The sequence below is a fragment of the Cololabis saira genome, chromosome 19 (genome assembly GCF_033807715.1).
Source record: "Cololabis saira isolate AMF1-May2022 chromosome 19, fColSai1.1, whole genome shotgun sequence".
NCBI classification, from domain to species: domain Eukaryota; kingdom Metazoa; phylum Chordata; class Actinopteri; order Beloniformes; family Belonidae; genus Cololabis; species Cololabis saira.
The window spans coordinates 30,613,695-30,722,144 of NC_084605.1; the positions used below are offsets into that span (position 1 = coordinate 30,613,695).

The 108,450-nt window shown below is 40.8% G+C and overlaps 2 protein-coding genes across 2 annotated transcripts; one reads left to right on the forward strand and one right to left on the reverse strand.

Annotated features, from left to right (window-relative positions):
* The first annotated feature begins 28,201 nt into the window (after positions 1–28,201).
* Positions 28,202–69,573, forward strand: cpxm2 (carboxypeptidase X (M14 family), member 2). The gene is made up of 14 exons (XM_061708404.1): positions 28,202–28,721; positions 32,010–32,111; positions 41,303–41,412; positions 45,616–45,755; positions 49,735–49,819; positions 54,889–55,039; positions 55,521–55,609; positions 60,147–60,270; positions 60,372–60,568; positions 63,069–63,248; positions 65,403–65,700; positions 66,617–66,756; positions 67,047–67,146; positions 69,049–69,573. Exons 1-14 carry the CDS (start codon positions 28,436–28,438, stop codon positions 69,303–69,305), a joined length of 2,259 nt encoding a protein of 752 aa, XP_061564388.1. The 5' UTR covers positions 28,202–28,435; the 3' UTR covers positions 69,306–69,573.
* Positions 69,574–85,943: 16,370 nt separating this feature from the next.
* Positions 85,944–94,117, reverse strand: LOC133419233 (G-protein coupled receptor 26-like). The gene is made up of 3 exons (XM_061708278.1): positions 93,163–94,117; positions 91,593–91,706; positions 85,944–88,233 (listed from the first exon to the last, which is right to left on the reverse strand). Exons 1-3 carry the CDS (start codon positions 93,828–93,830, stop codon positions 88,008–88,010), a joined length of 1,008 nt encoding a protein of 335 aa, XP_061564262.1. The 5' UTR covers positions 93,831–94,117; the 3' UTR covers positions 85,944–88,007.
* Positions 94,118–108,450: the final 14,333 nt, after the last annotated feature.

Below are 108,450 nucleotides of genomic sequence, written 5' to 3' on the forward strand. Positions count from 1 at the left end.
TTAATTGTCTTCATATATGATAAGACCTTAAACGAAAGTGCAGGCAATCAAAGGAACAATGTATGTAAAATTGAGCGAGTAAAATATTTGAAAGGCAATAGTATAGATCTTTCAATTTCACCTTTACAATGATTCCCAGCTTAAAAATCACAGCTACAAAGGGAAAATTGCAAATCAGAAACACATCAGCTGCAGTGTGTTGTTTTTCTTTTTTTCAAACCACAGATTAATCTTGCAAATGAATAAAACATGACACCCGACAACTCAGTGAAGTATCAACATGCCGACATCTAAGCATATATGTGTATGCAATCCCTACACCAGAGGGCAGACGGAACTTAAGATGATACGGTTCAAACTCAAACCTCAAATGTTAGTGAGTTATGGCAACCCAAATGCAAACAGTGTTTAAGTATCGATGACATTTAGAAAGTTTGAAATGTTTAACTTTCAAACATTGCCAGGAAACAAAATCAAAGTTCAGTTGTTCTTTTAGACCTCAAACACTGTGTCACTTTTAAGAAAAATAGGAAAAAGCTTGCAATCACACTGGTTTATTTTACTACATGAGATCAAGTTCTTTTACTTGCTAATTTTGAAGCAGGAATGCAGCTTTTGTTGTATAATGAAAAGGGCCAGAAACTTTTCCTTTTCTTTTAAATCAAAACAATCTGACTGGAAAATAAGTGACTGCAAATCATTTGCATATTTTGTTTAGAGGCGGATCGTCTGTTTTTCTGGCCGGAGAGGTTTTACTTGAATAAAAGCCTCCAACTTCTTCAATTTATCTGGAATTCACAAATATTGTCAAAGCTCCTTTCATGCTGGTCTGCATTGCATCAGAGAGGACTCGCAGCGACTGACAGAAAACTGAACAATTGTTGCCCCTGACAAAACCCAAGACACATTTTGAAATGCAAATTCAGTCCATTTCATTATTCTTTTATTACTTCTGTGCTTATGTTTGGCCTCAGAGAGATACAAAAAATAAAAATACAGCTTTTCATCATGGGAAATTGCTGTCTTTTTCAGACACTGATAGTCCTTTAGATTGACTGTCCCACGTGGAGTCGATTTACAATGGCAACAAATTGACATTGGGCCATACTGGCGCTGACCTCCACATTTCTCACAAGAATGCTTTAAATTCAACCTATCATAGAGCAGGAAGGGTGAGGATAATAAACGACAGTCTAGAGGAACCTCTGGCTATACTTTGATCCAGATGCTACGGATGCTGGCAAGAAATATCACGGCACAAGCAGCAAAAGTGTGCTTCAAGCAGCAAACCTGTAGCCAAACCAGTTCAGAAAAACAATAAACACATTTTACAGCTGATCACAGTAAATATCCTGCATGAAAATGTAAATAAAGCGGTTCTCCATAGCTGCTTGCAAAGGAAACACTCAGACTTGGCAGCTTCTTCCCAACTGTGCCAGCGGCTGTGTTGCTCAAGTGGGTCCCGGTGCAAGTTGCAGATCAAAGCAGTAGATCTAAGAAAGTCACAGCTGCTTTGTTAAAGCCAACTATAATACCACATTGGCACCTCTGAATACCTCAACATTTTCTGTTTTTGGCTTGTACACACCATCTCTGTAACCTGACATTCAAGCATGGAGAGATGGACAGATAGGCAAGGCAAGTTTATTTGTAAACCACAGTTCAGCAACAAGGCAGCTCAAGTTGCTTCACATAATGAAAATATGAAAAGTAAAAGGATTATGACTTACAGTGTAGTTACATTATAAAGAAAAGTTAGACTTAAACTAGGGCTACAGTGTAGTACTTAAAGGTATAGTCTGTAATCTTATTCAAAAACATTTGTTCTTATACTGGGTGAAATGGTCCTTCCATCCTGAGAGTAGCCAGTGAATAATGTGTTCAGAAAAAGGAAAGAAAAAAATCCGACCTCTCTGACAGCTTTAATCCTGTAAAAACTCTGACCAATTTGTTTTTTGCGGTCCGAATGAAACGGATTGGTCAGAGGACCAGAGGCTTGGCAGGGGGGAAAGAACCAATCAGATGCCTTCATTTTAAGTCCCGCCCACGCCCCTCTGCTTCCAGCCCCCATGTCCACTTCCCACGGGTCCTCCTCGGCTCAGAGTGTCCGAGTCTGCTGTTCTGAACACTTCTTGTGCTCATTTTGCTGGGACGTCAGGTCCCTCCGCCGAGACACAACTTTTGCGGTATGCGTTCATTGTTGTGTCTAAAAATGATGCACAGTGCCCATCCAATCAGAAACGGTACAGATATTCTGTGATATTTTTTTATATTTATAAAAAAATAAAATTCTAAAAAAATAAAGGATCCCCATAACTTTGATTGGGTGGGCAGGATGCACGTTTGGATGGGCACAGCCCACCCCTGCCCCCGCCCTAAAACCGGCCTCGCTTACAGCCAGGTGAATGAGACATGGGATAGTTTTGTTGAAAATGTTCTGTCCAAAATGTCCTGGAAAACTGGACTCCTGGACCACCTTAGAGGAGGTGCCACTTTCAAATCTTGCTAGCTCTCCAAAATCAGGGATTATACCTTTAAATTGTTTAAATTTGAATTCAGAATGATTTATAATCATTCAGTCAAAGGCAGCTGTAGACAAATGAGTTTTCAACCTCGATGTGGAAGTTTGTTCCAGACCTGTGGAGCATACAAGCTGAATGCTGCTTCTCCATGTTTGGTTCTGATTCTGTGGACCCAGTGCAGACCTGAACCAGAAGACCTGAGAGGTCTGCATGGTTGATATGGCAACTAGTCTCTGATGTATTTTGGACCTAAAGCATTCAGTGATTTTAAAAACAAACAGTATTTAATCTCAATCCTCTGAGATACAGGGAGCCAGTGTAAGAACCTCAGAACCAGAGTACCGTATTTTCCGCACTATAAGGCGCACTTAAAAGCCTTTAATTTTCTCAAAAACCGGCAGTGCGCCTTATAATGCAGTGCGCCTTATATATGATCATTACGGTCATTTCTGTTACTGTAGTCAGGGGGATTGTAGCTACTGTAGTTGGTTCTGCCGAAATAATGGCGCTAAAAACGGCAGGAATCGTCACAGACGTTCAAGACAACAGCTGTGACGCTGACTCGCATCATGGCGACTTTGACGAGACGGAGCAAAGCTGGTTTTAATTTTGTTAATAAAGTTTGACATACGGTACTTTTCTTCTTGTTTTTTTTTTTTTGCATTTGCTGTAGGATTTTGTAGCATTTCCTGTAGCGCAGCTCCATCAGGTAGATACGTAACTCAACCCCAGCCACTATAGTAGGCTACGGTATTTTACCATATATTTAGTGCGCCTTATAATGCTGTGTGCGTTATAGTGCGGAAAATACGGAAATATGATCCACTTTCTTAGTTCTAGTGAGACAGCGGTATTCTGGATCAGCTGTAGCTGTCTGATTGACATTTTAGGCAGACCGGTGAAGACACTGTTGTTATAATCAGGTTGACTGAAGATAAATGCATGGATGATTTTTTTAAGGTCCTGCTGAGACATCAGCAGAGAGTGTGTGTGTGTGTGTGTGTGTGTGTGTGTGTGTGTGTGTGTGCGTGTGTAGAAGATCTTCAGGTGATAGAAGGCCGGCTTTGTAATTGTTTTAATGTGTCTCTGAAGGTTCAGCTCTGAGTCCATGACTACACCCAGATTTCAGGCCTTATCAGTGGTTTGTAGCTGTAATACCTGAAGCTGTGTGTTGACTCTTAAACGCTCTTCTTTTGGTCCAAAAACAACTATTCGAGTTTTGTGTGTGTTCAACTGAAGACACGTACGGCACATCCACTCACTGATTTGTTCAATGCATCTACTTAGCGCTTGTATGGACTCCTTGTCACCTGGTGACATTGTAATTTAATGCTGGCAACGCTTGGTACAGATAGCTTGTGGGGAGGAAAGAACTTGTCTTTTAACAGAGAGCAGATTGTTGATATCCATCTATTTTATTGTTTTCAGCCTTGCATGTTGTCAACTGCATGCAGTCAAACTCTGGCTGGGGCACAGACCAAAGGAATGTGTCATTATGATTTATATCAAGTCATAATGTCAGCGTTTAACCAGTTAAAATGAATCCAACGTTATTCCTCTTTACAACAATAATTCCTTTTTAATACTTGTTGCCATTGAACCAGGAAAAAGGCAACTGTGGTGTTGTGAGTTACTATTGTTCTGCAAGATGTTGGATTACTTTTCTTATTAGAGTTTTTTTTTTATGTTCCTTTCCAATCAAAATCCACATGGGTTAGCATGGTTTTGTATCAACAGGCACAAAAACTCTATTCAGTTCAATTAAGCTTTATTTATTTAGCACCAAATCACAACAAATTTCATCACAAGGTAATTTATATATATATATATATATATATATATATATATATATATATATATATATATATATATATATATATATATATATACAGGACTGTCTCAGAAAATTTGAATATTGTGATTAAGTTCTTTATTTTCTGTAATGCAATTAAAAAAACAATTAAAGCTGCAAGCAGCGATGAACGGGCCCTCGCACTCACGGCCACCGCCCCCCATAAGCATATCAGAAATGACACCACCCACGACTTCCTATGTCAAACCATTCAAAAGTTATAGCAGAAAATAAGGACAACCAATCAGAAGAAGGGGCGGGGCTAATTCAGGCCAATGAAGGTCAAGGATTCCATACAGAATCTGATGACACCACCCACGACTCTCTATGTCAAACCATTCAAAAGTTATAGTAGAAAATCGGGACAACCAATCAGAAGAAGGGGCGGGGCTAATTCAGGCCAAAGAAGGTCAAGGACTCAATACAGCGTCCAATGACACCACCCACGACTCTCTATGTCAAACCATTCAAAAGTTATAACAGAAAATAGGGAGAACCAATCAGAAGAAGAGGCGGGGCTAATTCAGGCCAATGAAGCTCAAGGACTCAATACTGATTCAGATGACATCACCCACGACTCTCTATGTCAAAACATTCAAAAATGTATAGCAGGAAATATGGACAACCAATCAGAAGAAGGGGCGGAGCTAATTTTCACCAATTATGGTCAAGGACTCAATATCGAGTCCCATGACACCACTCACAACTCTCTATGTCAAACCATTCAAAGGTTATGGCAGAGAATAGTATTCTAGGGGGCGCTGTTGAGCCGTTAGGCCACGCTCATTAATGCAAACCATGAAATATCAAATGTATCGCCAAGCCTGGCTTGCGAGCAAAATTTGGTGACTATCAAATATGGACCAATCACATGAAGGGGGGGCGCGCCTTTTGGTGTCTAGCGTCGCCACGGTAACACTTTTGAAAGAGAAAAGTAATGCGCGTAGTCGCAAGATGAAGACGCACATTTTGATGTATAACAAACCTGGGTGCACGTTACGGTTCGGTCCGTATTAATTGCCGAAGGAATGGCATAAATTGCGCCAAAATTACACAGTTAATTCAAAATGGCCGACATCCTGTTCGGTTTCGGCAATGGCGCCAAGAGACTTTTCTTTACGTTGCGACATGATACAGGTGTGTACCGATTTTCGTGCATGTACGTCAAACCGTATTGTGGGGCTTGAGGCACAAAGTTTTCCGGGGGGCGCTGTTGAGCCATTTTGCCACGCCCATTAATGCAAACCATGAAATATCTAATTTATTGCCAGGCCTGGCTTGCGTGCCAAATTTGGTGCCTTTTGGGAACTATCAAATATGGACCAAACAGATGAAGAGGGGGTGCGCTTGTTGGCGTCTAGCATCGCCACGGTAACACTTTTGAAAGAGAAAAGTAATGCGTGGTGTCGCAGGATGGAGACACACATTTTGATGTATAACACATCTGGGTTCACGATACGGTTCGGGCCGTATTAATTCTCGAAGGAATGGCATATATTGCTCCAAAATTACGCGATTAATTCAGAATGTTCAAAATGGCCGACTTCCTGTTCGGTTTCGGCCATGGCGCCAAGAGACTTTTCTTTAAGTTGCGACATGATACAGGTGTGTACCGATTTTTGTTCATGTACGTCAAACCGTATTATGGGGCTTGAGGCGCAAAGTTTTTTCGGTCTGAACCAATCAGATGAAGGGTGGGCGCGCTTTTTGGCGTCTAGCGTCGCCACGGTAACGCTTTTGAAAGAGAAAAGTAATGCGTGGTGTCGCAGGATGGAGACGCACATTTTGATGTATAACACACTTGGGGGCACGTTACGGTTCGGGCCGTATTAACTGCCGAAGGAATGGCATAAATTGCGCCAAAGTGACACGATTAATTCAAAATGGCTGATTTCCTGTTGGGTCTCGGCCATGGCGCCAAGAGACTTTTCTTTAAGTTGTGTTCTGATACAGGTGTGTAGCGATTTTCGTGCATGTACGTCAAACCGTATCGTGGGGCTTGAGGAACAAAGTTTTCAAGGGGGCGCTGTTGCGCCATTTTGCCATGCCCATTAATGTAAACCATTAAATATCAAATTTTTCGCCAGGCCTGACTTGTATGCAAAATTTGGTGACTTTTTGGGCATGTTTAGGGGGGCAAAAAGGCCTTCCTTTTGTCAGAAGAAAAAGAAAAAGAAAAAGAAAAAAAATTCCTACAGATACAATAGGGCCTTCGCACTGAAGGTGCTCGGGCCCTAAAAATGTCATACATTTTGGATTCATTACAAATCAACCGAAATATTTCAAGCCTTTTATTATTTCAATATTGCTGGTTACGGCTTACAGTTTAAGATTAAGATTCTCAGAATATTTAAAATTTTTTGAGATAGGATATTTGAGTTTTCTTAAGCTGTAAATCACAGAGAAGACGCGTAACCTAGCAACCATAAATCTCCCCGTGACCACGCCCCTTTCCCTACAATCCTGCTGGGTGTGCGGCCCGTAATTGTGTCCGACAAAATATATATATATATGTTATAAAGTTCCCTATTGCTGTAATGGCCAGCACATGACTACAACAGCACTTTTACTTGTGACAAAATAAGAAAACAACACAGTAAATCCAAAAAGGTCAGTTATTTTCCTGTCTCTCGTAAAGTTTTAGTATGAACCACACGCTTCAACCAACAGTTACTGTTCAGACCAACCAGTGTTAGTGTGTCGTCAGTGACTCCAACACTCAGTAGAAACAGATGGAGCAGGTCTGAGTGCCACAGACAGGTTACAGTGGATGGGGAATGCTGAAGAGCTGAAGCATTCTTTGGTTTTGGACTTTGACATTTAATTTATCAACAAAAAAGAAGAAGATGAAAAAAAAGGGGCAACATTAGTGTTGGCTGCATCATCTCTTGGATCCCATGAACTCAAAAGCGAAATCAGGACACCCACAGCATGGGTTCTTGGACCTCTAACATCCAGACAGGCTGTTTCAGGTCACAGTATCTGGATCTGCCATCAGGATGTTGGAGGTGGTTGGAAGAATCTAAATTTCACCAGGTTAACTTGTCCTCTGTCAGTTTGGATAAGCTGTGAAGCAAGACTTTAGTGGAGAGGGCTCACAGTATTTCTTAAATCCTCTGCTCTCCTCCTTTCCATTATAACTCGTGTGTCAATTTCAACTTAAATCAATTTGCTTTGCTTTTTTGGGCCTCCTTAAGTGGTTTGTGTCTTTGTTATTTGTCCTTTAGGTAAATCCTATACCATTAACCAACACAGTCAAGGTAGAAAATTCTCTCGAGACAAGCAAATAACAGAGTATAAATGACAAATGCTGCTTATCCTGCATGTCACGGCGTGAAACAGACCCAATACAAAAGTCCTCCTTCAAATTCACAATCAGTGTGACGTTGTTAAGAGGAGAATTTCTTGAAATAGAAAGAATGGAAAGTTCTGGATAAACAAGTTCATGCAACAAACATTTGCAATCCATCATGCTGATTGGGTGCTCTGATAATCTGCCAGTTGCCAATTGAAGAGGTCGGGTGAGGCCCGGTCATGCCCACTCATGATGAAGGGACTGGAGAATGTTGCAGAAAAAAAGAAAAGAAAAGGAAAAAACACACAGATCTTTTTGAGCAAATGTTTGTCTTAACTGAGGGACAGTTCTTGGCAAAAAATTGCAATATAGCAGATATTTTATTTTATCTCATTCAGTGTAATCCCCCCAAAAAAGCCCTGAGAGTCCAGTTCTGCTCCATTTCCGAACATTTGTTGGAGAGACTCAAGCCAAAACATCTGTTTGTCATATACAGTCCTGTTTTATCTGTTTTGGATACGTAGTTTAGAAAAACAAATGATCCCGGGAAAACTGCATTTTATTTTTCACTCAGTCTTTTAAGCTAAGCGAAATCACAGTGATGTTTCCACGCATCCTTCATGTTCTTGTAAATTGCATTGAAAAATGAATACAGCTCAGTTAAAATATCTTGAAAATACTGAATAGTACGACACTGCTTGCATTTTTTTCTGTGCAGCCAGGCTTTTTGTGCCCTTGCAGTTGTGTAAGAGTTGAGCAAAGTTCAATGCAGTCGGGGTCCTTTCTCTGCATTAGCTCTCACATCAGACTCCAACCCGGCATTTCAGAAGGGGAACAGAATTTTAATGCTCTTACATCTGGACTGGCTGCTTGCAGCAGTTAAAGCAACAGATGTCAGAGACAAAAGACTCCTGCTTCGCTGCCAGCATCCTGAATGCAGCCTGAATGAAAGTCCTACATGTACGCTTAGCATTCATTTTCCTTCTGGGAATAATAAAGAATATTTGAATTGAACTAAAGAAAAACAACACAGGATCAGAAGCTGCATCATCTTTCCCCAGTTGAAGCAGCTCTAGAGTTGTGGACTGCCAATATTCCAATTCTTTCTCCAGTCAGGATCGTCTTGCCATTCACATTCAAACCTGGTATCTGATGAAAACATCTGGCTTGTTTTGGTTGCATCCAGTCGGAGCCTTTCCCAGGAGTGGTGAATAAAATGCACAAGTAATTAGAAACACAGGTGTTCAGGAAGGGACGAGTCTGTGGGTGGTGATGCTTAAGCCACTGGGGTCCAGTCTGCTGTACTGAAATGCTGTTGTATGAGGTAAATAGATAAAGTACCTTTTTCTGACAACCGGTTGCTCATGGGATGAGATGTAGAGCGAGCAAGCCAAGAGTGAAGATATTCCACGCTTGAGCAAGAGACCAATGTCTAAAAGTGAAAATATTTGCTTCAGTAGTTCTTGATATTTGGCCCTAAAAGGCACATTTATATTCTTTTTGTTTGTTTTCAAGTGATCCCACAATCCGTAGTGTGAGCACCTGAGTGCAACACTGACATTTTGTAGTATGGCTTTATAAAAAGACCCAGAGGAACTTTTGTGCTTTTTTGACCGTGTCCAAGATTTCTGGTCTCTTGCACGGAGGCTCTTCTTTTTTCTGTCATTATTACATTCTCAGTCACTCTGTACTCACTCTAGCTATGTGAACAATTTTCATCATGTGGGGAAGAAGAGACCACCAACAGTAACCCATACCTCCTAAATTTAACACAAGTGAAGTTGAAACAGATTTTTTTTATCAAAGTTTACATGACTTTGCATCCAAAGTGTGGTAGATTTCTGCTTCCAGCACATATGTTCTGGATGTTAAAGACCTCTGCTACTCTACGCTATATAAATAAAATTGATTATTATTATTAGGGCCCGAGCACTTACCGTGCGAAGGCCCTATTGTATCTGTAGGAATTGTTTTTATTTTCCTCGTATTTATTTTTATTTTTCCGACGAAATGAGGGCCTTTTTGCCCCCCTAAACGTGCCCCAAAAGTCACCAAATTTTGCACGCAAGCCAGGCCTGGCGAAAAATGTGATATTTAATGGGCGTGGCCTAATGGCTCAACAGCACCCCCTAGAAAACCTCGTGCCTCAAGCCCCACAATACGGTTTGATGTACATGCACGAAAATCGGTACACACCTGTATCATGTCCCAACTTAAAGAAAAATCTATTGGCGCCATGGCCGAAACCGAACAGGAAGTCGGCCATTTTGAATTAATCATGTAATTTTGGCGCAATTTATGCCATTTCTTCGGCCATTTCTTCGCTCGAACCGTAATGTGCACCCAGGTGTGTTATACATCAAAATGTGCGTCTCCGATCTTCCGGCTTAGCTTTACATGGGGTGAGACGTAATTAGCGGAGCTCCTGCAGAGTTAATTTTAATTCAGCATTTATTGGCACTTTTTGTATCACTCCCACGGCTTTGGTTTTAACTAACCTATTTTCAACGCGGTTACTTCGACGACTTACCACGGAAATGCCTCCAAAGTCCGTCAAAGCGGGGAATAACCCTCCAGCTAACCCGCGGCCTGCTGCTCATGCCGTCTCCTCGCCCCGCGGTGATTCCCCTCCTCCGGAGAGCACCTGCGCTGCGCAGGTTCCAGCTGCGGAGTTCAGCCGGCTTAAAACCGAACTTCTCTCTGCTCTTCGCAATGATGTTGCGGCTGTATTTAGGTCAGAGCTTCAGCAAGCACTGAACGAGAATTTAACGTCCATTAAGTCCGAGCTGCTTTCCCTTAAAGCTGATCTTTCTGGCAGTATTTCCTCCATGAAGGCGGACGTCGCGGGTCTCGCAGCCACGGTCGCTGGGATCGAGCTCTCGCTCTCAAGCTGCTCAGATGACATCGTTGCTCTCCAGAAAAAAGTTGATCACTTGTCGAAAGAATATGTGAGGCTGGAGGACAGATGCGAGGATTTGGAGTCAAGGTCCCGTCGGCAGAACCTGCGGATTATTGGCGTCCCGGAGGAGGATCCTGACTCTTCATCTGCAGCCGGCGTTTCCAGGCTCCTGGCGGAAGCCTTCTCCCTCGACGCAGAGCCGGTGGTGGACCGAGCCCACCGCACCCTCATGCCGAGACCGAAGACCGGGGAGCGGCCCCGCGCAATAGTGGCAAGGCTCCATTATTACACCGACTGCGCTGACATCCTGAGAAAGGCGAGAGAGCGGCAGCGGATAAAAGTCCGGGGTATGAGCATCTCCGTGTTCCCGGATCACACAGCCAAGACAGCGCGGGCGCGCGCTGCCTTTAATGACGTGCGCCGTCAGCTGCGGGAGATTGAAGGAGTCCGGTATGGATTGCTGTATCCAGCCCGGCTGCGTGTAACCCATGATGGCCAGCAGCGTGACTTCACGTCGCCAGATGAAGCCCTGGCATTCATCAGGAAAATAAAAAAAGTGACTACCAGCTAATTTTCTGGGACGATTTATCCAGCTTGCTGTCCATGCGGGACTCTGGCCCGGGGTGAGTGACTGAGTCAATTCAGAAAATGGGACTTTATGTCGTAATTTTTTTAATTTTTTTAATTTTTTAATTTTTTAATTTTTTTTTTTTTATTTTATTTTTTTTTATTTATTTTTTTTTTCTAAATTTTTTTTTTTTTTTTTTTTCTCTTCTAACTATCAATGGGAACAACACCGTTTAAAATTGAAGGCCTAATCATTTCTCTGGTATGATGCCTTGATTAGAAAATATGCACACACCCCTGTCTTTGCTTAAATTGTGTGCATGTGTGTGCGTGTCTGTGTGGGTGTGCGAGTACATATATGTATATATCATTGTTCTATAGGCCAAAGATCTCCTTAATTTTAATTAACGTTTGTTGTTACCCTGACAAGACAGCGATCGTCAGAATGGCTCAGATTGTTGGTTTCATATGCCTCCATGCGGGACTATGGCCCGGGTTGAGTGACTGAGTCAACTCAGAAAATGGGACTTTATGTCGTAATTTTTTTTTTTTTTTTTTTTTTTTTTTATTAATTTTTATTTTTTTTTTCTTTCTCTCTCTCTTCTAACTATCAATGGGAACAACACCGTTTAAAATTGAAGGCCTAATCATTTCTCTGGTATGATGCCTTGATTAGAAAATATGCACACACCCCTGTCTTTGCTTAAATTGTGTGCATGTGTGTGCGCGTCTGTGTGGGTGTGCGAGTACATATATGTATATATCATTGTTCTATAGGCCAAAGATCTCCTTAATTTAATTAACGTTTGTTGTTACCCTGACAAGACAGCGTTCGTCAGAATGGCTCAGATTGTTGGTTTCATATGCCTCATATTTTATTTTATTTTAATTTTTTTAAGGTTTTAACTCTGCAGGAGCTAATTTTGTTTTCGTTTTTGTATCTAGCTTTACAGTCGAAAGCATCTCCTTTCGAGAATGGCTTCCTTTGAAGCCAGCACGGCTGTTTCCATCGTTTGGGGATGGGATCATCTAATGTGCGTTGGGTGGGTGGGCGGGGGTTATGGGATGTTGGCTTTTTGTCTCTGTAGGTATGTATATACTCCTGAGTTTTGTTTGTTTTGGTTTTCCCTTTTACCTTTTTTCCTTATATCTCCTCTGGTGGTGGGTGAGTCGGTCTTATTTTCTCTCAGAGAATGCCTATGAGCGATCGTAATCTGCACAAGCCTGATACTGGATCAAACATTACATTCACTAGCTGGAATGTTAAAGGTGTGAATAATCCAATTAAGCGATCAAAGATTTTTTCACATTTGAAACGCTTGGACACTGACATAGCTTTCCTTCAGGAAACTCATTTGCGAAATAAAGATCATTTCAGACTCAAACGAGCTTGGGTGGGTGATATTTTTCATTCAAATTTTGATTCTAGGTCTAGAGGAGTAGCAATTTTGATCAACAAAAGAGTCAATTTCTCCGTCTCCAGGACAATATCTGATAAGAATGGTAGATATCTTATTGTTGCGGGCACTCTATACTGTAACCCTGTATTGTTGGTGAATATATATGCCCCTAATTTTGATGACCCCAATTTTACGGATAGGCTGTTTGGCAACCTCCCTTTCTTAAATACGCATATTACAATACTGGGCGGTGATCTGAATTGTGTTATTAATCCTTCTTTGGACCGTTCGAATCCTCGTACTTTGACTCAATCCTCTATGTCAAAATCTATTACCGATTTTACAGTCAAGAACGGGCTTGTTGATCCGTGGAGGTTCTCACATCCTGGAGATAAGGAATTCTCTTTTTTTTCTCAAGTACATCAGTCATATTCACGTATTGACTATTTTTTTGTTGATGGCTCTCTTCTCCCCAAAGTTACTTCTGTCGTATACCACCCAATCGTTATTTCGGATCACGCCCCTCTAACTTTGAATATAACATGGTCTGAGCGCCCCCGTTTTTCTTCTCCCTGGAGGTTTAATCCATTGCTTTTATCCGACGATGCATTTAATGTTTCTATATCTGCTTCAATAGATGATTTCATTGCATTAAACAAAACAGACTCTACCAGTTTTTCGCTAGTATGGGAATCACTCAAAGCATATTTGCGAGGACAGATTATCTCTTATTCAGCATACGCCAGTAAAATCCGCAGGGCTAAATTACAGGAGCTCACATCTAAAATTCAGGACACAGACAGACTAAACTCAGTTAACCCAAGTCCGAGTTTACTGAAACAACGGCTTGATTTGCAGTCAAAATTCGATCTTATAGCGACAGCCGATTCTGAACGGCTCCTATTACGCGCTCATGCCAACTATTATGAACACGGCGATAAACCAAGCAGGTTATTGGCTCACCAATTAAAAAGGCAAGCAACGTCGAGACTGATTCCCAGCATTAGAGATTCTAATGGCACACTTACCACCGATCCAATCGCCATCAACACAATTTTTAAGTCATACTACTCCTCTCTCTATGAGTCAGAATCTCCACTTGACACAGCAGAAATGACCTCCTTTCTTGATAATATCACTGTCCCTACTATTAATTTGGATGTGGCTAATGGCCTCGATGCTCCTTTCAGCTTGCAAGAAATTGCTGCCGCCATTGAAGCTACGCAAAGCAACAAGGCCCCTGGTCCCGATGGGTTCGGAGCTGAGTTTTTCAAAAAATTCAAAGACAAATTAGCCCCCCTTTTACTTTCAATGTACAATGAGTCCCTTGATCATGGCTCATTGCCTCCCTCTTTAATGCAGGCGTCCATTGCCCTCCTTTTGAAGAAGGACAAGGACCCTGAATCATGCACTTCTTACAGGCCCTTGTCTTTACTGAATGTGGATGTCAAAATTTTAGCCAAAGCACTAGCAATTCGTCTTGATAAGATCCTTCCTAGCATCATATCTGAGGAGCAGAATGGTTTCATCAAGGGACGCCAGCTCTTTTATAATGTCCGTACACTTCTTAATGTGATTCTCTCTAAAGATTCTTCTCCACTCCCTGAAGTTGTTATCGCAATTGATGCTGAAAAAGCGTTTGATCGTGTCGAATTTAACTATCTTTTTGCAACACTTCATAAATTCGGATTTGGACACAGGTTTATATCGTGGATTAGACTTCTTTACACTTCCCCTCAGGCCAGCATTCACACCAATGACAACTACTCCACTTATTTTACATTATCACGTGGCACGAGACAGGGCTGCCCTCTCTCCCCTTTGCTATTCGCTCTATCCGTCGAACCACTTTCAATTGCTCTAAGAACTCTTCCTCTATTTCGCGGAGTCTCTAGGTCCAATGTGGAACTCAAATTGTCACTTTATGCAGACGACCTCCTTTTATATGTATCTGACCCTTTAACCAGCATTGCACCAATATTATCTCTGTTGAAGAATTATGGATCCTTCTCCGGCTATAAGGTCAATCTTAACAAGTGTGAATGCTTCCCCATAAACTCCTCTGCTTTACAACTCAAACAATCTGATATCCCCTTTAAACTCAGCCCGTCGGGCTTTAGATACTTAGGGATTAATGTGACCCGCACTCTGCCCTCTCTTTTCACCGCTAATTTTTCCTCACTGGTAACTCAAGTGAAGGCGGACTTACAGAGGTGGAACTCCCTACCACTGTCGCTGATAGGAAGAATTAACACAGTGAAAATGACTGTATTGCCTAAATTTCTTTTTTTGTTCCAATGCACTCCTTTATTTCTACCAAAATCTTTTTTTAAATCACTTGACCAAATTGTTTCCAACTTTTTATGGGCCGGTAAGACACCCAGAGTGAGATATTCGCTTCTCCAAAAATTTAAATTTAATGGGGGTCTAGCACTACCAAACTTTATGCTTTACTATTGGTCAGCGCATACTCACAAACTAATTTATTGGCTTCAGTCTCCTGAGTTATTATGGTGCAGATTGGAGGCTCAGTCACTCTCTTCATCCTCTGTAACGGCCCTACTCTCCTCCTCTTTACCATTGAATCCCTCTAAGTTTACAAATAGCCCTGTGGTGCTTTCCTCCCTTAAGATTTGGTCACAGTTTAGGCGCCACTTTAAATTTGCTTCTCCATCCATCTATACACCTGTTACTAAGAATCATCTGTTCCCTCCATCACTAATAGACACCACTTTTATGATTTGGTACAACCGGGGCATTAAGCACTTCAGGGATCTATATAAGGATGGTATCTTTTCCACATTCTCAGATCTGAGGTCAAAGTTCAATTTGCCTGCCTCCCATTTGTTTCGCTACTTCCAGCTTCGACACTGCGCCTCTGCTTTGTTTCCATGCTTCCCTTCCCTTCCTGCGAACCAACCGTGGGATGATCTTCTAACTATGAAACTCAGTCAAAAGTCTCTGATATCTAAGATATATGCACTGTGTATGACATTTGATGATCATTCTGTAGATAAAGCTCGGGAGGGTTGGGGACGAGAGTTGGGCCTTGACTTCACAGGGGAGCTGTGGGATAAAGCTATCCGTAGCATACGATCTAGCACGCCTTGCGCTAGACTAGAACTTATTCAATTTAAGGTGCTGCATAGAGCCCACCTATCAAAATCCCGATTATCGGAAATATATCCGAATGTTGCAGACTTATGCGACAGATGCCAGGGTTCTCCCTGCAATTTAAGTCATATGTTTTTCTCCTGTCCTAGGTTACAGAAATTTTGGAGTGATTATTCTGTGATCATGTCTAAAGTTCTGGGTAAAAAAGTTGTTATGGCCCCTCTCTTAGCAATATTCGGACTCTCTGTTGACTCCTCACATATCAGCCACACACAGTCAGAAGTATTGGCTTTCACATCCCTTTTAGCAAGACGTCGTATCTTACTTTTATGGAAATCCCCCAGGTCCCCGTCTATTTCTATTTGGCTTAGTGATGTTATGTTTTTTCTTAAATTGGAGAAGGTGAGATACTCTGTAAAAGGCAACTCAGCTAAATTCATTCGCAAATGGCAATCGTTCATAGACCACTTTACCGCGTTGAAGACTCTACCCACCGACTGACCCCCCCCCCTCCCTTAATTTTCTTTTCATCTCCTTAATTTTTTTTTTTTTTTTTTTATGTTTTATTTATTTCCAGTTTCATTTCTTGCTCATCTGTTTATTTATTTTTTAATGCTACAGAGACTCTGTTCCTTTGTTAGGTTTTGTGTGTTTAAAAAAAAAAAAAAAAAAAAGGAGACAATGTATAATGCGTCTGTTTGACTACACGTTTCCATGTTTTAAGTGTATGTTGTTTCTTATAAAAAGATCAATAAAAAAAAAAAAAAATGTGCGTCTCCATCCTGCAACGACGCACATTACTTTTCTCAGTCAAAAGCGTTACCATGGCGATGATAGACGCCAAAAAGCGCGCCCACCCTTCATCTGATTGGTCCATATCTGATAGTTCCTACTTTCTGCCATAACTTTTGAATGTTTTGACATAAAGACTGGTGGGTGGTGTCATCGGACATGGTTTTGAGTCCTTCACCATAATTGGTGCAAATTAGTCCCGCCCCTTCTTCTGATTGGTTGATATTTGATAGTCCCTATTTTCTGCCATAACTTTTGAATGGTTTGACATAAAGAGTCATGGGTTGCGTCATCGGACTCGGTTTTGAGTCCTTGACCTTTATTGGTGAAAATTGCACGCACGAGGACCAGATCATCGCTGCTTGCAGCTTTGATTATTATTATTATTATTACAACAGCAGGAGGCGCTTTCCAGAGACCCAGAACATGACCCCTGAGCAATTATTACATAAACAGTGGCAGGTACAAACTCCCCTAGTGGGAGAAAAGCCTTAAGCCAAACAGTGGCAAGGAAAAACTCCCCTTTAGGAGGGAAGAAACCTTGAGCAGGACCTGGATCATAAGGGGGGGGCCCTCCTGCTGAAGGCCAGCTGGACAGAACAGGAAAAGGGAGCTCAGACAGAGTGAATGAAGAACACAGAGAGGAGGGATACAGACACAATGGTTGGCTGGTGCACTACAGGGATAACTATATAAACAGATGTAGACAGCAGACACTGAGGCGGTCAGAAGGTGGGACTGCAGGTCAGGATGTCGGCAGATATCCAACAGACATCCACACAGACAGGTGGAAGCAAGCAGTGGGATGATCAGAGGTTAGGACTGCAGGGCAGCATGCAGATACTGAAACTCTGGCCTGCAAACATGCACAGAAGAGAAAAAGAGAGGGCAGACCAGCACAACAAACTACAAGAACAATGGAGAACAATGAACAGCACGAAAAGATGAGTTTATGGGAATATGCTGACATACCATTTAACCGGTAATGTTTGTGTTTGCTGGGTGTGTGTGGATGTTATTGGGAATTTACTGGTGAAAGAAGTTTACTGTGAAATACGGCCATTTCTGAGCTGTAATCGGGAGTTTACTGACCCCACTTTGTTGCCACGGGTAGAGGAACAGCAGGGGATCTTTAAGGCCTTTGTTTAAAAAGGAGCCATCACACAAGAGCCATCAAACGGCCATCAACACTTCTGTGAGTTACCATTCAAACTCCCCCAACCTGTCTATGCCCAATTGGCCTACGTGAATAGCAAATGGAGATAGGGCCTTTATGTTATTGCGGGGTGTGGCTAAGAATTGATTCAGTAATGTCATTGGTTTCTGTCTCACAGCGTTGAGAGTTGCGGGGGTCTTTAAAGTTTTTCCTAGTTAGTTTGTTTTGCTCCCGCCAGGTAGAACTTTTTTTGCTTTTGAGGAGATACTGCTGCGTTGTTGTAAAACATGTCGCATAAACGGTCCTTGGGCTTTTATCCAAATCAGAGCGCACACTACAAGACATGGACGGCAGATTTGAACTACTGGACGAGGAAGTGAAGAACTCTGATCGTGTTGAAAGTTGCAGCTCCATTGTTGATTCCACACCCGCAAAACGGATTAAAAGAGCAAAGAACACACGCGTTGCTGTAAGTAAGTTTGCTTATGACTATAAGGACTGTGGACAATTCCTTTTACATTTAACTGCGTGTCCACAGGAGGCAATAATGCTTAAATACTTTTAGAATCACACTAACTTTGTATTATTAATCTATACAGGAGGCTGTAAGACATTTACACAATTCTGAAAACAACACTATGAAAGTGGATCCAAAACAAGGGTAAATATATGTTTTTTGTTTGTAATCACTGTAATTTACCACAGCAAAATGAAAAATAAATGAATAAACGGCATTAGGAAAGAAATTGTTGAAACATGTGTGGCTGTGGCAACGGGTAACAGACAGTCACGTGTGCTCAGTGTAGTCACGTGTGATCTAGATCTATTTTCTCCACACAAAAAATAAATAAAAGGTTTCTTTGGGGTTTGAGTTTGTTTTTAATCAACTAACATGGCTCCTCTCTTTCCCAACAGTATCAATTCTCCACATAACCTTGCAGTTACGACATACATGTTGGAGCAGGTCGGCATTGCTTTTCCTGACACAGACAGCGACGTGATAACAGGTAAAAAGAAAGGCACATCCATCCTTGTTCTTTTAGAATTGCTTTGAATAGATATTGAAACTAATTAAATTCTAATTGTATTTTTGCTTGTGCTTTAGCTGCTTGCAAGACTTATTTTGAGTCTTTGAAAAGGAGCCATCGTCTCGATCAGCCAGAAAATGCTCCCCAGAAAAAGAAATTAAACAATGCAATGAAGACTAGACAACGGAAAACAAGGGTAAGTTACAGCAATATTTGAGTTAGTGAGTTACAGTATATGGAACTGAGATGTTTTTAATTTAGTGTTAATTGAATATTGGTAAAAATTATTGGGGGGTGAGGCTTGGGTCGGTGAAGTTACCCCCCCCCCCCCCCCTCAAGTCTGGAATGTCACACCTTTGTGTGACAATAGCCAGCATGGCACCCTGCTGAGCTGGCTACTCCAAACACAGCAGGAGGTCCCAGTACAATACGGGTGTTTCCGGACCGGGAAAATTTTTCGTTTTCGGCTGGTTTACCTTACATAAATTCCCGTGCTAGCACCTGAAATACCGGGGGTATACACAGCCGTAAACCCTGTTTTTTTTGCTGTGATGATGGTTATGAGATACTTCAAATTAATAACTGAAGGTTGATCTGAAGAAAGGAAAGAGAAGAAGAGGAGAGAAGGAGGTGTGATGGGCACCGCTCAGTGGATCATGTTGGTGTCCCCCTGCAGCATAGGTCTATAGCAGCATATATCTACAATGTAGCTCTATTTCAGACGAAGTGTTTTAGTCTTGTCCTGCAGCTGCAGCTATGACTACTGGCCCTAACACACTAGAGTTTACACTAACTAGACACTTTACTAAGCAGAAATGCTGCTTTAAAAAGGTAGAGGTGGTGTCAGCCTCCTTAACCCAGATTGGAAGTTGGTTCCATAGTAACGGTGCCTGATAGCAGAAGACCGTCCTCCAAATCTACATTTAGATACTGTAGGAACTACGAATAAACCTGCACTCTGAGAACAAACAGCTCTGTTAGGAACATAAGGTACTATTAGGTCTTATAAATATCGCACAGTTAGGCCGTTTTGGGCTTTATACACAAGCAAGAACATTTTGAATTGGATTATGAGTTTTATGGGGAGCCGATGGAGGGAGGTGAACACTGGAGAGAAGTTGCATTTTGGATCAGCTGGAAGATATTCAGAGAATTATTTGGACATCCTGCTAATAAAACATTACAGTAATCTAGTCTAGAAGATACAAACACGTGAATTAGTTTTTCCGCATGGCTTTGGGAGAGGATGCTGCTAATCTTTGTGATATTACAGAGACGCTCTCTCTTCTGAGCACAAAAACTGAAAAGTCCCATTTGGTTCCTTAGCTTATTTAAACTTTTTTTTCTGCTCTTTAGTGCTAGGAAGCATTAATTACGTTTATCATCTAGAAACAGTCCTCTACAACTTCTGAAGATCTTGCTTGCAATAACAGAGAGGGCGTGGGCGGATAAAAGCCGATCAAAGCAGTGCATTTGTGGTATTCTCATCCATCCATTATGTTCAAGTTGTCTCTGGTGCTGGAAGTCATCACTCCATCACAGGACTGAAGTGGTGGATCAGATTATCCATAACAGCAAGTTAGAAGACCACAGGAAAGCCCATAGCACTACCAGCTGATATTTGGTGATAAAAAGCCTTTTCCATTTCCAGAAGATAATCCAGTATCAAATTTCAAAATATTTGTGGAGTTTTGAATTTATTTATTGACTGATTAGTTGGTTGTCATTGTACAAACCAACATAAATGTTCTCAAGCACAGAAAAAGTTTTTTTTTTCATAATACACCTCCTTTAATACATTATCTTACATTGTACAAAGTATTGAGATCAGCAAACTTTCATGAAATCTATCTGATCATGCACATCTGGGTCACATCAAGTTCACATTCATCGCTGCACCAGTAAAAGGGATCGCCATTAACCAAGCAGCATAAATAAAAGTCATTTGGATTTGTTACTAGAACTGCAAGACTCCTTTGAAAATGCTACAATATTGTTTCACGTGGAATTGATTAAAAAAAAGGCTCTTAAAAAAGGCATCAGTAAAATACGCAATACTTATTTGGAATGATCAAGAATTAGCTATTAGTTTAAAAATGCCCCCGAGTACAACTTTAAATCAGCTCCAAAGCATCATTCAGCCAGGGAATATTCCTGAAGTGCGTGGTAAAATGATGCATAAAAGAATATTGTTCCTTTTACATGCGTTTAACTATAACAACTGACAGCTTTTAAAGCTTACACCTGACCAAACAGTGACTGAAAATGGATATACTGGTATATACTGTAGCCACTGAAGACAAAAGTTGAGTGTAAAAAAGCCCTGGCTCAGTTAAGAGAAAACCTCAGATTAGATTATGTGGTTGACCGTTCCGTAAAATTCCACAAACAACCTGTGATCGTGTTAAAGTTGACAATTACTTTCACAAAGGACTATGAAAATGTGTGATTTCATTTTTCTTTTTTTTGTCAATGTGCACAAAAGACAGAAATGCATGTCATCAACAGACTACAGTCTGTGATATTATTACAAACATCTGACTAATGTTACTGTCCAGCTAATCGACTTCCAAATTAATCTCAAATGCATCAAGGACAAACCAAAACTTTGGAAGACAAAATAAGGATCAAGTATCAAATCTAAATTGGAAAAAGAAGTCATGAATCTGAACTATGCGAACCTGCTTCAACTCAAGGGAATGAGAACCAGAAAGGCGAAAGTAACTGATCCAATCCTGATGCTTTAATCAACTTTTTGTTCTGCCTGCACACAGATCATTTAAAACATTTTGACGGGTGAAACTGCTGAGCTCCCAGAAGTAAAACCATGAAAATATAAACTGACATGAAACTCGACTCTCAAAGCCTTCTGCTCAGCGAGCGTATTGGTCCAGTGACTTGACCGCTGAAACATTTCAATTGGTTTCCATGGACACCAGAGAAATTTTGCCAAGATCCTATTTGTTATTTTTTTCTTGGATAAGACAGTTATCAGAAATGTTCACACCTCAGTTGAACCAATTATAGAGGTGCATGCAACCAGAACTATACAGAAAAATATCAAACGTCAAATGATAAAGTGATGGATAGAATGTATTATTTACAATCTGTCTTTTAAGTCTTCATTTGATATAGACATGTGGCTCTGCGGCACTGTACAAAATCCTTGTGCAATTATAGTCTTAGGCACTGGTATCTATTAATTTACTAATACATTCTTGCTGTTTTCTCCTCCTACCTACAGATCAGACCAAAATCCAAAGTTAATGTCTTCGCTACCAAACTGGACTCTTTTAACTGGACCTAAAGATGAGGATGAAAGGTATTTAATATGCCGCTCCCTAGACCTGGAATCAGGTGCAAACTCACCTGAACCTAAAGCATGTGCTCTAATTTGTTAATTCAAACATATATTTTAAATATTTTAGACGCAGCAAGAGCAGCACGGAAGTGTTGCCTGGTTTGAATCCCAGCAAGGGCTTTTCTGTGTGGATCTTGGTCTTGTGTGGGCTCTCTCCTATTTCAGGTTTACTGGGAGAAAGGGTGAGCGACGTGCATGGTTACTTGTCTACATGTGGCCCTGTGATGATGGGTGTACTGCTGCCATTCACCCAGAGACCTGGGATAATCTGCAGCAGATCCCTGCAACCTCGAGTAGGTGTAGGCGATGACATAAGCTTTGTGACAACTGTCGCTCTTAGCTGCTGCCTGTCTTAGCCAAGATGTAGTTTAAGTTATTATAACAAGGTTGTATTTTATTATAAGGTAACCAGATCAGCTTGTACATTTACTTTTCATGCTTGCCAAGATATTAGTAATTATAAGATTTGAGAGTCATCAACAAAGTGAACGTGCTCTCTAGCAGTAAATCCCAAGTTCACAAAGATATGCCCCTTTTTTGTTCCATAAATAAATGTGTCATGCCATTTTGTACTTCTTAATAAGTTGTGTTAGTCTGCGGCACGCAGAAGAGATATGTTTTTTTCCTCCACAATGAACTGTTGATATTAGAGGTCATTAAAATTATCCTTCACAAGACAGCTAGAAACACCCACAAATACAAGTTTGAACTTAACAGACTCATCACGAGATGTGCTTGCAAGCATGTGTGTGTACAGACTGTGTGACATTACACTGTAATTAGATTCTCTTCTCGTGCAAAAGAAAAAAAAAAGGTTTTAAAGCCAGTGTGGGCTCATTACCATCTTATTTATGTGATGCCGTGTCTCCAGCAGAGAGAGACACTGTGTGAGCTTGTGCTCGCCTTACTATTTCTCACTTTTTGGGGCAATTACTGCCGACTGCGTGTTGTTTCTGAGAATAAACTTTGTCACTTTGCTTTGTCCTCCTGAACATTACCGTATTATTGTGTATTATTTTTTACGCCTTCAGATTCTCTTAACTTACTCCCACCTTTTCATTAATTACATGGTGACAAAGCTGCAGGATGCAGCTATTTGCCATGAAACTGTCACTACAGGCTCTGGCATCCAATTAATGAGAATTCAGCCAGGGATCTTTCTCCTGTAAGAGAGGCAGAAGCCATCACTCTCATACCTTGGACATCTTTTCAGTGGGAAAGACAGGCATTGTAAAAAACATCCGTGCCTAATGCCGCTCTGCGTCACAGCCTGATAAGCAGCTGTTTGATCTGCTCCTTTCAGACTCTCACATGTAGTTTAATGAAGACATCCTGGCTGCTCCACACAGCAAATAAATAAACTCTGTGAAAGCCATCTCACCAGAATTGGATGGATCATTTTTAACAGAAAAATTAAGACAAATGGATTCCAAATGGCATTTGACCGTGTCCCTCGTGCCATTCTGTGGGGGGTCAGTGAGTATGGAGTCCAGGGCCCTCTATTAATGGCTGTCCGGTCTCTGTATGATCGGAGCAGGAGTCTGGTTCGCATTGCCGGCAGCAGATCAGACTTGTTGCCGGTGCATGTTGGACTCCGGCAGGGCTGTCCTTTGTCACCGGTGCTGTTCATAATTTTTATGGACAGGATTTCTAGGCGCAGCCAGGGGCCGGAGGGGATCGAGTTTGGGAACCTCAGGATTTCATCTCTGCTTTTTGCAGATGATGTTGTCCTGTTGGCTTCATCAGACCGGGACCTTCAGCATGTCCTGGGGCGGTTTGAGGCTGAGTGTGCGACGCGGCAGGGATGAGAATCAGCACCCCCAAAACCGAGGCCATGGTTCTCCATCGGGAAAGGGTGGCGTGCCTTCTTCGGGTGGGTGGAGAAGTCCTGCCTCAGGTGGAGGAGTTCAAGTATCTCGGGATCTTGTTCACGAGTGAGGGAATGATGGAGCGTGAGATTGACAGACGGATCGGTGCAGTGTCCGCAGTTATGCGGTCGATGTACTGGACCGTCGTGGTGAAGAGGGAGCTGAGTCGAAAGGCGAAGCTCTCGATTTACCGGTCAATCTACGCACCTACCCTCACCTATGGTCATGAACTTTGGGTAGTGACCGAAAGGACAAGATCGCGGATACAAGCGGCTGAGATGAGTTTCCTCCGCAGGGTGGCTGGACGCTCCCTTAGAGATAGGGTGAGGAGTTCGGTCACCCGGGAGGAGCTCGGAGTCGAGCCGCTACTCCTCCACATTGAGAAGAGTCAGCTGAGGTGGCTTGGGCATCTGTATCGGATGCCTCCTGGACGCCTCCCTAGGGAGGTGTTCCAGGCATGTCCCTCCTCCCTAGGGAGGTGTTCCAGGCATGTGCCACCGGGAGGAGACCCCGGGGAAGACCCAGGACACGCTGGAGAGACTATGTCTCTCGGCTGGCCTGGGAACGTCTTGGACTCCCCTCGGAAGAGCTGGAGGAAGTGTCTGGGGTGAAGGAAGTCTGGGCATCCCTGCTGAGGCTGCTGCCCCCGCGACCCGGGAACGGATAAAGCGGAAGAAGATGAGTGAGTGAGTGAGTGAGTGAGACCTTAACTTTTACAACCCTAAAAAAAAAGCATAATATCCTCATTGTAAGTGCATCAGAATCTTGAAAGTGAAGTGAAAGTACAGTTACTGAACTGCTGTCGTGTCTAACAAACAGGAAGCAGCAGTTAGCCATAAGGTAACAGAAACGTAGCTATGAATCTTTAAAGTTGTCTGTTGCTAATAAATCTAAGGCCATGTTCCAAATCACATTCTTGCACACGTACACTCACGGTTTTGAGTGTACAAGTGAGTGACAGTTCTGTGTTCACAAAGAACACTGCACTTCTTTTTTTTTAAACCAAAAAGATATAGGCTGTAGCCTCATGGCTTATTTTGCCTATCCCTTTCAACAAAAGGCTCACTACAGAAAAGGAAAAAAAAAAAGAAGATACTAATAAGAAGAAAACGAAACAAATGAACAAAACAAAGAAAATGAACAAAGAAGATAAGAAAATAAATGTGGTTACTCACGATTGAGGACAGCATAATTTAGACGGTTGGATATTTAAGCAAAAGCTTGTCATAATAAATATATAATTGGTAATAATTAAAGGTATAGTTTCTGTTAGCATATCAAGATAATTTATATTAGTGTTCTATATTTATCTATTATTTTAGATTTATAATTTTTTTTAAATTTGTAAATTGAGCGTGGGTTTCCTCCGGGTACTCCGGCTTCCTCCAACAGTCCAAAAACATGCATGCTAGGTTAATTGGTGATTCTAAATTGCCCGTAGGTGTGAGTGTGAGTGTGTCTGATTGTTTGTGGATGTAAATTGAGCTACTTTCTTTTCCACAGTTTCACCCCTTCGACACTGATACACCTTGACATTTTATTTGTTCTTGGCCATTTCTGCTCAAAAATGCCATAGCCCCTTAGGTTGTGCCTGCTTTCCCTCACCTGGAACAACTCCAGGATACAGCGTTGGAGCATCTGGTTGTGTGCCTTGTACATTGTTATTGCTGTCTTGAATTTGATTAGATCGTGTAGTTTTAGGGTGTTTGACCGGATGAAAAGTGGATTTGTTGGTGCGTAGTATTCAGCATGGTTGACAATTCTGATTGCTTTTTTTTTGGAGTAGCCTACGAATATTGGATTTATATTGGTTTGATAGACAATCCAACTAGAAATATTGCATGTGAGATCCTGAACGCTCAGTGCCCTCAACTGTTCCCGCTTTGTTGACATACCGTGGTGGGACGCTTGTCTGTGACATTTTCAGTTAAAAAACAACAGTGGTTTGTGTTCGGTGCTGAACACAGCATGACTTTCTATCTTTCATGAAAAGAAGAGGAAGATTACGGTACATACATAAAACGGTAAACTGCGTTAATTTTGTTTGGATTTTACGATAGCGGCAACATGGCGATAATTTGGGTAAAGCAGGTGAAGAACAAAGTTTGCAGTTCTCCCTTCTGATAAGAGGTCAAAAGCACTTATAAATCACATGCACACAATGCCTGCAAGTAAGGAGTACACTGTGCTTGAGTTTCTTATAACCGTACATGGTTAAGGACTGTTTCACAGCACATGGCTGTGGTTGTACATGATATGACCCCGCTGGAAACACCCACCTTGGAGCGTTACCACATCGCTGCTGTCTGAGTCTGATCTGTACACTTCTGCACCGTGCTGTGGGTCTCATCTGCTGTGTGAGATAGAACAAATATTTTGTCTGTGCACAGGGAAAATAAAAGTTCAGTCAGTAAGGACTTGCCGCCTAAGCTTTAATTACAGACAGTGTTTGAACAGGGTGTGACAGGTGGGATGTTACACCTTCCCAAAAAGAGATATTAGTAACTTATGTTTGCAAATTATTGTCTTATATTTGGACATGCTTAATGTGTTTGTTTGTTACCAGTTAAAGCAACACATTAAAGTTGGTTCCAGTGCGGTTCCTAAACTGAGCCAGCTTTCTAATGTTCTTGCATGGTGCATAATAATCTACAGGGCTTACATTAATTCACTCAAACGAGTTCAAACCCAGTGTTTTAGTGAAATGATCAGTGATTTACAATTCAGCCTCCACCCAAAACCTCCCAGTAAGTGCTTGTTTGTTGATGAGGGTCCACAGGCACGCCAAGGGAGCGGCCTCAGCATATTTCTTCTTCCAGAAATTGTTAAATAAAAATGTTGCCTTGCCTTTTTGTAACTGAGGAGGCTTATTTTAGTTGGATTTTGTAAATAGTTAAAAAAAAAAGAGACTTGATAAAACAGCTGTTGAAAGAAAGGTGAGATCCTGTTGGAAAATAAACTGCTTATTTTGGGTAGTTATAAGATGCGTAGGCAAGCTATATATTTCCTCCCTCAAAGCAGTCTGTAAAGCAGCAGTAAAAACTCTTGGCTGCCTTCTTCTCGCTCCTCCTTCCGTTTCTTCCTCCTCGCAGACAGTACAGGAATGGGTGTCGTCTCGATGAAGAGTGGGCGAACACTGCCTGCCTAGTTGGTGAAGATTTGCGCCAGAAGAACACAGAGCATGTTAGCCTGGGGCTGTCCACCCACTTCAGATATTGGTCCTCTGTGCCTAGCCTGCAGCTTCAGCCTCCATTTGTCTCTATTCCGCTGCTCTTTCAGTCTCAGGTGTTTGTTGGATTTCCATGCAACCTTTTCTGCCTCTAGTGTCCACCCGAATCGGTCAAGTACATTTAATTTGTGCAGCATCCAGGCAGGCCACCAGATTTCTAAAGCGATCATTATCTTTGCCTTAGTTTGTGTTGCCTCAGGTTGATGAAATGTCAAAAGGTATTATATGTTGTGGATCGGTGGAATCCCCACTCAATGCGATTACATCTTTTATGCTCAAGGCCTAAAATATTGTTGCTGAAGGATAATTCCATTTTTTTCTTCAATATTATAATACAAACCCCTTTACCTGTCAGAATATTGTGTCAATCTAAAATGTGTCAGTTTGATGCTTGATTTTGGACTTGTTATTGTCGTCTACGGACAGCGAGGCTCTCTGAGCTTCTATAAGCAAGCCTGCATGAAAGAGAGGAGCTAAAAAGGGAAGGAAAATCTTTCTGAATAACAGACAGTGTTGATGTGATGAGCAGTGACATGTAGGGCAACGCTCCATCCCTGTGTTGGAACTTGCCTGGATGCTCCACAGACATTTCGTTTGGTGAAATTTCAGCTGCTTGTTAATGTGCAAATTACTGCACAATCCTCAAACGTATTGACCGAACAGGAACACCCTAGCAAAACTAGCCAGGGGAGCAATAAGATCACCCAGGAGTTTCCTATGGTCTTAGCTGATATTAAACCTGCAACTCAGTGTTACATGCTTCCATATCTAATAACAGGTTCAGATGACTGTTTAGTATAAAAGCTTTTTTTTAAGGCAATTTGGGCTTAAAGCCCCCTCCTACACCGACAGGACCCTTGCCTCTGCCTTTAATAGTTTGAAGGGTTTGTGCTGCAGGAAAGTGGAAACCTTTCATCTGGTCGAAGACAAAGTGGGAGGAGATGAAAGCAGAGCATCAGATTTTATTTCTACCGAGACAAATCAAAAGATGATAGAATGTGTCGGTACGGACAGGTCTGAATCTAAGAGTAACAGAATGATTTCAGTTTGAGCCACCTGCCTCTCTGCCTCCATATTCCCTGCTCTCTCATCTCCCGCTCCATGTGTTTCTCCCTCCCTCACTGCATTTTTCCCAGACTGAGGCGTCCACGGACCCTCTGGCTCCTCTGCTTTCGTCAGTGACTTGGAGTGCTCTGAGAACTTTGTGAACTCTTTCATGTTGGAGTGGGAAGGGAGAGGAAGGCGAGCAGTTGATGGGACTGAGCCCGGCAGCAGCAGCAGGCTCCTCTGGAGACACAGCATCGGTCGTGGACTCTCTCGCTGGATACCCCCCCCCCCGTCTCTACTAGGTCATGACCAGTCAACGCCTCAGCCTTCTGACCCCGCTGGCTCTGCTGGGACTCCTTTTAGGTTTTGCAGACCTCAGCCTGGGCTCTGTTGGTGAAGATGAGGATTACTACATGCAGGAGCTGCTGACAAGAGAACAATACAACCAGGTTCAAGTCCAGGAGAAGTCATCCTTTTCTTCTTCACCCGATGGGCATGGACGCCCCAGACAAAACCCTGCCAAGAAAATACCCAAAGAAAAGGCAGAAAGCAGCAAGAAGAAAGACAAACCAGTGGCTAATGCAAAATCAGGTAAAAGCATGGTTATTTACTTGGGGATTCAGAAATTGCAGCTGCCATTTATGCTGAAACTTTTAAGTTTAGTAAACATCGGAGACACTGTTGACACTGCATGGCAGTAGACGGCTAATCATTTCCTATCTTTAACGGAAGTATTGAGTTTAATTGTCAATACAATGAACAAGACAGTGTTGCATGAATTAAAAAGGAAGCATATGCTTTAAATAACAAGCATTACATGGAAAATAAAACTTGCATATGTGTCTTTTGGCATCAGGGGAAGCCCGGCAACAACTGAATGACTTATCACAAATGAATCGGGAATAATAATCTTTGAAGAACAATATTGAACTCTGATTCGAAGGGGTATCTGAATTGAATTCACATGGTGATAAATGTCTTCATGTATCACCCTCCTCAACAGGAGGAGGTGCTGACGCACATGTGGTCCATGTGGAAACGCGCAGCACAAATCTCTCCCAGTGGGAGAATCAGGTTATGAAGTGGCAGCTTTGTAGGTAAGATCAAAATAAAGCCAGGTGATTGGAAGACAGCAGGGGGCGTGGATTTTTCTGCTGTCCGGTGCAGATAACGGCTTTATAGAAAGTGAGCTCATGTTTCAGGCATCTGGCTTCACACGTTTCAGCAGAGGTTATCTGCTGCAGGTGGGATTATAAGAGAAAACGATAGCAGTAATACATTCAAAAATCCCAATTTACCGCTGATGAAAGCTGATTTTGTTACCTCCACACTGCACTGCACAGTAGTTTAAAGATCTTTAAAGATGCGAGTTTTAAATGATTCCCAGTGTATACTCTTAACTGCCACTAAATTTCACTTTAAGTTACAGTAAATTAAACTTCCAACAGAGTGACAAATGAGCAAAAAACACAGTCTGCCTCCGTGCTAAAGAGCATCTGTGTGTGTCTTAGTGCGTCTCTACTTTTGGCAAGAGACAAATTATGGCTCGTGCCAACCTTCACAGAAGTTAGGCCCTTGTTTTCAGGGGAAATTCTTTTAACATAAAATGATATAAAGGCATTTCCTGCAGTTCTGGCTTACCAATATGGTCATAGATTATCCACACTACATGTTTACCTCTTATTTTCACCATAGAGTTGTTATTAAAAACAAATTAGGAGATTGTGCAAATGATATTTAAACTCCTCTTTCTTCTTCTTGTTCAGAAGATGCCACAATAAATCAATATTTTCCATCTTCTGCATTTTCTATCAAACCAACCAAGTCCATATTCTTTTTCACCACATTCTGAGATCTCCTTTTTACGCCTGCCTGGCAGTCCCATTTCCAATGTCCTTCTCCCACATCTCTACCTTTCCTGTTTTTCGACAGCCAACTTTCACTACAGATCATAATGTCATCCTGGAAAACAGGAAGCAGCTCAGGGCTGATCATTGGCACAGTCCCACTCCTACCTGAAATCCATCTGTTACTCCTATTATAGTCTTTTGCCTCACTACTTTTTTGCCACTCTGGCATTCATCATACCATGCTACAAATCCTCTCCCATGCACTTTCTCTAACTCTACAAAGGCACAGTATGCCTCTTCTGACCTTCCGTGAACTTTTCCATCAGTAGCGCTCTTTCTTTACATGAAGTCATACTCTTGCTTACAAATCATAATGATTTTTTTTTCAACTTAGCTTCCATTACTCATTACTCTTTCCCGTTATACCTCTGTAGCTGTAGTCTGTTCATGTCTAGCAGCAATAATTTTGTGTCTGGACATGACTGAATAGTTTTACTCATGCTAATTTTGATGTTTTATGGTGAGACCGTTCAGAACATATGAACTGCTTTCATGCACAGAATGATGCGTGGCCTAATAATCACAGCCAGGCCGTCTTGTTTTCAGCCTTGTCCCCTTTATGTTTAGATTCAATAAAATGGTGTGCTGTAGCAAATGAAATCCACAAACTATTTGTAAATATATCATTTTGAAAAATGTCTGATAATAACGCTGCAGTATTTTTTTTCCTTTTTCGCCACTTATGTTATCAATCAAATCAGGCTCTAAATTGTAAGACGTTTCATGAAGTTTTCACCATTAAACATAGCATTTCATAACCTTTGCACATCATTATTGCCCCTAGCCCCTCATTTATTTTCTTTTTTTAACATTTCTGTAGTAACAATTTGAAAAAATTAAATATTTGCCACTTTAATCATTTTACAACAACGGCAAACTTAACTGCAGATGCAACTCAAATACAGATTAATCGTTCTGTTGTGTTTCTTGGACATTTCTGCCTCTCTTTCAGCTTGACGTCTGACACATTTTCGTGACAGAAGAGTAAAGATATATATTCTTTTTAAATGCAGAAAAACAGACAAAAAATATTTACTTTTCATCTGATAAGATAGAATAAAAATATAATGTTGAGAGACTGAGAATATGCAGAAACAGAGTACACACAGCATGAATCCACTTGTGCAAAGGTAAAAAAGCTGGTGAAAGTCTTGTGCATCCTCTTTTACTGTAACCAAAGGTTTGCACATGGTTAAACCCAAACATCTTTGATATTTATGTGTTTCACATACATTTATCTTTTTACATTTAATTGAGTTTAATGTTTATTCCGAGCCTCAAATCACCATGTGGGCACTTTTCTGTTATGCTGATCCACATCTGCAGCTTGGAGCCTGGAGGAGGATTGAACCTGTCCCCCGATAAGATGAAGATAAACGCTTTCAGATGTGAGAGCGCCTGTTGTCATGTGGACCTTTCCTGACCAGAGACTCAGTCAAATAAAAAAAACAACCTGCACCTCAATACAATCTTCAGTCCCTGACATGTGACTCCTCTCTTCCATTCTGCCCTGTACAGGATATCTTCATTACAGATTTAAAATGTCGGTATATATATATATATATATATATATATATATATATATATATATATATATATATATATATATTTTTTATTTTTTTTTCTCCAGAAAATGGGATTTTTTGTAATTTTTTTTTTGGTATATATTAAAGCTGTAAAATGAGTGTCAATTGAAATGCAATATAATGTGAGTAGGAGCTGCACTTTAGATGAGAGTGAAGGACACTATGGTTAAGAGTTTTTAAATTCTGTGGCCAGAAGTGATCTTTTGGTTCCCAACCTCAAATCCATCCACATGTGCAGAACTTGAATCCCACTAAAGCTTCCTTTTTCCTTTTGTCAACACTGCTGCTCTCGGTGCTGTCAGCAGTGACTCAGCAGCTTTAAATGTGAATGTCACAGTTTTACTGTTGTGTATTTGTTACTTATTTATTATTCACTTTCTTAGTGAGTGCAGCCAACAAAAAGGCGGAGAAGAGCAAGAAGAGCAACCTGAAAAATTCAAACAGTATCGCAGAAGGGGATGGACAATATGGCTCAATAAAAGAGGGTGAGTTAAAAACCAGGAACGCTTATTTGTTATGGGAAATCCATGATGTCGTTAAAATGAATCCTTCCTGCAGTGTGCAGGGATAATGTCCCCACCTCCATGGGAACCGGTACAAAATTGGAAAAAGCAACAAACTGTTGGAGATGACAGATGTTTTGGAAAGGACACAAGGGTTCAGAAAGTATATTTCCCCTCAGAGAAAAGGTCTGGCATACAAAATGATGCTCTCAGAAGTGGAGTCAAGCCACAGTGGTGCTGATGTCCTCTTTGGAAATGAGGCATTGCTTTTGCTTTCCATTGATCACAGTATATTTGGCTAAACTAAAGCCAGGATGCCTAAACACATTTCCCTGATTGTCAGATGATCGGATTGGTTAACCTTGCTTAACCAAAGGTCTAAAGCGCGTGTGTTTCGACCTGAGACTTTCCCCTCTCAGCCTACACAGATATTAATCTTACTAAACTTACAGTTTATGATACAGTTAAGGATATTTCTAACACAAAAGCGTTCACAATGCTGGGAGATGATGAGTGGTTATGATGGCTGTCGGTGAATGTACATTTGATTTTTTTTTTTGCGAGTACCCTACGAGACAAGATAAAAGGCTGACGTTTTTGGCAGCGGGGAACCAGAGAAGAAAAAATTCTTATATTCTGGGAAATGTGGGATTCCATGCCAACCTGCCTGGCATCTCTTTCTGTCACTCCAAAGAGAAAGCTTAAAGAGAAAAGAAATATAATGTTATCATAGCTGATGCACAACACTTTCCTGTTTCATTCATTTGTTTCACCAAATTCATAAACCTCGTTATAGCAGCTGATTTATCAGGCGATGCTTTCATGGCTTCAGCGTTATAAAAACATGCACTCTCCATTGAGCAGGAGCTCTATAACTCAGCTTTAAAGTCATCTGAAATGTTAACGATTCAGATTTTAGACAAAAATCCTGTATTTTTGGTTTGCAACACAGCAGAAGATAGAACTGTGACCATTTAGACAGACTGTAAATGTTAAAATAACACTAGTCAGCACAGACTCAGTTGTAGGCTACTGAATTGGAGACTTCAGAATCCCAATAGCCTTTTTATCATTCTCAGTATAAACTGACTGTGTGCTCCCGTCACCCGTCTCTTGCATTCCTCATTCCAAATCGACCGATTTCTATGTTTCCGTTAGCTGTGATTCATAGATGCCTTGTGGAGCATTAATAGTTTCATCACAGATGACTAAATCCCACACAGCATCACTAATCTTCATCAAGAGGTTCTTTGATTTAGATGCCAATTCTAGTTTCTTTCCATAACTTTCTCTAACTTTGTGGGATTCCCAAATGAGTGCTCTGATAGATAGATAGATAGATAGATAGATAGATAGATAGATAGATAGATAGATAGATAGATAGATAGATAGATAGATAGATAGATAGATAGATAGATAGATAGATAGATAGATAGATAGATAGATAGATAGATAGATAGATAGATAGATAGATAGATAGATAGATAGATAGATAGATAGATAGATAGATAGATAGATAGATGGTGGTGCTCTTTTGTGCCAGTGAAACATCTCAAAACAACTATGTGATCATTTATGTTACCTCAGCAGAACCTGGATAAATGGGAAGGTTGTGCCAGGAAGAGTATCGAGTGTTAAACCTATGCTAATGAAAGAAGATAGACACCATCCATTTCTTGTTGTGAATACTTGTTTGCACTAGTGGCCTTCTTTACATGTGAAATGTCATCAGCTGCAACCAAAGTACTGTTTCAGTCTTAGTCAAGTACACTCAAAATCCCTGGATGTGTTGCTGCGGTAGAGACCGTGCTGCCTTTAGGCAGCTAAGTATAACACACCAGAATACAAAAACACAGATTTACAAAAAAATACATCATATAAAGTAAAACTTACTCACACTTTTGACAGAGGGGTTGTTTTAAATAAATTGTATATGTCTTTGTATATGTATTATAGCATGCTTGCTGAGCTGTTTCCAGGTGCAGAAAAGCCAAACTTTGTCTTCTTGTTCTCCAGAGTCCGTTATCCCAAATCATACTTCCAAAGTGTGAAAAAGCAAAGTCCAAACATCATATTTTTGGTATTTATTCATTTAAAATAAAAGGCTAATTTACTGACACTGACAAGCAAACAAGTAATAATGAGACACAGGGGTGAACACTTAAAACAACAGAACGGAAGAAGTCACACATGAAGGAAAGGGGTTTCAAAATAAAACAAACTAAACAACAAACACAAGTCCACACTACAAAATATCACAGATAAATCAAGGTTAAAAAGTTACATAATGGGAGAAATGAACAGATTCACTATCATACCACCATAAACATTGAGAATTATGTGTTTGTGATGAAAGAATTTTTTTTTCGAGCAATCCCATTTATGTTTCCACTAACCCAGATGCTAAACAGATTCAACTTCTAACCCTTACTGCAGAAAAACTAAACCACACAAAAATATTAAATGCCTTTAGTATTTCCATCTCAATGTCCATAGTCCTATCAAGAAAAAAAAGTATAAAAAAGTATGGATGCTTCTGTAACAAGATTAACATATTTTTGGGGGCGTGTTTACTTCCCCCATGACTTCAGCGCCCACACCCTGGGTGGGGTTGGTGAAAGGGCCTTTCTGTGTGGAGTTTGCATGTTCTCCCCGTGTTCCCTTGGGTAGCAATGAGCTACCCTCACAAAAACATGCAACAGTCCTGAGATATACATGCCCCCTCTGGCCGGCCGGGGCACCAGATGGGGTGGAGGATCTGGCTGGAATAACGTGATCCTTCCACGCGCTACGTCCGGCCGGAAAAGCCCCACCCTGTTGGGTGAAAAGAAGTGGCCTGCTCACTCAAAAGTCACTCACTCATCTTCTCCCGCTTTATCCGTTCCCGGGTCGCGGGGGCAGCAGCCTCAGCAGGGATGCCCAGACTTCCCTCACCCCAGACACTTCCTCCAGCTCTTCCGGGGGGAGTCCGAGGCGTTCCCAGGCCAGCCGAGAGACATAGTCTCTCCAGCGTGTCCTGGGTCTTCCCCGGGGTCTCCTCCCGGTGGGACATGCCTGGAACACCTCCCTAGGGAGGCGTCCAGGAGGCATCCGGTACAGATGCCCAAGCCACCTCAGCTGACTCCTCTCAATGTGAAGGAGCAGCGGCTCGACTCCGAGCTCCTCCCGGGTGACCGAACTCCTCACCCTCTCTCTAAGGGAGCGTCCAGCCACCCTGCGGAGGAAACTCATCTCGGCCGCTTGTATCCGCGATCTTGTCCTTTCGGTCACTACCCAAAGTTCATGACCATAGGTGAGGGTAGGGGCGTAGATTGACCGGTAAATCGAGAGCTTCGCCTTTCGACTCAGCTCCCTCTTTACCACGACGGTCCAGTACATCGACCGCATTACTGCGGACGCTGCACCGATCCGTCTGTCAATCTCACGCTCCATTGTTCCCTCACTCGTGAACAAGATCCCGAGATACCTGAACTCCTCCACCTGAGGCAGGACTTCTCCACCCACCCGGAGAAGGCATGCCACCCTTTTCCGGTCGAGAACCATGGCCTCGGCCTTGGAGGTGCGGATTCTCATCCCTGCCGCGTCGCACTCGGCCGCAAACCGCCCCAGCACATGCTGGAGGTCCCGGTCTGATGAAGCCAACAGGACAATATCATCTGCAAAAAGCAGAGATGAAATCCTGAGGTTCCCAAACCGGATCCCCTCCGGCCCCTGGCTGCGCCTAGAAATCCTGTCCATAAAAATTATGAACAGGACCGGTGACAAAGGGCAGCCCTGCCGGAGTCCAACATGCACTGGGAACAAGTCTGACTTACTGCCGGCAATGCGAACCAGACTCCTGCTTCGATCATACAGAGACCTGACAGCCCTTAATAGAGGGCCCCGGACTCCATACTCACTCAGCACCCCCCACAGAATGGCACGAGGGACACGGTCAAATGCCTTCTCCAGATCCACAAAACACATGTAGACTGGTTGGGCAAATTCCCATGAACCCTCGAGCACCCTGCGGAGGGTATAGAGCTGGTCCAGTGTTCCACGACCGGGACGAAAACCGCATTGTTCCTCCTGAATCCGAGGTTCGACTATCGGCCGTAATCTCCTCTCCAGTACCCTGGCGTAGACTTTCCCCGGGAGGCTGAGAAGTGTGATCCCCCTGTAGTTGGAACACACTCTCCGGTCCCCCTTTTTAAACAGAGGGACCACCACCCCGGTTTGCCACCCCAGCGGTACTGTCCCCTTCCGCCATGCAATGTCGCAGAGGCGTGTCAACCAAGACAGCCCTACGACATCCAGAGACTTGAGGTACTCAGGGCGAATCTCATCCACCCCCGGTGCCCTGCCACCGAGGAGCTTACGAACCACCTCGGTGACCTCGGCTTGGGTGATGGATGAGCACGCCTCCGAGCCCCAACCCTCTGCTTCCTCAGTGGAAGGCATGTCAGTCGGGTTAAGGAGATCCTCAAAGTATTCCTTCCACCGTCCGACAATGTCCTCAGTCGAGGTCAACAGCTCCCCACCAGCACCATAAACGGTGCCGGCAGAGTACTGCTTCCCCCTTCTGAGGCGCCGAACGGTCCTCCAGAATTTCCTCGAGGCCGACCGAAAGTCCTCCTCCATGGCCTCCCCGAACTCCTCCCAGACTCGAGTTTTTGCCTCCAAGACTGCCCGAGCCGCGGCCCGCTTGGCCTGCCGGTACCTATCTACTGCGTCAGGAGTCCCACCGGCCAACATAGCCCGGTAGGACTCCTTCTTCAGTCTGACGGCATCCTGTACTTCCGGTGTCCACCACCGGGTTCTAGGATTGCCGCCACGACAGGCACCGGAGACCTTGCGACCACAACTTCGAGCCGCCGCGTTGACAATGGAGGCAGAGAACATGGTCCACTCGGACTCGATGTCCCCCGCCTCCCCCGGGATCCGAGAGAAGCTCTCCCGGAGGTGGGACTCAAAAGTATGGAGGAGAATTGAGCTCAGTATGGCCCTCCCGGGGTTGGCAGAGGGTGAGCAATGCTTGGGACTGACTTAGGTAGGAGCACTTGGTGAAAAAATGCGAAAAAATCAGGGATAAAAAAAACAAAAAAAAAACTTCATCTGCATCTGCAGTTCATTTTGTTTCATTGGCTGAAACAAAATATTTTGATCTCTTGTTACACTGGCCTTCCTGAATGTCTCATGCTTTTTTGCAGCCATAAACTGTAAAAAAAAAAAAATATGAACAAAACGTCAAATGACATGACACATTGATGAGGGTGGTTTTGAAACTTTTTCTTCATACTGAGCCCAGCCATGTTGCTCAAAACACTGACAGGAACACACCCACCATATGCCAGTTGAAGTTAGCAGTAGCAACCAGATCCTTCAGTTCATCCCTGCTGAAATATCTGCAAAGCTTCCAGCAGATGTTTACAGCAGAATAGGCCTATACTGTTTAACATGTTCATTCGATGGCAAAATCAAAAATTACTGTTATGTTTAGCTGAAGCTGCGTTCGTACAAATGGCTGGTTTCATTGCTAAATGTGACAGCAGGATGATTATGGATGAGACAGTGATAGTGGCTAGCAATTTTTTGAAACTACTGTCAATCAATCTTATTAGAAATACATGTGTTGCTTTATATAAAGTCTCTTCACGTTGTCATGGCTGTGAAATCAAATGATGAGACCAAAATGTTTTTTTGAACCAGATTGTAAGATTGTTTATTCCTGAACAAGAGGTAGACGTTAAAACGGGAGTCAATGGAGATTGACTCACTTTTGGAGCCAGCATCTAGCGGCCAGTTGAGGAACTGCAACAAATCTTACTTCCACCTAAGACTGATCCCAGAAGTTTGATGGGTGGTGCTTAATAGCAGCCAGATGTTAGCCTCCACCCTCATTCTGGAGGGAGGACGCTCCCATTACGTCAAGTTTATTTAAAGTAAATTGCCACTGACTGCAGTTTCACAATACATTCCCTTTACTTCTTTTAAGCTATCTGGATTGGTGATCATGGCCCTCAAATCCATACAAATAAATCACTGAGCAGGTTAGGTTTTGAGCTAAGAGATGAACACCTGTAAAGCCACCGCCTCCCTAAAAACCAGTTATCTTGTGAAAAATACAGATGCATAAAAACAGACCAATGTACGGATGGTGAGTCTTTTCTCTTGTCTACCATCTCTCAGGTCTAAACCTTTTCATTTGACTTCGAATGAGAAACACACTCATGATTGTTACCTAAAACAGAACAATTTTATTTATTTGTTCTCAGGGCTCAATTAATAAACATAATTAGACAGCTGAAACTGATTTAATTCAACATTTTAGAACGTTAATGACAAAAAATATGTTAATAAATTATCAATAAGCCCCACTTTTAATTGTTTTTCATGTTGGCAATTTGTTTAGAACAAATGAATACGCATTTGTGCAACAATGCTCATAATTTCCATATATCAAATCTGACTGAGCTACAAAACAACATCTGAAATAAGGAATGCCGGATTCAAAATGAGGACTGGTGGATTTCTGGCTGAGACACAAGATGAGGTCAAAGAATTCATTAGCATCGCCTGGGAACAGCAAATGGTCTAGAAAGCATGATGATTGTCTGTTTTATCATTTCTATTACACATCATTGTTAAAGCCAAATGCTGTGTGTTTTTGTGTGTCTGGATTATATGCAGATGGTGATAATGATTTACAGCTTTGCAACATGGCTAGCATCAATCTGTTTGTTTTTCTTCTTTCCTTTTTTTTTCCTGATAACCTTGAGGCGGCTCTGAGGGGTTGGGGTGTTCCAAACTTGTTGTGGTTGCCATATTCAGAGCTTGTGACTTGACATTAGGATTCTTCATGAGGAGTCATGAGTACAGTTGTTTTCCTGTCCTAGAGTAACTGATTTCACACTAACTGAGCTAGCCAATGTCTCTGGTTCGGGTTCACGTTTAATAATTTACTTTTAGGCTTCAGTTTTAAAGCAGAAACGTTTGCATTATTTTTCTCCACACATGCATTGTCTCATGCATGCATGCAACCTGAATGCATATCTCTTTGCAGATGCAAAGAGAATTCAAGAATTATGCGCATTTTCTGCAGAGCCACATGTTCAAATACAAACTTGTGTATTTTGGAAACACACGTCCACATCTACAGTACTGTATTTTTCAAGGAAATTCCCATGTCTTCTTTGCATCTGTTCCACTGCTGGGTTTTCATGTGTGGAGGTAAAATCCTGGCTGTAGGACAGCGACATGTGCAGCATATGCTGGATGAACAAAGAGACTGGTGCCCAATCGGAAATTCTTCCTCTGAAGTTCCACTGTTGTGGTCCAGCTTGATCTAATCCAAAGAGCCATGGACAGGGGAGACTTCACACATCATTTGCCCATTTGGCGTTTATAAGACGACATCTTCTGTTAAGTAAAAAAAAAAAAGTCTTGAAGAATCTTTCACCAACATCTCTATTTAGCAGACATCACCAATTTCTGCAATCACTTAAATACAGGCATCTGATCAAACAAACTCCTCGCAGCATGATGACAGGAACACATTTTGATAAATGTGCAGGGCTTTTATTCAATTTAAATTCAGATTTGCAAACTTTTGTTTTGTCTTTTAAGACATAGTACAAGAGATTAGTCAATACTTTCATTTAGGCTTTAAGGATACCTGAACAATCATTGAACAATCATTATATAGAAAAAGGTCAGTAAAGTGATTGGGTTTTGCTAAATCAGTTGATGCAACCAAGAGGTGGAGGGTCTCCAGTTTGAAGACCTCAGGTTTGCATCTTTAGTTTTTGGCGATGATGTGGTGACATGACGACCACCATATTTTCTGCGCAGCTCTCCATTGTGCTGATCCTCGAGTAAATAAATGGACACCTAATGTGACGATGTGAAGTCATAAGGGATGATACAACTGGGCTAGTGAGAGTGCACCCTAAGTCCTCACTAGTCACAGGATATTCTGACAAGCCATGACATTAAAACTAATAAAAGATCAAGTAACAATAATTTTATTAGAATGGCATCTGTAAAGGTGTACGGTGTACAGTACATGTAATTTACAGCAGGCCTATAGAGAGCTGTTGATATTGATGTGGAGACTTATGAGAACTGGGGCATGTTTGACAATGGTTTCATTGAGATTGTGGACAAGTAAGTTAGACCTCAAGTTATCTCCACACAGAAGATGTAAAGGTTGTTGTCACTGAACAGTTGCTTGTGTCAACTGCAAGTTGTCCAATGAAGGACAAGTGACTTGAGTAGGGCAGGTCATGCCCTACAACACTAGTATTAATTAAATTAAAAGGAATATAATGATAGCACACCAACCCAAATAGTATGTCTTAATTTTAAACAAGCTTACAATTTTATACTTTTTACATCAGACAGTTTGCAAAGACATTACTGCCCCACAGGCCATAACAGTGTAATAGCTGTAGCGTAATGGCTGCCTAATTTTCCTCTATAAATAACTGAGGACTAAGGAATAGATCACTCAAAATGCTTAATCATGTAGTTGTCACCGCCTGTAGTCTGTGAACCAGCACCGAAATAAAGCCTGTTTGAGAAATGAGAGTGAAAGCCTATTTTTGACTGAATTGAATATGGCATGGTAGTCCTACATGTCGTTGTTTATAAGACACGATGTTTATCATCTTGGGGAAAAAAGAAACAAAAGAGGCCAAAATGAAGAGAATACCCACTTCTCAGACACCTCTACTCTTTTGAGCATCCGATGCACGATGGAGGAAAAGAAAGCAGGTCAACTGCTTGCACAGTCCCACAGAGAAGCTATATATATATATATATATATATATATATATATATATATATATATATATATATATATATATATATATATATATATATATATATAATGTAGTAGTGTGTGACTTTGGATGGACACAAACTTTTAAAATCTTTGTCTCCTTTCAAGTTCCACATTTGGCCAAGGTAGCTGCGATGAAATAGTGCTGAGTGCACTTGCTTTCTGCTTGCATCTCACATCTGAGCTCACAGTGCAAAATGTGAAATGCTTGTTACTGTTGAGTCAAGCTAAAAACAAGCGCATGCTTCCTGAGCTATTGTATATGCTGTGCAGAGACCAGCTCTCTCTGAGCAGTACAACTCATGACACCTATATTACCATCCAAGGCCAATTCGTCTTTCTCCTTACCTAGGATGCCCTCCCATGGGACTGGAGACGCTGAAGATTGATGATTTCCAGCTTCACGCTTCGTCTATGAAGCGCTACGGCCTCGGTGCACACAGAGGTCGGCTTAACATTCAGGTAAGACAAAAATGTGAACTGCTGGCGTAGCTTTGGCCAAGCTTACTGGATATGCCGAGACTTGCAGGACACCCCGGGCTATCTCACCTTTCCTTGGAAACTTCAGTGTTTTCCGGAGTCATATTTTCCACAAAGAAGCAGCAAGATTGAGAAACTGTATCTTTAAATTTGAGTATCAGTTTAACTTCATATTGAGAAAGTGATGGAAAGATGTCAGTGGTAAAAGCTGGCTTTTTCACTCTAAATGTGGAGGCAATTATCTTTTTGTTTCAGCTCAACACATATTTCAATACTCCAAAGTTAACTACACAAAGAAAGTAATAGTGTTCCCATCAAGCCAGGGACACGTCCCCAGACCTAATAAAAGGGATGGGCATCTGGGAGAAGAGGTATTTCCTGTTAGTGCAAGCTGTGCTTTGTGGGTATTATCCTGCACACAGTCTGCAGCAGACCTCATCTTCTCTACGATGAGCCGTGCCAAATCCAACAGCGCAAATAATGAAACGCAAAGGCACGCTCCTAATTCAGTCAAGATGCACCAAAACAACAAGAAAGCACTGATTTGTTGTCTGGTAAGTTTTAGCCAAGTCCTTTTGGAGTGCAGGGATCACAGGAGGATGCATCATTCAATTTATTGGACATAATTAAAATGGCACACACCTGTGTATTTATTAGGTCATGTTAGGCCCGTGTTGTCTGAAAAATCAGGTATACAACATGAATGTGGAAAACCCAGCACTGAGCAGCAGCTCATTATTAGCAAGATGTTAAAAGCATCATGGGTCTGTTTTTACTGTGATAAAAGCTGTTTCAAAATGTACCTACTTGTGTGTTCTTGCATTCTTTTGTACTTGTGAAATGTCATCAGTGGCAGCTGAAGTACTGCCCTGATTCAAAACACACACCTCGACAAATGCAATCCAAACCCCTGGAAGTTTACTGTCCATTTTATTAACGATGCATCCACACGAAACTGCAAAGTATCCCAGAAGGCATTTCGCTTTAACAAACAGGAGTAATTATGGTCAACAAAAGAGTAAAATAGAAAATATAACTTTTATTTTGTGCAACGAAATGTAGTTTTTAGAGCTTTTAATGTGAGAGTATAATTTTTCTAACCTTAAATTTCTGGTTGAGTGATTAAGATTTTTGAACATTTTCTGCAATGATGTTAACAGCAGTCCATGATCCACGATGCATGAGTCCATGAATCGTATTAATGTTCAGATTGTTTCATTTATGTAACTGAGTTGTAACAACTTTGGTTGTTGAATACGTCTCAGCCTGCTGGCTGAGCTGTGATACCATCAAGTACACGAGTAAACTGCTGTTCCAATGTCAGAAAAAACCACACTCCCATCCTCTGAAATACATTCTTGAATCATACTTGTCAAGCATGAGCTTCCAAGTACACAAGTCCAAACTTGGCATACTTGGTATTGACAAATAATTGGAGTTTAGGAAACTTCTCTGTGGAAGCTGGAACTTTTGTCCCGATTTAGATAACTGTGAATTACACAGACAAATATACCGTACACTTTTCCATTTTGGTCAGGTTCTTAAGGTGAGATTTATATTGAAGCAATGAAAGCGTCTAGACAACTGAACCCAGCGGAGCATCTCTGGGAAGACCTGGAAATGAGTGCACGGACACTCTGATTTCTATATTGCAAGCTTTGACATTTCATTGAGCTTAGAAGAAACCTTTCCTAAGCAGAGTTGTAGCAGCCATGAAAGATCAGGCCCAAGGAGACTTCAAGCTGCCAAAGTATTAAGTATAAAGCATTAAGTGATGAATCTGAATGCTTTTTGCAAGTGGGATATTTCTGTCTTTAAGTCTTAACATGTTTACTAAAACACTCCAAAAGCCTCGTTTTGCTTTGCCAGTGCTGATATATTTTTGTAGATTGATGAGGGGAAAAAATTTGAATTCATTTCAAAGTGAGTTGGAAATGGATCAGAGTGTAGAAAGCTTAGAATGGTTTAAAAAACGCTCCATGTGCACAAAGATGTTACCTTTCCCTTGCAGCAAAAAATATCCCTAATCACAGGAAGATGCAGGAGCCAAATCACTTTCTTTTTCATTCCAATAAATAATACATGAAGCATCCCAGCGTCTGCACCTGGTTCTCTATTGGGACTAAAATGTAAATACAGAGCCATAATTTCTTGCATGTTTTATTTAAATTAGTCCAGACATACAGTACTGTTAGCTGACAGGTTAACGGAACATTAAACATTACCATCTTGGCAGGTAAATATGTACAAATAACATCACATGCTGAAGAATGAACCTGGACATTGATGAACAAGCCATTAAGGACATATATTGTGACAAGAACATCCTCACTTTGATTTGGACCAATTCACTTCACTTTTGTACAGAAGTGAATGCATTCTTTCCTTTTAGTCGTACTTTCATTGTGACAGGAGGACACATGAACCAACCAGCTTTTTTAACTTACATAATCACCTTTAATTTATCTCTGAGGCAATGATATGTAAATGAACATCTGTTGAGTCCTGCTCTTTTTAGAGCCTTAAATGAATAGCGCCTCTGTGTGAAAGGCAGATTAAAGCTGATGGACTCCAAACAGACTTGACAGTTATGATAAAGAGCTGATATTATGCACTTAGCATGTGGAGCATAGTACAGGATGCCATTTTAATGTTTGGGTTTTGGATGACAAAGATAAACACTCAGCGTCTGTCACGGCTTGCTCTGAGCCAGAAGCGTCGGCTGGTGCAGTGGTCGCTCCGCATAGGAGCAATGAAATTATTTTCAGCTGTCGAACCACAAACGTGTCCAAAAAAGTATGTCCTTGCATGACACTTGAACTGTTGCAGGCGATTAAGAAATGCTGTTTGTTGGGAAGAATGCTGCAGTGTTTTCAGGGTAGAGCTTTTTGCTTTTTTGCTCGTGCTTCATTCCTTCTGAGGAAAGTGATCCATTATGGTCTAATTGAGCTTGCTCTTGTGGTATGATGTTAGAAGCTGCAGCTGGCGTATCTGCTTTACCTTGCTTCGCTGATCATCATCTAGAAAGCATATTTTAGTCATCAGAAAAAAAGATAAAACCTAAACAGCTCAGCCTTGTTGACTTTTGTATTAGGCAACATTTCTACCACAACATCTTTAAAGGAGCTTGAGGCAGGATTGAGGCAGGATTTATGAAAAAAAATGTGTATACGTTTTAAGTTTTCTAGTAATAATGTCAGATGAAGCGTTCCAAATCAAAAAGAATGAGCCCTCTAGTGTATCTCTCCTTTGCCTTGAACAGGCTGTGTGCTGCAAAATGTGCTGCAATTCTAGAACCCGAATTTCCTGCGCCGTCCTTGACGTTAAATGACGCTGCATGCGCGTTCTCCCCGTTCTCCCGTGCCGGCTTCGCTATTGGCTGCAGTACCCCCGGCGGCCGTCGTGGTGAAGGGTGGCGCTGATGAGTCTCATTTCTTAAAAGGAGCCTCATGCTCCTTTAATAAAACTGGAAAAAAACAACCAAAAAACAATTAATTAGTATGTATCTCAGATCGTGCTGTTTTCTTTACCGGGATCACAAGAAAATCAGAACAGTGATCTCCTCTCCATCCTGTTTATTTATCTTTTATCTCCTGTTGCTGTTTATTTATCTTTACTCCACCAACTCAAAATATTAATCACTTTTCTAAGCGAACGCAGTTCAAACAGCAGGTGTATCCGCCCCTTTAATCTGATTGGTTTACTAGTAAATCGTGTTTTATCCACTGCTCACGCTCTGCCACTGCTCTGCGTCCCCCACGTGGGGTGCGCTCTTATGATTGGCTGAAACAAAGGAAGACATCTGATTGGTTGCAGATCCTTCCGTGTTAAAAAAACGTATTTGTGGATCGAGTCACGTCAGGAGAGTCTCAAAAGTCACACACAAATCCAGCGCAGCTCACAGACAAAAAAACATTTGTAAATCAGGTTATATTTGTGTGTGCATCAAAAATACATTTGTGTATCTTGTCCTACGCACGTGTGAATTGTTCTGTGCACGTGTGAAACTGTGTGTGTATTTGCAAATCGGTCTGTGCATTTGTAAAACTTGTCCTGTGCATTTGTCAATTATGAGACTGTTCTAGCTCCATAAATTAGTCAGCGTGTTGAAACATACTGCATGTATTGTATGTACTGCAGCGTCTGCATGTGGAAGAAAAATCTGCTCCATGGGAATGTTTGCAGGCTGGACTTTATGAAGATGACCTGTATGATGGGGCCTGGTGTGCTGGCAGAGATGACCCACTGCAGTGGCTTGAGCTGGATGCCAGGAGGCTGACAAAGTTCACCGGGGTCATCACACAAGGCAGGAGCTCCCTCTGGTCGTGAGTATGAAGCCCGTACGCCTACATGGATAGTTGCAGACAGTCACAGGGTGAAGATAGTTTCTCTTTTCCAAGTTAATGCTGAAGGATACTTGTGAGTTGTGTGCCTGGTGTTGTTGTCTCCCTCGGGGGTGGTTTAATATATTTGTGGACAGATATAGTCAAACACGCTTAATATGATTTATTATTTTTTGTGAACAATACAGAGCAGAAGTAATAAATTAGTTTATGCAGAAATTTGAAGACACAAATTCATCTTGTGGCCTGGCAGGGATGATTCTGGTAAGTCGTTATAGCTGGCATAACAGTCCCAAAGCTGGAGACTGACTCTGCCACACTTGGAGCCACATCATTAAGATGGCTAATATACTGTAAACCCAAACAAAGCAAATTGCCAAAATTCGAATTGCATGTGGCATGGGTTTCAAAATAGGCTGCGAGACATGCACACTAGAAGCAGAGAGACAGCAATAACTGTGCCACAACTCTAAATGAATGTTGGATTTTCCTTTAAAACCATGTGGAATGTTTGAGTTTGCAAACATAAACAAGAAAAGCTTGTCAATCTTCTCCAGATGGAGCTGAATCTTCTCTCGTGTTTGCCTTTTTCTGAAGTCTTTTCTGATCCTCCCGTTGTGGGATTAAGGATTTATGGACTTGATTAATTTGAGTGCAGTTCTTATACTTTCATATCTCTTGAAAGGTCATTTTATTATTAAAATAAAACTGGAGAAAGCAGATTTTAAAAAGCTACAGACTTTATACGGAGGATAAAAGGGGGATGTAGAAAAGAAACAAAGGCTTGGCACTGAATAATATTACCTGAAGCTACCCCGTCTCAACAGTCCTTTATTGAGGATCAACAAATGTGTTAATACACTTACAAATCCTTAGATTTACATTTAAGATATTTACACATTGTTCCAGCCAGTCGATGGAAATTGATTTGCTTTTGGAGTCAGCCCAACTTTTCCAAGTTCCAGATCAGCCTCAATTTGTTAGAGAGATCATTGGCCCTTGAGGGTTCATTGTGATGTGCTGCCCCATGTGGGCAGAAGTGGTATTGCTACTTTAAGAAGACATTATGACATTGCTGCTCTAATCCCAAGGATTTTCTAAATTTGTACAACATACTCTATGTTTCCATGTCAACTAAATTTATCCTCCCACTTTCCATCATGGATTTTATCAAAAAAATAAAAAATAAACATCCATGAAACTCAGGATACTAAGCAGCTAAATAGTTGCTGAATGAATTGCATTATTCAAATAAAAAAAAAAAACAGCTAACTTTTTTGCCAAAATGAAGAGGACTCTGTTGTGATAAATGTTCAAAATTTGTTTTTTGATAAACTATATTTTCCTTATTTTGTATATTATAGCTTTTGTCTCTGTTAACAATCAATCACATCAACATTCAAGGTCTCACTAAGTCTCCCTTCAGGAATTTTGAAGTCACTTTCTGTTTAATGAATATGTCACAATTTTGGCATCTGACGACATTCAAACTGAATGTCTTAGTGCAGATGAACTATGGATGTTGTCCTAATCTTTTCTATTCTCGCTCAATACAATAACGTATGGCAGTAACAGTGTTCTGGTTGGCCTGCTCTTGAATAAATGACTTAAACTGAGCCTCTCGCTGAAATGATGGGTTCATTTCACAGATCAGCTGAGGTGACTTGTGAACAAGGCAGAGAGTGAGCAAACGCTGCAGCTGTCAGTGGATATGATCAGTTTCCTGTAAACCCAAGTCTTGTTTGCAAGGAACCGATCATGAATTGATTTTGCAGGGCAGATTAGTGGCTAACCTATTCAGAGGAAGATTATTATACTTATATAGCCCCATAAACAAAACACACCTTAAAACTCTCTGCTCTTTTAAACTTTCTCAACAAACAGGGATTACTGGGGACCGTGATCCAAATTTTGAACCGTTAATCTGTGTTTCAGTTTAGTGAGTTGGATATGTAGTCACAACGCCAATCAAGTACTCAACGATTCAGTGAACTAATCTTTTTAATAAATCTTTTTAATTAACTTATCAAGTAATTTGGCTCAGAGAAAAGAACTGGCCCTTCCCTCACTAGTCACCATATCTCTGCTCTTCGCCTCTGACATGTCAAAAAGTGAAGAACTGGTTTTAAGTTGGGCTCTGGCTCTGAAGCAGTACTGGAACCATTTTGGTGGAAAAGAGATATGTGTGATGGCCTCGCAGCCTCTCCATCTTTTTAATAAAAATGGTAATAACTGCTTTTGTGCCCATTTTTTCCTTTTCATTTATATCCCATGAGTTTGCGCTGGAATAATATTTGACAGCCTTTGGCCTTTTGCTTCTTAATTGGAATACAGGTGATACAAGCTTTTGGACACTGCTGTATAATTTGTAAGAAGGAAGGATGTTATTACTTTTTCTAATAAGCTGTATTTGTTATTTGCCCTTCAAGACCATCACTATTTTAAGTTTCAGGAGACACTGAAGCCTGAGGCAGGATTCCTCTGCAATTAGCTGTGCAGGGCATGTAACTGTCTGCGGTGCCCACTCAGGGGCTCCAGTCTGCAACAGAGCTTTAATTAGCAGAGCTGGGAATTCAAACCAGTGTGGACCAACTCAGCACTGATGTCTTTATCCGGGGGCACGGGAGTCATTGCCAGCCTATGTTCTGCACAATCTGCATATATAACTCTTACTGGTATGATAGGACATCAAGCCATTAGTGAATTCTCAAGGACATTTACCTGATTGATGCTTTACCTCTATGGGCCAATAAAGTACTTTTTTATTTATATTTTACTCGTCTCTCTTCTTTTTTTTTTAGACGATTTCTTATTCAGAGTGACTTCCATATCATATTTTGTTAGGCTAAAACCGAAATCTTAAACATTTTTTCATGATGAACGTCAAACCTGCATTGAGTGAGTTATCTTTACATAAGCTCCATTTATGTTTAAAAAAACTGATAATGGGCTTCATGTGACTTCATGTTAGTGCCCTTTTTTTCCTTCATCATGGCCAGCGCTTGTTCTGTGTGTAAATTATTTTTAACACGGCAAAACTGATGAAGTATCCTATTTTCTTCATAAAGGAGACGCAAGTGATGCCTTTAAATGTGCACAAATGAGACTCCTTTTGAAAGGCCACAACCAAAATGCAAGTGGCTAGATGGATTTAAACCTCAGCAAATGTTGCCCATCCAGTCAACATTTGCACTGTGAGCAGTTCATAAGGGATCACCACGCTTAAGCCCAAAAATCCATCGTGCCATTATTTAGTCCACTAACATATCAGATGGAACGCACATACAAATATTTGCTGGATCGCTGTCCGTGTAACATGGTCAGTGTTGCAAGACTAACTGTTACCTGACCTTGTCCATGCAAATACACGATGTAAAACCGGCAAGGTGTAAAAATTACTAGCATTCATCCAGATCACTGACATCTCATTCCTATATGGTCCTACAAGTGACGGCTGTCAGCCTTATTCTACATCACAATCTGTCCCAGATTCCCCGAACTACAATCACTGATCTTTGCCTGAAGAAATAGAGAGAGGGGGAGAGAGAGAGAGAGAGAGAGAGAGAGAGAGAGAGAGAGAGAGAGAGAGAGAGAGAGAGAGAGAGAGAGAGAGAGAGAGAGAGAGAATGAAAATGCCTGAAGTGTAGATATTTATTTACGTTCTACCACGACATGAAAATATATAATTACCGGTATGTAAGTCTTTGTGTAGCTTTTGGGTACTTTTCAAAGTGTTCCCATAACATTTTCCTCCATTTCTCTGCAGTAAATGCAATAAATTAAAAACGTATCATATTAATTTGTATCATTTGTAAGTGGCTTTTCACCCTTGGAGACTTTAAATGCATTTGGATGTGAACCAAGTGGCTTCCTCAAAGTCTCCTTGGTGCTCTGTATGCATCGAATTCAGCCTGACGGTAAATTACTTTGTCCCTTTCTCCCCTTACTTTAATGTTAACAGGAGCGATTGGGTGACCTCATACAAGGTTATGGTGAGCAATGACAGTCACACCTGGGTAACTCTTAAGAATGGCTCAGAAGACATGGTGAGTAACAATCATGACATTTAAAATTAATCCTCTGATCATGTCAGATGTAATTATTGTCAATTGCAGAGCACTTTTCTTTCTCTTTTTTAGCTAGCAACATACGGAGTCATCCTCTGTGTTACTAAAACCTAATAGAAACATGAATTTTGCTTGAGAGCGATTGCAGATGAAGGCTTATATGGCTGCTTTTTTCAAAGCTTAATGAGCTGTAAGGATGTAAATACTGCTGATCTTCCAGCAGATGGGAACTCGTCCTGGCTTGCTGTAAGATATGGGTCTGTTTTTTTTCTCGTTTTTTTTTTCAGATTTCTACTTGGGCACTTGATGTAATTGAATAAACAGAAACCAAACACAGCCATACCATACTGTAACTGCAGTGGTGGCTGATACCTTTGGCTGTAAATCATAACGCTTCCAACCTCGGGTTAATGAAGTTTTGTTTAACTGTACACTCCTATGTCTGCTGATGTTGCTATCTGTGTGGATGATTATACCCCGACAGTAATTTAAACTCACTGTTATATGCTGCCCCCTCAGCCAACCGCCCACCCTTTGTGCCAAATGTCAAACAGCTCTATTGGTCTTTAAGAATGCCAGAGGAGTGCAGAGAAGAACTCCAGCTGTGGCTGTTATAATTTACAAAGAACTCCTGGGGGGGGGTTTCAAAGTCTAATGACACTGTGCAGGTGGATGGATATGCATTCCAACCCGAGAAAACCCATTATTTCAATTCATGTTTTCATCATTGTCACGTGCAGTTTTCACATCAAGCATAAGGGTTTTCTTTCTTGACACGTGTTAAAGGATTGTGCCCTTAGACACAACTTCTTTGATAATTATGGAGGTGTGTTTTTTCTAATTTTGAGTTTGGCTTCCAGGGAACAGGTACCTCATTGAACCAATCATACAAACGAACCATAGCGGAGCTACGACCAAAATACTATGGGGAGGAGCAGGTGAAAGACTATTATCAGTTTTTCAGTACAAAGTTATAGATCCAAACTGATGTTAGCCAATCTGGACACCTTCATTGTTTTGAATTGTGGCATTTGAACGGCCCTGCATGAATCACAGCATAAAGCTCAACCCTGCCCCACTGCGATTGGCTAGGTACTGGTGGAAATGGCCTTGAATGGACAAGATACCAGACCCATTTCAGAAGAGAAGAGAAAATCTTGGAAGAATGCTGGGATATGGTTGGCCAGGTTAAATGAGCTGTCTGCATCAAAAGACCACAAACATATGGTGAACAGTCCCTTTTCAGGCATAGCAGCTGTTTTTAGGGGGCTAGTCAGCCACTTCTGGCACAGAAAATGCAACATGATATAAATTTTGAGTGTAGATGAAGATTAGAGGGTTGGGCGCTTCTCTGGTTTGGGTCTGTGATGTCACAGAATCTTTCAAATCTGAATCCCTCACTGACGGACATATTATCAGATTGAGAGTCTCTTATGCTCAGAAAAAAAATATGTCAATTTTTTCAATTCAAATTGGCTTTATTGGCATGAATGGTAACCATTGTTGCCGAAAGCATACATGTACATACAATAAATCACGACACAATCAACAAACGAAACACCAATACAACTACAACAAATACCCAACACCAAATATCTAACACATGCATACTATATATATATATATATATATATATATATATATATATATATATATATACAGAACTATTTTACATGAATAGGCAGGGAGACTGTATAAGGATAAGGAGACTGTGTTGTCTGGTTGTGTTTCTCTCCATCTATGACATGTGCTGATGTATTTAGCTGCTTCTAAAGCACTTTCCTTTTTTTTCTCCAATTAAATGTTGGATTTTGTCCTGATCTGAGAGGGAATCAAAATCCTGGACTTGTTGTTTAATTTTGGGAAAGAACTTAGATCTAATGTCTTTGTATTGTTCATACTCTAACAGGAAGTGTTGTTCTGTCTCCAGCTGTCTGTGTGGACAGAGCCCACACAGCCGGTCCTCTCTGGGCTGCCAGGTCTGCCTGTGCCGACCCGTCTCTATGGCCAAGCTGTGATCACTGAGTCTGTACATGGTCAAAGTCTTTCTAAGTGTCTGATCAGTCACGCTGGTCAGATAGGTCGCCATTGTATATTGTCTTTTTAGAGCCAAATAGAATTGCAGTTTGCTTTGGGTTTTTGTGGAAGATGTCCAATAGTTAATGTAATTGTCTTTTTCTTTAGCTATAATCTGGTTGGGCCGGATTGTGTGAGGGCTGTCCTTTATGTACATTGTCTTAATAATGTCGTAGATTTTTCCTCCAATACCCTTTTCCAGTAATTTCAGAAACAGGCCATGACGCCAAATTGAGTCAAATGCTTTCTTGAAATCTACGAAACAAGACAAGATTGTGTTTTTGTTGTGGTGGACGTGTTTCTGAATGAGTGTGTGGAGGGTGTAGATGTGGTCAGTGGTTCTGTGTTGTGGTGTAAATCCAATCTGACTCTTGCTCAGGACATTATGCTCACTGAGGAAGTCTTGCAGATGGCTGTTTAAGATGCTGCAGAATAATTTCCCCAGGTTGCTGCTGACACATATACCTCTGTAATTGTCTGGCTCATAATTTGTTTCCAATTTTATAGATTGGCGTGATAATCCCTTGGCTCCAGGTGTTAGGAAAATGTCCAATGTTCAAAATGAGATTGAATAATTTCAATATGGCATTCTTGATTTTATGCCTGCTGAACTTGAGCATTTCATTTAAACCCAGGACACACCAACCCGACGTCGCCCGCTTTCGGCCGACTGCTGTGTCGGCTCGCGTCGCCTGTGTCGGGCTGTGTCGGGCTCACTAGACACACCGCAGATACGACACCCGACGGCGAACTAGCACGTACGTTCTGCGCATGCATGAGAGGTAATTCCCCTCCATACCAGCAGGCAGCGGTAGTCTGTATTCAGGGGCTCAAGGAGGAGGACAGCGCTTTTTTTTCAAAGCTTTATTGGGAGAACACAAGTGCAATACAAAACAGCAGCGACCAGACGGCACAACCATCTGCAGCTCTGTGGAGAATTACCGCTGGCTGAAATAAATCATTTAGGAAGATAAATGTTGGTTTAATAGATGAAATCTAACAGTTGTAGCTACGCCTGTTAAGAAATTTGCTCCGAAAATTTCGGGATTTTCTGCCTGCCTGCTCCGGAGCTGATTTATGGTTCCGCGTTAAATCGACGCAGAGCCTACGGCGTAGGGTACAGCATAGGGTACGGCGTAGGGTACGGCGTACGGCGCCAGTCGCCGCGTAACCTACGCTGTAGGCTCTGCGTTGGTGTAACGCAGAACCATAAATCAGCCTTTATTCTGGCGAGGTTTGAAAAAGACTTCGCAACAACGGGAAAGCGAGTGATTATATACATTCACTGAGTGAATATTATGAAAGTAAAATATATATTTCTCGCTAGAAATGTAATCAAAACGCATTTTTATGCAGAAACTAACTCAAAATATTGATTTTATTCACAAAAAAATAAGAAATGTCCGCCATGTTTTTTTTTTTATTCAGTCCGCAAATGACGACGAAAAGCATTCTGGGAAATTCTGGGAACAGCCAATCACAGAGTGAGCTGTTGACCGACGTCCCGGCGCCGATTCGACATGTCGAATCGGCTGAAAAGCTCCCGACGGGAGGCCGACGGGAGGCCGACCTGTGGCGACGTGTGGGACACACCGGGAAAACGATGCCGACAGACGCGCACCGACGCTCATCGACGGCCCGACGGCCGAAAATCGGCTTGGTGTGTCAGGGCCTTAAGATGCGATCAGAACCACTGGCCTTCCTTGGCTGCAGGGCCTGGATCTTCAGTAGCAGCTCCCCTTCACTGATTTCATAATCTAAAGGATTTTGGTTGTCTTTAACTACTGATTCCAAGGTTTCAAGTTTGTTGAGCAGATTATTTGGGGCTGAATCCAGTTTGATTGAATTGTACAGATTTTCAAAGTGTCTCTTCCAAATTTCACCATTTTGAATAGCCAATTTTTCCTTGTTTGGTTTGTTGAATGAATGCCATTTTTTCCAAAACGTATTTGAGTCGATGGACTCTTCAATTTCTTCAAGTTGGTGTTGTTCATGTTGCTTCTTTTTAGTGCTCAGTGTTTTCCTATATAACTTTAGTGTTTCCCAAAACTGGAGGCGGAGCTCATGGTTGTCAGGGTGCCGGTGTTTTTCATTAGAGAGTTTTCGGACTGTTTTTCTCAGACACTTGCAGTCAGAGTCAAACCACTTTTCATTAGCTGATTGGTTTGAATTGTGCTTCAGCGATTTGTTCAGATATGATAGAAATGCTGCGTTATCGAATATGTCATTAATATCCTCAACAGCCTGATTGATGCCGTCGTTACTGTGGGGATAAGTGGTGGAGAGAAAATGGTCCAACTTAATTTGGATTGTTGGATGCCCAATTGCTTTCTGGTAGTTATCTTTGCTATTACTTGTCCATCTATAGGGTTGTTTGGAGCGGTTGACTTTATTGGGCTCTGCTGCATCGGGGTCTGTTGCGGTCTTACTAATGTACAGGGTGATTTTGCTGTGATCAGATAGAGGTGTTAGGGGGCTGACAGTGAATGCTCTTAGATAGAGGGGGTCTAGGTCTGTGATACTATAGTCCACAGTGCTGTTACCAAGAGGAGAGCTGTGTGTGTAGAGACCAAAGGAGTCCCCTCGAAGCCGACCGTTGACTATGTACAGACCCAGTTTGCGACACAACTGCAACAGTTGATGTCCATTTCTGTTGACAGTTTTGTCAAAGTTGTTCCTGTGTCTATGTGAGGGGTATAAAGGAGGTGGGGGGGTGTTGATCTGGCCAGGTATGTGTTTGTCTCCCTGTTCATCAATCAAATCTGGTTCTGTGTGATGTGTGATGTCTTCCATCATATATCCCATTTAACATCCTAATTGGAGTAATTTTTAAGAGTGCATGTGAACATTTGATAAAGGATAATGGATGAATAAGTTATTACATTTGCTTGTTTTACAGCCGTTAAACAAGAACCACTGTCTTCTGTTCTTCTGCTCTTAACACTGTATTTAATATGTGCTTGCCTCAGTAGATATTCCCCGGCAACAGGGAGAAAGAGATTCCCATGCGGAACATCTTCCTAACGCCTGTGGTTGCCCGATACATTCGAGTAAACCCTCGGTCCTGGTTTCACAGCGGCAGCATCTGTATGAGGGTGGAGATCCTGGGCTGTCCTTTGCCAGGTGACAGGCTTGTCTGAACAAAGCAGACACACCAACCAGTGGTTCATGTCATAACATTTGCAGCGCAATGAAAAATGCAGGGTTATTTTTTTTGTTTTATAAGGAAGTTTGGCACAGAAGAAAGTTTGGCTTAGCAATCTCTAAGGATGTTGTGTACAATAACTGGGACAACGTTTCTGGGAAAGTTGAGTTATTAATGAGTAATTGCTGACTGCCAAGAGTGCAATCTATAAATCAAATTGTAGCTTCCTTTGTGTCAGGACTGTCATGGAAACCTCAAAAGCAAATCTCTCACAGGCTATTTGGCATAAAATAAAAAAAGTGTTCTTGTTAGATTAAGCACAGCCTTGAGAGTTATCTCATAACTTATAATTTATGTCTATAGTTGTCATTCCAAATAAAAAAATGCAATTTAAAAAAAAAAGCAAAAACGTATCTTTGTTTCTCTAAATATCATTAACTGAATCTAGTTTGATTCCAGATCCAAACAACTATTACCACAGACGCAATGAAGTCATTACTACCGATGACTTGGACTTCAGGCATCACAGCTACAAAGAAATGAGGCAGGTGAGTCAGAGTGAACAGAAACAGACGTCTTCTTCTTCTTAGGACTCATATCTCAGAGAGACCAGAGCATGAACCGATTAAACCACCGTGTCACTGGGAGCCAGTGTCAGTCAAACTGTGTCCACTGCAAGAGCAAAGAGTACAGTAAAACAAATGAACCGAGCGCTTCAGGCAGCATGAAAATGCATAAAGTGTCTTCTGGGTTGTGTCATTACTTATTCATATAGCTGTCATGAGCAGAGGGCTGTTTGTACTGAGAAAGAGGACAGCTGTATTTGTCATTGTGCACACCACACCTGAGTGACTGGAAGGGTGCAAGTTCTGAATTGTAATCTTCTGTAATGTAAGTATCTCTCTGTGCCAAACAGTGGTATGCCGAGCTGCTAGGTGACTTGTCCGCGATTAGACATTCTTCAGTTAATGGGGCCATTTTACAGCAGCAGCTTTTTCTTGTTTGACAGTCTCAAATTGCACAGCGGGAATATAAAAGTGAATTAATGGTTCATGTTTCTGTTCCTTCTTTATCTCTGAGGCTAATGTGTTTCACACAGGGTAGTTGGCCTCAATGCAACTTGAAAAAGAAAGTAAGAGCTATTTTTAAAACTCCTTTTCAAAAGCTTTTTCACACTTGACATTTTGCTTCTATATGTAGGCACCAGGTAGCAAATCTCTCCTTCACAGGCAGCAGATTTTAATAAGTGCTGTGCTGGAACTTTCAGGGGGAGGCAGCCCATTGTGGCTTCTTGAGTAAAGTACACACCCCATGAGAGCAATAGAGTGGAAAAGATTTCCCCCAATTATATTGCTTAAGATTTGAACTTTTCTTACTGCAGATCACATCTGAAGGAGTCTTGGGAATACTGCATTTCCAAAAATGATGACAGAATAAGAACATTTCCCACATTCTTCAAAGAGGAAAATATTAAACGGAAAATATTCTCATTGTAGTTCATTGTTGCCAAGAAACCACATCTTTAATTAAATCATCCGCATTTAGTACAATTGTAATTCTGATAAGGTTTGGGCAATTTGTATAATTTAAATAAAAACAGAAATAATCACATGTGTTTTGGAGGAGGAATGTTATCCTATTCTTCTCTGATATGGGATCAAACACCTCAACAGTTCTGGGTCTTCTTTGTTGTATTTTCTTTTTGTTTATATCCCAGATTATTTCAGTGAAATTCAGTGAAAGTTATGGACGGCAGGCAAGTTAAGCACCCGGGTTCAGGTATATGAACCCATGGTTTTGTAATTGCAGTATGTGGGTCAGCATTTTCCTTCTGAAAGATGCAAGGCTTTCACTAAAAAAGATGTCTGGATGGGTATATGTTCCTCTAAAACCTGTATATACACCTTTCATCCTTCATGTTACAGCTCCAGATGTGCAAGCTGCCCATTCTATAGCCATTCCCAACTCCTATACCATCCATGATGGAGGATTTTGTCTTTATAACAAGCAGGAAAGACCCCCTTCCCTTTAGACTGCAGGACATGGTATCCATGGTTTCCAAAAAAAGAAATTCAAATTTTGATTCAACTCACCACATGACAGTTTTCCACTTTGAAGATTTCCTGAAGAACTGGCATTCAATATTGATATCTGACTTTGTCTGATGTGCACAGGGATTTCTCAGGGATTGTTGCATGTTTTTGTGAGGGTAGCTCACATTAGCTACCCAAGGGAACACGGGGAGAACATGCAAACTCCACACAGAAAGGCCTTTTCTGAATGTTTTGAAGATATTATGAACTCTAGATATTTAGAATCTCATTTGACCTTGGTGAACCTACTTCTGAGATACTTTAAAATGCTTTTTTTAAATACTCAATCATGTTACAGAACTAACTACTAACTATTTTTTAAAGATGCATTCCTCCATCCAATTCAATATTAGCCCATCATTTTCATATACAGCATTTTATGTGGTCTCTTCTGATCTGCATTCTGTTTTTGTTTACATTTTAAACAGCATCCCAACATGCACAGATCAGTTCTCCTATACAATTATGTGTCTATGAAGAAAGAAAATACTGTTATGTTGCAAAGAAGTTGCAGTCTGGATATGTTAAGAGATTCAGTCTTAGGAGACAGGAGGTGCTGCATTGATTCTGGCGATAATACAGTCTAGGTACAGTGATCAGAGGAATGCTGGACATTATTAAAGAGTGAGCAGGAATGTCACCCCTGTCCTGTAATCCTTTGCTCCGTTGACAGAGCCTGACATTTGCTGAACGATTAAGTTGATTAGACAAGTCAAGTTCGATCCACATCACATCACACCTGACTGGTTAATGACTTGAGCGACAGCTTGAACAGCCACAAACACAGATTTGTGGTGTCGATGCAGTTACTTCGCTGAGCAGCTGGTTAGCTTCTTGCAGCTGTCTTATTTGTATCACTGCATATGCCCATATGGTAGATGATGCTAGTCTGTTCACCCCTAGGGATTTTGGAGGTGGATTTCGCCTGAACAGGCCTATCCAAATTAAATCAACAATATCTCCACCATTATAAGGACAATATGCATAGTCTTGGTCTCAATGGATATCTACGACCCCACAGCATACATTTCCAGTGTCAGAAAAATTGTGAATGTTCACATGCCTGAGAAAATTGTGATAAACCAAAGAAAAAGAAATCAGTAGAAATCACCATGATAGCAATGCATATAATTATAAAGATACCACTGCCCGATTCAACAACTCCTTGACTACAACTGTACCAAGTGAGAGAGAATGAGAATAGCTTAAAGCACATAGATTTTATAAAGGTTTTAGTGTGGATAGTACCAGGCGGACTCTCCATTTGGGCACTTGTGGCGCTTTTCCACTAGTACATGATGTGCGGGCTGTGAAATGCGAATTTTGGCTTTCAGTTTGTTTTGAGATTAGTATGAAGTGGTCGGCCCAGAAAAGATTATGTTCAGTATCATCTGAAAGTGTAGCTTTTGTAGTTTCATTTGATACCCACTATGTTGGGTTGGTGAAAATGGATCTTGCGTTCTGTTGCATTTTGTTGCGGGTGTTGCTCACGTTGGTAGCACATATGCATTGTTGTATATGTATTTTGAAGTTGTTATAAATCAAATACTTTGTTGACAAAACGTACTTGGAGTTTTCACATATTGGCTTTAGGGCTTCTTGTTTGAGAAACAGTTGAAAGAAAATACCCTGACAGCACTTGAGTAACTTTTTTCCACACATGAACTGGTGCATCCAGCTGCTGTCGTCGGGGGGAACAGGCTAGAGGAACTTTTTTTTTAAATTTTCTTAATTTTAAGCAGCTTTTATAAACCTGCCGTCATAAATGCTTGCTGCTTCTGTTCAGCCACCCACGCTAGTTAGAGTGAAACTAAACAAGCCTTGATATTGCCTTTTCACATTTCCAATGACATAAAGCATTTTTTTTGTTGCTTTTTTTCAGTTTCAACCTATAAACATTTGGAGACTACAATTAACAACACCTAATATTCATAAACACGACATCACTTTTTTTGGTAAAGGAGCTGAAGGCTTACACATTTCAGTTTCGCTATGGATGGGGAAGGAGGGGTCTAATTGGTCTAATTTATTGTCACATTTTAGGGGGTTAGGACCCAAATGAAGGTGATTGAGATGTAAGAGTCATTAACAATAAAGTCATTTTTCTATATTTTTATACAAGGAGAGTAGCTGATGAGACACAGGTCGTAACGATCCTGACAGAATAAAGATCAAACTGAAACTCAAGTACAAGGAAAAGCACTTTTCAAAATAAAACACAAAGTCGAGTTAAAAACAAAACAAGTAGAGGAAACAATTTAAAACTAAACCCAATAGAAGAAAGCAAGAGTCCAAAGTATAAATTAAAGGTACTTTTACCATGCTTAAAAATGTCCATTGTACAGTTTATGAGTACTTCTTAGATTTCCCTTCCTTCCACCGTTTATGACCAGTGGAAAAGCTCACATCCCCAAATGATCAACTTGGGTTAAACTGAAAGATCAGGTTTGCTTTTATTAATTATGCTCCTTCTTGTGCTTCTCACACTGAATAGATTATATTTCTCTTTTTTCCCGTCTTGAAATCATAAAAGCTGACTTTTTAATCATGACAATTGGCTTTTAGAGGACACCAATGACACAGTCCACACACGGTCTTATAAAATGAGGAGCTAGTTCAGGCAGACATCTCAGCCAGCATCTTAAGCTTGCTCTCTCTGCTCTGCATGGTTTATTCCTATTACTTTATCTTGTTGATAGGTCCATTCAAGGAGCTTCCTCCTATAAACTCCCATTCGATGGTTATTGGGTTAAGTTATGTTCGTCGCTCCCAATATCTCTAAGTAAGCCTGATAAATGGGGATTGATTCAGCCGGAGCCTACGTGATAATAAAAGTCAAGTGTTTTATCATTAAGAAAGCCTTTGAGGTTTTCACTGTGAGAGCTGACCGACTGAAATGTTATAGGCTATTGGTAGATCAAATTATCCAACGGTAGATGAGCTAGATTAAATAAGTTCAACCTTTAGTAATGACAGTATTCAATCTTCACAGCTAATGAAGGTGGTTAATGAAATGTGCCCCAACATCACTCGGATATATAACATCGGAAAATCCCAGAGCGGCCTCAAGCTGTATGCCATAGAGATCTCTGACAACCCGGGAGATCATGAAGTTGGTGAGTAAATGTTTATTGCAAGTTGATCATTAAGTAAATTAACTGAAATAATTGCATATTTATTCCTTCCCTACATGTTTTCATGTTATCTCGTTGACAAGGTGAACCAGAGTTTCGTTACACAGCGGGTTCCCATGGTAACGAGGTGCTAGGACGGGAGCTGTTACTCCTGCTGATGCAGTTCATGTGTCTGGAGTATCTGTCCGGTAACCAGCGGATACGTCACCTCGTAGAAGAGACCAGAATCCATCTCCTGCCATCAGTCAACCCTGATGGGTACGAGAAAGCCTTTGAAGTGGTAGGTCTGCAAGACGGCCATTAGTGACCTCATATCATGAGCTGGCCTGTGGTGAAAACAGCACTATATCTGCTTAATTGGCATGTCTTTTTGTAAAAAGTGTGTGTAATGCAGATGGATGCTGGAAAATGTCCATACATGGGTCGCCTGTTATTTACCGCTGAAACACATGTGGCTTACATCAGTCGCAGGCCGAGATGAAAGGCCCCCTTTTAATGAAACATGAATAGATAAAGACAAGTCAGAGGGATGAAGAGTGAGTACATGTCTGCTATAAATCATGGTCCTCCAGTTGGGTGACCTGATCTGTGAACGCAGCTAACAACATGTTTCACTCCAAATTTAGTGTAAATCCGGACTCAGATGAGATAAAAGATAGATCTGTGTCCTTATGAACATATGATCTGTTTCTCTGATGTTCTGAGTATCAATTAGTATATATAGGGGTCAAAGCAGCTTTAAGCTCTTTTTTATGTCCTCTATATAATTCACCTACAGTGATGTACAGTACGTGCTGCTCCATATAGCTACTACCACCAGACATGGGTTGGGGAGTATAGCTAGTAAATATAATTCTAAGTTAAAGCAGCACAAAGGGATTTATTTTCGTGTAAGGCTATCAGTATTGGTTTTATTTGAAGGCATATTTGCTTACTTTCAGGAAGCGTTGTCCAGCTCCAGCGATCTTGTCCCTATTATTGGCAAAAACAGAGTAACTTTTGATTTCTTTCCTGGTGGTTTCTTGCAACAACTGTGCATCACTTCACAGCACAAAGTGAAAACATCAACAATGATAAAGAAACCTTGCAGCGTTACACTGGACATCATGGGAGAGGCGGTGAAAAAGACCCAACAAAGTAATAGAAGGAGGAATATTGAAACAGTGACTGACCAAGAGACGAAACAAAAGTGGATAAACAAAAGTAACAATTAAAGCTACTTCACCTCTGCGCCTAGAGGGGAAACTGCTGAGCTAAACATTGCTAATGTCCTTTGTCATTCTTAAAAGGCTTTTGGTTTGGTGTCAGTGAGAATCGCTGTGCTCTACCAAAGAATCAGCTATAACGTACAGCCATCGTTTTTTTGTATTTTAAAATGTTGGTCTGAAGAGAATAGATTTGGAACAACCTTTTACAAATGTCTTCATCCAAAAAAAACATCTGTTAATGTTTCTCTAATTTTGTCATGAAATCTATCCGTCTAACAAAACCCCTAACATGTAACAAGCAGACTGCTGACCTTTACCTGTAATGCACAAAGGAGTTTTGTTACAGATGTTCTGTAAATCAATCCTCATCTCTCCATTAACTACTGTGTATCTAGGTGTATGTTGTAGAGTGGCAGCTTAGGTCTGGACCCCCGTGTCTCCGGCCACCTTCCCTAACCAATCAAGAGTTCTTAAGCAAGCCGAGAGGTATAATCTCTCCGGTGTGTGCTGGGTCTGCCCAGGGGCTCCTTTTAGTTGGACATCCCAAGTACTGGAGTTGAGGTGGGATGAGGGGGGATGGCATCCCCCCTGAAATAAAAACGGTCAAAACCATCCCCCCTTTCCATCCCTTATGTAATTTCATCAATGAATGTGGTATTACTGCATTACTGTAACTTTGAATACTGTATTACTTCAACACTTAGAGTCATCACCAGAAAAATAACACCAGAAAAATGTGACAATTTTCACCTGTTTCAGGTAAATTTTCACTTGAAATGAGTAGGAAAATGGTGGTACAAGATTTATCTTCTCATTACAAGCAAAAAAATCTTGTTGCACTGGCAGATTTTTCTACTTATTTCAAGTGAAAATCTACTTGAAACAGGTGAAAATTGTTGTTTTTTCCAGTGATGAGTCTTGTTTTAAGTGTAATGAGATTTTTTTACTAAAAGTAGACATTTTAACTAGAAATAAGACAAATATTCTTGTTAAGATTTTGAGTTTTTGCAGTGATCCATTTTACTTATCCTGTGAAGGACAGAGTCATATTGATAAGTTCAGAAAACTGTTTTTATTGTTGTGTTTTGATGTATTTGATGTAAGCCCAGTGGGTATTTAATGCTTACAGAAGGCTGCATTTAACTGCTGCTATGTCATTCCTGCAGTATTTCTGCAGCTGTTTTGGTCAGTGCTATTATTTGTTATTATATTATTTGTAATCAGCACAAATTATCTGTCCCCATATGATAAAATCCACCATCCCCCCTGATTTTTTTTTACAACTCGAGTACTGGACATCCCAACACACTTCCCTGGGCAGATGTCCGGGAGACAACCTAACTATATGCCTGAACCCCCTCAACTGGCTCCTCTCATTGTGGAATAAATCAAATGCTAGCAAAACCATTACCTGTAAACAGAACATAAAAGGTAGATTCCGACCACACACACAACCTGCATCTGAGATTGATTCCTCTCCTAAACTCTGTGGGATGAGCACAAGTCCACACTTGTCACCTTGACCACAAATTTCTCTGAATTTCCAACTTGTTATGTTACTCTTTCTCACAGGGTTCAGAGCTCGGCGGCTGGTCTCTGGGTCGATGGAGCAATGATGGAATAGACATTCACCACAACTTCCCTGATCTCAACACCATTCTGTGGGAGGCTGAGGCCAAGAAGTGGATTCCTCGCAAAATGTTCAACCACTACGTGCCCATCCCAGAGTGGTATCAAGCTAAGAATGCCTCTGTGAGTCTGATATTTGATAATGTCTGGTATTAGCCTGGTAAGCCATACACATTCAGTTTGCAAAAATTCTCTCTTGAAATAGATCGGTTATTCCTCCCATTCAAAGCCATTTTTACCGTTACAACTAGGGGTGTAACAATATATCGTGCCACGAAATTTCGCGATACAAAAACGTCACGATACGTGTCGTGGAGGTGACAAAGTGTATTGCGATATTGGGTTATTAATATTAATCTATTCTGTTGACTAGTAACGCACGTCCGACCGCGGCCGCGACCGCGCGGACCAAAATCTTACTCCGCTCAGAAGAAACTAGTACCGTTTTGTGGTCCCGTTTTGAGCTCTGAACCTTTACTTATGTAAGTCTGGTGTAGAGTTAAGCCTTACCTTATTAAATTAAACCCTTTTCGGGTCGTGAGTAGGATAAACACCGGGACAACTTCTGCTGGTTTCCAGTGTACTTTAATGTCCCTCAACAGTGTAGGATTTTAGAACATCAACACAGCACCTAGTGCCGTACTGTGGCGTATCACTCCGCCCAATCTAAAACATACTAATCACTACAGATAAACTGATTAGTGTCATTATAGTCCCTGATTTACATCAGAATATAAAGAATATATTTATAAAATAATGAACCCTGAATTACCAAAATAACCTTCTTAACAAAAATAAATCTCCTCTTACACTACAATAAGGTGAGCATGAATCAATCTTTTTTATGATGTAAAATTGTATGTATTTATTTACTTTTATTTATTTATTTAATTTTAGTTGTTAAATTTCTGGAAAAGAAAAAAGTCAAATCATACATGAGAGAAACTATTCAGTTTGTGGCAAAATATTTGTACTTGTATGAAACTGAAGATGCATAATGCAAACCTGACATTTACTTTTAGTTCAGTTTGTGGAAAATGGTTGGCCTGGCTTTCTCTTTAAAACGTAAACAGTTATAAAGCATTACAAACTGTAACAATTGGGCAAACGCACAGCATTGTTTTGTATTTTGTGTCTTTCAAATAAAAGACAATTTTGTCCAGTCATATGTTCCTCATTCAAGGTTGTTAAAAAAATACTGCTATAATATCGTACCGTATCGTGAGATTAGTGTATCGTTACACCCCTAGTTACAACACATACTTAACAAATTTCAACAGGTGAGGGGGGCGAGCTTTATGCAGTGACTCACCCCTCAGTCACGTGTAAGCATTTGCAACATCTTCAGTGTTCCTGTCCGTTCCCTTTTAATGGGGGGGATGTGGTGTGGTGATCAGAACTGCAGGTTCTGCAGAATCAGCATCGCTTTTGTAAAAACTAAGGAATTATTTTTATATTTTGCACTTCAACACAAAGTGCTAAAGTCGCTTTTCCTACCTCAGGAACAAAAAGGTGTGGGCTCTCCTCTTTTTTCTCAGGTCAAAACCTGGTTCTTTGGCTGAAAAATGCTTTTTAAAGTTTTTTTCTCAGCCGTCTTTGCTTGCAAGAGAGTACATTTTTATCATGCATGTGGTGCACTTGTATATGATTACCATTTAGTTTCCTGTGACCTCACCCTTAGGTGATGGAAGTATGGCATTGCTTTTTGCCCTGCAACCCTTCAATAGCAACAAACAAATATCACTGTTTAGACCGTCAGGCATTTGAAAAGGGTAAAGCAGTCACGAGGGTGCATCAGCACTGTCTATTTTGTTAGAAGCGGATGCATTTGCTATGTATGACGAAGCGGCTGTGAGCCAAAATACACCCCGCAATCTATTAAAAGCTCACCCTCACGAGTATTTTGACATAAGTGAAACCCACGGGTGAGTCACACTGAGCCTCCAGAATAGCTCCCGCAGCTGCAGTGCTGGGATTCCCATCTGTGCTCACAAAGCTATGAAAGCTATCCTCACTTATCCCATTGACTGGTCCAACTAATATTGAAAGATAAGAGGGCATGTTTTATTGTACAAGCCCCTACAGCTGAGGCAATCCCCACTTATGAGAGTCAAACACAAATTCCTGGATGTGAGCTGTTTTATTTAATTTCAGAATAAATATTTGAGAGACTCGAGTTACTGTTTTTAGCATGAGGGAGTTAATTAAGCAATCACACAGCTGAGATAATTGCATTAATTACATTATCCAGGCTGCTTGTGTGTGCCCTTGCTGCAGGTTGCCTTGGAGACGCGATCTTTGATAGCATGGATGGAGAAAATTCCCTTTGTGCTGGGTGGTAACCTCCAGGGAGGGGAGCTGGTGGTGACCTTCCCGTATGACAGAACCCGCTCCATGGGGATGACCAGGGAGCAGACTCCCACCCCGGATGACCACGTCTTTCGCTGGCTGGCCTTCTCCTATGCATCCACCCACCGTCTGATGACTGACGCTAGCCGACGCGTCTGTCACACAGAAGACTTTGCCAAGGAGGATGGAACCATCAATGGAGCGTCCTGGCACACTGCAGCTGGCAGTTAGTGTCCATATTTGTCATAATGGTTTTTTTTCAATGTTATGTGGGATTTCCATGCTCAGGTATCATCTAGCACAGGGGTCGGCAACCCAAAATGTTGAAAGAGCCATATTAGACCAAAAACACAAAATACAAATATGTATTGAGCCACAAAAAATGAAAAGTCTTGTATAAGCCTTAGAATGAAGGCAACACATGCTGCATGTAGCTATATTAGTTATAACTGGGGGAAGATTTTTTTTTTCATTATGCACTTCGAGAAAAAAGTTGAAATGTCGAGAAAAAAGTTGAAATATCAAGAAAAAAGTCGAAAATTCGAGAAAAAGGTCAAAATGTCGAGATTAATGTTGAAGTACAATCTCGAGAAAAAAGTCGAAATGTTGAAAAAAAAGTCAAAATGTTGAGAAAAAGGTCGAAATGTTGAGAAAAAAGTCAAAATGTTGAGAAAAAGGTCGAAATGTTGAGAAAAAAGTCGAAATGTCGAGAAAAAAGTCAAAATTTTGAGAAAAAAGTTGAAATGTCGCGATTAAAAAGGAAAGGAAAAAGGAAGAAAAAAAGAGAAAAAAAAGGAAAAAAAGAAGAAGAAAAAAAGGAAAAAAAAGGTCAAACATTTTTGAAAAAGCTCCAGGAGCCACTAGGGCAGCGCTGAAGAGCCGCATGCGGCTCTAGAGCCGCGGGTTGCCGACCCCTGATCTAGCATATTGTTTTAGGGCATTAAAGAACATCTGTTATAAATAATACATCTGTTATAAACATTCTCTTTTTAACCAAAGACAAACAACAATCAAAAAGAAAGCCAAAAGTAGCAGCCCTTCAGATCTATTTCCTCCTTAATAATCACCACAATTATGACCAGTAGATGGAAGCTCTGAGCACTGAGTTGATGCTTGCCAACCGGGTCTCTCTTCCTTGGCAGGTATGAATGATTTCAGCTATTTGCACACCAACTGCTTTGAACTGTCGATGCACGTGGGTTGTGACAAATTCCCTCATGAGAACGAGCTGCCGGAGGAGTGGGAGAACAATCGCGAGTCTCTTCTAGTTTTCATGGAGCAGGTACCGACACAAAGTAGCCCCCGCAATCACACTTAATCACAGGAGAAAATACATAATGCCACATATGGTAAACAACATTTGTAAAGTCTAGTTTAGATTTTAATGGAACAGTTTTTATTTGAATATTGATGTTAGATATGGTTGAAAAGTATATATCTACAACATGCTTTCCTGAAGATCAACCAGTGTCACAGATTATACATCATAGCATCAAATCTTGTAAGATGCATCATATTAAATGGATGCATTGGGTACTGAAGGAGAAAACCTGTCCCTTTTGTCATTTACAGGTGCATCGTGGGATAAAAGGTGTAGTCAGAGACCTGCAAGGTCGTGGAATAGCTAATGCTGTCATCTCTGTGGAGGGCATCACCCACGACGTTCGCACAGGTAGCCCACAGCATTTCACCTGAATCTTTGTGGTCATTTTGGTCATTATGGTTCCTAAGTAGCTTGTAACAAGTGAAAAACTTAATGTGCTTGCTTCAAAATGTTGTTGTAATAGTGTGGATGGGATGTGTGGGAGATGTTTTAAGACTAAGACGTCATATTGAAATCAAAGCAGCTGGAGGAGCCTCAGGGAGTTTTCTTCAAAATGTAATTTTATTTCGCTAGAATTAGTCACTCATGCAGCAAATTAACATTTATGATGTAAGTTCAAATGGAGAGTCATAAACAAAAGATGACAGTGTGGTTTAGTGAAGCCACAAGTTATATTCAGTTCATAGTAACAACCATGACTGCGGTACGCTCCCGCCATCCTAATACCTTTCCTATTTAATACAAAGATATAATCTGGTTTCTCTGGAGTTGACTTTGATTTCCAGGGGACAATACCAGAGGGCGTAACAGAACCTGCCAGAGAAACAAAGCATGTGATGTACTGTAGGCAGAGTGACAACCAGAATAGTATAAGAAAAAGAAAAACTGATCTGCTAACAGCATAACTGCCGAAGTGAATAAATCACATATGGGGGGATTTGGAGTACACACACATTGTCAGCTCAGTACTGTATATTTTAGAAAATGTCCCTTTCCCAGGCATTAACTTGACTGCTCATCACGATTCATTTGCTCTTCTGAAACGGGATGATGCTAAATATCTGGCAGCTGACAGGCCTTTTCCACCGAAGCAGTTCCTGTGCTAGTTTGACACTACAGTACCGTCAAACTTCAAACCAGTCTTTTGCTTTTCAATAAAACACCGCTTGAGAGGGAGGAACACTGATGTGACTCTGGCCCTAAAACCTTTCTGTGTTAGATACAAGAACTGCCTATATTGGGCGTGAGAGGCGCCATTATTAAAATTATGTCATGCTACGTGCTTGCTATATCCATGTCAAATCTGAGTTAAGAAATTCAGGCCACATCTGGCTCACCCAACACATGCCAAAACCCAAGTGTGGCCTAGTTCATGAACTTTGGGACACATCTGGCTCACATAATACTTTTCCACTGTCGTAACGGAGCAATACATGCCAAAAGTAGCCCAAATTATGTCTAAATGTGCCTGTTATCTGGGTTGTAGCCCAATCAGTAGAAGGTGAGACATTATATCAACCATGACCAGAGACCCAGGGCCGCCGCAAGGGGTGTGCGAACTGTGCGCCCCAAGGGGCCTCGCGCTATGGGCCGTTTTTTTTTTTCCCCTTATAAATATCAACAGTAACGTTCCATTACAGACCTAAATGTTACTAGTCTGTGCATATCAATAAATATATGTGCAATGATGCGCGTGTCTGTTGTTCAATACAACTGCGTCAGACCAAGCGCAGACACAAGCTGCTCTGATCCAGACGGGTGGAGTTGGAACAAACTGTCACACAATGTCGAGAGAACGAGACAGAATCAGGAAATTTCCATCAGGGGATGAAAAAAGAAAAAAAACTAAAGAAAATGGAAGAGTTTAATGCCTCTCTGAAAGGCTCGTTTGATAAATTTGTTACAATAATCACCGATCCGACCGGGTTTCAAGCAGCCGTGAGGCCCCGCGTCGAGGCAAGAGATGATGATGAGGCAGGGGAAGGTATCCAGTATTTTGCTAATTGGAGAGTTAAAATTGCGCATATGTCTATATGCGCAATTTTAACTCTCCAATTAGCAAAATTCTGGTTTTTTGGGGCCCGATCCGACCCAAAAAACCCCCCCAAAAAATTGCCATTTTGCACAGGGCCTTGCAAATCTCCCAGGCGGCTCTGCAGAGACCAATACACTATTCTTGAAACCTAAAATCCAAAAGTGAAAAATATTAAAGTCTTCTCTGTTTTCTTTCTCTTTTTAAAAAAAAAAAAGCTGCTGATGGTGATTATTGGCGGTTGCTGAACCCCGGAGAGTACAGAGTAACAGCCAGGGCCGAGGGCTACAGCTTCGTGAGTAAGAAGTGCGAGGTTGGCTACGAGATAGGAGCCACCAGGTGCAACTTCACCATCGGCCGGACCAACTTGTCACGAATCAGAGAGATCATGGAAAAGTTCAACAAGCAGCCCATGAGACCGCCTGCGAGGCAGCTCCAAGCTCACAGGTCCAGAGATAGACGTCTGGGAACATAATGACTCCATGAAAAAGCCGGAGGAAGAATTAAAAGCAAACATCTGCTCTGATCAGACTGAAGGCTAAGCCCGGGACCCGTGTCCGAATCCTCCAGAGTGTTGTCGGTGGAATTAGGGTTGGGAGACTAAAATGTGGAATAATTTAAACATTGCTTTATTTGATTTTTGGATGATTTCATTTGGTTTTGTCCCTGGGTTTATGCTTTTTATGTTCACTGTTGAAATCTCATCTTTTCCTCATATCTGCAGTAAACATTCTCATATTTCAGACTGTCTACCATTCTTTCGTCTGCATCTGACAGAAATAACATCCATCAGCTTCCATTTCCAAGGGTCACTGAGTCAAAGCTGCTAATGCAGATTATCATGTCTGAGCTTATTCCTCAAAAAACAACTAACATTCAGATTCTGGAGGAGAAATCTGTTGTAATTTTATACCTATGAGAAATGATCGTGAATGTTATAGTGTACATACTTATTAACTTATATTATACAAATTATATAAACCATTACAAAATGTTTATTACCTGCATTTGTGCAATGTTTGGCTCCAAAAAAAATAAGAATTGTGGACCTGTGACTTCTTATGAGTCACTGATTTTTATTGAATACCTTCTTCTTTTAGTTTTTAAACAAATGTTTGCACATATCTATTGATTTTATTCTTAGTAAATACTTCAGAAATCAATCAATCACACTATTTGCATCATATATTTTAACTGAGAATGTCTTGTTATGGCTTTATAGATTCAGAGTAATTAAAATATTATCAGATACTCTTCCTGAAAAGTATGTCTTATTCGGTGCAAAGTACAGAATGAGGAGAAGTGCATTAAACAGTTTTGTGGTGGCTGCCAATCTCTCCTCTAGGAGATAAAGGAATATAATTACACATTTGCGAGACTCATCGCAGCCTCGGGCCACTCAGACTGAGCGTTGGCTGTTTGTTCACTCTTAGAGATGATCTTGTTATCTAAACTCAGACTGTTGACCCTGCTTCAAATGGCAAAGAATCTCAAAATAATCACAGCACTCAAAAAGGATTTACAAACGTCTTTTTTTTTTTCCACTATTAACTCTCCAGCAGAAGCCAGCCAAAATTCATCCAGACACCAGCCTGTGATCAGCTGAGGCCAACCCTGGAACCGCTCTATATGAGAAAAAAGGGAACAGGTGTGGGTTTCTGAATCAACATCATTTCGTGCTGCATTGCTCTACAGTCTCCGTGTCACGTGGCTATCCAGTCTCCTTGCTGTTGGGCCTGTTTGAGGCAGTAAAAAAAAAAAAAGCAGTTTACCCAGTGGGGGTTGGATCCAAAAGTGAGACAATCAAAGAAAATGGTTTTGGTCTCCATGAAACCATTTTACGTCCATTACAACTCTCTCTGTGTGCATATCTCGTGAGGTAAAATCATATATAGCCACAAATGTATGCAATTAGGGGTAAGCAATTTAGATATTTGAAATGCCAGTTCATAAACTGCCCAACGAAGGAACCCAACAGATTGTATTAAAACCTCACTTTGATGCAATCGTCCATGAGCGTGCATGACGGAAACGCTACAGGACATCGCTGGGGAAATCACAGGGTTTGTTCACTTCTTTCTATGGAGTCTATGGGGCTGACGGGACTATAAAGTTGTTTGTCACACGGCTTACCAAGGTCACAACCAGAGCCGTGATCAATGCCACATCATAGTATGCAAGACCTACGAAGGCCGAACTATGGCATAACCTAAGCAGAGCCACAATCCTTCCAATTCAGACGTCTTCAGAAGTGCCACCACTGCCAAACTTTGGTTTATGTCTATCCAGCCAGTTAAGTAGCTTTGAGCTGACTTTATGCTATGTTACCATTTCTGGAGCCGGTGGGAAAACTCCAAATCAGAGAAAGGCTTAGGGTGGGTTTTCCCTGCCCAGGCTGTGCGAGTCATAAAGTTTTATATCATTGTCTTAATTTTAGATACATTTGTGTTTGTAGACCTGCCACCTGCCATTGTTGGAGCCAGGGGTAAAATGCCCCCCCACCAAAAAACAAAACAAAACAACAACAATCAAATAAAATATACAGTATATTCAAACAATATGCAATATCCTTCAAATCATTCATCCAATTTTCCAGTTTTTGTAATTTTGCTCTTTTTTTTCTTCCAACTTTGACCTTTTGGTGGATACTGGTTTTGATCGTTTGAATTATGTTTAAAAAATCACCTACTTACATCACCAGAACAAAAGTTATTATTTTAACTTGCTATATTGTTCATGTTCCAACATTTTTTGAGAATGTATTACAGGTTTGAAATGCAAAGACTGCTGTATAAGAAATAAATCATATTAATTTGACCCCCCCCCCCCTCCCCCCCGACAAAAAAAAATACTATCTGCAAGGAAATCAAATTGAATGATTCTTTCTTAATGAACCAATAAAAGGCATGTTAATAAATAAAAGTCAAAGTATACTATATGTAAGGAACATGGTGCTGTATTTCTTACATCAAATTATCCTATAATTTAGCGCTGCAGACTCACTCCTAATTAGTTCAACATCCTTAGTGTACTAAAAATTAAACTTTGTTACATTCCCAATGTTTATCTTTAATTACGGTGGTTAAATTTAAGCATCACATCATTTGATTTCTGCTAGTACTGAGATGTTGTCTTGGGAGTGTCTGGATGGAGAGTCTAATTAACAGAGCTCTGCAGGGGCTTTTACAGATCACTGGCTTATTCTGGCAACTCCAATCTTCCCTCTCTCTGGTCAACATATAATTAGAGGACGACCTCGTCCCCCTATCTCATCCTGCAAAAGGTTATTGAATGGCGTCTTGCACACGTATCACAATCTTGGAGTGCTGGACAGCGTAGGAGTTGTCTGAGCTTGTAGGTATTGCTTTCTGCAACTCTATGGCATCATCAAAGATCTGTATCTCATAAACAAACATCATCACTGTGATATTAGCTGTTTGGTTTGTTTAAATAAGTCTTCTAAAACCTTGTGTTTTGTAGTTAGATGTTGCAATCTTGGCTTTTGGAGAATCTGAAATTACAATATTTGTAGAAGAATGTGAGGTGCAAACAGAGGTGTCAAGTAACAAAGTGCAAATACTTTGTTACCTTACTTAAGTAGAAATTTTGGTTATCTATACTTCACTGGAGTAATTATTTTTCAGATGACTTTTTACTTTTACTCCTTACATTTTCACGCAATTATCTTTTACTCCTTACATTTTAAAAACAGCCTTGTTACTCTATTTCATTTCGGCCTTTAAAAAAAAACTATCCAGTTAAATTGCGCCATCCGGATAGAGTGAATTTGGTTGTGGTTGGATGAGAAGTATAAACATAATACCATTCCGACACCCTATTGGTTTGTACGCGTCTACTCTCTGAAACACATGTTAATGCTCAATAGTACACATATATGGTTCTTTAATATATTTGCATTATACTAAGATGCATTCATTTTCAATGGCTTTTGTCCTTAATGGCTTTTTCCCCCTTACATTACTTTTACTTTTATACTTTAAGTAGTTTTGAAACCAGTACTTTTATACTTTTACTTGAGTAATAAGAGCAATGAATCCAAGTAATGTTTATGTATGCTGTTTGTTGCAGTGATACCCATGTTGTCATGTTACTTCCTACAGATACTGATTTGAAACACTGATTTGAATTTATGACGTGTTAAGGACCTGATGTGTCAGGTTTAGCCACAGGCTCAGACAGCAGCACCAAATAAATGTTCAACATCTGGCGCTTCTGACGTGCCTTCATAATACCACAGAAAGCCAATCAAATTTCTTCCTGCTCACCACACAGATGTGGGATTTTATTTTCATTCACAGCACCAGCTGTTTGCTTGAATGATGCTCGTGGTGAAGCATCAAAAGTTGAAAATTCCCCAGACCTTTGATGCACAGAACACACATTTTAGTCAGGCAATGTCTGACGTCACCCCATTCAACGTGAACGGCGAGTGACGCTCAGAATATCAGAATGGTTTCAATTTCCTCACTTCCATCATTTCATTTCAAGTAACTGGTTGATGACTGATCACAGCGTGGCTTAAAAGGCATGGAGCTGAACAACACGGCTCCCCGAACATCCTTCCATGAGGCTTTCCGGGGAGGGCAGGTGAGTAACGGTGGATCACACGCAGGCTGAGGGCACATATGAAACACAGTCGTCAATGATCTTTATTTAGCTTGTTTTGACCGGAGGCCTGGCCTTACCACATGAGGTGAACTGACAAATTGGAAATGAGCTGAGAAGAGACCAAGGTAGATTGGAGTTACCAATTGTTCTGCACGCACACACACAAGTGTGTGGAGTAATTGGTATCAGGTTCAACTCAGTAGCCCACACCTCCACCACCTCCTCAGACAGCACACAGAGAGGAAAAGCTCATGAACAATTGCAGTAAGAAACTATGATACAGACCATGACAAGATGATGTGTTTCCTATGTTTCTTATGTTATGTTCCTCAAATACTCATCACAATATAATAACCTGCAGCTGTATGTGACAAAAGCTGTTGTGGGAGCAGTTTTACACATCAACATCTATCTGCACCACAGTCAAAACAAAAGTACAACTTATTTTTCTGTTGTCCCTGGGCTTTCCTTGGGTAAAATCGTCTGTTAAATCCTTCACATATGCTGATGCTTTGTAATCCCTTTCTGTATCTCTCTTCTTTGTTTTTGTACGCTATTGTTTGTCAGTTCTTGCCTTGCCGTGTGTTGTTTAATGTTGTGATGCAGTTTTACAAATGTCTGACATTTCTCCAGATCTCCAGTGGCATCTGTTTACAAATCAAAACATCCTTGGCCAAGATACTCAGCTCCACTTTTCCCACGTGTTCCTACCGCCAGGGGCCTCACGCTATGGGCCGTTTTTTTTTTTTTTTTTTTTTTTTTTTCAATTGTTTTCTTCGTTTTTTCCCTTATAAATATCAACAGTAACGTTCCATTACAGACCTAAATGTGTACTAGTCTGTGCATATCAATAAATATATGTGCAATGATGCGCGTGTCTGTTGTTCAATACAACTGCGTCAGACCAAGCGCAGACACAAGCTGCTCTGATCCAGACGGGTGGAGTGTGGAACAAACTGTCACACAATGTCGAGAGAACGAGACAGATTCAGGAAATTTCCATCAGGGGATGAAAAAAGAAAAAAACTAAAGAAAATGGAAGAGTTTAATGTCTCTCTGAAAGGCTTGTTTGATAAATTTGTTACAAAAATCACCGATCCGACCGGGTCTCAAGCAGCCGTGGGGCCCCGCGTTGAGGCAAGCCAAATGATGATGAGGCAGGGGAAGGTATCCAGTATTTTGCTAATTGGAGAGTTAAAATTGCACATATAGACACCTGATCTGACCCGAAAAACCCAAAAACTTCGCGGTCCCCCCCGGCCATTCCGCACAGGGCCTCGCAAATCTCCCAGACGGCTCTGCCTACCGCTATTGTTTTACTTTGGATAAGAGAGTCTGCTTAAGTACAACGGGTTGCTTGTTTTTTGATGATTAGCTTGTAAAGTGATGCTTTTAGTAAGTTGAATTGTAAGAACATACCTACACTGGTGCCCGGAGTTAGTATTATTATACTCCAACCAGCAGATATTACACTTTTCATATGGACCTCTTGTATTTTTTGCAGGTGTTGCAGTGAATTGTGGGGCACAGAATGACCCATGATAGACATGCAAGTACTCTTACAAAGACTGGGTTGCCTGTGAAGATTTGTAATCAGGCAAATAAATGAAACCACCCATCAAGGGCCTGTGTGTGTACACCAGACACAACTGACAACTTGGATGCTCATGTTGTGTTGGATGAGGTAAAAAGGTATGGGGCAAGGTATTCACCACATCTCTTAAGCTTTGCTCAGACTGAGTGAAGCTGGAAGAGTTTCTGTGACGTTGAAAAACAAAAACACCACAGCGACTTTTCACTGTATGACTTGTCAACAAGGGTTTGTGCTCTTCAGAATCTTTGGAAGAGACGTTTGTTTTTTTACATCTGTGTGCTGTGGGTACGTGGAATTTTGATGGAGACATGGTGGACTAAAAACAGATCTGACTCACAGGAAAAAAAAAAGATCAAGATTTATCTTGACTGTGGCAGACAACAGTCGAACAGAAATCATATTGCAGCACAGAGAAACAGAAGAAAGAGAAATGAGCACCACCAGTTGCTTTAAATTATTATTAGTCTGAGCAGGTTGTATTTTTGTGACTTGTTTTTAATATTAAGTTTGTAAGGTCACATGCTGATGCTCTTGTGCATTTTATGATGTCATTTGTAGGTTAAAAACAATTGTTTATACTTTGATATTACTGGCGTTTTCACTCAATTTCTCTATTCTGGTTTCTGTTTCCCCCCCCAAAAAATGTTCAAAAGAATGTGTAAATGTGTCATGTCATAGTCACACAAACAAATAAAATGATCCTTCATTGCAACACTTTTTATACTGACTTTTATAATATCCATGTTGTTTTAATGTTTTATCTACTGAAGTGTATACATCAGACTCAAAGTGGGAGAGTCATGAAGAGCAAAACAACAAACAGTTCTTTGTTTTACAGTTTGAGGTGTCCACTTTTCACTTTGACTTGTGGTTTATTTGTCACTCAGGGGTGTTAGTTGAGCAAGTGGGTTGAAGCCAACCATGATTAAGATGTGTGTCACCGTCAGTGCCACCCACCTAAAGGTAATCATCGGTTCCTAGTGGGCCAATCAGTGTACGGGACTTCATCCTTTTAGGGCCCAAACTGTCTCAGTCAGCTGCTGAAGTTGTTTCATTACCACCTGTGTTTTGGTGTAAACAGAAAAACTGCCTCCCTCTGACTCAATCTGATTTCAGGTGGAAACCGTTTGAATGGCTTAGATCAGTGGTTCCCAACCTTTTTTCCTTGGAGCCCCCCTACTTGTGTTTAAGACCAGCCGGGCCCCCCGACCCGTACGTACTAGCACCAAAATAGTATTTAATTGGAAAAATGAACATTAATTTTGTTTTTTTTGATACATTTCTCTTTGGTTTTCTCTGTATACATATGACTTTTTTTTTCTCCAATGTCACCAATGTATAAAATACGCACAAAAGGACAACATTTTTTAACATTTTTCCTTTAACAACCTGTCGGAGTAGATTAAATGTTGAGTAATGATATAATAATAAGGAATTAAATTATTTCCTGTGTTTGTCACCAGTGTATAAAAAACAAAAAATATTCAAGACATTAATAAATTATTCCTAACAATGTCTTATGAATGACTCATTCGTAAATATAATTTTTACAACTGCATAATTTCAAAGCAGACAAAGTTTTGCACCCCCCCAGAGATCTCTGGCGCCCCCCCAGGGGGGGCCCGGATCCTAATGCATGAAAGTCACGCAACTGTTAAACCTTCTCCTTTTTACCCAACACTGCTGAGTTTGAACAAATGCTGCAAACAATAGTCAAACTTATTTTGTTAGCAACACAAATATGGTGATGTTTGGCAACTCGCACAAACTCCACATAGAAACATACCAGATTTAAAGCAGGACCTTCTACCAATACCGCCAAACACCACACCACTGTGGCGCCAATATCTGAAATTTCACATGGAAATCTGATATACTAGTATCTGGCGATGTGAGGACTGGGGATCGACCGAGGAACTGCAGTTGACAGGGGAAAAACTTCACCACCTGAGTTGTATCCAACTAGCTTTTAGATTTGTCACTGCTCGTGGTTAACTTTGATCTCATCTCTTTAAAGTGTGGTGTGGCCTCAAAGTTGTGTTTCTTGTTGTTTAATGTTAAAAGAAACAAACTTTCTACTTGTGTTCCAAAATCTCTGATGATTTGCAGGGAAAATATGGATGTACTTGCCTTTTTTACATCAAGTATGATGCAAATTCTGAATTAAATGTTAATATTCTGAAGGGGAAAAAAATCCCAACTGGGGAAAAAAATTGTGAAATTGATCTGGTGTTGCTTTTAAAGGCAAATATGATCCAATTTTTAGGAGGAAAGTGTAAGTTGGCTTCCACGGGGAATCAAACAAGAGATAACTTCAAGATGTACTTCAGGATGTCTTTTGGATGGTTTGAAGGATGTTAAGACAGCTATCCCCAAGCCTGAAGACGCAGAGAAGTAATTTCAGATAGCAAGTCATTTCTGGCATGGAACAGTGGCTAACCATATATCTGAAGTAAAATCATATTGTTTTCCTCTCTATTTAAGATTCCTATTAGTCTGCAAACAACTAGGGACAGTGAATTTTGATGAATCAATTCTTTCAAGCGCTCCAGCATGTTGAATGTTTATGTGATTATCCTGATCGGTCGGAAGTGTTTCTGTTGAAATGAAACTGGAAAAATCTTTGTCTATTTGAAAAAATGAAATCCAAATTTTTATCCAGCAATACTGTGTTGATTTTAAAGCCTGCATTGATTTTTCTGAAACATTATTCATGAAAAAAATAAATAAAAATGTCTCTCGAGTACCAATTTGTTAAACAGCTTCATATTTTTTGATTAAAAAAATAAAAATGAAAATATAAATGCCAGAACGAACTGAGTAATTCTAGTCAGACATGAATCACAGCAGCATCTTAAGTTCAACTGCTCTTCTTCAACTCAGGTCAATGCCTTGGAGTTCCACTAACACGCCACAACCCAAATACAGACGAGATTCTCATTCGGTCATGTACTAAAATTGGTCACTGTTTTTTGTTTCCCAGCTTGAAACGGCTGTGGTCGTATGAATCCTCTTTGCATCAAGCAGAACTTTAAGTTTCTTTTGCAGGAATACTGGTTCTAGTCACACCACAGTGTTCTGACACTGAATCAGCTTTGCGAACTGTGAACACTAACAAACATGTCATTTCTGTTTTACTTTTGTATGTGAACACTACACATAGTAGGACGTGACTAACAATGTTTAAAAATGTCGATTCAAATTGATAAATTATATAAAGTTGTTTTAAGCAGAACAAGGATTTAACTTTAGTTGGACCATCTGTTGTAGTGATATTATGGTTCTTTCCTGCTTTAAAGGGGACCTATTATGAAAAACAAGTTTTCTCTTGCTTTAACATATATAAAGTGGTCTCCCCTCAGCCTGCCAACTCAGAGAAGGAGGAAAGAAACCAAATTCTGCAGTGTCTGTACAGCCACCCGGATGAGCCGTCCAGTGTGATGTGGATCTACGAGCCGTTCAGATTCTGCTCCTGTCGTTACGTAACGAAAATGCGATTTACATCGGTTGGCCTCAGATGCGTGAAACCACAGCCACAACTAACTCCGCCGGCCGGAGCTTCCGCCATTTTTTCGTAGCGGTGTATCGCGTCATTCAGGCAGCCAATCAGCACAGAGCCACATTATCATAGCCCCGCCCACTCAGAATCCCTCATAGATAATGAGGTTAGAGAATGGGAAGATAAAGACATGGCTCAGAGGCTGAATTTCTAATTTATTTAGCAAAAACAATCAAGCTTGTTTTTAAGACATTCAAGGCCTGTTTAAAATAGGTATTAGATGCCAAAATTCAGGTTTCAAGATCCCAGGGAGTCGTTTACACGTGTCATAACTGCATGCGAGCATCCGACTATCGCCTCGAGCTGCGTGACATCGGACGTTCTCTGTCCACACTGAAACCGTTAAACTCGCGGCCAGTTAGGACAGTCCAATAGAAAATAAAGCAATGGAATTGATTTTGCCGCTGACGCTCGCTTGCATCGCATGGGACACGCTTTAATAGTGTACGCAGCTGCTGCTCTTCTGCCCGGAGAGAGGCTTTGTTCCCTCCCCTGCTACACGTCATTCAAGCAGCCAATCAGCAGAGAGCCTCATTATCATAGCCTTCCCGCCCACTCAGAATCCCTCATGGAGAAGGAGGTTAGAAGCGGTAAAAATAGAGACATGGCCCAGAGGCTGAATTTCTAATTTATGCAGAAAAAACAAGCTTTTGATTGTTTTTAAGACATTCAAGGCCTGTTTAAAATATACATTAAATGCCATAATAGGTCTCCTTTAAGGTTTCTGTTGGTCTTAAAATATTCTTTTTGTCCTTTATGTGAAGCCTCTGTTGTTGTTTCATATTTTTCCACACAGTTAGGGTTGGCCTGACCATCTAAATCCAACACAGCCACCCCTGGCCACCCCCCAAATCCACCACTGCAAGGCCATGAGAGAATCTTCATGTTTTACAGTGTTTACAGCAAAACTGCTGTGTCCTGTAAATGAACCACAGATCATGGCTCCACAGTCTTAATTATTGAGACGGCTGCTTTGCAAGTCTGACCCACGAACAGTTGGGTTTTTCCTTTTAACTATAAAATCTAATGCTCTTCCAACGATTTACCTGTGTGTCCGTGTACTAGTGAGTTGCTTTCCCCTCCGTCACGCTCTCACAGTCACCTCCAAGCTTTGTCAAACAAACCCTTACACACGCGCTTCCTTGGTCTTTCTGAAACTTAACAAAGTGCAAGAAGATACTGCTTCTATTATATAAAAAGTCCTTGTCTCGCACTTTAGCTATGCGAGCCAGCTCCCTTCATCATTATCAGCTTTTGGTCTTTACAGTGTGATACTGTCATATTAAAAAGATGACCTTGGAAGGGCTGCGAAAAAGCTTTTGCAAACATTAATATCCTGTTAGAAGCTGAAAACGTCATGCCAAAGCCCTTTATTATCCATTGTTATGTTTGTAAATCTGTTAGAAGTAATAAAAAGGGCCACAATACCTAGAGCGTAATATTAATACCTTGACATTAGCTCTTCCTCTTTGATCAAAAATATGACTGAATTACCTACAAAATTATACTCAGCCATTCTGCAACTCAACAGACTTCAAAATGTATAATTTTTCAACAAAACATGTGAGTTTCAATTGACTGCACTTGTTTGTAAATGACATATTTTCCTAATTTAAAAAAAGAAAATCAAAGAAACTTTTAAACAGACCAGACCACAAATCATCCACTTTTTAACAATTAGAAATCATAGTTTTTTTTTCCGATTATGGAGGAACTTTACTTTCATACTCAGTCAGAGTCCCGCCCTCACGTATGATGTCATTGGCCAGTTTTAGCTGTGTCGTTGCAATTGGATTGATGGACACTTGCGACTAAGGGCCTGATTTACTAAAGGTTTGCGTGCGTAAAAACGTGTGCAAACTTGACATCACGCACAAACCAATGTGCAAGCTGATCTACTAACAGCGTGCAAAGAGGACTGCGCCTCTCAAATGAGCAAAATAGCACACGCTGTTCATTTAGTACTTTTGCCCTGATGAATAATCAATATGGGGCGTACCCGCCAGAAAGCGCTAAATACTGGGAGGGGAAAATGCAAATAGGTTCATTTACCACGCGCAGGGGTGTAGCACCAAATTCTGGGCCCTGTACACTCTCAATGTCAGTGGGCCCCTATCCATGCCCGCGAGGCGCGTGAGAGAGAAAAAAAAGGGGGGGGGGGGGGGGGTGTATTTATACAATCTACTACAATCAGCTACAATCAGATCAGATTATATTGATGAGTGGTTCTGAATTGATGCATTTGGGCTACTTGTGCTCAAATACCTAAAACATTAGGCTACATCTGGGCTACATCTGGCTGCAATAAGTTGCAGAGGCAAAAATGTTTTAAGCCATTTTTCAGCCAGATTGAGAAGAATAGCTAATTGTTTTTCTATGTTCTCACCACCCAGACCCATCTCTTTCTCTCTCTATCTATCTATCTGTGGCAAAAATCACAATCACAATCATTTTTGATTGATAGTGAGATCACAGTTATTCAACATGATTATTCATTGGCTTTGGTAACATCATGAATTTATTGAACATTGACAATAGCTTTTAAGCACAGCACTGCACCGCAATGCTAAGGCTTTTAACCAGACAAAAATAATAAATCACGTTATTGCTCAATTAATATATTACTAGTGTGCACTTGAACCTACATGGATATTGGTATGTTATTTACATGTTGATATATATGCAGCAGCAATATTGCTAGATGGATCATTCATTAAATCTCAGCACGAGTTTCATTTTATTTTCTGTAATGCAAAAGTGTCATACATTCTGGATTCATTAAAAATCAACTGAAATATTGCAAGCCTTTTATTATTTTAATATTGCTGATCATGGCTTACAGCTTAAGAAAACTCAAATATTCTATCTCAAAAAATTAGAATATTCTGGGAATCTTAATCTTAAACTGTAAGCCATAATCAGCAATATTAAAATAATAAAAGGCTTGCAATATTTCATTTGATTTGTAATGAATCCAGAATGTATGACATTTTTGTTTTTTTAATTGCATTACAGAAAATAAAGGACTTTATCACAATATTCTAATTTTCTGAGACAGTCCTGTAAACTTGTTGCCGTGGTTGTGTTTGAATCACTTCTGAATATCCATCATTACTTTATGTTAACGGAGCAGCAGAGAGCAGCATCTTGCAGATGAGTGGCTGATTTATGGTTCCGCGTTGCACCAACGCAGATCTTACGGCGTAGGATACGCGGGGACGGGAACATACGGTGCGCGTCGCTGCGTACCCTACGCCGTCGATTTAACGCGGAACCATAAATGAGGCTTAACGCGCGCGCATTTGTCAGTTTTCTTTTCATCTTTTCAACTGAGCAGCAAACACATAAACTGAGGGTGCAATGCTGATGCACCCTCGTAGAACCGGGCCTGTATAAGCAGCAGCTGTGGAGTGGACTATGTTAACTTTAATTGGACTTTGCATGACAAGCTAACTTGGTTCACCTTTGGGAAAGAAAGCAGTCAGCAGCTGCCTCCCCTCGTTCTGCTGTCTTTCTTTTTGTTTCCTCTCTTTCTTTTTCTGATAGCCCGATTTATGTTTTTTGGGCAGCATGATGTCCTGCACACAGGTGTCTGATCTGGGCGCACTGTCTGACCTGTTGCCGGTCGCTGTTGGGCGGACTAAACCATTTTGCATCTCCAAGAGGGGGGCCCCAGAATGTCTAATATGTTGGGAGAACTGTGACATTAAGTTCATTCTCTCATTTGATGTTATCAATATATTTGAAATAAATTATGACACCAATTAATTGGAGGGCCCAATTAATTTGAAATAAAAACATTACAAAAAAAAAAAAAAAAAAAAATCAGGATTTTCATGGGCCCCTCTCTCTACTCGGGCCCTGGGTAGTCAGGTCCACTTTTCCCCCCACTACCACGCCCATGACCACGCGCAATGAGATTTACCAAGCCCGAAAGTTATTGCGGGGATTGTGATTGTGTCTGTATTTAATACGTTTGAAAGGAAGGTGCTAATCTGCCCAGCATTACTCACCGATGGCTGCTGTTATTGTGGCAAGGAGGCGACATCGCCAAAATCAAAGAATACGCAGAGAGAGAGTCTTTATTCTGCTGCATGCTATTTTAAAAATGGTTGCACAAGTTTTATTAAAGGCCACTTTTTCTTTAGTTCTTCGCCTTATATCTTGCCACCTTCTTTTAACCTCCTCTGCCGTTCTTTTTGTCTTACCAACTGCATTTATTCTATCGCAGATTTTCTCCCATATTGCGTTTCTTTTGGTAATGTTTAAATTTCTTTGCTGTAGTTCATGAATGTGTTTATTTGCCTCTTCCCCTAATATCTCTAACTCCAACTCGGCGGTGGCGCAAACCGTAAGACACGCAACACCTCATTTAAATACTGCGGTTTGCACCTGTTATCAATTGCGCAAGCATTCTTAGTTGATCACCCGCAAAACACACAACAACAGCATGTGCAAACTTTTTCAGTGCACACGCAATTTAGTACTCTTTATTTAGGATCTTAGTAAATCAGGCCCTGTGTGTGAAGGGTCGAACTTTTGATGCCGCAGCGGCAGCGCTTGACGTCACCCCATTCAAGGTGAACGGACTGAGAAGATGCTTCCAGCATCTACGGTATATTATCAGGGTGTTACTGATACCAAACCTGCTATATACTGTAGCTCACCCAAAAATCTCTGACATTTGAAATTAGCAAGGCAGGCCTCTACGTGGCACTAGAATAAGATTTTCATGTCGGCTGATAGCTCCTGAGATGTAATGAGTAGAATGAAAAGTTACATTTCAGGAGCCAATATTTACAAATATATGTTCATAAAAATATATATGAAGCCATTCAATTGAGGTGTGTGAAGCCCACAGCTAAAGTCATTCAACTCTCCTCCAACCCCAGTGATTACTGATTTTCTGGAAAGCACCTAGAGACAACTTGTATTCTAATAAACACCATATAAATAAAATTCAATTGACTGTAGTTGAATTTTTCTTTGTTTTAATCGTGTTAAATGACTCTTTTGGAGATGTGAACTCTTTTGTGACTTGTGCAGGTATAAATACACATTTACTTTAAAAATTCTGCTCAAAATAATCCTCATTTCACTAGCATAACAATTACAATCAACACCGAAACCAAGCATTGCTCTCAACCTGTGGAAACAGTCATTACCATCGTCAGCACATGTAATCACATCAGAATGAACAGTTGGTCATGTTCACCATCTTTAACAACATAAGCAGCTTCAAGACAAGGTTTAATAAATTAGAGGGTACAGAACAAAAGGGGAACAAAATGAGGTATATTACAATCAGATCATTGTCATCTATCTGCAACAATTGAAACAATTTCCATTTAAAGCAGCACATTCTGTAAAACTCAAGCGGGTCTAGTGTTCTCATGAATTACAAGTACATATATCAAAAGACCCAAAAAATACTTGTTCATCTAAATCTGTCAACAAATATAATTTAATATCTAGCTCGAATGTCATCAATCCTAGTCTTGTGAAAATAGCAATGTGCTTCAATGAGAACGCGCCGTGGAAATCAATATAAGTGTACACAAATGGGAGTAAGGGTTAGGGTTAGATTTCTCTTTCTTTTTTTTCTTCTTTTTTTGTAGTATTGTTGAATATCCCCAAAGGGTTTTTGTGAATGCCTACCCTTTGGATTATTATACATCACAGATTTCCATGCATTAGTTGTCTTTGTTATAAATTCTCAGCGGTAATAATAGCTTTCTACAAATTCATTTTTTGTTTTTTAAAAAGGTACCCGCTGACATTTAGGACATTGGTTATCAACAACAATTTTGGCACCGTTCCACCTTTACTAACAGCATATACAGTACAAATTTTATGTATACGAAAACAGTCAAAAGTCCCAGTGTAGGATGAAAATCTAATCTCAGCAAATAAACGTTGGCAACTTTAGGATTATAATTATTATGTCTGCTATAGTGATGTGTAAATCAACTCTTACAACATATCAACTCTATAAAAAGTGGGGCCCAATCAAAACCCTGGTATATAAGGTTACAGTACCTGTCATCTGACACTGAAAAGAAAAGATAGATCAGGTAGATCCATCTTTGTTGAATGCCAGGAAGCTGCAATGGGACTTTATGGGTGTACATAATAATAATTGTGAGAAGAAAATATTTGTACTGCCGTCTTTTTATAGCTACTTGTATTATTAAAGACACAAATGGTTTTGTAGAAAACTCCTTAAAACAATATACATACAATTTAAATTACCATTAATTAATTTAACTTAAAGGGGACCTATTGTGGCATCTAATACCTATTTTAAACAGGCCTTGAATGTCTTAAAAACAAGCTTTTGATTGTTTTTGCTAAATAAATTAGAAATTCAGCCTCTGAGCCATGTCTTTATCTTCCCATTCTCTAACCTCATTATCTATGCGGGATTCTGAGTGGGCGGGGCTATGATAATGAGGCTCTGTGCTGATTGGCTGCCTGAATGACTCCTTCTCTGAGTTGGCAGGCTGAGGGGAGACCACTTTATATATGTTAAAGCAGGAAATAAAACGTGTTTTTCATAATAGGTCCCCTTTAAAAGATGGCGATTCAGTTATGTTAACATTTTGTGTAAGAACTGTAGTTCTGTAACTAGTCTAAAATCATTAATAACTGCACTTCAAGTGATGTCTCTTTAAAACAATTTAAGAGTAGTTTAAAGGATTGATGTCAAAGTTGAATTCAAATAGACATTAAAATAACTCCATGGATGAAGACGTTGCTGTTTTTAATCAAATATAACTGTAGAGAAACTTTTGCATGACAAGTTGAAGGGATTGGGCTAGGGTTAGGGTTGGACTGACGTGCAAAATAACGAGTTTCTAGTCTCTCCCTGTCACTGGATAACTCCTGCCCAGTTGGTTAAAACAAAATATGCACATATGACCAACACCTCCTGCTAACATACTGTACGTTACTTTAAACATTGGGTTAAAAAATAAATAATTCATTAGAACTAATAATTAATGCAAAAAATTCTGTTTTGTGACAATTTCAATTTTCTGTGACACTGAGCTAACTCAGAGGAGATTCAGATGAGCAAAATGGCCCGATAGTCTTCTTCCTTTCACAAATTCTATACTTTTCTGTTGGCAGTGTAAATCCACCAGTACTCAGTTATTTAATTTTTTTATATATTCTAGTGGTACAATTAATGGCAATGTGTTGGTGTTACAAGCTCAAAAATTTACTTTTTTTAATTATTTAAAAAAAAAAAGTAATTATTTGATGATGCACTAATTCAGATTATTCCATTAAGAATGTCTTCAAGTTTCAGAATGTACATCATACTGCACATAATGCTCATCTGACTGTATTTGGTACTGAAATCATGCGAAAACTCCCCCCTCTGAGTTAATGTAACTTTCCAAAAAGGGGAACATCAAAAAAGGAAAAAGGTCAGCAAATAATGCTACTGAGGAATTTATGTTGTTTGTCTTTAACCGTGAAAACAATCATTATAAAGAGGCTAGTGATGAGAACATTCTGGTTGGAGGGTTTTCCCTTCAGCTGGACTCTGAATGGGCCTCGTGTTGTGAAAGTGTCTTTTTTCAAATTCTCTGCCAATGCTTTACCAAACATTTCAAATGTCTAGTATGTGTTTAGTAAATTCTTATGAGTTAAAGTTAAAATTTGGAGGAGATGCTGTTTTTAACTGATTCTAAACTACCATTAGGACATTCACAGATTAAAATCTAATTCCCATCCCTATAATCATATATTCATATAAGCAGAACCTGTGGGCAAACTGTAGGATTTTTTTATATTTTGTCCTAGAGGTTTTCCAGTACATCTGAGGTCTCGGTATTTAACAGTATTGTGCATGCATGTGAACATCATGTGGAAAACAGGAAATTTGAAAACGTGTAACAAAAATGCTAAATCAGTACATCAGCCATGGACTAATGATGATTTAAGTCATTATTTTAGCTTTTTGATATCTGCATTAAAACAGTGAATGGCTTTCAGAGCAGGAAGTCTGGGGGTGGATATCTGATATTCACGTTTCCATGTTCAAGTCACTAGACCGAAAACCCAGAATTACTGGACACTGTCCTCGTATGAGTGCAGGTTTTTTACTCTAAGTGTTTTTGGCAAGACTGTGATATGATTGTGCCAACAACATTAGGTGCTCGAAGCTATCGCCATTGAACTGTTGAGAAAAAAAAAGCAGCCTTTTTATGTCTCTACTGAAGAAAATCATTAATTTTGCAGTCTGAGATATTTTGTTCTCTGGATGTTTTTTATTATTTTTTTTTTTATTTTGGATTCCTCCTTGTACATCTGTCAGTGCAATGAAATCATTTCCTTGTTTACTTTGGGGGAAAATACATCATGCGGCTTCCTGTACATTTTTCTTTTTCATTAGATTATCTCAGATCTTGTCCAAATGTGTAAGAGAGAACCGAGCAGCCTTTTTTGGGTCACTCATGTCTGTGAGTACTAACCGAGGCAAGTACATTTGATCATGCTCCACTTGGTTGAACAACCTGAGGGGCACATACTGGTCACGACAGCAAAGGCAGCAGATTTAAGGGTTTGTGTCCACCCCCTCCCACCCCAACCCCCCATTAAAACAGCATTTAGGCAGGTCAGTAACTGTTTGACAACGGGTTTTAAAAGTATACACATAAAACAAAATGTACAATTCTGCCATTTCCCTGCAAACAGTACAACACAATGTACAAAAAAAAAAAAAAATGTGCCAGAGGAATCTGTTTAAATCTGAGAGGGATTTACCCCGTTAAGCCAGAAAAACCTGAGCAACACTGTCTGCTGTACATTATATTTGTGATATAACTAAAGAACATGGTCATAAAACACAGCAAGTTTTGGTTAAGCTAGTTTTCAGTGCTACATAGAGAAATTATGTAATGACTCTTCACTTGCAATCACTTTGGACAGACTCCGAATAATTTTAAGGAAAGACAAATTTTTGTCAGAGCAAATACTGAAACATTATCACCTATAGAACCATATTCAGATTGAAATCTAACCTAGTTAAAATAACGAGGCTATGAACTAGCTATTCGTTCTTTTGTGAGCACAGCTGTCTCTCCAGTGGGATGTGTAATACTGCTGATTTGTCCTCGCAGCAAATTCACTGCACTGATCTGCTGTTCTGGGCACTCTGTATTGAAGCACAGGGCTATCCCTGCAGAGGTTTGCGCTTACCGCAGTGACTCCTCTCTTTTCCTTTTTTTGACACGTGTGACCAAATTCAAGCAGACGTGGACGGGAACAGCCATATTCTTACTCCTCCTCTTCGTCATCAAAAATAAATTAGGTTCATACTGCATTTCCGGAACAGCTGTCCGGCCAAACTTCAGGGCGTGTACCAGTGTACTCTTTCTTTGTCGCTACGCCGTAGGTATGCTGTTTCCTTGGAGTTCAGGCCCGCGTCCAGATGCGTTCAAGGAGCTGCGCTTCAGCAGCTTGTTAATGATGTCTGTGCATGTCTTCTTATACTGGTGTCGCAGCAGGGAGTACACAAAGGGGTCGAAAGCCGCCTTGCTGTAAGCTAAGCACTTGGAGACAATTCCCCAGTGAGGGTTGATAGGCACTGCTGGAAATAACTCCACGATCCTGCAGGCAAGTATAAAGAGAGGTAGTTTGAGAGCGTGTGGTAGAAAGTCAAGTCAACATGCTGGAAATGATATGCATACCCTGAGCATAACATGCAGAAGGAGAAATACTCCTGCAAGACACTGTTGTACACAAACTCCAACGAAGTACTTCTTTACTAATGCAGATGCAGACAAATGTTAATGACTGCCTTGATCATGTTTTCACCCCACCACATTAGGCCACCATCCCATCCATCCATCCATCCATTATCTATACGCTTTATCCTTTGCAGGGTCACGGGGGTCTGCTGGAGCCTATCCCAGCTGTTTTCAGGCGAGAGGCAGGGGTTAAGGCTGAATTAAGCTTCTGCGTCACACCAACGCAGAGCACACGCCGCAGCCGTGACGCCGTATTGAATCCTTTGGACTTCTCCGTCTCTCCATTTGGTCGCGGTGCAGTACCCCCTGCGGCCACTAGTTAGCGATCTTTTTCTGAATGGTTTATCCGACTTTTTCCAGTCACAGTAAATCAAAGAGATAAGGACAACTATTGTGCAAAAAACCAAAACAAAAAAAATCACATATAAACGAAGAAAAGAGCCCTGAAAGTTCACGACTGCTTCAAACTGGAAACCGGAAATGCGTTGCTTCCAAGCGAACCAATCACAGCCCTCTCGGTCTGCATGTGGTCTGCGTCGCCTCGACGCGTAGTTACAATTTTCGGGAGGTGCACGTCAGTGACGGCGTCAGTGACGGCGTCAGTGACGGCGTCAGTGACGGCGTCAGTGACGGCGTCAGTGACGGCGTCAGTGACGGCGTCAGTGACGGCGTCAGTGACGGCGTCAGTGACGGCGTCAGTGACGGCGTCAGTGACGGCGTGTCGTCTGCTTCGACCCAAACCACGCGCCGTAGGCACGGCGCCATTTTGACGCAGAAGCATAATTCAGCCTTTACACCCTGGACAGGTCGCCACTCCATCGCAGGGCCACATATACAGACAAACAACCAGACACACTCACACTCACACCTACGGGCAATTTAGAATCACCAATTAACCTAGCATGCATGTTTTTGGACTGTGGGAGGAAACCGGAGTAACCGGAGGGAACCCACGCAACCATCCCATTTTTTTAAATGTATAATTACATTTTACATGTCCCCCTCATATATATGTTAAAAGAAATAAAATTACATGTTACAAACAATGTATGATTAGAATTATTCATTTTATAATCGCCCACCGATTTATTTATCATGGACACATATTGAGACCTGTAAACAATTAAGTGACATTTGCATACTTTAAACATCTGTCCAGGATTTCAGATATCCAATCAGCTTGCAGATATTTTTCGAGATTCAGACATCCTCTAACAAGATTAGGCTTAAAACTTTCCTTTTTGATAAAGCTTATAGCTAGGAGTGGCTCAGGTGTTACGAACCATCCTTTTAGTTATCCTCTTGTAGGCCTGGACAACGGGACACCTCCCATGATCCACTGGGTTCGCGGGTCATTGGCGGATTTTACTGGACTAATCTCGCTACATGTGCTGGAAATTTGCCATTATCCATAAGCCTTTCAAAAAAAAAAAAAAAAAAACACAAACACAGAAGGACTGGAAGATTTTTTTTAAGGTTGTTACAGCATAATTTGGCTGAGAGACAGACTGGTGTCAGTAAATTCTTACAGCAGTTATCTATGCTTAAAAGACTGTATAAATGAATTAAAGGCAAGTCTAATGAGCCTTACTCTCGCTGCCATCGGGTTCTCAGGGCTGATGTTAGCTTCGTCAATTTATGTTCCTTCCTGCAGCTTTTACACAGTGTCATAAAAAGTGTATAAAAGCACTGATCCTCTCCCATGGCACTATCTATGATTAGTCTGTCCACAATCGAACTCTGTCAGCACGTTAACACCCACCTTATGGCCCAGTAGAATTCCCTGACATTTGCTGCTCACGCCAATGAAACGTTGAACGGGAGGTTAAATCGGCTGTCACATCACACAGCGAGGGTTTTTTTTTTACTATCCACACTGATGACCCTGATATCACATGAACATCAGAGAGGTGGTGAAGGAGCTTTCAGCATATTAAATTCAGATTTTAATTAGTAAACTGCCATTTGCAGAATGAGAGCATGTGCAGCTTGCTTGTGGTCATTTATTAGTGGCAGGGCACTGATAACACAATTAATTGTTTTGTTCTCTGAGTGGATGAAAAAGCTCGATGACTAAGCCTCAGATCATGCAAAATACAGTATTTGCTGACCTGATTTCATTTCAGAAATTTCCATTATCATGCAAGTCAGAGATCCCCTTCACAATCATCATAAAAACACTCCATATCAAATATCTTTTGGAACAGCGATATTTCCTCTAGGGGCCATTTGTAGATTGAATTTTTTGACTCGTATTGTAGTTGATAACTGTGAAAAACCAACACTGGTTGAACCAGTCAGGTAAAAAACAATTCAATAATTTTAATGTAATAGATTCTGCAAGTATTTACACTGATAGCCTAATTGGATCAGCTAGTATTGACCAGCATCACACCTGAAACCCTTGTGTAACTGATAGTATAAGAATTATTTGTATGAAATTACACTGCCTCAGCTCCAGATGCATAACTTAGAGTTTTGAATCCCACAAGAATCGAGTTGTGCTCTTGAAGCTCGAATCTGTAAACAGCTCTGCTTCATTTCTTTGTATCATTTGATACAATAATAACATATTTGTCAGAAGAAAATGGAATATCTTTTCAAGCACATCCAACTATTATTAAAGACATACCCTCTAAAGTTTAACTGAAAATGTAATTCTTTTAGAAGGGGAAGACGAGAAGAGAGAAAGTAACTTACTTTTTTCTTTTTGAATTTTCTGGAATTTCTGAATTTACCCTTTAGATCTTGTTGAACATTTTCACTTCCAAGCTTTTTTTTAATAATCATTTAATGTTTATACATATATTGTTTCATATTAGCAGTTACAGATCCATTCCTTTGATCATTACATTTTTGAAATAACTTATAAGTCAGAAATGATCTGTCTGACTCAGTGCAGATCTCCTCCACATCATCTCTTTTGAGCAGTGATTCACGTGAGTGGATTCTAACAAACCACCGTGGACCCAGGGAACTTCAGTCGAAAAGTGCCAATACAGCAACAGCAGCAGAGCAGAGGCATATTACCTATCACAAGGTCAGCCAATCTCATCTTCCAACTCTGGACAGAGTGGAGAAGAAGCAGAGAGGAAGTGGGATGGGAGGGGAGGGGAGGGGAGCGGATGGGAGGGCTTGCCTGAGCGAGCAGAGAGGTGCCAGGCTGCAGTGTGTGTGCCAGTGTGGGTTTCCCTTACATACACCACTCTCTACACTCACCTTGTGATCACATAGGGAGCGAAGCAGAGCATGAAGGTGCCGATGAAGGTGCTGATCTTCCTTGTCGCTCTCTGCCGTCGCCTCTTCTGCTCCTCCAAGCAACGCTGGCGAACACTGCAAGCAGTGACAGTTCAGCTGGATCATAGTTAAAGAGGGCTGGGTGCATGTGAGCATTTCTGTCACAAAGGGCTTACATATACTCTACGAGGAAGACTGAGTGGCTGAACTGGGATTAAACAAGTGCTTTGCTCCAAAAACTTTAAAAATGCTTTAAAAATGTTGCTTTAAAAATGTTGCTGCTGACCCTGAGTGGGAGCCTGAATGTGTCATGGATTTGACGGCCTAATGATCCATTGCTTTGACTAATATTTTATGAAATGGAGGTCATCAGTGAATGATGACAGCCAGGATTTAGGATAGAAACACGCTCCTTGCAGACAGTCTCAGGGATCTGAGAGTAAGCTGTGCAGGCTTACAGCGACTGATCTTTTATATATAGAGACAATATCTCTCTCACACGCGTACACACAGAATATACACTCTTTTTAGCTATAATATAAAGAGCAATGCAATCAGTCTTGGTGGCATTTAAGTCTAACTGAATTTTGTCTGTACCTCCAAATCAAAATATAAGTGCAAAGACAGGAGAACAGCACTGTTTTATCCTGTACAGACTGAACAGGCTTTGAACAGTTTATAATAAAAGAACTGACTTTGCTGATTTGTCTCTAAATTCCTTCTTGTACTGACCAAAAACCCCCTACAATTGTAAATAAACTTAAAGCGGATATAACCAGTACTCGAGTTGTAAAAAAAAATCAGGGGGGATGGTGGATTTTATCATATGGGGACAGATAATTTGTGCTGATTACAAATACTATAATATATTACAAATAATAGCACTGACCAAAACAGCTGCAGAAATACTGCAGGAATGACATAGCAGCAGTTAATGCAGCCTTCTGTAAGCTTTAAATATCCACTGGGCTTACATCAAATACATCAAAACACAACAATAAAAAATAGTTTCCTGGACTTATCAATATGACTCTGTCCTTCACAGGATAAGTAAAATGGATCACTGCAAAAACTCAAATTCTTAACAAGAATATTTGTATTTCTAGTTAAAATGTCTCATTTGAGTAAAAAAGTCTCATTACACTTAAAACAAGACTCATCACTGGAAAAAACTATTTTCACCTGTTTCAAGTAGATTTTCACTTAAAATAAGTAGAACAATCTGCCAGTGGAACAATATTTTTTTGCTTATAATGAGAAGATAAATCTTGTCCCACTGGCAGATTTTCCTACTTATTTCAAGTGAAAATGTACTTGAAACAAGTAAAAATTGTCAAAAGTTATTTTTCTGGTGTTATTTTTCTGGTGATGACTCTAAATGTTGAAATAGCAGTAAAACCACATTCATTGATGAAATGACATAAGGGATGGAAAGGAGGGATGGCAGTTTTACAGGGGGGATGATTTGGACCGTTTTTATTTCAGGGGGGGATGCCATCCCCCCTCATCCCCCCCTCAATTCGAGGACTGGATATAACTGAAAGGAACTCACCTGGGGTGTATATCCACCAGCAGAACCAAAGTTTGCATTGTAATAACGTCGATCCTCTTACAGTGAAACCTTGCCACTTTGAGGACTTTGAGGTATGTGAAACACAACACTATAAAAGACAGGAGGAAGGTGAAAGAGTGGAAAAAGACTGTGAAGACGACAAACTGGGTCCGACTGCTCGGCCTGGGGTTGGCCAGGGTGCAGGACGCGTAAAGGCGGTGGTATCCGACCCAGGAGAGGCAGGAGGCCGCCGTGGAGAAGGACGCGGAGTGCGCCCACGTGTATCCCAGGACCAGAGCCGCGTCCCTGTGGCGCATCTTGGAGTGATATCTCAGGGGGAAGACCACGGCGATCCACCGGTCCATGCTCAGCGCGGCCATGCTCAGCATCGAGTTGGTGGACAGGAAGGTCTCCAGGAAGCCCACGATCTGGCAGAAGCCGTCCCCCCCCGGCTGAGCCTGGCTGACCACCCCCGCCAGCGTGAGCGGCATGTTGGACACCGTCAGCAACAGGTTGCAGAAGGTGAGGTTGAGGTTGAACAGCCCGGGCACCTGCTTGCGGATCTCCGGGTTGTACAGAAAGCAGATCAGCACCAGCACGTTGGACAGCAACGACACCACAATGATCACAGCCACCAGCATGGAGAGGATTACCTCCGAAGTGTCCATCCTTCCTGTGCGCCCCCCGAAACTCACTTTTCCCCACTTTTTGCCCGCATATCCACCATTGTTGTTTTTTTTTTTTTCAGAACTGCATTAATTAACCAAGAGCGCGTCCGTGCATCCCTTACATGCCTCCACCGGTGGAGCTCCACTCTTTCTCTCCAACTACATTGTCTTTGTGCAGAGCTGCGATGATCAGGAGGAATCCGCAATGATGAAAGTGTGCTGCTGGGAGATTGTGAAGTACGAGGTTCGTCTTTTCCTCTGAACTACAAGAAGCATCCTCTCACAGCGACGCTGCGCTACGCTGGTGCTGCGTCTTGCAGTATGGGGGGGTTTGTCGTGTTTCATGCGCTCTCCGGACATCACCCCTCCGTGCACACAGCTCAGTGTGTGGGCTACTTTACTTCTCCTTGGTTTCCTCTGAGCAACAGTGAAACAAAGAGCATGCAAAATCTCAAATTCACGTCATATTTAAACAGATTTTTTTCAAATGTTTCTAGTCAAATGAAGCTTGCATGGCAGATGATTAAATCAATTTACAGGACTGTCTCAGAAAATTAGAATATTGTGATAAAGTCCTTTATTTTCTGTAATGCAATTAAAAAAACAAAAATGTCATACATTCTGGATTCATTACAAATCAACTGAAATATTGCAAGCCTTTTATTATTTTAATATTGCTGATTATGGCTTACAGTTTAAGATTAAGATTCCCAGAATATTCTAATTTTTTGAGATAGGATATTTGAGTTTTCTTAAGCTGTAAGCCATGATATGCAATATTAAAATAATAAAAGGCTAGCAATTGATTTCTAATTAATCCAGAATGTATGACATTTTTGCATTACAGAAAATAAAGGACTTTATCACAATATTCTAATTTTCTGAGACAGTCCTGTAGAGGAAATGACATACCATGTTGTGCATATTATAAAAAATGTCATTATTTTGTGTTCCCTGAGAATTCAGTTTGAATAAATACAAAATCCATGCAGAACAAACTAATAATTTAAAAAAGAGCAGATGCCACAAATCATCTTCTGACAAATCATTAGGAATCCTATAAAAAAAATCCCCATATGATTGTTTTTTGTATCTGTTGTTTTGCTCATGTAATCAAACTTGTGGTTGGTAAAACACAAATTTAACAACTTTTGCTGTCTAATTCATGGTCTCGTTCCTTTAATAATTCATCCCTCACATCAACTCTTCTTCATCTTCACTTAGTTTGATGGGGAGTAACATCTTCCTCTGGAAGCTGTATGACGCCCACACACTGCTGCCCCTCTGGACTTTAGCGTGGAGAATGTTTCCTCTGAAGCATAGGACTTAAAGTCTGCTGTGCCACGTGAGCCCATGAAGGCACTGGAGCACGGAGCGGTGGCGGTTGTGACTGTGATGGGAGGAGGGGGCAGTAGGGGCAGGTTGCCAGAAAGAGTTATTATTTCTGCAACACATGCAATCATGGTATTTGACTATAGAGATTTTAAACTATGTAGATCACTGTTTCCATTTACTTCCTGCTGGGTGGCAAAAGGTGAACAGAAACAAAACAAACCAAAAGGGGAGAAATTTGAACATGACATCATTTAAAATCCTTTATTGTATTGTTGTCTTTGCATGAGGGTTGGCGTTTGTTCTTGATGCAAATTGAGGACTGGTACAGTGGGAAGACAGGCATCCATGTCATCTGCAGGGTGATATGACAAATGTTTCTCCATCATGGCCAAGAGGGAAGTGCTCACTATATGACTGCATTTCCGGTGTTATATTACTAATATGCGATGGGGAAATTAGCCCTTAGAGAAAGTTATACTCAAATTCTATCAAGATGTCAACTTAGCTGTCAGTTTAGAGGCCTTATCAGCAACGAGCCACCAGTGGGTCTCAGGACCTAGTGCAGATTTCTGTAGGCATCTCTTTAATGAACCTTTTCACAATCATTTGCCAGCTCCAATGACAATAATATCTGGGAACAAATCCTTTGCATCTTGAAGGATACTGATTGATGGATACTGCAATGTGCCTGGCTGAGAGAATAGGGGTTTGATGTGCGGATTGTTGTTCAAGTCTTTAAAAATCACTACCATTTTTACTAAAGTTAAATCACTTCAAACAAAGCCACAGATTATGCAGCATGCCACAATAAACAGGTACATTTGGAAACAGAGTTTCATAAATATGGATGTTGTTTTTTCAAATACCAAATGTCGTCTTTCATCCCAGTTGAAAGAAGCATTATTTTAGGATAGTATTGTGTCTATGTAGAGTCATGCAAATGAGGTCTGAGTCCAGGTGGACACATGAGTTTTGACACTTACTGTACTGGCTTCAGGTAATGGCACTTGAATGAATGCAGCATGATCTGTGCAAAGAGCTAAACTCAAGCAAGAGACACTTTACAAAATAAGGGGATTTTTTTTATTTAAACAAACTTTACTACAGTCAGTCCAAAGTCATTGCCTCTGATTAAAATCATAATACACATTACAACTTGTTAAAATCAGTGCTGTTGTATCTTCCTGATGAGTCTGAAAAAATATCCATTACACTTCCTTACACTGAGCAATGTATTAAAAGTGCTTTTATTTTGAAAAAGCTGCAAGCAGCAAGGAGGCCAGGCTGGTCAGCATAATAATAAAATCACCATAGCAACTGACCATTTATTACAAGGGTTTATAAAGTGCCAGTCACAAGAATCTTTTGTTTTGAACAATCAAGTTGACATTTAATAGGAAAGTGTAGTTTTAACTATTACAACGACCTCCACTGTTTACATATTTTGGCTTGCTCTCAAAAATGGGGTCTAGATATTGTCTCACAACAAAATGTAAAATCGTCGTGACTTCTTTTGAACTCTCCAAATTGTTAAGTGACTGTACTGCAAACATTTCTTTTGAAAAATAATGTTTTTATTTTAAAGATATGTATCATAGTGGACATGAAAATGCTATACTGTACATGGGAAAGTAAACCACGACGACAATCAGTGAATCTTAAAGTAAATATCTGTCAGAATAAAAACTATGTTTTAACAACAAGAATAGATACAATTCCCAAAGAATGTCTTCCACTCTTGAGGAGTGGTGTTTAGAGTTGCACCAGACAAGGACTTTGTATTGATTTGTGTACAAAGCCATTCCTTTGAGCTCACAGTCATTGATGTACTGTTCAAATGTTTCTTTTGCTTTTTTCTTTTCTTTTGGGTCTGATTTGGGAATGTAATGGTATCGTTGCTCTGAGTAATGGAAGGATCATCCAGTTGGGGATTGAATCTGAACAGAATGTAATAGATGAAGAAGAGAAAATTAGACTTTTGTTAAACTCACAATCTGATTTCAGAATAAATTATTTTGTCAACATAAATAATTTAATTGACAATATGATATATATTATGCAAGTAATAATTTATATGTGCAAGTGCAAATATATATTTTCTGGAGATGATATAGTCAAGGTGTACATTAGTCTTGCTACACAATGAACTGGACTGGACTTGATGTGGATATGGATGCTGCTCGATCCGACTCTTCAGCCTCTGCTCGTCCTGCCTGAATTTAATTCTCAGAGCTGAGTCCTCTGTCTCTGCCACCTCAAAAGCTGCATCTGGATTTTTCTGATCAGACAACAATCTTAGTTTCCATCAACTTGTTGGAGTAATATTTGTGCCTCTGTCAGTGATCCATTCCTTCTCACCTCAGTTCGCAAAGCCCCGCCCTTACGTTATTTTCGAGTCAAAATAAAGTCCCAAATTTCCTCTTAAGAGAACAAAATGAGTTTCTTCTTTAATATGCAGGGGATGGGTGATATTTAGGTTTGTAAATGTCCTCTGCAGAGTACAAATTTGAGCCACAGGTAATTAGAAGTATATGTGGTGGAAATACTATTGCTTCTATGAAAATGTGAACCAAAGGAGAACAAAGAGTGTCTCCTGTGTACCTCACCTGAGTGAGTGGCCATGACAAAACTCCACGATGGCTTTTCACAGGCACTGTTCCCACACTGCCAACATTTTTCAAAGTATCATGCATCACCATGGTCTCTTGCCACATATTTACAGTTTTAAAGAGATTATATCATCCAACCATGCATCCACCCCTCCATTGACTTTTGCTTTTCCAATATTGGTTAGCAGGGCAACAGTCAATGTGGCCCAGACCACCCTCTCCCCAGCCACCTCCACCTGCTACAGTCAAATACCAAGGCGTTTCCAGGCCAGCCGAGAGGTATAATCTCTCCAGCGTGTCCTGGGTCTTCCTCTGGGCCTCCTCCCAGATGAACACACCCAAAACACCTCCTCTGAGAGGTGTCCAGGAGACATCCTCACCAGATGCCAAAACCACCTCAATTGACTGTTCTCAACGTGGAGGAGCTTCAGCTCTAGTCCGAGTGCTTCCTAAACGACTGAATCTCTCACCCAATCTCTTAGGGGGGCTAACATTAACGAAAGTGTCAAAATCGCCTGTGGTCGTTCAGGACGCTTGCATCGCGCTGCTTGCTGACGCCTGCCGACACCAGCAGACGCTTGCAGTAGGAGGGACTTCTGGGTCTACAAAGTGCTGTGAACCCGGCAACTCTGCGGGGGATTTCATCCTCTGATATCGGAGCTCCGTTTTGACGATGCTTGGTTTCGGCATTATTTCCGCGTAGAAGAGAATGAGTTTAATGCTGTCCTTAAAAAGGTTGGTCCCCGGATCAACTGGATGGACATGAACTATCGGCGAGACATTGGTCCCAATGAATGTCTGGCAATCTGTCTGTGAAGAACACCACTGACACATACACCGGTTAGTAGCGAATTTGGTCATATTGTGTTTTGTGATTAATAAGCATGGTTTGTAATGATTTTGCGTTGGATTGATGTAGCAAAATAAAATAGTTCAGACCATCCAGCTCCTCAACCATCAGTTACGTGTTTCACATGAGCAGAGTTTCAGTAAAAAGAGCAGTCAGATCAGCTAATATGTCAGTTTTCAAGATGAAATAGATTAATTCCTGATCAAATAAGTTTGTTAGTGCACAGCTATACTCATATACGCGTGTGAATGAGTGTATGTTTGTGTGTACACAAAAGTGCAATGTGCATTGGGCAAGGCTTCTTCCCGATCTGTGATTGAACGCTGCTTCGGCGTCGCTGCTGCTCATTTGCATAAAGTTGCATAAAGTTGAGATTCTCTCCGCTCGCTGCAGCCGACACTCCACACAACTCTTGCAGCAAGTGTTCATAGACAATGAATGGCAGCCGGATGCTTATGACCCTTGTGACACTTTTGGTGTGAAACCTGATGAAACCACATGGACAACATCATTTGCAAAAGGGAGAGATATAAGGTCACCAAACCAGACCCCCTTGAGGTTGACGATCAGTCGGACTCTCCTCTCAAATACCTCTGCATAGACCTTATATGGGAAGCTGAGGAATGTGATCCTCCTATAGTTGGAGCACACCCTCTTGTCCACCTTCTTAAAAATGAGAACCACCACCCCGGTTTCCCAATCCAGAGGGGCTGCCTGTGAGAGATTGTATCAATTTGAAATGATTCAGTGAGATCCATTTTCCATCCTTGGTTTTGATGAAATATGACTTCCTCTCCTGTTTAACAGCTTTCAAACCAATATTAATCAACCATGACCAACTCCTTCATAAAATCCAGTATGGTAGAATTTAATGACATACAGCTCTTTGAAGCTTTATAGTGCCACTTTAATCTTTTTATTTCCCAGTTTAAGTACATTGTTCTTAAGTTATGTACATTAATACAGCTGACCAATTGTAGGTACCAATGTGGTTGAGTTGCTGGCATAAAACAGGGTGAAAGGATCAGGATTGTCCACAGTTAATTTCCATAATTTTAACAAATTGGATTGATTTGGTTTTCTGTAGCTTTAGTAAGCCTTACTTCTCTCTTCATCTCGTACAGCCTATTCTCTTGTGCAGTCTATTTAGTCCTCCTCTCTACCCTTGTTTCACACCCGGGTTGATTTGCTGATTGCCACTAGGCCTGGACTGGTAATCTGGCTTACCAGGCATTTGTCCAATAGGGCCGATATGATTTGATTTCTTTAACACGCTCTATGCAATAACACAGCCCATTGATCCATTTCTTTCTGATGACGGCAGACTGAACCGTAGATGAGACCACTTCATCTGGATACTTTCAACACATTTGTTCCAACAGCAAGGACGTTGAGGAAGCCACCATCACCTTCTTCAAAGCTTTATAACGGTGTGACTAGACAAGAATCTTATAACACGGACCAAAAAGAAATAAATACAAATGAACTGACAAAGCAAAAAACCAGTGGAGAGAATAAGACAACACAACCTACATCAATCCTCTTGTCACAACCTATTCTTCCCAGGTGAACAAAATTACTACCATATAATAAAAAACTTCTACACACTGCCGGATGTGAATTAATGGTTCAGAAATGTGGGAGTCAAAAAGAACTTCCAGGTACTTACAGGTGTGATCCAAAAGGCAACCAGTAGGAGCACCGAAAACCAAGCCACCCAATTATCTGCAGCATCATAAACCAATACATATGGCAAACATAACCCCATACATGAACAATAAAAGCCCAGTCTACATGCCTTATATAGACCTATAATATAGACCTATACCCATTTATTTCTATTTAGGTTCACAGGGATCTGTTCAATTCAGTTCAATTCAATTAAAAAACATTTATTAATCACTGAAGGAAAATTTGAACCTATGCCAGTTTTCCTTGGGCCAAAGGAACCCTGGACAGCACCAGTCCATCACAGGGCCACACATGGACAAATAACCAGACACTCTCACTCCTAGAGGCAATTTAGAATCACCGGCATCATTCAGCTTTGGCGCTCCTCACCTGTGGAAAAAACTCGCAGAGTGCATCAGTACGGTGGCCGACAAGGCCAAACGCACTGCAACGGCCTAACGCGTCTCAGTTAAGGAAAACGGCTTCAAGTACAGAAACGATTCAAATTCACAAACTCAAAACGAGGTACCTAACCCTAACCCACACCCTGGGTGGGGTTGGTGAAAGGGCCTTTCTGTGTGGAGTTTGCATGTTCTCCCCGTGTTCCCTTAGGTAGCTAATGTGAGCTACCCTCACAAAAACATGCAACAGTCCTGGGCTACACATGCCCCCTCTGGCCAACTGGGGCGCCAGATGGGGTGGGGAGGATCTGGCCGGAATAACGTGATCCTTCCACGCGCTACGTCCGGCCGGAGAAACCCCACCCTGTCTGGTGAAAAGATGCGGCCTGCTCACTCCTCAGGTTAAGGAGGAGACCTGAGCTCAGTGCAGGGCCCTCCCGGGGTTGGTAGAGGATGGCAATGCCCAGGACTGTTAGGTAGGACCACTGGGGTGATAAAATGGGGAAAAAACCGGGATAAAAATATTGAAAAAAAAAAAAAAAACATTAAAAAAAGGGACAGGGACAGTTACAAATATAAGCTTTTAAGCCAATGTCTCCTAAGACAAGGAGTATCTGACGCAGCTCTTCCCAGGGTCATTTATATTGACATATGCCATTCACAGACTCATCCAAACGGCACATGAAACTGTGCATTACATTCCTAAGAACAGCTTGAAGAGTATTGACTCTTGCAGCCACAAACATCTCACTTGCACTGCACCATCTAGGCCTTTTGAGTAAGATTCTCATAGCATCATTATATGCAACTTGAAGTTTCTGGAAACTTACTTTTTTATAACTTGACCACAAGTGGGCAGTGTAGAGTGGTGTGCAATAAGCTCTAAAGAGATTAATCTTCACAGCTTCTGAGCACGTGCTGAACTTGCATGCGAGGATGTTAGCCTGTGCGTACATCCTGCGGCACTGTCTGTGGATATGATATCATCATCATCATTCATGTGTTCTGTGATAAAATGGCTGAGATATAATTTAAAATGAGGAAATATTTGCCCCTTGTCCTCTTTACTTCTACAGATTAAGACAACACTCTTACTGGCATTATACTTGATATCATTATCAATGCCATACTCAGTACATACGTTGAGGAGCTGCTGGAGACCAGCGCTACTTGGGCTTAGCACCACCAGGTCATCCGCATACATCAAATGATTTACTAGTTTATCACCCAGCATACAACCAGTTTTACAGGCATTCAAGAGTTTAGACAGATCATCCATGTATAAGTTAAAAAGTATAGGAGACAAAATCCCCCCCTGTCTAACACCATTGGAGACATGGAAAGGGAGTGATACAGTATTGCCCCACTTAACTCTCATGTCCTGGTTTGCATACCAGTAGGCTAAGATTCTTACTATGCTCCCAGGTACTCCCCTTTGGGTTAACTTTAAAAACAGCTTGTTGTGATTGATGCGGTCAAAAGCTTTTGACGCATCAATAAAGGACATAAGGACTGATGAATTTTGCCCCCTATATTTGTTTACTATTTCCTTTAGTGCATAAATGCAAAGGTCAGTGCCATGCTTGGGTTTAAATCCAAACTGGTTATCTGTGGAGTAAATATATTGATTTAAACTGTCTAACAGAATCATTTCCATCACTTTAGGCACTATACTCGCTAAAGCTATAGGTTGGTAGTTGTCTATACTACTAATTTTACCAGTCTTGTCAACTGGGACTAATAAAACAGAGAGCATGGAGTCAAGAAGCATGCCATGATACATAAAACCAGTAAAACACAATGCAAGGAGGGGATATGTTCTCACACTGGCATATTTAAGGTGCTCAGCATCAATGCCATCTAAGCCACTTGTTGGTTGCAATCAATGTTATTTTAACACTATTTTGATTAAAAGTAACACTTTCAGAGTACATTTCATCACCTGCAGTGTTAAATTCAACACACTCTAGTTCCAACATCATAATCCTGAACATATGGCAAACGAGCCTGTACCCAACTCGTGCTACCGGGGTAACCAGACACACACATACACGAGCACACGGCGGCAGCCGTCATTTCAGGGTCTCCGGCACCCTCTCTACCAACTCCTCCAGGACAATCAGCCCACTCCTTAAACACACAGGCAGGGAGGAGAGATTGATTGGACACACCTGTGCCCAATCAGTTGATCCAACCCGCGACACCTGTGTGCTGCTCCCCCGCAGACCACGCCCAATCCTACACCCTTCCACAGAGCCCATCCATATTTTACAAGTGTTAAAATAACACTCAAAAATAGTGAACACATTACTAGAGTTGGATTTTACACTCATTGTCAATTTAACACCGGTGATTTTGCTGTGTATACAGAGTGCATGTGTAACCGATGTATAAATAAGTTAGTTAATTTTCACCAAAAGTCAATTTTATTTTGGTAAGAAGCTTTTATTTTGTTAATTTCCTTTGTTTTGTTGTGACGCGAGGTCACTTCCTGCCTTTTCGCGCACTTTTCTTCAGAGGCTTTTTGCCTTTCTGAAGAGAGGTAAGGCATGTGCGCTCTGGTAAAAAAAAGTTGATAAAGAGGATGTTAAAGATACATAAACCTGTGCTATGTGTTTGTTATGCTGTATTATATTATTGTAGCGTGTTTTTCATTTAGGTGTGTGTGTCTTACTTTGTATAGCACTGCTGAGTATTGCTGGTGAAATCGGTGGTTTAAGCGAGGCTAGCCACCATTTCAGATCGATTCTCATCCAGCTTTTTGTGGCTCTCTTAAAGGTGTTCGTCAGAGAGACTGGTGAAAACGCGTGCTGTACTGTTTTTTGATCCTGTTGCACAGGTAGGCTATGTGTTTTCTTTTTGATGTTTGAACTATGTTTGAGTTAACAAAAAAGACTAAAAATTGCTGCTGGTGGGCTCTGTAACTATTTTAATGGGATGTATTTTGTGTCATTTAAATGTATAAGGATGAGACGGCTTTTTGCCTTTCTGAAGAGAGGTGTTCGTCAGAGAGACTGTTAAAAACGTGTGCTGTACTGTTTTTTTTTTTATCCTGTTGCACAGAAATAAAAAAAAAACCCGCCCAGCAGTCCAGTTTGGCGCCTCATTCTTCACCCAGACACAACGCAGAGTGACATAGACCGGCTACACATGCACCTAGGACCCCATACACTAGACCCTCTCCCTCTTCCTAACCTTAACCACCTACTACCTCTGTCCTAAAACCAAACTCACCCTTTTCCGAACTTTGAGCAGCAATCGAGGGGCAGAGCGAGTACAATAATCCTAACCTAACCTACAGAGTGTAGGGTAAAGTCAGCTGGCCTCCAGTTGAAAGGTTGCCAGAATGAAACCAGCTCCATCATGCACCAAAGTGTCTCTGGGCAGGAAAATGAACCATCCACCACACTTGATCCAACCACTAAGAGCTGGGATAAGTAATTGGAGCTGTGCCAGGAAGGGCATCCATATGTGCAACACAAGGATCTGCTGTGGCAACACCTGCAAAAGCCAAAGAAAAAAGAAAATTAACCATTCAAGTTCCTCATTCATTTATTTATTTATTTATTGTGCATTACTGAAGCCGTCTAATATATATATATACACCGAAATATTCAAGTTCTGTTAAGTAAATGGACAAGAAATCCAAGGAGAGGATGCGAGTCCTACAATAGAGAGAACTTGTTTTTCAAAGATTTGATCTGATCTTCATCAAAGTCAATTTGAATGTGCTTAAGTAGATCACAAAAATGCAATAACAATTTATTGCAGCCTTGTCAAACACACTATAAACATTCACATTGACAAAGGAAAATTAAGACTAATTACTTAAATATGAGCTAACTGGAGTCAGTGGCCTGTATACCATGGTGGCACACCTTTATCATCACCTCACTCAGTATTCATACGATTTGAGTTTCTTATTTTAAAGGCAAAAAATTGATTTTCTGCTATCTCAAATCAGTTTTGTGGGGGAGTCCTGTATATTTACTGTGGCTATCAAGTCTTCAGATCCTTGAGGATAATATCTTCTGTCAGAAAATTTAACAAGTGCTGCACTTGACTGTGAGAGATGGTAGGATGACTGAGAGCCTGCAGCACTCCTCTTTTATGCTGTGACAGTATGGATTTGAATTTGCTGCCAGTTTCAATTCCACACTCGACTTCCCTGTGATTGGCAGGCTTGCCTGAAATTTAAACCCAGATGTAGACTTTAGCTTCTATGCTCTGCAGACTCTTTTGAAAATAGACTCTTCATTTATACAGTATTATCGACATATCTCCAGCCATGATGCCATATTTCTATCGAGTAAATATGAACTCATATATCTTTGAAGAGAGTGTACACGCAGTATTATATGTACTGACTGGTAGCACAGCGGTCTTACAGCTCATAAAGGTCTCACAGGTGAAGACGGGATGGACACTCACCCAGACAAGAAGCTTTATCCAAACAGAGTGAAATGTCAGCCTCCCAAGTACAAAGAAGGGAGGGTGTCCTGCTAACAATGATGCTGAGAGGTCAGCTTCCAGATAACCCTGACTTAGTCATCACCACTGCGATCATAACAAGCAAAACTTAGACAGCTTACACAACAAAACAAAGTATTTCAATATTTCAGATGTATTTATCAAACAATAAATAAAACTAGTATCAATAATAATAATAATAATAAAATCTGGTCACCACCAGGTCTAACATTTAGGTAAAGGGTTACCAAGAAAACATTACCTCTCTTTGTTCTGGCCCCGAGTCTGCACCGGACTCATGTATTGGCAGTTTTGTATTTATTGTGTCAGTCAGGAAGGAAAATGATGCTGTGTGAGTCCCTGCTCCTGATTGGTTGAGGTCAAGGTCCTGTTCTTCACTCTGCATCCACACTGGGACCTGAAGATGCCATTGGAGTGGCTCTGTTCCATCTACCCAATCCTCAATCAGCTGGACTTCAAACTTTATGAAGCCCATCCCACCCTTCAGTCTGTGCAGCTGTGTTTCTTTCAGTTCACCAGTGTTGCCAGATTTGGATAAATATCGCATTTGTAAGATAATTTTGACTTCCATATACGATGTACCATCAATAGTTGGTGTATAATAATTTACAGTCCCTCTGAAAAAGCCACTATTTCTTCAATACTCTTATTTACTATTATTCTGATTTAAAATCAGATTCACTGGATTAATTTGTTCTATATTGATCTCGTGTTTTGTAACATTTTATTTATTTTATCCTCATGATCCTCCTCCTCCTCCTCCTCCTCCTCCTCCTCCTCCTCCTCTTTTTCTCTCACACAGACACGCCTCCTTAGCCCCACGCCATCGGCAAACTCGTTTCTGTTGTTGTAGTGTGCGATAATTTTATGCAATAGTGTCAGAGTGGCAACGGGTATCATCTCCAAATAGTTTGATGTTCCCGTGACTACAGAGTTAAAAAGTAATTTGAACTATTTGAAGTGGCTGTCTATGAGCCCTGATATAAATCCAATGAACATGTGTGGAAACCTGAGACATCTGGAGCAGTTTGCTCATGGGGAATGGGCCAAAATGCCTGTCTTCAGGTGCAGACGTCACATTGAGAGTTACAGCAATCACTTGATTGTAATTGCCTCAAAAGGTTGTGCTACAAAATATTAAGTTGACTGTGCCAACAAATTTTGTCCAGGTCAGTTTCACTAGTTCGTTCTGTTGAACCACAACTCAAAGAAACGTCTGATTTTCATTCCTCAATTTTCAGTAAATTATTAGGGCCCGAGCACTTACAGTGCGAAGGCCCTGTATCTGTAGGAATTTTCCTTCTTTATTTTCCGATGAAATGAGGGCCTTTTTGCCCCCCTAAACGTGCCCCAAAAGTCACCAAATTTTGCACGCAAGCCAGGCCTGGCGAAAAATTTGATATTTAATGGTTTGCATTAATGGGCGTGACCTAATGGCTCAACAGCGCCCACTAGAAAACTTTGTGCCTCAAGCCCCACAATACGGTTTGACGTACATGCACGAAAATCGGTACACACCTGTATCATGTCGCAACTTAAAGAAAAGTCTCTTGGCGCCATGGCCGAAACCGAACAGGAAGTCGACCATTTTGAATGAATCGTGTAATTTTGTCGCAATTTATGCCATGTCTTCGGCCAGTTAATACGGCCCGAACCGTAACGTGCACCCAGGTGTGTTATACATCAAAATGTGCGTCTCCATCGTCAACGACGTGCGTTACTTTTCCCAGTCAAAAGCGTTACCGTGGCGACGATAGACGCCAAAAAGCGCGCCCCCACTTCATCTGGTTGGTCCATATTTGATAGTTCCTACTTTCTGCCATAACTTTTGAATGGTTTCACATAGAGAGTCGTGGGTGGTGTCATCGGACTCGGTTTTGAGTCCTTCACCTTAATTGGTGCAAATTAGCCCTGCCGCTTCATCTGATTGGTCGATATGTGATAGTTCCGATTTTCTGCAATAACTTTTGAATGGTTTGATATAGAGAGTTGTGGGTGGTGTCATCCACTAAATGTCCAGGCCTGAAGAATCTACATGCAAGTCATACAAGCGCTTCCACTGCAGCCTGAACGTGCACAAGGGTGCGAGGGCCCGTTCATCGCTGCTTGCAGCTTTAATTTATTATTACTTTTGCCAGTTTCAAGTTATTTCTGTGATCTTTCTGGGTTTTTCTTTCTGTAATGGAAGTGCACTCACACATTTGTTCACATGCACATCATTAAACAACATTTACGTAAAACAACAATCAATTGCAGTTGCGATGGAGAAGAAGTCAACCCAATTAAAATGCTAAAGAGAGCTGTGGATAAATGTCTGCAGACCTCAATGAACCGAAGCTGTGTGAAGAAGTGAAAGACTGATTATGTCATCCAGAGAACAACAAGCACTATCATTACAGCTGCTATGCTACTAAAGGTGATTCTGCAAGTTAGTGAATCATGGAAAAGTTTTTTTTTCTTTTTTTTTCTTAAGTTTTTTAATGTACATTCTGACTGAGTTTTTTTCAGAATAAATAATGACATATTTGTAATAAGTGATTTCAAGGTCCATGTAAGAATAGATTATGTATTTATAGTGCCCTGATATTTAAAACTTTACAATTGAAAGAGACCACTTCCTTTTTTTTTACATGACCTAAGATTGATAATATGTTAAAGCACAAAGGACAAGTGCACTTCTGCACAAGATCGTTAGATTATTCCCCCAGGCAAACATTATAATCTCAAAAGCTTCAATGAAATTGTAAATAGTGGAGTTTGAATATTTAATTTGGAAAGTCAAGACCAAGTAATAGTCCCAAATCATGTGGTTTAATTAAATATATATATAAAAATAACCAAAATTGGTGAACTTGTACCTGTTCTCATCAGATAAGCCTATAATTGTCTTCGGTCGTATCAATGAGCAATCAGGACGGCCTCTGGCTTAATGAGGCTGCTTGAAATCATTTGAAGATGAAAGGCTGAAAATACCTTGTTCAGATGTGTCTTTGTCTGTGATTATATCCTGGGACTGACCCCATCTGATTGTTTGAACAATATGTGGTTGCTTTGTAATAACAGCTTCCTTCTTTGAAGATCAAACCTTTTATCACTGGTAAAATACAGCTTTCTTGTCACAGATACAAATGTGTTATTTAACTGACAAAGCGCAAGGTACTACTACCTCAGTCATGTGTCCATACATGACTTGCTTTTTGGTATTTGTTAACCTTTTTAATATTTTCCCTGCCACACATAGCATACAGCATGACTAACAGCAT

Excerpts from the sequence above, each read along its gene's own strand:
- cpxm2 (XM_061708404.1), top strand. The coding sequence starts at position 28,436 with ATGACCAGTCAACGCCTCAGCCTTCTGACCCCGCTGGCTCTGCTGGGA. Across the intron at positions 28,722-32,009 it reads AGTGGCTAATGCAAAATCAG|TGAGTGCAGCCAACAAAAAG; the intron begins GTAAAAGCATGG and ends TCACTTTCTTAG. Across the intron at positions 60,569-63,068 it reads ACGAGAAAGCCTTTGAAGTG|GGTTCAGAGCTCGGCGGCTG; the intron begins GTAGGTCTGCAA and ends TCTTTCTCACAG.
- LOC133419233 (XM_061708278.1), bottom strand. The coding sequence starts at position 93,830 with ATGGACACTTCGGAGGTAATCCTCTCCATGCTGGTGGCTGTGATCATT. Across the intron at positions 91,707-93,162 it reads CTGGTGGATATACACCCCAG|TGTTCGCCAGCGTTGCTTGG; the intron begins GTGAGTTCCTTT and ends CACTGCTTGCAG. Across the intron at positions 88,234-91,592 it reads GCTCCCTATGTGATCACAAG|GATCGTGGAGTTATTTCCAG; the intron begins GTGAGTGTAGAG and ends ACTTGCCTGCAG.